The sequence below is a fragment of the Oncorhynchus tshawytscha genome, linkage group LG22 (assembly GCF_018296145.1).
Source record: "Oncorhynchus tshawytscha isolate Ot180627B linkage group LG22, Otsh_v2.0, whole genome shotgun sequence".
Taxonomy (NCBI): Eukaryota; Metazoa; Chordata; class Actinopteri; order Salmoniformes; family Salmonidae; genus Oncorhynchus; species Oncorhynchus tshawytscha.
In genome coordinates, this window is record NC_056450.1 from 28,049,826 (window position 1) to 28,182,226 (window position 132,401).

The 132,401-nt window shown below is 43.3% G+C and overlaps 8 protein-coding genes across 12 annotated transcripts; 5 read left to right on the plus strand and 3 right to left on the minus strand.

The window, feature by feature from the left end:
- The first annotated feature begins 16,022 nt into the window (after positions 1-16,022).
- Positions 16,023-18,745, plus strand: LOC112221461 (pro-thyrotropin-releasing hormone-A). Its single transcript, XM_024383603.2, has 4 exons — positions 16,023-16,141; positions 16,392-16,594; positions 17,404-17,999; positions 18,339-18,745. Exons 2-3 carry the CDS (start codon positions 16,402-16,404, stop codon positions 17,985-17,987), a joined length of 777 nt encoding a protein of 258 aa, XP_024239371.1. The 5' UTR covers positions 16,023-16,141; positions 16,392-16,401; the 3' UTR covers positions 17,988-17,999; positions 18,339-18,745.
- A 3,640-nt stretch (positions 18,746-22,385) lies between these two features.
- si:dkey-93l1.9 (uncharacterized protein LOC562339 homolog) lies at positions 22,386-25,047 on the plus strand. Its single transcript, XM_024383604.2, has 3 exons — positions 22,386-22,734; positions 24,116-24,359; positions 24,553-25,047. Exons 1-3 carry the CDS (start codon positions 22,672-22,674, stop codon positions 24,747-24,749), a joined length of 504 nt encoding a protein of 167 aa, XP_024239372.1. The 5' UTR covers positions 22,386-22,671; the 3' UTR covers positions 24,750-25,047.
- A 66-nt stretch (positions 25,048-25,113) lies between these two features.
- Positions 25,114-41,220, plus strand: LOC112222244 (rabenosyn-5). 2 transcript variants are annotated; one of them, XM_024384969.2, is made up of 13 exons: positions 25,114-26,468; positions 27,138-27,419; positions 27,545-27,679; positions 27,921-28,021; positions 28,151-28,196; positions 28,351-28,473; positions 28,647-28,918; positions 28,990-29,060; positions 29,172-29,258; positions 38,240-38,342; positions 38,554-38,658; positions 38,821-39,084; positions 39,228-41,220. In XM_024384969.2, the coding sequence occupies exons 2-13, from the start codon at positions 27,200-27,202 to the stop codon at positions 40,020-40,022; spliced, it is 2,322 nt and encodes a 773-aa protein (XP_024240737.1). In that variant the 5' UTR covers positions 25,114-26,468; positions 27,138-27,199; the 3' UTR covers positions 40,023-41,220. The 2 variants fall into 2 exon arrangements, with proteins under 2 accessions (XP_024240737.1, XP_024240736.1); XM_024384968.2 differs by having other exon boundaries at positions 25,115-26,468; positions 28,351-28,512.
- A 1,367-nt stretch (positions 41,221-42,587) lies between these two features.
- Positions 42,588-48,611, minus strand: mrps25 (mitochondrial ribosomal protein S25). The gene is made up of 4 exons (XM_024384970.2): positions 48,400-48,611; positions 43,977-44,083; positions 43,648-43,735; positions 42,588-42,862 (listed from the first exon to the last, which is right to left on the minus strand). The coding sequence occupies exons 1-4, from the start codon at positions 48,531-48,533 to the stop codon at positions 42,673-42,675; spliced, it is 519 nt and encodes a 172-aa protein (XP_024240738.1). The 5' UTR covers positions 48,534-48,611; the 3' UTR covers positions 42,588-42,672.
- A 1,174-nt stretch (positions 48,612-49,785) lies between these two features.
- Positions 49,786-69,978, minus strand: nr2c2 (nuclear receptor subfamily 2, group C, member 2). 3 transcript variants are annotated; one of them, XM_042304018.1, is made up of 15 exons: positions 69,816-69,978; positions 68,270-68,364; positions 67,457-67,555; positions 67,006-67,206; positions 66,790-66,895; positions 66,529-66,708; positions 64,275-64,422; positions 61,512-61,602; positions 61,233-61,378; positions 60,953-61,130; positions 60,168-60,289; positions 59,901-60,040; positions 59,610-59,747; positions 52,421-52,526; positions 49,786-52,277 (listed from the first exon to the last, which is right to left on the minus strand). In XM_042304018.1, exons 2-15 carry the CDS (start codon positions 68,327-68,329, stop codon positions 52,103-52,105), a joined length of 1,890 nt encoding a protein of 629 aa, XP_042159952.1. In that variant the 5' UTR covers positions 68,330-68,364; positions 69,816-69,978; the 3' UTR covers positions 49,786-52,102. The 3 variants fall into 3 exon arrangements, with proteins under 3 accessions (XP_042159952.1, XP_042159953.1, XP_042159951.1); XM_042304019.1 differs by having other exon boundaries at positions 52,421-52,517; positions 68,270-68,433; XM_042304017.1 differs by having other exon boundaries at positions 68,270-68,433.
- Positions 69,979-73,445: 3,467 nt separating this feature from the next.
- Positions 73,446-76,517, plus strand: b3galt4 (UDP-Gal:betaGlcNAc beta 1,3-galactosyltransferase, polypeptide 4). Its single transcript, XM_024384972.2, has 2 exons — positions 73,446-73,578; positions 74,380-76,517. The coding sequence occupies exon 2, from the start codon at positions 74,648-74,650 to the stop codon at positions 75,764-75,766; it is 1,119 nt and encodes a 372-aa protein (XP_024240740.1). The 5' UTR covers positions 73,446-73,578; positions 74,380-74,647; the 3' UTR covers positions 75,767-76,517.
- Positions 76,518-84,155: 7,638 nt separating this feature from the next.
- Positions 84,156-91,277, minus strand: wdr46 (WD repeat domain 46). Its single transcript, XM_024384973.2, has 14 exons — positions 91,167-91,277; positions 90,464-90,634; positions 90,286-90,366; positions 90,034-90,146; positions 89,853-89,940; positions 88,771-88,832; positions 88,500-88,604; positions 88,262-88,412; positions 87,806-88,041; positions 87,437-87,590; positions 85,437-85,584; positions 85,112-85,302; positions 84,877-84,990; positions 84,156-84,737 (listed from the first exon to the last, which is right to left on the minus strand). The coding sequence occupies exons 1-14, from the start codon at positions 91,221-91,223 to the stop codon at positions 84,618-84,620; spliced, it is 1,791 nt and encodes a 596-aa protein (XP_024240741.1). The 5' UTR covers positions 91,224-91,277; the 3' UTR covers positions 84,156-84,617.
- Positions 91,278-109,108: 17,831 nt separating this feature from the next.
- On the plus strand, positions 109,109-118,545 carry LOC112222248 (cytosolic sulfotransferase 3). Of its 2 annotated transcripts, none has more exons than XM_024384975.2 (8): positions 109,109-109,373; positions 110,212-110,371; positions 110,491-110,619; positions 110,948-111,048; positions 112,508-112,634; positions 112,835-112,932; positions 117,758-117,932; positions 118,060-118,545. In XM_024384975.2, the coding sequence occupies exons 2-8, from the start codon at positions 110,233-110,235 to the stop codon at positions 118,170-118,172; spliced, it is 882 nt and encodes a 293-aa protein (XP_024240743.1). In that variant the 5' UTR covers positions 109,109-109,373; positions 110,212-110,232; the 3' UTR covers positions 118,173-118,545. The 2 variants fall into 2 exon arrangements, with proteins under 2 accessions (XP_024240743.1, XP_024240742.1); XM_024384974.2 differs by having other exon boundaries at positions 109,110-109,373; positions 110,233-110,371.
- Positions 118,546-132,401: the final 13,856 nt, after the last annotated feature.

Sequence of the window (132,401 nt, forward strand, 5' to 3'; positions counted from 1 at the left end):
TCAGACAATCAGTGGGTTTTTGGTGGACATTTGGACTCTGGCTCCGCCCACTCTAACTCAGCGTGTTTTTAGTCATCAACAGAAGACAAGTTTGGCTGACGACCAAGTTTTCGGTATTTAGTTTAGAAGTCTTATGCATGCATCTGCAATGTTGGGGCTTTATTTTGTTAGGGACTGTTTATGATGATTACTGCATGCTACTGAAACCTGGTTAGTGTTGGTTATCTTGTTACATATGTAACTTATTTTTTCTCTCCCCAGTTGGTAGCATTGTTTACCTAATGCATATCGTCTAAGTACAGAATTGCCAGTTAATGTGACTATTGCATGGTTTATTTATTATTATTATGAGTATGATGTGCATGTTACTATTATGTAAAGAAAGTGTATTATTTTTCAAGTAAGTTAGTAGAATATTCTAGAAGGCATGGTGCGCGCTTGCATGCGCACTTGATTTATGGCCTATTAGATAAGCTCTTTAGCTGGCTGGAGAGAGGTCATTAATCGTGACTGGCAGCAGTAATTAGCCTCTCACACTCAGCCAAGATGTTGACATCTTATCTGTTGTTTTGTGAATGTGTCTGCAATGGTATTCTTTCTAGGCTATGTAGCCTTCAGTTCCAATTGTATCGCTGCATTATTGCTGTTAATATGAACATATATTCTCCTTTCCTTCTAGAACCACAAGATCTCTTCTGATGGGGCTGTAGTGGAGCAGGTCGAGAGCTTCAAGTTCCTCAATGTCCACATCACACCATTGTGAAGAGGACACAACAACGCCTCTTCCCCCTCAGGAAAGAGGCGAAGATTTGTCATGGGCCCTCAGATCCTCAAAAAGTTCTACAGCTGCACCATTGAGAGCATATTGACTAGCTGCGTCACTGCTTGGTATGGCAACTGCTTGGCATCCGACCGCAAGGCGCTACAGAGGGTAGTGTGTACGGTCCAGTACATCATTGGGGCCCGAGCTCCCTGCCATTTAGGACCTCTATACCAGGGGGTGTCAGAGGAAGGCCCTAAAAATTGTCAGACTCCAGCCACCCAAGTCAAAGACTGTTCTCTCTGCTACTGTATGGCAAGCGATACCGATGCACCAAGTCTGGAAGCACTGTGTATATACCCAAGTTATTGTTGCTCATTGTGTATTTATTCCTTGTGTTATTATTTTTCTCTCATCATTGTTGGGAAGGGCCCGTAAAGTAAGCATTTCACTGTTAGTCTATACCTGTTTACGAAGCATGAGACAAATAACATTTTATTTTTGATGTGTGTGTGTGTGCAATTGTGTGGTGGTGACTAAGAGAATAAAACTCTACCATGGTCCTTCGAGACAAATTCTTACTTGGCTTCAGTGAAAATGTTCCAGTACCCAGAAGAAGAGCCGTTTCCGTGCCCCAGGATGCAGATATGTTTTCCTGCCCTCCTAAGCCATATAGGGCTACACAAAACTGCCACTTCCCAAAAGATGAGCTGTGAGGCCACACGTACCTCTCTCATCCTACCGTCAACCAGCCCTGAACTAGGTCTCCTCAGTGGTCAGGGAGTGACCACAGCCTCTCCAGTTGGGAGCTGCAAGGAGACTGCGAGGAGCTGCTTTATGAACAGGAATAGCTCAGGAGGGATGTACTCTGGGTCCTCCCTACCTAAGTCACTGCCACAGGAGCACTGTTACCGCCACTACTCTCTTAACCGTCACCACTCTAGGCCCCCCTAGCTAGAGCCATCGTAGTGGGAGCGCCACTGCAGTCGATACTGCCCTTGTCGGCCACTTCCACTACATCCAGAGGTGACCCAACTATTCACCAGATCTGCATCGCTCCAAGCTACCCTGACTGTCGCATCTACCAGAGCGTCGGGAACATCACCTCCCCTGAAGTGGTCTCCCGACCGATGTCCCTCTACGCCCCCACCCGGCTTCAGCCACCAGTGTGCTGGGTCCGCTTCTATTGTCCAGAGGGGCCTAGCTCCCCATCATATCAAGATATAGTTAAGGAGACTTCCACTCCAGTTCTGGAGACATAGCCAGCCGCTGCCATTGGTTCTGTACTGGCTGCCGTTGCGGAGTCTTCCTCTTCTTCCAGTGGGGACCCCCTGCTGGTTGAGTTCCCTTCCCTCCCAGTAGGGTCAGAGTTCCCTTCCCTCCCAGTAGGGTCAGAGTTCCCTTCCCTCCCAGTAGGGTCAGAGTTCCCTTCCCTCCCAGTAGGGTCAGAGTTCCCTTCCCTCCCAGTAGGGTCAGAGTTCCCTTCCCTCCCAGTAGGGTCAGAGTTCCCTTCCCTCCCAGTAGGGTCAGAGTTCCCTTCCATCCCAGTAGGGTCAGAGTTCCCTTCCCTCCCAGTAGGGTCAGAGTTCCCTTCCCTCCCAGTAGGGTCAGAGTTTCAGTTTCCTGCCTACCTTGCAGGTGTAAAGTGTCCAGGCTTTGAGTGTCCTGTCCCTCAAGTATGTACAGTGTATCCTGCCCCAGCGGTAGGTCTAAAGTGTCCTACTTTCCTGGTAAGTCCAGTCTTCCTGGTAAGTTGTCCACCCCCCGCCCGGTAGAATCTCCGTTTTCTGTTATAGGTCCACAGTTCCCTGTACTAGTGATCCCTAATTATCTGCTTTGCCAGGCCCTAGGTATCCTACCCAGCTAGGACCCATGGTTGCTTTGCCGTCAGGTCTGCCGTCTCCTGCCCTGCATAGATCGCAGTACCCTGTCTTAGCTGGTAGGCAGTAGCCTAGCCTGCCATGTTTAGGGCCCCCTGCCCTACTAGGCCCAGAGTTTGCTGCACTAGGCATGCAGTCTTCAGGCATAGTCAGCCTGCAGCCCACCAGGTTTTCCGCCTCCTGTCCTGTTAGCCCACAAGTTACATAGCACAAAGTCATCATTCTCCAGCCGTGATAGGTCTGCTGTCTCCAGCACTTGTCGGCCCTAAGTACCTAGCCCAGGTGGGTCATCAGGCTCATGCCCGGCTAGGCTCAGAGTTACCAGTTCCTCTAGTAGGCCCGCTCTCCTAGCTATCAGTCAGTTTCCCTCTCAGGTTCAGAGATGCTTTCCCTGTCAGGCCCAAAGTTATCAGCACTAGGCTCCCAGACTAGTTCTAGTTTCGCTGTCTCCAGCCCTAGTCGGCCCACAGTCCACCGTTCTACCAGGCTTCAGATTCTCTGCCCCACTAGGGCAGCATTCTCAGCTTTCTGTTGGTCTGCAGCCCCCAACATCAGTCTGCAAGCAGTTAATTCCCTTAGTTTTATACACCAAACCTCCTGCCCTTCTAGGCTCTGAGTTATCTGCTCCTCTAAGTGTGCAGTCTCTGCCCATAACAAGTTCGCAGCCCACAGACTCAGCCAGCGCCCAGCCGCCTGACCTAGCACTAAGCTATAAGTTCCCTGCTCAGCTACGTTTACAGCCTCCCACCATACCTGGCTTGCAGTCCTCAATCTTAGTAGTAGGTTCCAAGACCCCGCCCTGTCAGGCCCTGTGTTTCCTTTTTCATTTGGACTCTGGCTCTGCCCACTCTAACTCTTTATTCTTCCACAGAAGAAGATGCAAGTTTGGCTGGCGAACAAGTTCTTTTCCTGTGTTTATTTTAGAAGTTTTGATTGTGCATCCGCAATGTAAGTTGGGGTTTATATTGTTGGCAATTGTTTATAATGATTATTGCATGCTATTGAAACCTGCCTAATGTTGGTTATCCTGTTACATCTGTAAATTATTTATTTTCTCGTCAGGTGGAAGCATTGTTTACCTGTTTAACTAATGCACAGGGTAGGTTACTTTCTAAATGCAATCCGTTAGTTACTAGTTACCTGTCCAAAATTGTAATCAGTAACATAACTTTTGGATTACCCAAACTCAGTGACGTAATCTGATTACATTCCGTTACTTTCACATTACTTTCCCCTTAAGCGGCATTAGAAGAAGACACAAATGTATGTTACCAATTGAACGACATCTATTGCAGAATAAATCAATGTTCAAGTTTACATAGCTGGCCATATATGGATGTTCAATTTTATTTTCTGGGTTGGTTATGTAGGCTTCTTCTAACCCATCACTTTCTACTACATATAATAAAACAATTAAATCATATCTTTACATTAATAACTCCAGTCATCAGAATTCCAGTCATTCCAATAAATGTTATGCCCCTTGATCTTCAAGAATAAAACTTGGAAATATGGAAGTATAGATTAGCCAAATTGTTTTACCTGAGCATGACCCCAAAACTAAGGACTTATTGGCCAGCCCTACTCTGTTGTTTATGACTGTGTTGTCATGGAGGACTGATTGGGCTCATTGATTCGAGTTGAAAAATAAATGCTGCGCTCATGGAATGGTATGCTTGGAGCACTACTGAAAAGTGCTATTTACATGTGAAAAATGTATGCAAGATGTTGCATTTGCTATAGGCCATTTGCTATACTTATTTTCAACCATAATTCGCAAATAAATTCATTAAAAATCCTACAATGTGATTTTCTGGATATTTTTTTCTCATTTTGTCTGTCATAGTTGAAGTGTACCTATGATGAAAATTACAGGCCTCTCTCATCTTTTTAAGTGGGAGAACTTGCACAATTGGTGGCTGACTAAATACTCTTTTGCCCCACTGTATATATATAAGTCCATACATATATAAGTCCAAAAATGGATGTAGCAACTACAGATTGCCCCTTTAAGTCTATCAAAATTGTGCAAGTTTGACCATGTGTCCATTAGGCCTATGGATGCTTTTTTTATCAGCATGAATTAGATTGATCAATAAAAGCCCCACTTTTATTCCATAGGCTTGGATCTGCACTATGCAGCTGTTGCAAGAGTGCATTTTTTCACTGGCTGTCCACTGGTTTCAAAAACAATGATTGATAGCCAGCTTAAACTTGTTGAATTCAACCATTATTGGGTTCAAATACACATTTAGATTTGTGAAGCCATCCACAACAACCACAATCCTTAAGGTGCAAATAGCTAAATGAGAGAGCAGCAGTGTGATTCACATCAATGTGCTATGTAGATATCAATAATAAGTGATATCTGTATCGCCGTAGACTACACCACTGCTGTCATCCTTACCTCCATGCGTTTATTCAAATTGGATAATCTTTGGATGCCAACAGCAGCCGCACCATTGGAAGGCATAGCTTAGACTGTAGCCTACAAAAGCCTATTCCTGCTCTTTTCCCGCGATCCATCAAACACATTTGGTGTGTCATCATAGTGTCTCTGACTTGTGGTCAGACTCGCTCAGCTGGAACAAACTTACATTTGAGCTTTTTTTCAATGGTGATTTGAATGTCCATGAGAAAACAGAAGTGTCAAATACTTTTTTTTCGCAAACATCCTTTCTGAATTTAAAATTAATCCTCGAGGTAATCATCCAGTGTTTCAAAAGTATCTGTAATCCGATTACAATATTTTAGCTGGTAACAGATTACAGTTACCGTTTTTTGTAATCCCTTACGGATTACATGTAATCTGTTACTCCCCTACCCTGCTAATGCATATTGTCTAAGTACAGAATTGAAAGGTAACGTGACTATTGTATGATTGTATTTATTATTATGAGTATGAGGTGCAAGCTACTATTACGTGAAGAAAGTGTGTTATGTTTCACCTAAATTAGAAGAAGATTCTAGATGGCCTGGTGCGCTCTCACATGCGCACTTGATTCATGGCCTATTAGATAAGATCTTTAGCTGGCTGGAGAGAGGTCATAAACCGTGACTGGCAGCAGTAATTAGCCTCTCTCTCTGCCAAGATGTTGACATCTTATTTGTAGCTGTGTGAAAATGTGTCTGCAATGACATGCTATCTAGGCTATGTAGTCTACAGTTCCAATTGTATAGCTGCATTATTGCTGTTAATAAGTACATATATTTTCCTTTCCTTATAGAACCACATGATCACTTCTTATGTAAGTGTGTGTATGCAACTGTGTGGTCGTGACTAAGAGAATAAAACTCTGGACACATCTGCCTTGTAATTGCCTGTAGCGACTCAGAGCCTTAACAATCAGCATTAAAGAGATGAATGAGTTAAGCATGAGTCAAGCATGGCGCAAAGCGCACAACAACGCAGACTATTTTCTCTCTTGTTGCATGTGGGCACAATATATATCCTGAGAGTTTTGGTAGAAGGAAGAGGAGTAAGAGGATGACATTTCCATGCTGTGGTAAATGGCCTGAGGGCATGGTATCTCCAGTATCTCCTTCCTCCCCAGTGAACTCTCTCGACGCAAAGAGACAGAGGCTGAGGGAGAGTATCTCAGTTAATGGGAACCGACGTAAAGAGACAGAGGCTGAGGGAGAGTATCTCAGTTAATGGGAACCCCTCCGGATCCAACCAAGGAGGAGATGGATGTGTCTCAGCCTCCGGGCATGACGAGGTAAAGAGGCTGAGGGAGAGTATCTCAGTTAATGGGAACCCCTCCGGATCCAACCAAGGAGGAGATGGATGTGTCTCAGCCTCCGGGCAGAACCCCTCTCTCTCCTTGCATTCACACATGCACATGTACACACACAGACACACACAAACTCTCTTTGTATGCAGATGTGTAATGAATCCCTCAGTGCTAGTCTCTCACGTCACTTATTTACAATGAGGCATGAAAAACTGACCTTTGAAATAATTGGTGAGATATTCAGAGGATTATAATCACCTGGACGCAGTGAGATAAAGGTGAAATCCTGGTAAAAATGCCCTTAGGTGCTTTATCACAAAAATAAAATCCATACGTCCACAGACACAAGAAGAATCGATGACAATAGGTGCCAGACATTACTGTAGTATTCACTCTTGTGTTTTGCAGACATTACTTTAGTATACTAAGCAGTCACTGTCGTGTTTTTGCGGACATGACAGTAGTATACTATAGTATTCACTGTAGTGTTTTTGCAGACATGACAGTAGTATAAAGTGTGTGTGTGTGTGTGTGTGGTATTGTTGCTATTGGTTTATTTCTGAACAACCCTTTTGTGACCATGCTGTATTGAGGAAATGTTTGGTTTGTGGTCGGTTGTTCTGAATGGTATGTGTCGACTTTGACCATCAGTGAGTTTACTTGTGTGACAATAGTCAAGATGTTCAATATGTAAAGCCACTGCAATTATGTCCTTTTGTTTGGAGAGGCTTTGCTGGTTTGAGGTCCAGGCAGTTTATTGGCAGCGCCCTCCAATAAATAAGGTGACGTCTTTAAGTAAAATATCTATTGTTTACGTAAATGCCGTGGTTAACTGTTTTTCTACCATCAGAAGTACAGAATTGCTTTTCACTGTTTTTGGTCATCTTGTGATCTTGGTGAGCTGAATCTCTGTGAAAGCACTGTTGTATTTCAGATAGCTACAGTATCTAGTGGAAGTTCTAAGAATACTTTTTGGTGTACACTTGTTAAAATGTATGTTATTTATCTGTCTCAAACAAGCAAACCGGATCCTCTAAGCTTTAATAAACTTTGCTTGTTCTTTATCTGCCTCTGTACTGTTTCCCTTTAATGGGCCTAGAACCTGTGTCTAACGTTTAGATGTTACAATTGTAATAAACATTTATTTTTGCCAAGGTGTCTGGTCTGTTGCATTTCTCAGAGCTGTTTAGCCACCTCAACACGTGGCCTGTCACGAACCTGTGTCTTATGTTCTGGTTGAGGTGTTCCCCTCATTAAACAAGGACTGCCGTAGTTTGGTAGTTGTGCTATTTTAGCTAACCCTTATCGGCAGGTGTTACTACAATGTCATGTCCACGAAAACACTGCAGTAAATAATGCAGTATACTACAGTCATGTCTGCAAAAACACTACAGTGAGTACTACGGTAAAGTCTGCAATAAGACTACAGTGAATAACATAGTATAAAAATATAGTAATACTACAGTATTTAGACCTGGGTTCCCCAACTGGCAGCCCGCGGGTCATTTTATTGAAAATAGTTTATTTCATTTTTATTGTTGGACATAAGACTATAAAAACACCACACAAAAAAATGGGGAAATATATTTCAATGTATTCCCACGCATAAAATAGTGATATATGATCAAATACAAATGTAAGAAAGGTTTGAAATTATTGTTTTTAGTCAAATGTTATATCTGTTTGGGCTTCTTGCTGTCAATTTGCAGTCTACAAATGATTTGTTATGTTCCGGCCCCCTGACCATCTGTTCAAGACAAAACATCTGCCTGCGGCTGAATCTACTTGATGATCCCTCATTTAGACCATAGTATACTATAGTATTTTTTTAAATATTGGTTAGCTGTAAATGTGTAAAAAAAAATCATTAAAAAAGGACACAACTAGGACCACAACGGAAATAATCTTATTCTCATCAAATTTCAAAATAAATTGTATCTACATTTGTGGTTGTATTATGTTTTAAAATAGTCAAATCAAATCAATCAATCAAGAGATACTACAGTGTGGACAATAGTATTCTACAATAAACTACACAATTCTATAGTAAGCACTATATGATCGAGGGGGATCGTTAGACTAAATCCCTGGCATGACCTCCCCAAGGAGAGCACATAAAAATCAAAACTGCATCGACGCAGCTAGCAGTCCAATTGATCAAAAGATTCTAAAGTAAGCAGTACGTGATCGCAGAATACTAGTGTGTAGTATAGTATTCTACAGTATACTACAACATTCTAAAGTAAGCACTACATCACAGGTGTCAAATTAATTCCATGGAGGGCCGAGTGTCTGCGGGGTTTTGCTCCTTCCTTAAGGTCACTAATTAGTAAAGAACTCCCCTCACCTGGTTGTCTAGGTCTTAACTGAAAGGAAAAACCCAAAACCTGCAGACACTAGTCCCTCCATGGAATGAGTTTGACACCCCTGCACTACACAACTGAGGAATACTACAGTGCGTAGTATAGTATTCTATAGTGTAGAATGCTATACTCCATCATTCTAAAGTAAGCACTACATGATCAAGGGATACTTCAATGTGGAATATAGCATTCTACAGTATACTACAGAATTCTATAGTAAGTACTATAGTATTCTATAGTAAACTGTAGTATTTTTATATGTGGGAGATCTCTTTGTTTGAGAACAAGCAAGGTAATCTCCTTGACAACTGACAGGTCAAAGGGTCATGGCTATGACTGATGCCATGGCATTGGGTGTACCCGTGTGTTTCTGCAAGACAAGCTTTTATTCCTAGAATCCCAGCACTCAGAAGAACCCTGTTACCGAGTGCCTACCTACAGTACAGTATTAGACATTCCATATGACTCTGTCTGACCTCAGTACAAAACCCCCAAAACATTATAATTTCTTCTCCAAGCAAGTTAAGCAGCCACACTAAATTCACCAAAATCGAATATCTGAATCTTACATCTGCAATGGACTCAGGCGTTGAGAGGGAAAGATCAGCTCAATCTTCCTCTATTAGACGTGGTGTCAGACAGTACCTGACTGTGACAGAGGGAGGGAAGGAAAGAGAGAAAGATGAAAGAGATGATGAGTGCGCTGTAGCATGTGGTAGCGGAGTGCCAATCACGTTCTCCGTCTCGAGGAACACACAGCCGCCTCTCAGGTTATTGAGGGATAATGGAATTCTCAGAGTCACGCCGCACAGCTTAAGACAGAGATTCAATCTGAAGAGAAATAATGCAAACTTTGTTTTGTTTCTCTCTGTCTGTGTGTTGGGATTCCAGTGCACCCTTGGGTGTGGTGAAAGATGGAGAATTTTTTTGTATATTTGGATCCCCATTAGCTTTAGCAGAAGAAGCAGCTACTCTTCCTGGGGTCAACAAAAAAAAACATGACAAGTAACGAAACACTGATACACTGAAAGACAAGGACAGTCACACAAACAATACAACAACAAAAAATGTGTGTGTGTGTGTGTGTGTGTGTGTGTACCCTCACAGTCCCTGCTGTTCCATGAGATGTGGTTTAATCCATTTTTTAAAGGTAATTTAGCTTTTTGCTTGAGTAATTGGTGATGAAAGGTAGTTCCATGCGATCATGGCTCTGTGAATTTGTTTTGGACTTGGGGACTGTGAAGAGACCCCAGGTGGCATGTCTTGTGGGGTATGTGTGGGTGTCTGAGCTGTATGTAATTTGATTATGTAGACAATCTGACATTTTCATCACAGTAATATTTCTCATAAAAACTATGTGAGGCAATTCATTTCTCATCAACCCTCAACCAGGAAAGACTGGTATGCATGTTGTTGATGTTAGTTCTGTATGTCCAGTTAAGGGCAAGATGTGCAGCTCTGTTTTGAGCCAGCTGCAGCTTTGCTGTCATCTGAGTCATTGCAGTACAGTTGAGTGTCCTTCTTTATATGTATCCTGAAGGTCAGTAGTTAACTTGTTCTCTGAAAAATAGCATTGTATTTGGTCAAACACAATTATTTCCATCAGTTTACTAAGATAGATTCATTCTGCTGGAGGAGAGAGATCAACAGTGAAAGAAATCAGAGTAGTGACTTTGGCCTCCCAGCAACAACCTGGCGAAGAGCCGAACATGTGGGCACAAGTCACAATGCCCCAAAGTAGCACCTAAATATAGGGCTAGGATTAAACATGTTTGTGAAATGAAACACCTCGATCCAGTGAGGAAGTTTAGGGGCACAGCCGAAGCAAACCCTGCTGATTCTCTCACATTTCTCCCATGTTTTCTGTCTCAGAGCCCATACTTTGTGATGCACGCCTGTCCTCTCGCCCCCTGCAGTTCATATAAGGAAATCAGTCAATTTAAATAAATAAATTTGGCCCTAATCTATGGATTTCACATGACTGGGCAGGGGTGCAGCCATGGGTGGGCCTGGGAGGGCATAGGCCCACCCACTGGGGAGCCAGGCCAAGCCAATCAGAATGAACTTTACCCCACAAAGGGGCTTTATTAGAGACAAAAATACTCCTCAGTTTCATCAGCTGCCCAGGTGGCTGGCCTCAGAAGAAGCAGGATGTGAAGGTCCTGGACTGGCGTGGTCTAAGGTTGTGAGGCCCGTTGGACGTTCTGCCAAATTCTCTAAAACAACATTGGAGGTGGCTTATGATAAAGAAATGAACATTAAATTCTCTGGTAACACCTCTGGTGGACATCCCTGCAGTCAGCATGCCAATTGCACATTCTCTCAAAACATAGGACTGTGGCATTGTGTTGTGTGATAAAACGGCACATTTTAAAATGGCCTTTTATTGTCCCCCCCAGCACAAGGTACACCTGTGTAATGATCATGCTGGTTAATCAGCTTCTTGATATGCCACACCTGTCAGGTGGATGGACTATCTTGGCAGGAGAAAGGAGAAATGCTCACTAACAGAGATGTAAACAAATTTGTATACAAGATTTGAGAGAAAAAATATGTTCGTATGGGATCTTTTATTTCAGCTCATGAAACACTTTACATGTTGCATTTATATTTTGGCCAGTATATATTTTGGTACATGTAACACTTCTTGGAGTGAGGTAGAACTGGTCTCTCATGTGCGTCCAGCCCCCATGGTATTAGACAGGCGTGAGCTGCCTGCAGCCAATGGATGGATCTGTGGGCCGCATTGACTAGTGAGAGGGAGTCAGTGAGGCTGAAGATGTGCTCACTGTAACTCACTTAGGCTTCACCAGGCACTACATACAGCTGAGAGAGTTATACTTTAATACCCTACCCTCCAATTAGGGCTCCAAGGGTACCACCTTGAACCAACTAGGGTTCTCCTATTGGGACAGCTGAATAACCCTTGGTACCCCTTTTTCTAAAAGTGTACATCTGTTGAACCCCACCGCAATGTAAAATACAAAACCTGTAATTAAAACACAACATTTTACCACTTCTAAAAGCAATAGAGGGATATAATGTCTTTCTCACAACCTATGGCTTTAACAGTAAATGGCCATTACCCTCTATTATCCCATCAGTCCATAGTTAGTATGCAGTTGGTGTGTTGGGTTTGACTCAGAGCCTGAAGAGCAACATAGAACAACCAGCCTTCCAGACCCCCTCTGACCTCAGTATCCAGATATTGCCTCATCACCAGTCCCCCACCCAGCAACCTCCATGACCAGGGCCTGTCAATGCCAGGTTAGAGGTGGATGTCACATTGTCACTCCATCCACACTCCAGCTCTTCTGTTTATATGTTTATTTGACTTTTTCTCTTTCTGAATCTGTCTGTTTCCATCCTGTCTGTCTCTCAGCAGCTAGTAGCCACCACACAGAGAGACTTATGTCCCTGGCAGCTGTCTGGTCAGTATTTCTTACCTCTGACTGCTTCAGTTAGGCTTCTGTGTTATTTTCCCTCTTTCTCCCTCTTTCTCTCTTGCTCTCACACTCTCCCTCTTAGTTGGATTCCACCTCTGTTTCACTGTTCTCTCACTTACACCCACATATTAGGCTTCGGGAACTTTGGGGACACTTGCCGCCTCTCTTTCTGACTCACCTATCTTTTGATGTGTGTTTCCCTTGCTCTGTTGCGTTCACTTTTGCAAAACTTCTCCTTCTCGCCCTGAGTGTTGAGAGAACATTCCAAACAGCCACTGGTGGCATTCTGTTTCTCCATGGGAGAAAACTCTGAAAAACAAGCCCAAACTCTAGCCATTACTGAACCTGTGAGCAGTCAGGGGCTGTATGATTCAGCTTCAAGAGTTAATTAAGTAAAATAATTTCTCTTGATTATGTCCAACTTCCTACTTTATCACGGGAACGCTTATCAGATCTGCAAGTAGAAACCAAAACTTTATAAACTTCCTCACGACTGAAAACAATTCATAACAAGGACAGTGGAAAGTAAACAGTGGATGTTGAGGAAGACAAGCATCATTGCAGAGTGTATGTTTAAGATGTCCTCTTCGCCAGCATATACTGTAGAGCTGCTCTCTAATTGTTATGATTCCCCACTCTTAATAACCCTCCTCCAACCTCCTTTGTATTTGGTCTTATTGATGAGAGGTGAAGGAAGGAAGCGCTTGCCTTAATTATAGTCTAGTGCCTATAAGCATCGCACAAGGGAACTCCATTAGGGACAGAGCGCCTCCAGAACAGTGTCATGAATAAACAACTGCCAAAAAGCATGGCTGTTTAAAATGTGAACTACCCACAACTTTAACACCCAGCAAGTGCACGTAACATGAGGGAAGAGCAGACTAGACCTACAGTAACATGAGGGGAACGTGTCACCTATCAGTGAGTCCTTTTTTTCAATGCATACATTTAAATATCTGAATCATAGAGTTGTTAGATATAAAGAGTGCTATAACTACAGTCTTATCCAGAGTGACTTACATTAGTGCTGTCACACCCTGATCTGTTTCACCTGTCCTTGTGATTGTTTCCACCCCCTCCAGGTGTTGCTTATTATCCCCGGTGTATATATCCCTGTGTTTCCTGTCTCTCTGTGCCAGTGTTTTTCCATGCTCCGATTTTTTCCCCAGTCTCTTTTGGTTCTAGTTCTCCTGGTTTCGACGCTTGCCTGTCCTGACTCCGAACCCACCTGCCTGACCACTCTGCCTGCTCTGTCTTCAAGCCTGCCTATCCCCTTGTACTGTTTGGACTCGGATTTGGTTACTGAACCCCTGCCTGGCCTGACCTCGAGACGGCCCTTCGTCTGGTACCTTTTTGGACTCTCACCCGGTTTATGACTCTCGCTTGTCCCTGACCTACCTCTTGCCTACCCCTTGGATTAATACATTTCGGGACTCAACCATCTGCATTTGGGTCTCGCCTTGTGTCCTTATAAGTGCATTCATCATAAGATGGCTAGGTGAGATGACATATCACAATCGTAACAACAACAGTTATCAGCAAAGTATATGAAAAGACAAGTGCATACTCTTATCCTACTCCACAGGTAGGTCAGAGGCCACAGAGTTTTCTAGATTCTAATTCTATCCTATTAGAACACATCCACTCCATGTACAGTATTTTACTCATTAGAAGCTCTCCCTCATCTGCTTTTACATAGGCTTCAAATGAGCACAGAATTAATCAAATCACAACTCCACTTTCACCATCTTACAGGGTTAGCGAACACGGGTCTTCCGTAGGCTAGAAAAACCAACAAACACACGGTTTCTCATCTGCTGTGCTGGGTGCATAACTAATTGGTCCCCATGCAGCATGTAGACCTATGTCTTTACACACTGTGATTACAGTTTGAGGCGCGGAGACGACTGCAGAAGAGGAGGCCTCACAGGTTAGACATGCTCTGGTGTTAATTGTGCTTCTGTCGCTAGCCGTGTCCCTCACAGAAGAGTACTTTAGCAAGTAATCACCCCCAGTCTGGACACCCGCTTTAAAAATCTGTTCTCTGAATCAAGTGGGGGGGTGGATAGACCCCAGTCCAGGCCCTGAGTGATGTTTCACAGAAGAACCTAACTTCAGTTCTGCAGAATGTCCCTGGTGTGGTTTAACTAGATAAGCTACAGTATATCTCCTACGTAAGGTGTGGAGGTTTGGCTAGAAATCAGCAAGATCTTGTTCTATGAATTAAAGGTGCACTTCATAGCTTGTATTTCCGCTAGGCTTGGGCAGCACGTATTGATAGGGGTCGACTTTTACATTGAAAGTCAGTGTTTTTTGCTTCAATAGATGGACAGGGACATGCAACTATAGTTTTCCTTCACAGAAAATACTTCAGTGCAACATTCGGCAAAAAAATAGCTTCATTTTCATCAGAATACAAAAGTGCAACACTATCAAGTACATGAGCTTACAATGAAACATCTGTTGGAAGGTGAACCTTTGCCCCAGTCTGAGGTCCTGAGTTCTGGAGCAGGTTGTTATCAAGGATCGCTCTATATTTTGCTCCGTTCATCTTTCCCTCGATTCTGACTAGTCTCCTGGATGCTGAAAAACATCCCCATATCATGATGATGCCACCACCACGCTTCACCGTAGGGATGGTGCCAGGTTTCCTCCAGACGTGACGCTTAGCATTCAGGCCAAAAAGTTACATCTTGGTTTCATCGGACTCGAGAATCTTATTTCTCATGGTCTGAGTCCTTTAGGTGCCTTTTGGCAAACTCCAAGTGGCCTGCCTTTTACTGAGGAGTGGCTTCAGTCTGGCCACTCTACCATAAAGGCCTGATTGGTGGAGTGCTGCAGAGAAGGTTGTCCGTTCTGTTTTTTTTTTTGCAAACATTCCTAAAAACCTGGTTTTCTTTGTCATTATGGGGTATTGTGTGTAGATTGATGATAAAAAAAAAAATACTAAATCAATTTTAGAATAAGGCTTTAACATATCAAACTGTGGAAAAAGTCAAGAGGTCTGAGCTGTGTGGTAGCTGTTTGAACAGACAGTGCATAATGATCCCAGTCCAGCCGCTTCGCAAGTTAGGATAATATTGTTTGCGCTCCTCAAAGATTTCCAACAGGTGTGGGCGGGACCACGAGTGCATTAATAAATGTGCGCTTGAGGGATGTGGTGAGCTCACATCGCGCATGAGGCACCATGTCTCGCACCTGTGACCGCAAGGGGCTGATCTAGAGCCTTCTGGCCATCTATTCTTATTGACTCACAGCACAGGAGCATAGCTATATTACCATATGTTTAAATTCTATAAGAATTTAGGAAAATAATGACATGGAGATGGTGCACAACAACGTCCTTTCCAACATGACGCACCAATGAATGTCTATAATTGGAAATAAAATACAGATATAGGGGCTGTAACTAGTAGGTTTATGAATGAATCCAAACATTTTCATAATTGACATTTAGTGTAGGCCTAATCAAAACAAACTACTAGTAAGTAAAGCCACACTCGCAAAATAAGTGAATTAATTTAAATCGGTGTTCTGCCAAATTATCGCACTCACATATGATAAGAAGATTTATGAATGAATCCTCTCTTTCAGTTATCATCAAGTGCCAATTTCACTCCCACAGATTAGGCTGGTCCGCCCAGCTGGCGCCCAAGAGAATAACCGGACATCGTCCTCTAGAGGTTATAACTGACTTTAATCCAATTGCGCACGAATTTGTGACATCATTTGAATCCTATGAAAGGAATCCTATGAAATTACTACAACGTGGTTGGCGTGACGATGGTAACCACTGACTATAAATGGCTGGACTTGTTGTATCTGCACATACCTCTAAACTTGGCCTCAATCGGTCTCCAAGCGCTGCAAGAGGCAAAGAACAACCTTTCTAGTTGGTTTGCTGCAATTAGGTTATTGAAGGTGCTGTGAGTGACACTAGCCAGAAAACAAATCTAAGGTACGTTTGGGTCACTTTAATTCGTATTTTTGTACATGGACGTGCTCCCAAAATATTATTTGCAAATATCTATTCCAAAAAGGAATTTCCAGTTTTACGCACCGATATTGAAACGTATTATGTGCGTAAAACAGAGAGAACTCAAAATTCGTTATGCAACGCCAAGTCAATGAATTATTATGCAACCTGCATGCTTTTAAAGTAGTATATCTCCACTAATAATGATATTCTCTTGTTTTCGAACGACTAGCCAAGTTACCATGAAGTCCGCCTGCCTGATCATTCTGGCATCTCTAGTGGTCTGCAACCTGACGTTGGCTCGAGGACAGGGCATCCCCGCTGAGGAGGAGACGGGGGACCGGCAGACTATTGACGATATCATCCTACAGAGAGCCGAGAGCCTCCTGCTCCGCTCCATTCTCAAAAATATAGAGGATGAGGATGGCGCGAACGGTGCTTAATAGTTGCTTTTTGATCTTTTTGATGTTTTTGGCAAAGTGGCCGCCTTTGACGAGAGCTGTGGTGTTTAACATGAATTACAAAGCAAAGAAATGAACACAAATTATGATGTTTTATTGTCACATTCACCAAATGGTGCAGTGAAATGTGCTGTTTTACAGGGTCGGTCATAGTAGTATGGAGCAAATTAGGGTTAAATGCCTTGCCCATGGGCACATCGACAGATTTAACGACCTTTCGGTTGATCAGCCAAACGACGCTCAAACCGCTAGGCTACCTGCCACCCACTGAACACACAAAGTCAAGTCATGCATTTTTATGCCTATTTATAGTAACTTTGCACGAAGACAAATCATTCGATTGTATAGTTTCACAAAGACAGAAACTAAATTATTTCGATTACATGGTATTTATACAGAAATAACCCAGGATTTCAAATATGTTTTATTCGTGTTTTGTGCAAGATTAACGTGAATAAATGAATAGATGTTGTTATTTGTTCGGATGAAAATAAATTTGGAGAGGGCAATCTGCAAAGCGCGCGTAAAACGTATCCATTATTTTCCCGCAGTCCTGGCACCAAAGCACACAGTTTAATGGTGGAAGAATGAAAACAGAAAAAAATATACACAAAGTTTTACATAGATTATCTAAAATATATATTTTTTCTAACTTTCACAGGTAAATGCCATTAACACGGTGTGTGTTCAAGTGGAAATGCATGTACGCATGTCATTACAAGTGGTGGTAGATTGATATTTTCCGCTGTCCCTAAACTAATAATGTATTAATTGTTTTTACAGAAGGGTTGACCTCTCAGCCAGAGTGGCTGGTGAAGCGGCAGCATCCCGGTAAGAGGTACCAGGAGGAGCTGGAAAAAAGGCAACACCCTGGGAAGCGAGAGGAGGACGAGGACGAAGACTATGGCGAGGTTCAGAAAAGACAGCACCCGGGAAAACGCGAAGACGAATTTGACTCTTTTGTGGACCTCCAGAGAAGACAGCATCCAGGCAAGCGCTTAATACTGGAGCAGATTACAGAGAACCCCGCATTTCTAAGTGAACTCTCCAAACGTCAGCACCCGGGCAAGCGCTACGTGATGTACTACAGTAAGCGCCAGCATCCCGGCAGGCGAGAGGTGGACGACGAGTCAGACGCAGGGGACCTCAAGGAGTTGGAGAAGCGCCAACACCCCGGCAAACGCTACTTGGATAACACGAGCCCGGATTTGGACGCCAACAGTCCCTGTGACGTGCTGGACCCTGGCTGCAGTAAGGCCAACCTGTTGCTCCAGCTATTAGACAACGTGAACAAGAGTCGCGCGGAGAAGAGACAGCACCCAGGCAAAAGGTCCGCACCTGTCGAGGATTTGACCGAACAGGAGTAACTAGCGGGGCTGGTGGGTGCTGTGTGTGAATGACCGATGTAAAGAATAAAATGTGTAAATTGATATAATGAATGATTTATTATGAATATAGTACGGACCCCTCTATCACAGGTAGACTACCGTGTCTCTGGAAAGCTGCTTTTATGACGAATATCCAGAAAACACGCTCAGAAAGCATCTAGATCGAAAAGTTTAAATCGTATCATTTTTTTTGCGGAAACTTGTTGGTAATTACGCACGCTGATTGTCAGAATTATTAACGCTCATCTGGATTTTAAGTTAATGAATAGCTGTGTTGGTTGCTGGCACTATCTTCTTGTAATGAGATGTTCAAACATATTCTTTTTCCAGATGAAGCCCACGTGGGGAAGAAATAAAGACTAAAGCGACGGGATTAGCTATTGGCTCTGCAGTCTGTCTGTATCCAGCTGAGGACGCAGTCTCGGAATCTGCTCTTTTTCTGTCTGACCTTGAATTGAATAGGCTAAGTGTAATTTTCAGAGTTATATCAAGTAAATGTGTTATATACGACAAATTGACCTGTAGTTTGTTTTATGATTTAGGCCTAATGCGTTTGTGGTCAAATATGTGGATATACCCCTACAAAATAATTTTGTGCGTCTCTTGATTACTTTTCTACTTGAATATTCTTGCATGGTATAACTGATTCATTGATGTGCATTTTGTTACTTTTGCCTTAAAGCATATTATGATTCTACAACTCTATACAATAAAACGCATTGGTACAGATGACTGAGGTTTGGTCTACTACAGTATGTTTTTCGTTTGACATTCAGAGAAAGCCTCTCCCTAGCCTATCAATTTACATGCGATGGTCCATTAAATATTTTAATCCTCCCCGAGGGTTTTCAGGTGCAGTGAGCTAGCCTTCCTGCAAAAATATAGCGACCAACGTGGTCGAACTAACAAAGCAATTACAGCGCAATCGTTAATGAAAGTAAATTGATAGCAGACCGTCTGCTTGTCAGTTACGCTCGCCTCACATTTAATTAGCCTCATTCCATCAATACCTTACCATAACTTTTACCCGCATGCCTTAGTGAGCAGCCCTATGGGACTCCCGAGTCTGTCTAAGGCACTCCATCTCAGTGCAAGATGCGTCACTGCAGACCCTGGTTCGATTCCAGGCTGTATCACAACCGGCCGTGATTGGGAAACTCAAAATATACACTATATATACAAAAGTATGTGGCACGCCTTCAAATTAGTGGATTTGGCTATTTCAGCCACACCCATTGCTGACAGGCGTATAAAATCGAGCACACAGCCATGCAATTACCAGAGACAAACATTGGCAATAGAATGACCTTACTGAAGAGCTCAGTGACTTTCAAGGTAGCACCATCATAGGAAGACACCTTTCACACAAGTCAGTTCTTAAAATGTCTGCCCTGCTAGAGCTGCCCCAGTCAACTGTAAGTGATGTTATTGTGAAGTGGAAACATCAGGATTGCAGAGTGCTGAAACACATAGTGTGTAAAAAATTGCCTGTCCTTGTAACACTCACTACCGAGTTCAAACGGCCTCTGGAAGGAACATCAGAGGAAGCTTCATGAAATGGGTTTCCCATGGCCGAGTAGCCAACACAAGCCTACGATCACCATGCCCAATGTCAAGTGTCGGCTGGAGTGGTGTAAAGCTCACCGCCATTGGACTCTGACGCAGTGGTAACACATTTTCTGGAATGATTAATCACACTTCACCATCTGACAGTCTGACAGAAGAATCTGGGTTTGGCGGAAGCCAGGAGAACGCTCCTGCCCAAATGCATAGTGCCAACTGTAATTTTTGGTGGAGGAGGAATAATGGTATGGGGCTGTTTTTCATGGTTCGAGCCCCTTAGTTCCAGTGAAGATAAATCTTAACGCTACAGCATAAAATAACATTCTAGATGATTCTTTGCTTCCAACTTTGTGGCAACAGTTTGTGGAAGGCCATTTCCTGTTTTAGCATGACAATTTCCCCGTGCACAAATAATTGGAACGCCGACTGCGAGCCAGGCCTAATAGCCCAACATCAGAGCCCGACCTAATCAATGCTCTTGTGGCTGAATGGAAGTCCCCACAGCAATGTTCCATCATCTAGTGGAAAGCCTTCCCAGAAGAGTGGAGGCTGTTATGGCAACAAAGGTGAGACCAACTCCATATGAATGCCCATGATTTTGGAATGACATGTTCGACGAGCAGATGTCCACATTACTTTGGTCATGTAGTGTACAACTCATCACGACCCACACATAGTTCCTACATTTCAGTCAGATTGCCCCAGAGCTTGTTGCTATATCAAGTCACTTTGACTTTGAAGAGTCAGGCTGTTGAGCAGCAGATGCCATCTGTTATTAACTGACAGAAATAGGCCTGAATGAGAGCATTATAGACCCAAAGACTATGCATCCCAGATGAGTGTAATTTACACCAAATATCAGAGGATGGAGTCTAATTTAGTCAAAGAGAATTCAGCAAGCAACACGCTTTATTAAAGACACAAAGAGAGAGAGACAGAGGGGGGGGGACTGAGGGGCAGAGAGTGGGAGAAGGAGAGCGGGTGAGAGAGAGAGAGAGCAAGAGAGAGTGGGAGACAGAGAGGGAGAGATAGAGAAAGAGGGATAGAGAGAGAGAAAGGGAGAGAGAGTGCATTTTTTATTGTTTATTTCACTTTTGTTTATTACCTATTTCACTTGCTTTGGCAATGTAAACATGTTTCCCATGCCAATAAAGCCCTTGTATTGAGAGGGAGAGAGAAAGAGGGAGAGAAAGGTTTATAAAGTGGGAAAGAGATAATAACTATGAAAGTAACCTAGGTTGTTGGTGTCTGGGTGGTAAGAGAAAGTGAAAGGAGTTGCTTCTTCCCTATACACTGAACACTTTATGTGTCACTGTTTCCCTCCCTCTTATCCTCTATACTCCCTGAAATGCCTTGATGACAAGTTCATGTTGTGTGGGAGATGGGTTTTGCTTACAAAGACATTTCCAGGGCAATAATATCTTTCATGATGGACCTGCCACTTGCTTATTGTTTTTAAAACCCTCTCTTTTAATAGTGTAGCTAAATAATGATTCATGTTATCTCTCTCTCTCTCTCCCCCTCTGTCTCCCCCCTCTCCATCTCTCTCTCTTTGTGTCTTTAATAAAGCTTGTTGCTTGCTGAACTCTCTTTGACTAAATTAGACTCCATCCTCTGACATTTGAGCTAACACTTTTTTTCTCATGTTGTTACTCTAAAAGCACTCCAACTGTCACTCCTGGACCTTAGAGCTTTTTATGTCTCTATTTTGGTTTGGTCAGGGTGGGATTTGGGTGGGCATTCTATGTTCTTTTTTCTATGTTTTTGTATTTCTTTGTTTTGGCCGGGTATGGTTCTCAATTAGGGACAGCTGTCTATTGTTGTCTCTGATTGGGAACCATACATAGGTAGCTTTTTCCCACATGGTTTTTGTGGGTAGTTATTTTCTGTTTAGTGTTTTGCACCTTACAGGACTGTTTCGGTTATTCAATAAAAAGCATGAACACTTACCACGCTGCACTTTGGTCCGATTCCTCTTCTTCAGACGACGAAAACCGTTACACCAACTAGCTGAATCAGACAGCCGATCCCCATAAAGCAACACTGATGACGCATAATACACAACTGTTCCAACAGATGTGCCCATTGCCAATCACATTTATCACAGACATGGCTGAAGTAACACATAAAAAGTACTTATGTACTTCATTACTAACTCTCCTCTCCACCTCACTACTGTAGTGATAGGAGTGAATGCCAACACAGCAGCTGTGCCCAACTCTCCTCACCACTCATCATATCTGTCTTGCTGGATACCTGGAAGTGTGTGTGTGCGCACATCTATCCGTGTGTGTGTACGTGCGCGTGTGTGTACGTGCGTATGTGTGTACGTGCGTGTGTGTGTACGTGCGTGCGTGTGTGTGCGCACATCTATCCGTATGTGTGTACGTGCGTGTGTGTGTACGTGCGTGTGTGTGTACGTGCGTGTGTGTGTACGTGCGTGTGTGTGTACGTGCGTGTGTGTGTGTACGTGCGTGTGTGTGTACGTGCGTGTGTGTGTACGTATGTGTGTATGTGCGTGTGTGTGTACGTGCGTATGTGTGTACGTGCGTGTGTGTGCTTGTCAAACATGATCAACATTTTGTTTTGATATCCTACTTTTGTTTGTCTAACGCCACACTAAACGCTTGAAGGTAATGTTTAATGATAACTAAAATAACATCTTGTTCATTCCTGTTTGTCATCCATCAAAAAAATAGAACTTATTGAGACAATAAAACCAGAGGAGCAAGTATTATGTTCTTCATTGAGGGAAAACCCCTCCCACTCCAGAGCTGTGTGTACAGTATGTGTGTTTGTATCTGTTTAAGAAAGAAAGACCGAAAGAGAGAGCGATTGAGTGTACTGCGTTCGTATGATTGGACAGTGGGAGGGGTAGTTTTGAATAAGCAAAGCTCACACCTCTGGGAAATACACTCAACATTTTCCGTTTGGCTGCGTGAAGCCGGTGACAAGAAAGGCTACGGCAAACTGCAGATGACAGCTGATCTTTAGTCTACTTGCGAGATGTACGGTAGCCTACCGTGTGTAACGTATGTTACTATTCTAAACTAGTTTTCCTGTGTCGGTTATATCGGTAACCGCAGTTGTCTTGGCCAGCATGGACAGTGAAGCAAGGGCGAATGGGGAGGACATCACTCTCAACAAACTAGACGACATAGAAGTAAGTTAAACATTATAACCTCAAACCTCAGGCTACTGTAGCGGGGTCCTAGCACATTTTTAACTGTGTCATAAGCAACTAAATAGGATGTTGTACATTTTGACTGAACATTCGGATTTGGGCTACAAGGAGATAAGTTGCAGTTATGACCCACTGGGCAAAACAATGGTTGTCCCCGATTTATATTTACTATGTTACCTCTACCCCCGAGTCCAGGTTGTGTTTTCACATCATTTCAATCAATGTGATGACGTTGAATCAACATGGAAAACTGATTCGATTTGATGAAAAATCATCAACGTATTTAGTCTCTTTTCCACCCAACCTTTAACCTAAATCACATGACATGGTGAATTTTTTGTTGTTGATTTCACATTGAATTCACATTAGTTGACAACAAAATGTAAATCAAAATGAGATGTTGAACTGATGTCTGTGCCCAGTGGGGAATGTATAACTCCTACTGGTATGGAAACTTCACAAGTATTCCCCCAAGTTATTGATAAAATAACAGACCTACAATCCAATATAATTTACTGCTCGTCGTCTATTAGCTTCATTAAAGAGCATTCATAGCCTATAGTGGAGACATGAAGCGTTCAAACCTTTTGACTACGGAAATCATTTCACTGTCTGGCTCCTCGCCATATTTCTCGCCTCCGCGAAGAGCTGACTATGCCCTTTGTGTTTCGGAGTGTCGCACCCACTTGTGACATCTCGTATTTACCTTTATCCGTACTTGACAATTCACAACCCCACCTCCGTGAGAAGATGTGGACACCCGTGTGTGTTGTAGTTATAGAACACACCCTTCTGCCATAGAGGAAAGGCAGTGCCTGTAGTTAATCCACTGCATTCGTGTGTTTGAGTGTAGCAGTGTGATATTGTTCCCCTAGATTATTCACCAAATTGCACACAAGGACCAACTCAAATAGGCCAGGTCAAGAGGGGATGTTAATAATTTGATAATAATAATAATAATAATAATAATAATTCAGTTTATAAAAAAAAATGTAATTACAGCTAGCTAATGTTATTCTTTGGTGTACAAACACTTTTTCATAACAATATTGTACATACATGTGATTGTAAAGGTTTTGTATATTTTGGTTTGGCACATCGCGGGTTATCTGTATTTCCGTACCCCCTTATTGTTCTCTTTTGCCTGACCTTCGGCTAGCAAGGTGCCTGAGAGCTAGGACTGCGCCAAGGGTTAACATAATGTGTGTTGTCTCTTCGTGTGCAGGGCAAATAAAAATAATTTCACTAGCAGACCTTCAGTTGTGGCAGCGTCCTAATTAAAAGTACACAATGCAGAACGAACCACGCTACATGAGCATGTGTGACCCATAAGCCTGATGGTCTACCCTCTAACCCACAGGCAAACCACGACCGTCTTGACCCCTCTGGAAAGGTGTACCGAATGATTAACATGAATCACTATGCCACTAGGAAGAGTGTAGCTCAGAGTATGCTTGATGTGGCTCTACTCATGGCTAACTCATCCCAGCTAAAGACTGTCCTATACATGGAGTCACAGTACAGATTCTACAAACCTCTCATAGTACTGCTGTCCATGTCTATTACGCTACAGGTTGTCGTGGGACTACTGCTTGTCTTTATAGGTTAGTAATACACTATCTGTCACTCATTCACACATACTAACACACACACACACACACACACACACACACACACACACACACACACACACACACACACACACACACACACACACACACACACACACACACTATGGCTATCTGTAAACAGAAAGGTAAACATGTTTAATAACCTTCCTACTCTCTCTCTCTCTAGTGAAGTATGATCTGAATGATGTGAGGAAACACTCAAAGCTGAACATGATGAACAACACAGCAACAGTATTTGTTTTCTTCACAGTCATCATCAACATCTTCATCACTGCGCTAGGCTTTGAGGGTGCTGTGATAGGACTTCCAGAACCCCAATCTTTCCTTCTGACCACTGAACAGAACCAGACCGGAGGCCTCTAGGCCACAACCTCAAATCATCCTCAGACAACTGGTAGGTTGTAGAGCACAAGCTTAGCACAAGCTGGCCTCAATTTAACCGGAGGCTTGTACAACCTGAACACAACATCAGCAGAAACCTGGAACCTAACCCCAACCTACAGTACTGTCAGTTATCTCTACACTGACAGGGCAGTGCAGGTGCCAGAGGTCTGCACACTCAAAAAGTTCTACAGCTACACCATCGAGAGCATCCTGACCGGTTGCAGCCCCGCCTGGTATGGCAACTGATCAGCATCCGACCGTAAGGTGCTACAGAGGGTAGTGCGTACGGCCCAGTACATCACTGGGGCCAAGCTTCCTGCCATCCAGGACCTATATACTAGGCGGTGTCAGAGGAAGGCCCAAAAAATTGTCAAAGACTCCAGTCACCCAATTCATCGACTGTTTTATCTGCTACCACACGGCAAGCGGTACCGGGTCGCCAAGTCTAAGTCCAAAAGGCTCCTAAATAGCTGAACAGTCAATCAAATGGTCACTCAGACTATTTACATTGACCCCCCCCCTTTGTTTTTACACGGCTGCTACTCGCTGTTTATTAACTATGCATAGTCACTTTACCCCTACCTACATGTACAAATTACCTTGACTAATCTGAACCCCCGCACATTGACTCGGTACTGGTATGCCCTGTATATAGCCTCCTTATTGTTATTTTATTGTGTTACATTTTAGTTTTTGTATCCTGTAAATGGGCCTTTATAAATGTGTTGTTGTTCAGTTGTTTGGGACTCAACAGAACACAACTGCTGTTACCAAATAAACAACTCTGTGAATAAACAGCAGGAATTTCTGGACTGAATACACTATTCTCCCTTGGTCAGAGCAGGAGTGAAAATGAAAAGGCAGTGTGTGTGTGTGTGTGTGTGTGTGTGTGTGTGTACCATGTTACGATCACTCACCAGTTCTTTGTCTGTCCGGCATTGAAGAAGTCCTGGTCTCAGATGGGGTCTGACGGGTATGACTGCAGAAGGTTGAAGGTTGAGACCTGTGGGCGACTCGTTGGTCATCTTCACCCGATTCTGCAGGAGTGACATTGGGATCTGACACAGGGAAGAGGGTTACAAATGCACGGTAATGCATGGTGCCTACTCTACACTGGTTCACCAGTCTGGACACAGTGTAGGCCTACTGCACCATGCCTTGTGCGAGAAGTATCTGCTGAGCGACAGTCTGAAGTATGGATGGCAGGTCTCTAGGCTGACGACCTCACAGATCTTCTCCAGGCTGGACATTCTCACTTCTCTCTCTTCCCTCCTCTCTTCCAGTCCACCATGAATATCTATCCTCACAACTCAGTGTTTGTGTGTGTGTGTGTGTGTCCTTGGGACGTCCATACCTAAACACTAACCCCTACCTAAACCATTTAAATGTAAACTTCAGTGGGTTAGGGACGTCCCGAGGTTCCCGGATAGCACGGTCGCAGACCTAGGGTCAGGGTTCCTTTTGGCTTCAACGTGCTTTTTGTCCATTCTCACTTCCCGTCTCGGCTGTATGCTAATCACATGACGAGACCATTGACGGTACCACAGTACAGTGTGTGACTAGACCGTTTCATTATAGCTCGGTGGACTAGACTGCTAACTTTTCACCCGCGGAGAGAGCGTTGCAGCTGGAGATTAGCAACGAGCTGTCAAATATTCATACATAAACTACACCGTTAGCAGACTTGCATTGCGATCTGTAAGTAAATAAATCTGTTTTGGATTGTTTGTGTCATTGGAAACGGTGTGCGCTTGGTGCTGGCTAAACGTCAGAACCAGAACTATAGCTATCTCTCGTTAGCCTTTTGCTAACTTAGTCAGCTAGCTGTTTTTTTTTCCATGGTTGCTTTATGTGTGTGAATTGTTCAGTAGCCAGCCAGCTGGCTGGTTAAATATCTGTCTGTCTGGACTGGATAGTTCTACTCAAGTGATTTCCCTTCCTACTGACAATGTAAACACAGCCTACTGCTCTCGTTATTAGCTAGCTAACTTTATTATTTCTAACACGGTATACATGTATCCATGCATAGGATTTACGTGAATAGTAAGCGTTCAATGATCAAAGCCCGTTATGTCCATGTCACCTGACTAGTCGTTGCTGGATGATTTTAGGGTTGTCATTCAGTAAACCATGACTTCCATAAACAACGGTCTGGACTTCTTACCTAGGGTGTAATCATTAGTCCAAACAGTGCAACTAAAACGAGAGTTAATATTGGACAAATTCAGGAAGGTCCCTCCCCATTTCGTTCCATTTGCTTCCGTTTAAGAAATGTTTTACAACAGAATCGGCGTAATATGCCCCTGTATGTTATTGTCAGAACCCTTGACCCCCTCTACTGCTTCAAGCTGTCCGTTTCTGCCTCAGGCTTTCTCCTGGTGTATAATGAAGCGGATGAGGGGTGGGCGTCACACCAAGTTGGGCGTGGCATGAGACAGGGACAGACTGTGGGTGTCACTGCTACCACCCTGCACCCCCCCATCAACATGGCCTCCAGCTACCTGCCCCCCTTTGAGGGCACAGGGGAGGTGAAGGAGGGCTTCCTGTGCCCGCTTTGCCTGAAGGACCTGCAGTCATTCTACCAGCTGCAGGAGCACTATGAGGAGGAACACTCTGGGGATGACAGACATGTCAGGGGACAGCTCAAGAGTGAGTCTCTTAATGCTTGTCTTTCCATTTAGGTTAGCTAATAATGACCCAAGAGTGAGTCTCATGGCCGGGTAGCCTTGCCCAGTTCATTGAATTAATCACTACTGTCATCCTGTTGGCTGCAGGTCTAGTCCAGAAGGCTAAGAAAGCCAAAGACAAGCTGCTGAAGAGGGATGGAGAGGACAAGCCAGAGATGGACAGCTATGAGTCCTTCTACTACGGTGGAGTAGACCCCTACATGTGGGAGCCTCAGGAGCTGGGTGAGACTGGGAGCAGTATGCAGAGGGGAAACTGGGAGAAGAGCAAAGTGGTGGGGTGGTAAAGGGCTTTACATCTGCTGCTCAAACAATCCACAGTTAATAAGAGATTTATTGGTCTGGTCATTGCATGCTACTGAGTCATCTCACCTGAATTGTAACTAAGAGTGTTGTTTTGTTATGGTCTCTAGTTTTAGAGACTGCTTCCATCCAGTCTGATGGTGTCCCCTCTTCTCCTCCGTAGGAGCCACCAGAAGTCATCTGGACTTCTTCAAGAAGCACAGAGCTGCCAGGATCGACCACTACGTCATCGAGGTCAACAAGCTAATTATCAGGCTGGAGAAAGTGAGCACACAAACAATCACAAGTCGTTTCCCCCTTGGGTTTGTCGATGTGGGTTTGACACATACAGTAGCAGTTACACACCCTTTCTGTCTGGACATGATTCACCATGTATCCTGTCTTGTGTTTCAGCTAACCTCATTTGACAGGATGAACATAGATGCAGGCAAGATTAGAGGTGGGTTGAGAGGGGACCATATTGCAGTATATTTAGTTTTTTCATTATCACATTATACAGGACCCACATTTGTTCTTATTGAGTACAGCTCCTCCCTGTGTGAATTTGAACGTCATTTTCTGTGTGAAACCTGAAAATCCACTCCTCTCTCCAGCGATTGAGAAGTCTGTTGTGTCGTGGGTGAGTGACTCTGATGTCCCGTTCTGTCCCGACTGCGGGAACAAGTTCAACCTCCGGAACAGACGACACCACTGCCGTCTCTGTGGCTCCATCATGTGTAAGAAGTGCATGGAGTTTGTGCCCCTGCCTTTGGCTTGTGAGTACACTGTATACACACTTACACACATACAGCGATATTACACCCATATTTAACCAGAAAATCAACAGTGACATCAGTGTTTCTCAGAATTAGTTAGTTAGTGACTCACCAACCAGTTCTCTTCTCTCCAGACAAGCTGACCAGTGGGACACGGGAGGCCCTGAGTGTTCCAGGCAGCCCGGGCCAATCTCAGTCCCCTCCAACAGGGGGTGGTGGGGGCAGCATCAGCGGGATGGGCTCCAGGAGAGGCAGCGTCAGCAGCCTGAGCAGTGTCACCTCCATTCTGGAAGAGAAGGATGACGAGAGGATCCGTTGCTGCTGCCACTGCATGGACACCCTGATGAGGAAACAGCAGAAACTGGAGGAGAAGGACCACGTGCCTGACATCGTCAAGCTCTACGAGGTAACACACTGTTGTTCACTGTGTAGTGAGCTTGCTGTCATTCACCATTCATCCTCCTGTCTTCCTTCCAGAGGCTGAGGCTGTGCATGGACAAGGTGGACGAGAGAGCTCCAGAGTACATCAGAATGGCTGAGTCTCTTAAGTAAGACGTAGTCTGTCTGAAATGACACCTCGTTCTCTATATAGTGTGCTACATTTTACGAGAGATGTATGTGGCTGTGGTTCTGTTTGGTCAAACTTTAACTTCTCACAGTGCTGGAGAGACCACCTATAACCTGGACACGGCTGGTGGACTGAGAATGGAAGTCCAGAAATACTACGAACTTATCGATGCACTGAGGTACATACTATATACAGAATGTGTTACGTGTATGTAGGGTTGGCGATATTTGAAGGACACCTCTTCTACGATATGCTACTCTAAATATCACAATATCCTACACTACCGTTCAAAAGTTTGGGGTCAAAGAAAAGCAAATTTTCTGTCCATTAAAATAACATCAAATTGATCAGAAATACAGTGTAGACATTGATAATGTTGTAAATGACTAAATTGTGTTAGCTGGCTAGCTAACTAGCTAATAAAAGTACTGAGTCAGAGCAAATGTAGCTAGCTAATACAGCCTGATACCAGTGCTGGTGGAGGCTTAAATCAGCATGTTGTTTGTGCAACAGTATCTTCTAAGTCAAAGAGGAATAGGTGAGGCATGAATATGTTGGCTACATGATTAAAGATTTAATGTAGCCAAAGATTATAGGGTCCCCTAGGAAACACTGAACATCACTTTGGTTTCTACCCTGTCACTTTAACTCGTCCATGGCATTTTCATTCGTTGTCATGTCAAACAACACTGTATTCAAAGTGTCCACTATTATTTATATTCTAACTATAGAATTGGAATAAACATTCTATTTCCATGATTCCAAAAGTTAATCAAAGTGTTTTGATCTAAATCGCAATTGCAACATTTGGTTAAAAATAAGGTCTTGTTTTTTTGTCCATATCGTGGCAGTGTGGAAATGATCTCAAATAAGTGCAGGAAATGTAGAAATTGATGGAAATGCAGGAAATTATTTTAGGTTGAAGTTGAATTGAACAGTATAAAACAATCAGAATGGAGAAAGACCCATTGAAATAATTTAGAATGTATGTGTTGCCACCCTAGGGTCACGCACTGCTCATGAAGCAAATGTAGGGCTTTTATTAATCAAAAACATAAAATACCGTCAAGATTTTGAAAAATACCATGATATGATATTTTGGCCCAGCCCTATTATAGTCACATTAAATAACCTTAGTATGGGGATAAAATAAGGCTTAGTTCATTAATTTAGACTTCATTTTCAACATATTGATACAGCCTAACTGATAGCAGTTTTGACTTGTAAAGTTCAAATATAGTATAGTCTTGCAGTTCACGATATATCGTCAGTGAAATATCATGATATTCGATTTCATCATACACAATATGACCAAAAGTATGTGGACACCTGCTCGTCGAACATCGCATTCCAAAATCATGGGAATTAATCTGAAGTTGGTTCCCCCTTTGCTGCTATAATAGCTTCCACTCTTCTAGGATGGCTTTCCACTAGATGTTGGGACATTGCTGCAGGGACTTCCATTCAGCCACGAGCATTAATGATGTCGGGCACTGATGTTGGGCGATTAAGCCTGGCTCGCAGTCAGCGTTCCAATTCATCCCAAAGATGTCCGATGGGGATGAGTTCAGGGCTCTGCACAGGCCAGTCACGTTCTTCCACACCGGTCTTGACAAATCATTTCTTCTTTGTGCATGTTGGCATTGTTTTGCTGAAACAGGAAATGGTCTTCCTCAACTGTTGCCACAAAGTTGGAAGCACAGAGTCGTCTAGGGGTGCCCAACCTACTGGTCGATCACGATCTACTGGTCGATCGCGGCATGCTTGCCAGTCGATTGTGAGATGATTATACATCTACTAAAATCCAGCCACACAAATCAATTCCTATAATCTCTTTCTGTATTTACATTCGACAGTCCTTCATTCATAGCAATGTCTGAAAAGTCACATGATTTACATAAAATATGACCAGTCCCTGCCCACTTATTGACGTATGCCTAGTTAGCGTGGTCAGATGCCGCCCTCCAACGCCAAGTCGAGGTAACACTTATGCCAGGCAGGTAGCTAGCTAACTTTGTAGTCAGATTCGTTCTTAAATTGTTCTGAAGTTGTGTGGTAGACAGCAGCAATAATGAGTGAAGGGAACGATACGTTTTCTGTTTTTTTGTATCATTTCCACAAGAATGGGAGGAGGATTCTTTTTTTTATCATGTCAAACTCAAAATGTGTCTCATCTGCCATAATGGCATCGCTATCCCAAAGAAAGGTAACAGAACGACATTTAAAACCACACACAAAACCCAGGAAAGAGATTTCCCAGCAAAGACTGAATTACGAAGAAGAAAGGTACAAGAACTAAAAAAATCAACGGGCGGCGCAGCAGTCAATTTTCACAAGGCCTGTGACCAAAGGGCGGCGCAGCAGTCAATTTTCACAAGGCCTGTGACCAAAGGGCGGCGCAGCAGTCAATTTTCACAAGGCCTGCGACCAAAGGGCGGCGCAGCAGTCAATTTTCACAAGGCCTGTGACCAAAGGGCGGCGCAGCAGTCAATTTTCACAAGGCCTGTGACCAAAGGGCGGCGCAGCAGTCAATTTTCACAAGGCCTGCGACCAAAGGGCGGCGCAGCAGTCAATTTTCACAAGGCCTGTGACCAAAGGGCGGCGCAGCAGTCAATTTTCACAAGGCCTGTGACCAAAGGGCGGCGCAGCAGTCAATTTTCACAAGGCCTGCGACCAAAGGGCGGCGCAGCAGTCAATTTTCACAAGGCCTGTGACCAAAGGGCGGCGCAGCAGTCAATTTTCACAAGGCCTGCGACCAAAGGGCGGCGCAGCAGTCAATTTTCACAAGGCCTGTGACCAAAGGGCGGCGCAGCAGTCAATTTTCACAAGGCCTGTGACCAAAGGGCGGCGCAGCAGTCAATTTTCACAAGGCCTGTGACCAAAGGGCGGCGCAGCAGTCAATTTTCACAAGGCCTGTGACCAAAGGGAAGGCGGCAACCGTAGCATCTTATCGTGTGAGTCACGTTCTTGCTAAGCATAAAAAGTTGTTCAAAGTTTAGGAGATCAAGGAAGCATTTATTGAGGCTACAAGACTCTCTGTTTGGGGACTTTAAGAATAAGACTGAATTGATGGCTTCCATCAATGACATTCAGTTGTCTAGAAATACGGTGACAAGATGTGAGGGAATAGCAGAGAATCAACTGAAGAAGGATATTGCCAACTGCGAGTATTATTCCCTCCAGTTTGACGAGTCCACAGATCTGGTAGATGTGGCACAGTTATGCATTTTCATCAGAATGTTTTTTGACAACATGAGTACAAAGGAAAAACTACAAACTACTCGCCATTTTGCCACTGAAAGGACATACAAGGGGCAAAGATATTTTTCAAGCTTTTATGGAGTTTGCTAACAAATTCCAACTCCTTTTGTAAGCTTGTTTCCATTACTACCGATGGGGCACCCGCTATGGTAGGCCGCATTATTGGGTTTGTTGCATTGTGCAAACGGGACGATTGTTTCCCGGACTTTCTTAGTTTTCACTGCGTAGTTCATCAGCAAGCTTTGTGCGGGAAGCTGTTAAACATGAAAGAGGTGATGGATGTTGCGATTGTGTGTTCTATTCGAGCAAGAACCTTACGGCAGAGCTTATTTCACGCTCACTTAGAAGAGACCGAAGCGGAGCACACAGAACTGCTGCTGCTCACGGATGTGCGGTGGCTGAGCCAAGGTACATTTTTAGGGAGATTCAGTGAGTTGTTGCCTGAAATCAAGGAGTTTCTCAAGGTCTCCAAACATGCAGAATATGCACAGCTAGAGGACACACAGTGCCTCCTGGATTGAGCTTTTCTCACTGACCTAACTTGCATGCTTAATGAACTGAATGTAGAGCTGTAGAGGAGAAGGCAAACATGCAATCAACATGAACAGCTCTGTGAACACTTTTAAATGCAAACTACAACTGCTCACAAGAAAGCTGCAACGTAAGGACCTGCACTTCTGTCAACATATGCATTCAGAACTTGAATGTCAGGGCAAGGATACAGCACAGTTTGACAGTGCACGTTACGTGGAGCAAGTTCAGAGCATCTTATCTGAGTTTGATAGGCGTTTCACTGATTTGCATCACTTGAGCCTATTGCTACTTATAAACTCAGCAAAAAAAGAAATGTCTCTTTTTCAGGACCCTGCCTTTCTAATATAATTCGTAGATCTTCATTGTAAAGGGTTTAAACACTGTTTCCCATGCTTGTTCAATGAACCATAAACAATGAATTAACATGCACCTGTGGAACGGCCATTAGACACTAACAGCTTACAGACGGTAGGCAATTAAGGTCACAGATATGATAACTTAGGACACTAAAAGAGACCTTTCTACTGACTCTGAAAAAACACCAAATGAAAGATGCCCAGGCTCACAGCTCATCTGAACGTGCCTTAGGCATGCTGCAAGGAGACTCATAAGACAGCTCTACAGGGAGACAGGACGGACAGCTGATCGTCCTCTCAGTGGCAGACCAAATGTAACAACACCTGCACAGGACCGGTACATCCGAACATCACACCTGCGGGACAAGTACAGGATGGCAACAACAACTGCCCAACTACACAACTATAGCAGAAACTGAAATTCTCACCCTTCAAAATGACATTCAGCTGAAATCCAGGGCAACCACTGAGATGAAGGAAGAGTTCTGGGAGCTACTGCTAGAGGAGAAGTATCCCAAATACGACGTGCTTTAAATTGATCAGACCTTTTTGGATCAACCTACCTCTGTGAGTCTGCATTTTCTCACATGAAGATAATTAAGTCCAAGTACAGATCTACTGACGGATGACCACCTTGTGGCCTGCATGAGACTTGCAACACGCTGCTGCAGCCCTGACTATAAAAAAACTACTTGCCTCCACCAATGCCAAAAGTCACACTAAGGTAGGAAATTAAATGAGTTGCACTTATTTGTGTAAAACATGTTATTGGTCCACATTATATTTGGGTATCATAGCAACAGGTTCATACTCAGTGGTGTGTTGCGTTTCATAAATTTTGTTGGTTGGTTTAGATTTAGAGACTGGTAGATCTCATCAGGCTGGCAAATGAAAAAGTAGACCTGGTCTAGAATGCCATTATATGCTGTAGCGTTAAGATTTCCCTTCACTGGAACTAAGGGGCCTAGCCCGAAATAAGAACAACAGCCTCAGACTATTTCCTTCTCCACTAAACTTTACAGTTGGCACTGCATTGGGGCAGACTGTCAGATGGTGAAGCGTGATTAATTTCTCCAAAGAACATGTTTTCACTGCTCCAGTGTCTAATGGCGGCAATCTTTACACCACTCCAGCCTACGCTTGGCATTGTGCATGGTGATCTTAGGCACTTGGTGGTCCCGTTCTGTGAGCTGTTGTTGCTCCTAGACATTCCCACTTCACAATAACAGCACTTACAGTTGACCAGGGCAGAAATTTGACAAACTGACTTGAAAGTCACTGAACTCTTCAGTAAGGCCATTCTACTGCCAATGTCATTCTACTGTTTGTCTATGGAGATTGCATGACTGTGCTCGATTTTATACACCTGTTAGTAGGGTTGCACATTTTGGGGAATATTCAGAGGTGAAAATTCATGGGAATTAATTCCATGGGAATTAATGGAAATATATGCAAATGGTTATTAATACCATTTTAAATGTAGATGCTTTTTGCATTGGGTAGATTTACCATATATGGAGACAAACATAAACCCTATACCATATCATAAGTAGACATAATTATTAAATCCTTCCAATAGAAAAAAAAAGCCTCATCTGCCCGGATGGCCACCAATTTTTCAACCTTTGTATTGGTCAGCCTGTGTTGTGTGTTCCCAAACAAGGACCAGTTGCACTCTGAGGTAGTTGATGTTAGTGGCTGATGAGATATGTTGGCACGACTGCCATATTGCATCTCCATCCCAAAGCCCTTTCTTGGAAGTGTACTTCGCCAGACTGCCAAGAACCTTGCCCTCATCCAGGCCAAGGTGGCGAGACACAGTAGTGATGACACCATAGGCCTTGTAGATCTCTGCACTATACTTAGGGTCCAACATGTACGCTGCGGCGTGTATGGACTTCAGGCAGAAGTCTTCATGCTTTTTGATGTATTTCAGAACTGCAGTTTCCTCTGTTAGAACAACAGTGAAGTGGGCAGGGCAGTACAGATTTATTCTCTTACATCTGCAAGCAGAGTCTGAACATCAGACAGGATGGCATTGTCTCCCTCAATCCGTGCAATGGCTACTGCTATAGGTTTCAGGAGTTTCAGGCTGCTTACCACTCTCTCCCAAAATACATCATCCAGGAGGATCCTCTTGATGGGGCTGTCCATATCGGCATACTGTGATATGGCCATTTCTTGGAGAGACTCCTTCCCCTCCAGGAGACTGTCAAACATGATGACAACAGCACCCCAATGGGTTTTGCTGGGCAGCTTCAATGTGGTGCTCCTATTCTTCTCACTTTGCTTGGTGAGGTAGATTGCTACTATAACTTGATGACCCTTCACATACCTAACCATTTCCTTGGCTCTCTTGTAGAGTGTACTGTATCCATTGTTTTCAGTGCCATGATGTCCTTGAGGAGCAGATTCAGTGCATGAGCAGCACAGTCAATGGGTGTGATGTGAGGGTAGGACTCCTCCACTTTAGACCAAGCAGCTTTCATGTTCGCAGCATTGTCTGTCACAAGTGCAAATACCTTCTGTGGTCCAAGGTCATTGATGTCTGCCTTCAGCTCATCTGCAATGTAGAGGCCGGTGTGTGTGTTGTCCATTGTGTCTGTGCTCTTGTAGAATACTGTTTGAGGGGTGGAGATAATGTAGTTAATTATTCCTTGCCCACGAACATTCAACCACCCATCAGAGATGATTGCAATACAGTCTGCTTTCTCTATGATTTGCTTGATCTTCACTTGAACTCTGTTAAACTCTGCATCCAGCAAATTAGTAGATAAAGCATGTCTGGTTGGAGGGGTGTATGCTGGGTGAAGAACATTCAGAAATCTCTTCCAATACACATTGCATGTGAGCATCTGAGCTGAACCAGTTGCATACACAGCTCGAGCAAGGCGTTCATCAGCATTTCTCTCACTAGTGCATGTATTGAGTCAAAAACTTCTGATTCCAGGAAGACCATGAGCTGTTGCTATCGATAAGGTGTCTGATTCATCATTTTCACCTCGAATAGAAGTAGAGGGACTTTTGTCAGAGGTTGCTTGTTGTGAGCGCTGAGGGAACTTTATGCACTTGGCTAGATGATTCTGGATTTTTGTTGCATTCTTCACATATGATTTGCCACAGTATTTACAAAAGTACACTTTTCCTTCTACATTAGCTGCAGTGAAATGTCTCCACACATCAGATAATGCACGTGGCATTTTCCTGTAAAGATGAGAAAAAAGGATTTAAAAAAAATATAATTCCATGTACAGATAAATAGTTAAGCAGTTAGATTAAACAACTCCTTTTGTAAGATAAATGTTTTAAAATTAAACGTGTATGGAAACAGGTGAATTAACACTCCTTAGTGAGCAGGCTAAAGAAAGCTAAAACCCACATGGTAGCAAAAACTAACTACTGTAATTTCCGGACTATAAGCCGCTACTTTATTCCCACACTTTGAACCTCGTGGTTTATACAATGACGCGGCTAATTTATGGATTTTTCCCGCTTTCACAAGATTCATGCCGCCAAAAAACTGAGCACCGTCACATAATGTGACGTAAAATCGAGCGCGCTCAAACTTCCCATCATTCGGATTACGGTAGTAATTTTGTCACCTTCATCATGGCAAAGACACGGAGAAATGCATATGATGCAGCTTTCAAGTTGAAGGCGATAAATCTGGCTGTTGGAAAAGGAAATAGAGCTGCTGCACGGGAGCTTGGCCTTAATGAGTCGATGATAAGACGTTGGAAACAGCAGCGTGAGGAACTGACTCAGTGCAGAAAGACAACAAAAGCTTTTAGAGGGAAGAAAAGCAGATGGCCCAAAGTATTTGCAGCCACTCGACATCAGTGTAAATCGTGCATTTAAGGTGGCGCTCCGTGTTCAGTGGGAGGCTTGGATGACAAGTGGGGAGAAATCCTTCACTAAAACGGGCCGCAGGCGAAGAGCATCTTATGGTCAAGTCTGCCAGTGGGTCCTGACAGCGTGGAGCATTGTCAAAAAATCCACTATCATCAACAGGTTTCGAAAGGCTGGACTGCTGCGTGTTGAAGGGGCAGCATGAGCTCAGCAGGGTATTTGCCTCCGGATGAAAGTGACGAGAGCGACAATGAAAACGATCCAACATCGGATGAAGCAATTCTGAGGCTATTCAACTCCGACACCGAAGGAGATGACCAGTGGTTTCAGTGCACAGGAGGAGGAAGATAGTGACCAATGACTTTCTTGGTAGGCTACTGTTTTAATTTTTGTTTCAAGCCGTGTTTCGTTTAAAGGCTGTGTAAAGTTCATTTGTTTCAATGTACCAGTAGGCACCTGCGGCTTATAGACACGTGCGGCTTATTTATGTACAAAATACAGATTTTTTAATAATTCGGTGGGTGCGGTTTATATTCAGGTGCACTTAATAGTCCAGCAATTACGGGTAGCATAAATTGTTAACAAGTTAGAAAGGAGTTAAAAACACTTTGCTGTAGGCTACTATTTACTAGTTAACAAAAAATAATATGTCATATAAAATATATTCACCCCTGCCAGTATTGTAATCAAAACATACCAGAAAGCATGTAGTCCTTGACTCAGACAGACAGTGTAGTAGTGTGGGCCCAATAGCATCTCATTAGTGTGCAAGATCTTGAGAATCAGCTGCACATGTGATGGAAGAGTGCACTGCACATGTGATGGAAGAATGCACTGTGCATGTAGAGGATTGCAATTCCATTGAATGGGGGATAGTTCAACCAAAATATGCCACAAGACCTAGAATTGCCTTGTGTATCCCACAAAAAAAGGTTCACTATTATAAGCTAACTTTAAAAAAAAAGAATTTAAGCAAGATTCCCAAAGTTCCCGGGCTTTACTTCCCATGGAATATTGTCTGCAAAGCTTCCACTAATTTGAAGGGATGTCCACCTACTTTTGTGTGTATATATAGTGTATTTTGGCCCAACTGTAGTTTGAATAAAAGTGTCTGCTAAATAACCATATTCTTGTAACGTCCTCTATGTATTTCTGTCAGTAAGAGGATCTTAACACTGGGAATGAAGGAGGAGCCACAGCCCCATCCAAAGAATCTCCAGCTGCAGAGGATGGTCAGATACACAGCCACACTGTTCGTCCAGGTAAGACAGAGGGTACACTACTGTACATAAAGAGCAGTTATGGATAAGCTGAATGGTGTGGTGAAGAGTGAATGATTAGTCACTTTCCCCAGAATAATAGCTCATTACACAACACATTCAAACACCTCCCTCTTTCTCAAACCTTTTCTCTCTCTTTCTCTGTTTCTCTCCATCTCTCTCTCTCTCTCCCTATCCCGCCCCCCTCCTGCAGGAGAAGTTACTGGGTCTGATGTCTCTGCCCACTAAGGACAAGTATGAGGAGCTGAAGATGAAGCGGAAGCAGGAGCAGGAGAAGAGGCTTGCCCAGGAAAGACTGGTGAGGAGGCTGCTTATTGTTTAAACTAAAGACCCAATAATGATACTCCAAAAAGGGTCTGATATGTCTGATACCAGGAAAGCTAAAAGCAACTGCTTTTATAAGAAGTGTATTATATAGTAAAGCTGTCTCTAAAAGCGTACCTTCCTATCTTCCTGCCAGGCTGCCCAGAAGAGAAGGCAGGACTCTGAGAAGAACCGCCCAGCCTCTAGCACCAACGGGGAGCCTCCCCAGGCCCCCAGAGTCCTCCGCATGACCAAAGCTGGAGGCTGGCTGCCCTCCTCAGACACCCTCCACACCCACGGGGAGCTGGAAGACCCCATGCTGCAGCAGATAGAGAATATCCGGTCGTTCCTGCGGCAGGCCAAGGCCGCCCATAGACATGACGAGGTGGCCATTTTGGAGGAGAACCTCAGGCAGCTTCAGGTGGGGAAACCTACATAATGTTACAAAATTTAGCTGCGATATGTACTGTGATTACAATGCAATGGACCGTAACAGGGCTCTGGTCAGAAATAGTGCTCTGTGTAGGGACTAGGGTGTGATTTGTTGAACTGTGTGTTCTTCAGGATGAGTACGACCAGCAGCAGACCCACCTGGCCATCACTCTGTCCCAGAGACTGGCCCAGGAGGAGCTGCAGCACCTGGAGGACAGGGAGAGGGGGAAGATGAAGCACAGGGCTCAGAGCCAAGCCCCAGGATCCACTCAGGCCACATACACCTGGCAGGGCTCACTGAACCTAACTGATACAGGGAGCCTCCATAGGGAGGGGGAGGAAGAGTTGACCCCTAAAGCAGAGAGGAGCCCCCCGTCCATGAGGGCCTTCCCTGCCCTGACGGACCAGGATGAGGAGTCGCCCCCGTGGCTGGGGGGAGATGTAGAGGGACAGAACAGCGCCTCCTTCAACCCCTTTAAGGAGGAAGACTCCACCACGGTGGAGGAGGATCCGTCCAACCCGTTCTCCGAGGAGATCCAGAAGGAGCACAAGGAGGTAGCTAACGGGAAGAAGGAGTACAACCCATTTGAGGAGGAAGAGGAGGGCGGGGTGCAAGGGCAGGCTGATGGCGTCACAGGCAACCCTTTCGAAGAGGAGGAGGAGAACGATGAAGGTAACCCTTTTAAAGAGGCTTCTGGGAATACCCCGCCGGGAGCCTCGACCAATCCCTTTGAAGAGGAGGGTGAGGCAGCAATGCCAGACGTTGACCTGATCGAGGAGGAGTTGCTGCTGCAGCAGATCGATAACATTCGGGCGTACATCTTCGACGCCAAGCTCAACGGGAGGCTGGATGAGGTGGAGCTGCTGTCAGAGAACCTGAGAGAGCTGCAGCGCACCCTGCAGGAACAGAAGCTTAAGACACACTGACAGAGACACTACCTCTGTTTCTACTTTTCTCATCCTCCATGCCATCACCTGATTCTTACAACAGGGCTGCCCACCCAGGGTGCCCACCTAGAAGCTAATCCGGAGACTCTACAGTAGTTCCCTTTTTAAAGCTGGGATCCGCAAAAGGCGAAACATCGCCACTGGTCGCCCAAGGTGCATTTGTTATTGTTTTTCAAACGGAGGAGATGAGCATCCAGTATCATGATAAAAACAGTTTGTAGTACATACTCTGCTGTTATATCCAGAGGAGGCTGGTGGGCGAAGCTATTGTAATGGCCGGAATGGAATGATTGGAACGGAGTTTCCATATGTTCTGTGTGTTTGATAACATTCCATTTCAGCAATTACAATGAGCCCACCCTTCTATAGCTCCTCCCACCAGCCTCCACTGGTTCTATCTCATGTGCAATGATGTCCGATGAAAAAAGTGTTTGTTTGAAGTAATGTCTTTGTTGTTGTAATATCGCAAACAGACATGGCAGTTTCACCGCTAATGATTCCAGCTTTAAATGGCCAATGATCTCATTGATTCTGGGTTGGTTAAGGTCCGTGTTAGGTGGGTTAAAACATTTGTGAAGGAACCACCCACCCCCCATTCCCCTTGGGTATTAGCCCTCTAGACCAAGGGCCGCATCTCAATAGTCTATACTCCCTCTCCTTGTCAGATTCCTTCATCTGTATTGATGTGAATGAACTGCAAAGGTGACAGCACCTAGCATTATTTCTTTGCCGATCCTGATCATCCTGCCATGTAAGTGCAGGGTCAATGAGAGAAAGCAAAACTAGTCTATTGAGACCCTGCTCAGGGTTATGCAGCCTAGCACTAAAAGGAGATGCCTTTACATTCATTTCTTCACTCTTGTACATACTAATAACACTCACACTCTATGAAGGCCTCATTTAGGAGCCCTGTTGTTTTTGTAATTCTATCTGTATGGTAAGAAGAAGCACAAGGGCAGAGTAAGTCATCACTTCCAGACAGTTGTGCACAGTCAGCCACAGGAGGTAGGATTCAAGGGGTCATATTTGGGCAACAGAGGCCTGACATCATCTGTAGTCCTGCTATTCAATACCGATACCTTATGTAGAACCAGGGTTGCCTTGAAGGTCACAAAGTTTTTGGAAATGTTATGGTCTTGAACGAAAATGTTCACTCTGAACTGACAGCTGTCGTCGGCACCTGAATACTAAGCATGAATAACTTGTTACTGCTACATTTTGTCTGTCAGATCTTCACATGCATGTTTGAGTTTGTATGGGAGTGGAACTCCATTGCCGTTAAGACATCTTTTCTGTCATCCCTGGGGGTCCAGTGACCGCTAGAAAGAGAATGTTGAACAAAACATTAAGCCATGGTGAGCGATACCAACAAAAAAACTGTTTTAAAATCCTGCTTTGCTTTCAGGGACTCCTGTTAGCTGGTTATGTCTATTGAATGACTTAAGTTGAAGCGCAGGATAGATTCATTTTTTTTTGAGTGTGCATGATATCACTGAGACGCTTCTGCAGTGGTCCAAAGTAGGCTAGTCCTTCAATTATGATTTTGTCCTAGTCTCTCTCCCTGTGCTGTGTTCTCCTCCCAACAGTGGAGACAAATCCTAACCCTGTTTTCTCTTTTAGTGCACCAATGATGGCAGGGTCAGAATCTGTCCTGCTCTGAACTTACTTTCTCACCATGCAAACATCCAGTGTACATTCTCATATGCCAACTTAACTACAGTGTGTATTTATGCAACTGGTTCAACCAAGTCTCTCTTAACAGCACTTACCAATTAACACATCACCGTTGTTGCACTGGAGATGTTTAGGTCCGAGGCACAGGATAATAGGTTACTTTACCCAGAATGCTCCATCTGTCACAGCATCAGCCTTCTACTCTGTATTCATATGGTCTTGGCAAAACTTACATCTAGTTTCCCTCTTTGGATTCTTGATTTCTCATTGGTAATGAAAAAACACTAAACCGATTCAATGCTACCTAGTATTATCTCATACTGTGGCAAACTGTTTCCAGTTGAAGTACTAATTTCCCTGCCTTAAAGTATACAACAGTACTTGATATTAAGTTGAACTAAAGCAGTATTGTTCGCTGTAGTCTCATGCACACTCAACTGTGTTGTAGCTAAACAGAACCTTTTGAAACCGGCATAATTTATTTGTGGCAAATATTAATGAACTGTTGAGCTTTTTCATAATGTTGCCTGTTTACCTTTAGTTGTCACTGGCTCTGTTTACACAGACAGCTCAATTCAGATCCCCCCACTAATTGGTCTTTTGACTAATCACAGATCTTTTAATCACAGATTGACAAAAGACCAATTATTGAAACATCAGAATTGGGCTGCCTGTCTAAACACAGCTATTGAGGCTCCATCACTAATTAAAGACATGACCTATGAAAAATTGGAAGGGTGGCATTTTCATTTATCGACATTACAGGATGCGAGTGTGTGTGTTGCAAATATTATGCATCAACTCCACACATACACACTTGATTTAATTCATCAGTCTCAATTATCCTTATTTATAACCGCTGACATAAAATCTAAATATTTACTTTAATGTACAAAAAGAAATCCACAGTATTTCCAGTGAAACATATTTGATATAGTAGTATTGCTGTCCAGTCTCAGTCCTGTGCGGCTGCCATCTGTGCACGGTATTTCCCAGTCATCTCCTTGGGCAGCGGCGTGGTGCCCGGGCAGGGAACCTGGCCCTCCACCTCACAGATACACTCTTTCAGACAGTACTTCTTGGGCCCAAAGTTGGCTGGGTTAGCAGCCTCCATCTTGGCTAAAGCCTCAGCCTGCAGGACCTCACTGTAAGGGGAGAGAATAGATGATGAGAAGACAAATTAACCAGTAATATTGTATTATACACTTAGACAAGAGTAACACCTAACCTTAAAGGGCTAGTGCATTCAAAAAACGTGAGTTTCCTGTGTTGTGTATATTTCCACACCGAGGTTGGAATAATTTGTGAAATTGTGAAAACGATAATGCCCTTTGTGTAAGAGCTGTTTGACAAGACTGCCTGAAATTTCAGCCTGTTTTGGTGGGAGAGTTTCAAACCTCTAAGGTACTTTTAATTGTTACCCAGCAATGATTTGATAACGAGATAAAAATGTCTGTATTGGACCTTTAAACATTCCTCTTGACATTAGGCTACTGTCAGCGACATTAACTCGTGGCTTATTTACTGGCATCTAGCCTGAGGACTAGTCTGTTTATGCTTTAGCTTAGCCAAATCATTTGTGGTTGTCATGCCAAACAGACTGCTGCAACCCAGGGAGGCCTACACATCTACACTTCTGGGATGTATTCATTAGTCAGATTCTGTTGCAAAACTTTTGGGCTGTTGCAAAATGTTTTGCATATGAAAAACAAGAGTTTCTATTGGACAGATGCAGGTAGGTCCCACCCCTTTTCATTCTGTTCGCTTCCATTTGGTTCCTAGAGTAAACAGTTTGTTGCAAAACGTTTTGTGACAGACAACGTTTTGCAAAGGAATTCGACTAATGAATACATCCCTGTTATAGAACCAAATCAAGCAGTGGGCTGTGATGAGAATGGGTATCGGAGATTATGATACTATCAGTACTTACTCGGTCTTGCCAAGAATAGTCTTGACATGTTGGGTGATTTGTTTATGGTCCTTCCCCTCCACATCCACCAACACCTGTTCTCCATCATCTATATGGAAGAGATATACAGAGATTCTATTAATTTACAAATTATTTTATTCTAAGAATATGCCATGTCAGACTTCTAAACAAAACAGGCCTAATAGACTTGATAAAATCACAACCACAGACTTTATGCAGTAATGACAGATGCACAAACATGTAAAATAGAGGCATAGTTAAAGGTTCTATCAGTCATAGTAAGTACAGAATTGGACTCACCTAGGTAGAACTTTAGGAATTGGACTCACCTAGGTAGAACTTTAGGAATGGCGATGGTGTCATGTTCTTAAACATCATAATTTGAACCCAAGGATTTTTGTACTGAATTTGTGGAACATTGAAGAACACAAATTTTCTGCAAAAAAAGAGAAAAGATGCATGGCCAACCAGGCTGTACCAACACACTCATAGATCCTGACCACTGGGTTATAGCTCTGATCCAGGGCGTTACGTGCGTCTTGCTGAACAACTCGTTGTCACATGATGGACAGTTTGTACTTTCAGGACAACTGGGAATTCGAAAAGAAACAAGGTCAAGTCATTGACAGCAGTGATCTTCAGGTCGGAATATGGAGTGAGATACATGCCAAAATGTTGAACGTACGTATCATTAGGATCGTAAGAAAATCCATACGTAAATTGTTAGGATCATAAGAAAAGTCATCCATAAAATCTGTGAACATACAAACGCCATGTTACGATTACGGCCTAACATTTTAGACTTGAACAAATCTTGTGCAGCAATTCTGACGTACAATAATAACTTAAGGTTTTGTCAGTTTCATGTCACCAACAACAAAAAACATACACCAAATGGCCTGTGAGGAGTGCTACGTGAACAAGCATAACACAGTATGTGTTAACCCGTAGTAACCAGTAGTATCTACTAGGAATAATCAATCATAACCAGTAGTATCTACCAGGAATAATGAAACAGAATAATAATGGCTGTTTTGTGAATCTATTAATTATGTATGAACTCTGAACTCTCAAAATATTTTTTTTTAATCACTCAAAATCTTGCCAAAGCATATTCTGTAGGAGGGGTTAATATGATTTATATGAATCGGGTCATGAACCTATGGACTTTGAAATTAACAAAGGGAGAGGTTAAGCATAGGCAAAGCCTGCCATAAGCTTATTCCCACACTTTACAATAACTCTGTTGCAGTGGTCTTAGGTAGTCTCTGTATAGGCTATTCCCCCCATCCCGACACTGCTGCCCAGTTGAAGCGCTTGTGATCTCCATGTGCCTTCAGAAAAGCACCCCTCACCCTCAGAAAATGTCGTTCTGGAGGCCTATTTGACTACTAGCCAAAACAAAGCGTAGAGCATGCATGACACGTTCAACGCATCATTTCAACATTTAATTAATCCTTCATTCAGTTCAGTCAGCATGTCATCCATTTAGTCATTTGTGAATTGCGATAGGAACTAAATCAAAGAGAATAGAACAGTTTTATCCATTTGTTTATTGAAATCCATGTGATTATTCAAAATTAGCTAAATTCCCAAGTTCTTTAGCCTGCCACTAATAATTCAATGTTTATTTAGGCATATCCAAAAAAAAAAAATTGTCCTTCAACTTGTAGGCATTGCAACTTAGGCTATAATTTTTGATACTGGTGTCTTGCAGAATAATTGTAGAACTCTATTTGTGTTTTATAACTTTTTATTATAAGGCTCCCCTTAAAAAGCGACCCTAGCTAACAGGCCTCTAAATATAGTCTCTAAATACATTTTAAACAAAATAGTTTGAAGCTGGCTTAATGCTGGGCTGAGGGTGTAAACATTGGCATGGGTTGTTGCTGATAGGGAAAACAGATTTGGCAATAAGAATAGGCTATAGTCAAAACCATTTGGGAACCCTTGGCTATTTCGCTCAGGACAGCCTAAATCATATTAACTTTCTATTTTGCAGCTCCGGTGGTTATTCAAGACAAGGCTCTTCTGTGCCTTTGTCATTCTCACACAAGTCATTTGCTGAAGGCCAAGCCTATACTACTTTATCTACTGGTATAACGCTGTTATTGGGGGCATCAGGGTAGCCTAGTGGTTAGTTAGAGCGTTGGACTAGTAACCGGAAGGTTGCAAGTTCAAACCCCCGAGCTGACAAGGTCGTTCTGCCCCTGAACAGGCCATTAACCCACTGTTCCTAAGCCGTCATTGAAAATAAAAATGTGTTCTTAAATTGACTTGCCTGGTTAAATAAAGGTAAAATAAAAATTGAATGTAGTTCTAAAATAAGCTCTAGACTTTTATTTTGGAAATTAAACTGGGAGCTGCAAAGCAACTGGGCTAGAGGTTTTTACCTTTATTTAACTAGGCAAGTTGCTTGATTGACTAGCTAACTTCGACTAGCTACATTCGGTTCAGTGTTATGTAGCTGTGACTAGTAGCCTTAACTATTGCGTAGCTGTGACTAGTAGCTAGGGTTGTGGTCATCCTGTCTGGGTTGGCGCCCCCCCTTGGGTTGTGCCATGGCGGAGATCTTTGTGGGCAGCCTTGTCTCAGGATGGTAAGTTGGTGGTTGAAGATATCCCTCTAGTGGTGTGGGGGCTGTGCTTTGGCAAAGTGGGGTTATATCCTTCCTGTTTGGCCCTGTCTGGGGGTGTCCTCGGATGGGGCCACAGTGTCTCCTGACCCCTACTGTCTCAGCCTCCAGTATTTATGCTGCAGTAGTTAATGTGTCAGGGGGCTAGGGTCAGTTTGTTATTTCTGGAGTACCTCTCCTGTCCTATTCGGTGTCCTGTGTGAATCTAAGTGTGCGTTCTCTAATTCTCTCCTTCTCTCTTTCTTTCTCTCTCTCGGAGGACCTGAGCCCTAGGACCATGCCCCAGGACTACCTGACATGATGACTCCTTGCTGTCCCCAGTCCACCTGGCCGTGCTGCTGCTCCAGTTTCAACTGTTCTGCCTTATTATTATTCGACCATGCTGGTCATTTATGAACATTTGAACATCTTGGCCATGTTCTGTTATAATCTCCACCCGTCACAGCCAGAAGAGGACTGGCCACCCCACATAGCCTGGTTCCTCTCTAGGTTTCTTCCTAGTTTTTGGCCTTTCTAGGGAGTTTTTCCTAGCCACCGTGCTTCTACACCTGCATTGCTTGCTGTTTGGGGTTTTAGTCTGGGTTTCTGTACAGCACTTTGAGATATCAGCTGATGTACAAAGGGCTATATAAATACATTTGATTTGGTTGCAGAATTACAGGAACCTTCAATAAATTGCCTGGGTTTTCCAGAAATCCTGGTTGGAGGTTTCCCTGGTTGGAGGGACTCTGATTCTCTATTGGTTTCAGACTTTTGGCCACCCATCCTATTCTAACCACCTCTCGCCGGCTTTGTATTCATGTTACCTGATGAAGTTGCTGTACAATATGATCTTGTTGCCATCTGATGCACATTCAGATGTCATAAATCAGCACTGCAGAGCTCTCCCTGTACTATGCCGTGCCTTGATTGTATTACTGTTGAAAGACATTCAAAGACTCAATCCCGGACACTCTTACTGACAGTTGTGGCTGCTTTGCGTGATGTATTGTCTCTACCGTCTTGCCCTCTGTGCTGTTGTCTGTGCCCAACAATGTTTGTACCATGTTTTGTGCTGCTACCATGTTGTTGTCATGTTGTGCTGCTACCATGCTGTGTTGCCATGTGTTGCTGCCTTGCTATGTTGTTGTCTTAGGTCTCTCTTTATGTAGTGCCGTCTCTTGTCGTGATGTGTGTTTTGTCCTATATTTATAGGTTATTTATTTATAATTTTTTAAATCCCAGCCCCTGTCCCCGCAGGTCTTTTTGCCTTTTGATATGCCGCCATTGTAAATAAGAATTTGTTCTTAACTGACTTGCCTAGTTAAATAAAGGTTAAATAAAATGTAAATAAATTCCCAGAATCAAGCAGGAATAAACAGTAAATCCGGTAGCATCCAACCAGGTTTTCTGCAACCTTACTAGTAGCTGTGACTAGTAGCCCTAACTATTATGTTGCTGTGACTAGTAAGAAAGAGAGCAACAACCATGCCAATGTTTACACCCTCAGCCCAGCGTTAAGCCAGCTTCAACTTGTGTAAAAACTTCAGACTCCTTAACTCCAATAACTTTAGAGCTACGGTATAATTACTGTCCCCTACAGTGAAGGGAGAGAGAAACAGAGGGAGAGTATTTAAATTCAGTAACTTTAAAGTTTATTCTACGGTTTGAATCACCATCCCCTCACTTCTTTATACAAATATTGAGACTGATAATACGGGGACTAGTATGAGTATCCGGGGAGGAGAGCTTTGAACTTTAAATTATCCCATCTAATGGTCGTAACACAGATCTAATTGAACGTTTACGTTTCACGCTTTTTTTTAACGATGCGTAAATGTAACCTTTTGGCAACTATCTCGTTCCATATCAGAAAGTCGGAGTTCTAGAAAGATGCCCGAGTTTTCGACTTGGAATTCAGAGTCGGGTGACCATTCTAAACGATTTTCCCAGTCTGAGCTCGTCCCCCCCCTCGAGTTCCCACTTGTCTTGAACCCACTGTTAACTCGGCAACTACTGGTTCAAATTCTATTGCATATCTGTACAATTATAACAATGAAACAGAAATATCATTGCTCTCTGCATTGAAAGACGTATCCAAAAACAGCTAGGTTAACTAGCTAGTATAACAAACTGACCTTGCTCCTTCGCTGAGCTGTCCATGTGTGTTGTAATTTACTGTCAAAATCTTTACTCTGTTTTTCAATACAACTTCTCCCTTCTGGAGATACTCCAGCGTTCGTCTAATGGGGAATCTTCCTTTCATAGGCATTTTTAGTCTTTATTTCCACGTTATAATTTGGAATTGAAAAGGACGCACAACACTCCAGTTGGGCGCTCTTTGATGACGTAATCTATAGGCGTCAAGTTTAAGGTCATTTACTAGTTACCACAGCCACAAAGACATAAACCCTGCCTATTTCTAAACTTTGATTTTAAACCTAACCTTAACCACGCTGCTAACCCTGACCTTAAGACCAAAAGCTAACGTTTGTTTTCATGATTTTTTGTGACATAGCCAATTTTACTTTGTGGCTGTGATAACTAGTGGAAACCAAAATGTATTGTCTGCTTCTTCAGTGGTGTTTAACGTTGGCTGGCAGCCAATGTTTAGGGTGCATTACCGCCACCAACTGTACGGGGGTTAAAAGGGAAACTCAATATGGTGATCTATATTCCAATCCCTAATTTTTTCAATTTTCCATAGCTCCCTCCTCAGGCTCTGGGGCCTGAGAGGGTATCACTGCTTGTGACAGTGCATCATCTAACGCCTACCCTGAAAAATATTTTACTCCCAGGATCTGCTCTGCCGTATCCACAATAATGTCCATCTTCCTAGACTTTCCCTCCAGTTTAGCTGTACCCTTGATTACCATTGCCCAAAAAAATCAACAAAGTCCACCTTTTTTACACTTAACATCACTGGATCCTGCTGGTGGGGAGCCAACTATGCAGCATGCATTGAAGGCCTATTCAACACTAGGTGTCTTCTTTCCCATCCCAACTTAGCTTCTTTTCCCATTCTTCCTTCCACCGCCATCCGATCCATGTTCCACATCTGCAGCCGCCATCCTTCCTGCATCCATCCGAGTCTGTACTCTTATCTTCTCCCGGTGTGCTATCAGTTTAAACCAGAACGTCTGCCTTCTTCCTCTCAACTACTCTCATCGTCCTCAACCCTGGAAAGATATATCCATGAGGGTCCTCTCCTGCTGCGATGGCATCCGTGTTCCGGAGTAGTGTAAAAAAAATCATAAAAGCACATATCTTTTAAATATATGAAGATATGTTTATTACACTGATAACTGCAGTTCCAGTGGCCTGAGAGGGAATGATGTGATACAGGAATCAAATGGTTGTATTCACTGTCAAGTTAAGAGGTAGAATATATGTCGGCCTACAATAACCTTCAGAAAACATAAAGTTACTAGGCTCATTGGTTAGTGTGTAAAAGGTAAAGTTCCTCGGGCCATGGAATATGTTTCTTTTTTTCTCCAAATACAATATCACATTCGACAGGAAGACACTTTTTATATGTACTGTATTTAAAAAGCTACAGACATGAAACAAAGGCTTTTACAAACCAAAAACAACACCGTCCATATCCCCCTATGTAAACAATAGAAAACAGTTTTTGTTGCATTTAGTAGTTAATGCATTGAAATTGCTCAGGCTGATAACATTTGTAAGCCACAACATTAAAACTCCACATTTTTCGTACAGCATTTACTAAAATGCATAAGCAATTGCATGCACAGCAATGCACTATACAAAAACAATAACAATGCTCATTTTCTTCAGGGCAAATACTGGCAAGTTGCAATATTATAAAACTCTGATTAAAAAAAAAGGACATGCACTCATTTGAATGATAATACATGTAGTATAGAGCTCAGTTCACAGAATAGTCCAAATAACAGTCTTTTCAGGTTTTAAAACCAGCTATTACAACAGTACACCTATCATTTTAGAGTACATACCTACTTCTTTACATGTTATAAGTTAGTGTTACTGGTTTTGTTGCTGTTGGACAATGTACACATATTTTCATGTGGTACTAGAGGTGTGGTACTTTAAGTACACTTATTAACATGGAACAAATACATTTGTTCACAACAAACCACGTTTTTACACGTTTTACATTATATCACAGAACAATATACTGTGCAAGAATACAAAAGGAAAATACCTGCTTGATGTTCATTCAACAGTGAAACTATAGATAAATCATGCTAATATTAAAGGGAAAACACATTTTGTCTTGAGAACTCAAAATATATATTTTTCCTATGGTGTGAATACCTGCATATGAATAAAACAGACACTGTAAAGTAAGTCTGGAAGTGGACTGAGATCACTACAGTATGCAGTGTTTTACTGCACTCAGTGCACTGTATAATACCAGCTGGATGGGAATAAATAAACAGAAAAGAGAAATACTGGACACAGAACAGGATATCATGTCACACAAGGCTTGATTGTCATGACAGCGAAACAAAATGGTGGCCATAAAGTTGCCCCTAACCACTGATGTTAGACTTTATTTTACCTCTCTAACAGTAAAGGTTAGAACTACCAGGATAATCTAATCTTATATCTATGGGGGTAAGGGCAACTTTTACCTGGAGCCAGGGTCATGTGGTGATTGAACAAACAAAATCTTCAACACATTATCTAAATGGTTCAAGTTAAACCATATAATGAATGTGCATTTGCTTTAGGCAGACATACTAACAAGACTGTTATTAAACTCCTTCTCTGTAGGAACGATGACCCTCCCCAGCAACAGGCTGTCATCATATGGACTGGTTTAGGGAAAGTTCCATAACAATTTCAGTGAATTGAACCCCCCAAAATTGAAATGTAACCATTCTAACCGTTCTCCTGTTCGGTTTGAAACAAATAATAGATTTGATGTTCTATCTGAAGTGGAGAACAGATGTCATATTATCCTGAATGGAGTGGCTCAGTACACAAATTTGCTTGTCCATCGTCGTATACTCTGTAGATTAAGGATCTAGGTTAGCTGCTATTAAACTGTGAACTAAGTCATATTCCTGATTTAGAGGAATTGGTCATCTTTTCAACCAAAACGTTTCAGGGACAGACAGAGCTCGAGGCATGAACCAGCATCATAACATAGGCTATTTATACATTTAAATGTTCCTTTTTTTACATTGTAATACCTGGTGAAAAGTTCAAAGTACAAAAACACAACAAACCTTTACACCAATTCATGTCTCAGTTTACTCATGTAACGGCATTCAGCCAAGCGTCGCTCATTCTTAGTCTATGTCGGCTAAGTGTTAAATACAGATTATCGAGATTAGAGGCAGAAGCAAGCGGTAACTCAATCAATATACTTTTTGTTGAGCATGAATGTACAGTAAGGCCTGCATAAGATAAAACCATATTGAAAGGCTTGAGCGAAAAGGTCAACTTTACAGTACATTGAAGCCATTTTGCTGAAGCAGTAGAGGTGACAGTGACGTGTTAGCCACAGTAGCGCTCCCTCTCCAGGGGGTTAAGTGCTCTGAATTACGGAATCTGGACAAGAGACTCACAGTCCCATCATGCATCTCTTTCAGAGAATCATCAAACCCTCATCCAGGGGTCCCCATGGTTACGACCCATAATCACAAACGATGAGGAGCGGACTTTCTGGGAAGAAAGGGATTTCTCCATGACTTTGCATCTTGCGAAGAGTATTTTAATTACATCAAATGTTTGCAGGACAAAAGATGGGGGTTTCAGAACTAGGGTGTTGTTTGGATGGTATGTGGTACAAGTCTAGAGATGGGATGGAGAGGTTTGGGGGTGGATAGGGGTGGTGTCGGGGGGTCACGCTGTGGGACCGGTGATCTGGGTGTTGTAGTCGGCGGTCTCCATCTTGAGGATGTAAGGGATGATGCTGTCGATGGGCACGTTGCCGATCAGGCCGGTGAAGAATAGCTCCTCTGTGATGCTGGAGCTCATCAGACGCAGCGCAGGGAGTCGCATCAGGATACGCGTCAACCTAGGACAACCAATCAGAGAGAGACAAGTTAATACATGTGATTTATGGATCCAATCAGAAAAAAACAGATTCACATATGAATTTATGGGACCTGTGGGGAGGGTTTAAGGATATATCAAGATCCTGATTGGCATACAGCATACCTGTATGTGTCATCTGGATAAGTCTTCTGCACATAGTCCTGTAGTTCCATCTGGGCTTTCTCCTGGAACTTCACTATCTGGCTGCAACTGTTCAGGCCTGGATGGTCTGATTAGTGAGACACACAATAGCTGTTTCCTAACAATACACTACGAGGTAAATATGGAAATGTTATCATGATGTTAAGCTTATCTACTCATCTAGTTGATATACTGTACATATATATATATATGTATATATATGTATATATATATATACCTATGTGGGTTGTTCCACCAATTAGGTGCCTTTTAAATGTTTATTTATTTAACCTTTATTTGACCTGGCCAAGATAAAGCAAAGCAGTGTGACAAACAAAAACACAGTTACACATGGAATAAACAAACGTACAGTCAATAACACAATAGAACAAATCTACAGTGTGTGCAAATGAGGTAAGATTAGGGAAGTAAGGCAATAAATAGGCCATAGTGGAAAAGTAATCACAATTTAGCAATTAAACACTGGAGTGATAGATGTGCAGAAGATGAATGTGCAAGTAGAGATACTGGGGTGCAAAGGAGCAAAAAAATAAAATAACTATGAGGATGAGGGAGTTGGATGGGCTATGTACAGGTGCAATGATCTGTGAGCTGCTCTGACAGCTGATGCTTAAAGTTAGTGAGGGAGATACGAGTCTCCAGCTTCAGTGATTTTTGCAATTCGTTCCAGTCATTGGCAGCAGAGAACTGGAAGGAAAGGCGGCCAGAGGAGGAATAGGCTTTGGGGGTGACCAGTGAAATATAACTGCTAGAGCGCGTGCTATGGGTGGGTGCTGCTATGGTGACCAGTGAGCTGAGATAAGGTGGAGCTTTACTTAGCAAAGACTTATAGATGACCTGGAGCCAGTGGGTTTGGCAACGAATATGAAGCGAGGGCCAGCCAACGAGAGCATACAGGTTGCAGTGGTGGGTAGTATATGGGGCTTTGGTGACTAAACAGATGGCACTGTGATAGACTGCATCCAATTTGCTGAGTAGAGTGTTGGAGGCTATTTTGTAAATGACATTGTCAAAGTCAAGGATCGGTAAGATAGTCAGTTTTATGAGGGTTTGTTTGGCAGCATGAGTGAAGGATACTTTGTTGTGAAATAGGAAGCCGATTCTAGATTTAATTTTGGGTTGGAGATGCTTAATGTGAGTCTGGAAGAAGAGTTTACAGTCTAACCAGACACCTAGGTATTTGTAATTGTCCACATATTCTAAGTCAGAACCGTCCACAGTAGTGATCCTGGACGGGCAGGCAGGTGCAGGCAGCAATCGGTTGAAGAGCATGCATTTAGTTTAACTTGCATTTAAGAGCAGTTGGAGGCCACGGAAGGAGAGTTGTATGGCATTGAAGCTCGTCTGGAGGTTAGCTAACACAGTGTCCAAAGAGGGGCCAGAAGTATACAGAATGGTGTCGTCTGCATAGAGGTGGATCAGAGAATCACCAGCAGCAAGATGGACATCATTGATGTATACAGAGAAAAGAGACGGCCCAAGAATTGAACCCTGTGGCACCCCCATATAGACTGCCAGAGATACAGACAACATGCCCTCAGATTTGACACACTGAACTATGTCTGAGAAGTAGTTTGTGAACCAGGCGAGGCAGTCATTTGAGAAACCAAGGCTGTTGAGTCTGCTGATAAGAATGTGGTGATTGACAGAGTCGAAAGCCTTGGCCAGGTTGATGAATACGGCGGCACAGTATTGTCTTTTATAGATGGCGGTTATGATATCGTTTAGGACCATGAGCGTGGCTGAGGTGCACCCATGAGCAGCTCGGAAACCAGATTGCATAGCGGAGAATGTACGGTGGTATTCGAAATGGTCGGTGATCTGTTTGTTAACTTGGCTTTCGAAGACCTTCGAAAGGCAGGGTAGGATAGATATAGGTCTGTAACAGTTTGGGCCTAGAGTGTCTCCCCAATTTTTGGGGATCTCAGACGATACGAAAGAGAGGTTGAACAGGCTAGTAATAGGAGTTGCAACAATTGCGGCAGATAATTTTAGAGAGGGTCCAGATTGTCTAGCCCTGCTGATTTGTAGGGGTCCAGATTGTCTAGCCCTGCTGATTTGTAGGGGTCCAGATATTGCAACTCTTTCAGAACATCAGCTATCTGGATTTGGGATGAAGGAGAAGCCGGGGGGGGGGGTAGGGGTAGCCAGGTGGAAGTCATGGCCAGCCGTAGAAAAATGCTTATTGAAATTCTCAATTATTGTGGATTTATAGGTGATGACAGTGTTTCCTAGCCTCAGTGTAGTGGGTAGCTGGGAGGAGGTGTTCTTATTCTCCATGGACTTTACAGTGTCCCAGAACTTTTTGGAGTTTGTGCTACAGGATACAAATTTCTGTTTGAAAAAGCTAGCCTTTGCTTTCCTAACTGCCTGTGTATATTGGTTCCTAACTTCCCTGAAAAGTTGCATATAGCGGGGCTATTCGATGCTAATGCAGTACACCACAGGATGTTTTTGTGCTGGTTACGGGCAGTCAGGTCTGGAGTGAACCAAGGGCTATATCTGTTCCTGGTTCAAATTGTTTTGAATGGGGCATGCTTATTTAAGATGGCGAGGAAAGCACTTTTATGAGGTCAATATCCTTCCAGGATACCCGGGCCTGGTCGATTAGAAAGGCCTGCAGGCTGAAGTGTTTTAGGGAGCGTTTGACAGTGATGAGGGGTGGTCGTTTGACCGCAGACCCATTACGGATGCAGGCAATGAGGCAGTGATCACTGAGATCCTGGTTGAAGACAGCAGAGGTGTATTCAGAAAGGAGATTGGTCAGGATGATATCTATGACGGTGCCAGTGTTTACGGATTTGGGGTTGTATCTTAGGTTTCTTTACATACAGCCGACAAGAACTACTGAATATAAGATCAGCGTCAACTCACCATCAGTACGACCAAGAATATGTTTTTCGCGACGCGGATCCTGTATTCTGCCTTACAACTAGTGTAACCGAGTGGATCACATGCAGCGACCAAAAAAAAAAAACGACTCAGAAAAAGAGGGAAACGAAGCGGTCTTCTGGTCAGACTCCGGAGACGGGCACATCGTGCACCACTCCCTAGCATTCTTCTTGCCAATGTCCAGTCTCTTGACAACAAGGTTGATGAAATCCGAGCAAGGGTAGCATTCCAGAGGGACATCAGAGACTGTAACGTTCTCTGCTTCACGGAAACATGGCTCACTGGAGAGACGCAATCCGAAGCGGTGCAGCCAGCGGGTTTCTCCACGCATCGCGCGGACAGAAACAAACATCTTTCTGGTAAGAAGAGGGGCGGGGGCGTATGCCTTATGACTAACGTGACATGGTGTGATGAAAGAAACATACAGGAACTCAAATCCTTCTGTTCACCTGATTTAGAATTCCTCACAATCAAATGTAGACCGCATTATCTACCAAGAGAATTCTCTTCGATTATAATCACAGCCGTATATATCCCCCAAGCAGACACATCGATGGCTCTGAACGAACTTTATTTAACTCTCTGCAAACTGGAAACGATTTATCCGGAGGCTGCATTCATTGTAGCTGGGGATTTTAACAAGGCTAATCTGAAAACAAGACTCCCTAAATTTTATCAGCATATCGATTGCGCAACCAGGGGTGGAAAGACCCTGGATCATTGTTACTCTAACTTCCGCGACGCATATAAGGCCCTGCCCCGCCCCCTTTCGGGAAAGCTGACCACGACTCCATTTTGTTGATCCCTGCCTACAGACAGAAACTAAAACAAGAAGCTCCCACGCTGAGGTCTGTCCAACGCTGGTCCGACCAAGCTGACTCCACACTCCAAGACTGCTTCCATCACGTGGACTGGGAGATGTTTCGTATTGCGTCAGACAACAACATTGACGAATACGCTGATACGGTGTGCGAGTTCATTAGAACGTGCGTTGAAGATGTCGTTCCCATAGCAACGATTAAAACATTTCCTAACCAGAAACCGTGGATTGATGGCAGCATTCGTGTGAAACTGAAGGCACGAACCACTGCTTTTAATCAGGGCAAGGTGTCTGGTAACATGGCTGAATACAAACAGTGCAGCTATTCCCTCCGCAAGGCTATCAAACAAGCTAAGCGCCAGTACAGAGACAAAGTAGAATCTCAATTCAACGGCTCAGACACAAGAGGTATGTGGCAGGGTCTACAGTCAATCACGGACTACAGGAAGAAACCCAGCCCAGTCACGGACCAGGATGTCTTGCTCCCAGGCAGACTAAATAACTTTTTTGCCCGCTTTGAGGACAATACAGTGCCACTGACACGGCCTGCAACGGAAACATGCAGTCTCTCCTTCACTGCAGCCGAAGTGAGTAAGACATTTAAACGTGTTAACCCTCGCAAGGCTGCAGGCCCAGACGGCATCCCCAGCCGCGCCCTCAGAGCATGCGCAGACCAGCTGGCCGGTGTGTTTACGGACATATTCAATCAATCCCTATACCAGTCTGCTGTTCCCACATGCTTCAAGAGGGCCACCATTGTTCCTGTTCCCAAGAAAGCTAAGGTAACTGAGCTAAACGACTACCGCCCGTAGCACTCACATCCGTCATCATGAAGTGCTTTGAGAGACTAGTCAAGGACCATATCACCTCCACCCTACCTGACACCCTTGACCCACTCCAATTTGCTTACCGCCCAAATAGGTCCACAGACGATGCAATCTCAACCACACTGCACACTGCCCTAACCCATCTGGACAAGAGGAATACCTATGTGAGAATGCTGTTCATCGACTACAGCTCGGCATTCAACACCATAGTACCCTCCAAGCTCGTCATCAAGCTCGAGACCCTGGGTCTCGACCCCGCCCTGTGCAACTGGGTACTGGACTTCCTGACGGGCCGCCCCCAGGTGGTGAGGGTAGGCAACAACATCTCCTCCCCGCTGATCCTCAACACTGGGGCCCCACAAGGGTGCGTTCTGAGCCCTCTCCTGTACTCCCTGTTCACCCACGACTGCGTGGCCATGCACGCCTCAACTCAATCATCAAGTTTGCGGACGACACAACAGTGGTAGGCTTGATTACCAACAACGACGAGACGGCCTACAGGGAGGAGGTGAGGGCCCTCGGAGTGTGGTGTCAGGAAAATAACCTCACACTCAACGTCAACAAAACTAAGGAGATGATTGTGGACTTCAGGAAACAGCAGAGGGAACACCCCCATCCACATCGATGGAACAGTAGTGGAGAGGGTAGCAAGTTTTAAGTTCCTCGGCATACACATCACAGACAAACTGAATTGGTCCACTCACACAGACAGCATCGTGAGGAAGGCGCAGCAGCGCCTCTTCAACCTCAGGAGGCTGAAGAAATTCGGCTTGTCACCAAAAGCACTCACAAACTTCTACAGATGCACAATCGAGAGCATCCTGGCGGGCTGTATCACCGCCTGGTATGGCAACTGCACCGCCCTCAACCGTAAGGCTCTCCAGAGGGTAGTGAGGTCTGCACAACGCATCACCGGGGCAAACTACCTGCCCTCCAGGACACCTACACCACCCGATGCTACAGGAAGGCCATAAAGATCATCAAGGACATCAACCACCCGAGCCACTGCCTGTTCACCCCGCTGCCATCCAGAAGGCGAGGTCAGTACAGGTGCATCAAAGCTGGGACCGAGAGACTGAAAAACAGCTTCTATCTCAAGGCCATCAGACTGTTAAACAGCCACCACTAACATTGAGTGGCTACTGCCAACACACTGTCAATGACACTGACTCTACTCCAGCCACTTTAATCATGGGAAATGATGTAAATATATCACTAGCCACTTTAAACAATGCTACCTTATATAATGTTACTTACCCTACATTGTTCATCTCATATGCATACGTTGATACTGTACTCTATATCATCGACTGCATCCTTATGTAATACATGTATCACTAGCCACTTTAACTATGCCACTTGGTTTACATACTTATCTCATATGTATATACTGTACTCGATATCATCTACTGTATCTTGCCTATGCTGCTCTGTACCATCACTCATTCATATATCCTTATGTACATATTCTTTATCCCCTTACACTGTGTATGACAGTAGTTTTTTTGGAATTGTTAGTTAGATTACTTGCTCGTTATTACTGCATTGTCGGGACTAGAAGCACAAGCATTTCGCTACACTCGCATTAACATCTGCTAACCATGTGTATGTGACAAATAAAATTTGATTTGATTTTGATTTGATTTGATTTGATTTGATCTGGTAGGTTCATTGATAATTTATGTGAGATTGAGTAGTGTAACTTGGTGAAAAGAAAATGTTTTATTTCAACACATTTTTTATTCTGTCATAAAGAACAAATGTTCAACATAATTTTAAAAACAGGTTTTCCCCATCTCAAGAGGTTAAAGAGAAAAAAAATACTATATTAAGTGCCAAATCCCCTTGTGACAAGGGAATGGAAGCTTGTTGTGTGCAACAGATAGGGGTAATTGATTGCAATCTTGACCAGCTTGACCCGCTCAGTTTTCCACCACAAAACACCAGAAAATGTCCAAAAAGAGAAGAACCCGCTCACCTGATTTTACACTAGACTTTTGAAAAAACAACAACATTTTTTTAAGGAATTGTTTCACCACCAATGAGATTTCAGTTCAAGTAACAGGGTTGACCTTAAAATGAGGTACAAGTTTTTTTTAACGAATAAATAATCACATGAAATAAATAAAAATCTTCAGAAACGACTTTGTCAGAGTAACAAAATAACCAGGGCTTTACAGTGATGGTGAAAACTGAGAAATGTCAGGGTTAAGTGAGTTAAAATCTTCCTAGAAGTCACTGAGGATGCAAAGAGGGACATATAAAAATTCTGGCACTTGAGAAATTCTTTATTCATATATGATTTATTTTCCATGTGGTCTATATTAAAACGGGCACTTCATTTAATATAACAGGCTTTTAAAATTGTATTTTTGTGCACAATTTCTAAGTGACGCAAAATGCACTCATTTCGTGGAATGACCCATGTACTGTATATGTCAAATATAATTTATCCGAGTAAATTTACTCTAATCTGACATGTCCGATGTTTCTCATAACTAGGGAATTTATATTGCCTCGACCATGTGACCTGACCAGGAGAAACTTGGGTCCCCTGTGATTTATGATGTATTTCTAACATAATGTATGATGTTAATCGGACCATGCTCACCAGGGCTGAAGAGCACTATGGCCTTCAGGTAAGCATACTCATAGCTGTCTGTCTCCATCTTAGCCATGCTGTTACAGAACTCCTGCAGCTTCCAGATGTGTTCCATCACCAGCTTCACTCTCTCCGCAGACACCTTATCTACAGGGGAACAGCAGACAACACCTTACAACAGAAATAATTAGAAATTAACTTATTTTCTGGGGACTGTGTGTCTGATTGTATCAGGGTGTGCGTTTGTGAATTTAGTGCGTTCATTGTTTTGTATGGAGATCTGGAGGTTTGATGGTGTACCGTCCTGGATGCTGTTCTGGAGGTGGTTGATGATGGCTTCCAGGATGGTGGAGAGGCTCATGATCTGAGCACACTGAGCCAGCCCCAGAGTGAATAGCTCATTCCAACAGGCGCGTACCAGGCTGGTGTTACTCTCCTGACTGAGACACACACACTGTTACAGCACTGAATCATGATTGGTTAAGATGATGCACACAAACACAGACAATTCAAGTCACACACATAAATACCAAAAGCGTAATAACACTTTGATATGAGTGTTCTTACCCAAGTGCGGAGAATGCAGGGATGGAGCTTGCCCAGTGCATGGAGAGGAAGAGGAGGCGGGACGCTGACTCACAGATGTAGTGCACATTCAGATAGTCTGGCATGGGGCTGGGCATGGTCAGCTACAGGAGGGACAGAGAGGGACCGAGATAGATAGTCCCCCATTTGAACATCTTGGCCATGTTCTGTTATAATCTCCACCCGGCACAGCCAGAAGAGGACTGGCCACCCCACATATGCTCTCTCTAATTCTCTCTTTTTTTCTCTCTCTCGGAGGACCTGAGCCCTAGGACCATGCCCCAGGACTACCTGACATGATGACTCCTTGCTGTCCCCAGTCCATCTGACCGTGCTGCTGCTCCAGTTTCAACTGTTCTGCCTTATTATTATACGACCATGCTGGTCATTTATGAACATTTGAACATCTTGGCCATGTTCTGTTATAATCTCCACCCGGCACAGCCAGAAGAGGACTGGCCACCCCACATAGCCTGGTTCCTCTCTAGGTTTCTTCCTAGGTTTTGGCCTTTCTAGGGAGTTTTTCCAAGCCACCGGGCTTCTACACCTGCATTGCTTGCTGTTTGGGGTTTTAGGCTGGGTTTCTGTACAGCACTTTGAGATATCAGCTGATGTATGAAGGGCTATATAAATAAATTTGATTTGATTTGATTTGATAGAGATGTCAGATTATTGAAATCTCAAAGGTTACGTGCATACAAAAATAAATGGTTTGAACACCAGCAAAATGTGAATACATTTAAAAGTTTAAAGTTTAGATCCACCACCTTGAAGCTGACGTGTGTGTCTGTGAGCAGTGGGCCCTCCACCTCAATGAGGGGGGTCACCTGGTCCCGGCTGATCACTTGGATGGTGGCTCCGCCCACACACTCCCCACCCTCCGCCAGGTTCTGCCCCACCCCTGACTCAGATGGGTTCAGGGCTTTGGCCAGGGTGTCGAAGGCACTGAAGACACATACACAATACAGGAGCAATTACACACACACACACACACACACACACACACACACACACAGACAGACATATTCAAACAGAGCCACTGCGTACCGTGTTATCTCGCTGGCAGACTGCTCCTCCTGCTGGTCGTCTGAGGTATCACTGTTGTTCAGGGACTCACTGAGGGAGTCGGTCAGGTTGGCCAGAGAAGTCACCACACTGGCTAGGGTCCCCAAGTCCCCCTGCCCCGACTCAGACTGTCGAGGGGGGTACATCCAGTGAGCCAGTAGTGAGAACAACAACACACTTTGATTCCAATGACCGGTCCCATTCACAGCATGTTAGGACAGGTATTACACTGAGAATGTTGAGGAATAACAGAGTTTCTACCTTGGTGTCTGTGGCCAGCAGTAGAGTCCCGTCAGCCTGGATCAGAGGCTGCTGAATGTTCACCAGCATCCCTGGGTCTAGCAGACTGGATCTGGACACAACACCAGTCAGACACCAAACCCTAACCCACAGGACCAATCAGAGCTCCTAGGGGCCGGGGTCTTTAATGCAGGCAAACTTAAATCCATTTTACCTCATTTCTACCAGCATGTCACATGTGCAACCAGAGGAAAAACAACTTAGACCACCTTTACTCTCCCTTGCCCTCCATGTGGCAAATCTGACCATAATTATATGGTCCTGATTCTTGCTTACAAGTAAAAATTAAAGCAGGGAGTACCAGTGACTCGCTCAATACGAAGTGGTCAGATGACGAGGATGCTACGCTATAGGACTGTTATGCTAGCACAAACTCAAACATTTTCCAGGATTCAATGGCATTGAGGAGTATACCACCTCAGTCACCGGCTTCATCAATTAGTGCATTGACGACATTGTCTCCACAGTGTCCGTACGTACATTTCCCAACCAGAAACCATGGATTACAGGCAACATCCACAACGAGCTAAAGGCTAGAGCTACCATTTTCAAGGAGCGGGACACTAATCCGGACGCTTATAAGAAATCCAGCTATGCCTTTAGATGAACCATCGAACAGGCAAAGCGTCAACACAGGACTAAGATTGAATCTTACTACACCGGATCTGACGCTTGTCGGACGTGGCAGGGCTTGAAAAACATTACGGGCTACAAAGGGAAACCCAGCCGCGAGCTGACCAGTGACGCGAGCCTGCCAGACGAGCTAAATGCCTTTTATGCTCGCTTCGAGGCAAGCAACACTGAAGCATGCATGAGAGCACCAGCTGTTCCAGACGACTGTGTGATCAAGCTTTCTGTAGCCGATGTGAGCAAGACCTTTAAACAGGGCAACATTCACAAAGCCGCGAGGCCGACAGATTACCAGGACGAGTACTCAGAGCATGCGCGGACCAACTGGCAATTGTTTTCACTGACATTTTCAACCTCTCCCTGACCGAGTCTGTAATACCTACATGTTTCAAACAGACCACCATAGTCCCTGTGCCCAAGAAAGTGAAGGTAACCTGCCTAAATGATTACCACCCCGTAACACTCACCTCGGTATGTGATGCGAGCCATGACCAAAGGCTGGCCATGGCTCACATCCACACCATCATGCCGGAAACCCTAGACCAACTCCAATTCGCATACCGCCCCAACAGATCCACAGATGATGTAATCTCAATTGCACTCCACACTGCCCTTTCCCACCTGGACAAAAGGAACACCTATGTGAGAATGCTGTTCAATGACTACAGCTCAGCATTCAACACCATAGTGCCCACATCACTAAGCTAAGGATCCTGGGATTAAACGCCTCCCTCTGGAACTGGATCCTGGACTTCCTGACGGGCCGCCCCCAGGTGGTAAGGGTAGGTAACAACACATCTGCCACACTGATCCTCAACACTGGGGCCCCTCAGGGGTGTGTGCTTAGTCCCCTCCTGTACTCCCTGTTCACCCACGACTGCATGGCCAAGCACGACTCCAGCACCATCATTAAGTTTGTTGACGACACAACAGTGGTAGGCCTGATCACCGACAATGATGAGACAGCCTATAGGGAGGAGATCAGAGACCTGGCAGTGTGGTGCCAGGACAACAACCTCTCCCTCAATATGAGCAAGACAAACGAGCTGATCGTGGACTATAGGAAAAAGAGGGCTGAACAGGCCCCCATTAACATCGACTGGGCTGAAGTGGAGCGGGTCGAGAGTTAATGTCCTTGGTGTCCACATCACCAACAAACTAACATGGTCCAAACACACCAAGACAGTTGTGAAGAGGGCACAACAACACCTTTTCCCCCTCAGCAGACTGAAAAGATTTGGCACGGGTCCCCAGATCCTCAAAAAGTTCTACAGCTGCACCATCAACAGCATCCTGACCGGTTGCATCACCGCCTGGTATGACAACTGCTCGGCATCTGACCACAAGGCGCTACAGAGGGTAGTGTGTACGGCCCAGTACATCACTGGGGCCAATCTTCCTGCCATCCAGGATATACTGTATATACTAGGCGGTGTCAGAGGAAGGCCCAAAAAATTGTCAAAGACAATTCCCCCAAGTCATAGACTGTTCTCTCTGCTACCGCACAGCAAGCAGTACCGGAGCGCCAATTCTAGAACCAAAAGGCTCCTTAACAGCGTCTACCCCCAAGCCATAAGACTGCTGAAAAATTAATCAAATGGCCACCCGGACTATTTACATTGACCCCCCCCCACTTTACTTTTACAATGCTTCTACTCGCTGTATATTATCTATGCATAGTCACTTTACAAATGACCTCGACTAACCTGTACCCCCGCACACTGACTCGGTACCGGTACCCCCTGTATATAGCCTCGTTATTGTTATGTAATTTTCTTGTGTTCATTTTTTACTTTAGTTTATTTAGTAAATATTTTCTTAACTCTATTTCTTGAACTGCATTGTTGGTTAAGGGCTTGTAAGTAAGCATTTTACAGTAAGGTCTACTACACCTGTTGTATGCTTCTACACCTGCATTGCTTGCTGTTTGGGGTTTTAGGCTGGGTTTCTGTACAGCACTTTGAGATATCAGCTGATGTACGAAGGGCTATATAAATAAATTTGATTTGTTTTGATTTGTATTCGGAACATGGGACAAATAACATTTGATTTGATCCCAAAGGACCAATCAAAGTAGTAATCTCAGTCTCTGACCTGGAGCCATCACTGTCGGTGATGAAGGTTGGCGTGGCGATGAGTGGGCTCATCAGGTTCTTCCTAATGTAGATCTTCTCTGTGGAAGCAGCACAGTTAACAGGCCTCTCTCTGGGCAGGTCAATGGGCTTCCTTTCACTCTGCACGGCTGAGGACACACAGGACAGAAACACCATCAACAACACTAAAACCCTACAGCAGGGGTCGGCAACAGGCAGGTTGATTTTTTTTCGGGACCCCAAAAGTTCTTAGCAAAAAAAATTAATGAAATTCAGCTAAAATTTAGTGTAGCTTGGGAAATCTGTTCCCAACCAAGTAACCCACAAATATAAAATAGACATTTGGCCCTGTCCGGGGGTGTCCTCGGATGGGGCCACAGTGTCTCCTGACCCCTCCTGTCTCAGCCTCCAGTATTTATGCTGCAGTAGTTTATGTGTCGGGGGGCTAGGGTCAGTTTGTTATATCTGGAGTACTTCTCCTGTCCTATTCGGTGTCCTGTGTGAATCTAAGTGTGCGTTCTCTAATTCTCTCCTTCTCTCTTTCTTTCTCTCTCTCGGAGGACCTGAGCCCTAGGACCATGCCCCAGGGCTACCTGACATGGTGACTCCTTGCTGTCCCCAGTCCACCTGGCCGTGCTGCTGCTCCAGTTTCAACTGTTCTGCCTTATTGTTGTTCGGCCATGCTGGTCATTTGTGAACATTTGAGCATCTTGGCCATGTTCTGTTGGGATCTCCGCCCGGCACAGCCAGAAGAGGACTGGCCACCCCACATATGCTCTCTCTAATTCTCTCTTTCTTTCTTTCTCTCTCTCGGAGGACCTGAGCCCTAGGACCATGCCCCAGGACTACCTGACATGATGACTCCTTGCTGTCCCCAGTCCATCTGACCGTGCTGCTGCTCCAGTTTCAACTGTTCTGCCTTATTATTATACGACCATGCTGGTCATTTATGAACATTTGAACATCTTGGCCATGTTCTGTTATAATCTCCACCCGGCACAGCCAGAAGAGGACTGGCCACCCCACATAGCCTGGTTCCTCTCTAGGTTTCTTCCTAGGTTTTGGCCTTTCTAGGGAGTTTTTCCTAGCCACCGTGCTTCTAGACCTGCATTGCTTGCTGTTTGGGGTTTTAGGCTGGGTTTCTGTACAGCACTTTGAGATATCAGCTGATGTACGAAGGGCTATATAAATAAATTTGATTTGACATATCCCACTGGGCATTCTATTCCACATTGGTACAATGAAATTACGTGGAAACAACGTTGATTCAACCAGTGTGTGCCCAGTGGGATGTGACAGTGTCTCAATGTAATCAAGTATTGAAATGATTATATTTGAAAATATAATCTCTTTTTGGGCTTAGTTCTGGTCAATTTGCAGGAGCATTGAGCAATTAGTGCTTTTTGAAGTCGGTTCGGTTTTGGTAAATTTAAAAAAAAAAAAAAACTTTTTACATTAAATGCACCATTGTTGAATGCTGTAACAACACTGAATAAAACTATTAATAAAAGTCCATGATGGTAGTGACTGTCCATTACTGCTTATCACTGTTATTAACCATAATTTATTCACATTACTTCACTTTAATAAAAAGTTTATTTTATTTGATGACTTTACTATTTAATTCCAAGTCATAATCTCAGATCTATAGAGCTGCTGCCTATACTGTCTGACAAAATCCCTATTTTGTAGTTCTTCAAAGTCAATAAGGCATACTTTTATGACTGCTGAATACCAACTATCAATCACTTTAGATAATTTATTTTTAGACTCACGAATCAAATGCTTTCTATCCCTTTCTCTCTTCTCTCAGTATCTATCTGTGTCTGCTCCGCACAGACCTGACAAGGTTAAGTGGGTGCGCAATGGATTATGGTCATTGTAGTTGTGTAGAATATTGACCTGTTGGAAACTACAACTAATACATTGCACAGTTCAGGCCTTATTTGATTTATCTCTACAGAAACTGCACATCGAGCTCACAGGAAAAAAATGAACAAAATGGAATTCAAATAATTGAACAGACATTGGTCAATTGTTGGTTAATCGCTCAGCACTAATTTGCAGTGTACAAATTATTATAATTATGTTCCGACCTTCCACTCTTGACAAAAATCTGCCTGTGGCTAAATGTAGTTGCCTCCCCCTGCTCTACTGGTACCTTGTGAGCAAACATGACTGATGTTGGGATGATGTTGAGATGGGAAGAAAAAAAATTATTCCCATCTTCATGTACGTGCGTTTGTGTGACTCACACTCCATTTTCATGCCCATGTCCAGGCATTTCCTCAGCCGGCAGAATTGACAGCGGTTACGGTGGTGCTTGTTGACAACACAGTCCTGGTTACTCCGGCAACTGTAAGTCAGGTTCTTTCTCACACTCCTCTTGAAGAAGCCTTTACAGCCTTCACAGCTGACAGCCCCATAGTGACGCCCTGACAACCGAACAGAGAGGAGGGGTTAGTGGTATGAATGGACCAATGTCCTGTGAGTGTGTGTGCGGTGTGCATGCGTACCTGAAGCCTTGTCTCCACACACCACGCAATACTCTACAGGTTGAGGCCGGCCCACGTCCCCTGCCTTCCCCAATAACTGCTCCACCGACGCTGCATCTGTCACAATCTAGAACACCAGGAGTAGAAGTCGCTGAGGGGTCACTGAGGGGGTCAAAGGTTACACAGTGTGTCATCTAATGCTGTGGTATAGATGTGGTGTTATGGCTACTTCAGTACCTGTATTCTGCCAGGTACCAGGCTGTCTGCAGTTGTGAAAATTATCTGCTTGGTGCCCTGGTTTTCTGGGGAGGTCAGGATGACTTTGCCCGTTCCTGAGCCATCAGCCGCTGCCAGGATAAACTGCTGCTTGGGACCGCTGAAGGGATCCATGGTCGTGACTATCTGGATCTTCTGACCCGTCTGCTGGTCCGTTACAATCTGAGAGGGAGGGAGGGGTCATAATCCCACATCCATCCACCCATCCAAACAATTGCTATCCCTTTAATTGAAGCACTTACAATTATTTAAGCTGTATCCAAATAGTTTTAAAAACAATATTTTGTTTTTAGTGGGATTTGTCTGAATCTGTGTATATTAGAAATGGTCACTATGGTGCAGTGTGTGTAGGCTATCAATAGGTGGCAGTGACTTCAAGCAGTAGCATGTCAATAATGTAGGGTATTGTTACCTGAATGTGCTGCGGTGTGGCTGAGGGCTCAGTGGAGATGATCTGGAAGCGTTGTGGAGAGCCACTCATCACTGACAAGTCAGCGGGAGAGGTCTGCACCTGAAACACACAATACAAACACATTAACAGTCAAATCCTAAGAATTATGTGCAACAAAGCACACACACACACACACCCACCCACACACAAAATACATGTGGGAGCAGCAGGGAAGCCAACAGCAGCTAGTCAGAGGGAGGGGCTTGACTGTGCCCTCAGAGTGACCCCTCTCTTCTGAAGGTTAAGAGTGGCCTCTGTCTCCACGGCAACCAAGGAGTCAGAAGCGACCTGCCGGGCCACACAGAGAAGCAGCGTCAAAGATGGTGGATGAATTAAGACAGTTCACTCAGGCCGTTTACTATTGAAAATGGTCAGTTCCGGTCTACATAACTGGGTGTCTCCCATAGACACCAATTCAATAGCAGCTGGGTCTGGTCTACTTAGTTCATTGAACCAGACAAAAACAGGGGTGTCTGGAAGTGTATCGCCTTTGTCTCGCAAAGTAAATAATCTTTGAACAGGAAGCGTGGGATGGGTTAGGGTGCCCTTTCACATACACAGTACAGACACAGTCACACACAGAAAACCAGCATGCAAACACAATTTACCTCCTTATAGCACACAAACACATCCTCTCCCATAATAACAAAATAACCACACACACAAACACAGAAAACCAACATGCAAGCACAATTTACCTTACAATTTATCGTACAGTACAAAAACATAAACACATCCTCTCCCATAATAACACAACCACACACAGTCACTCACCTCTGTCACCTTCTCAGACGCCACTATCTGCTGAGAAAGCACCTCCACATTGGTCATCATGGTGATATAAGGTCATTAGAGGGGCCTGTCTGGAACTAGGCCAAAGACATCTGTCAACTGCAGTGTGCAACCAGCAGGCAGGGTTACGTTCAATAAGGATAAACCTAAGCAAATGTTTTCAAACAGAAAACAAACGTGAGCATTGTCATTAACCAAGTTCAGGTAATACCTCATTTGCTTCGTACATTATATTTGGATCGTAACAAGAGTGTGCGGCAACAGCTACAAAATATAGCAACTTTAAGATGAATAAGTGCTTTTATCATATAATTCTCCTCTTGACTTCATGCAATTCAGCACCAAGGCCAGCTCCCTCATTCTCCTTTTTCGACTTTGATTTCATGGCGTGGATTGGAGGCCCCTTGCTGCTCAGTATCCCAGTGATATGCCAGGCGAGGGTTATGCCCCGCCAGAGATACCGTTGGTATCATCTTGCCTATTTGCCAGGTATTCTATTTTCATTGTTCCATTTTCTCGTAGAGAAATGTGATAGTCTCTTCGCATGCAAAGCCATCTCATCAGAGATGCACAATCATGACCGATTTGTCCTCTGAAGGAGAATGTAATGTCTGTCTGAGGACAATTCATCCAGGGGAGGGCATCTTATTCAGTGATTTGATTAAGGAGTGGAGGGCATATGGCTGTAAGTGTACACAATTACACATCACACTTTCCATTTCTGGATTTTACCAATCATATTGTGTGTGTTTGAAAGAGTGAGTCTCTCTCTCTCATTAAAGGAAGAAAAGGCTATGATTTGAACCGCGGTGAGGACTGTCATTGGCTAAAGGATGGGGGAAGGCCATGGGTTCGTTCGCTCACTAGCCAAATGACAAGTCTATCAAAAACAAATTTCTTCCGACATTCAAAACGAACAAAATGGAGAACCTGGCATTTCGCCAACAATACGGCAGGCAGCCATTCATTAAATGTATATATATATATGTTTATATCGATGAAATACCCGTTATTTAACATATTATTGCAATGATAAAACCCTGACATTAAAAAAAGCGCCTGCATATGATTACGCAATCAAAGCAAAATTCCTTGTCCCCGAGATGGCAAAGGTAAAAGGGTCGGGTTCATCTGCGCGGTAGTACTAGCCGGCTAGCTAGCTAACATTCTAGCTACTTGGCTGCACTGACAGCTACGGCTCATCTTTTGTCCTCGGCATTAGAGCTTTATTTTGGCACGTTTATATCTCCGTTGATATCAAAAGTTTGACACGGGGGACATGGTTTTCAAAGGCGTTGTCACTGAATTGATATTTTAATTGCCTGACGTAATAAGTTTAACGTTGAAATAAGATGAGAGATGACAGCACTGCCCACGACTGACAACCATCCAGACCCAAGCCCACCACCGGCTAGAGCTCTCCCTCGAACCGCACAGCATCAAGCTAAAACAAAAAAATCCCGTTTTTTTGTCTCGACTATGCCTTCACTAGCATTAAACCACTTAAATATTTTGGGCGAAGACTTACCACCGGATGAAAGATTGCAGATTTAGGTCTGGGTCTTCTATTTTTAAAAATTATTTGTTTTTGTTTTTCTTCTGTAAAAGGTCATAGTTCGTGACCCCATTCTGCCAGCATGCTTGGAGTTTTTTCTTCTTCCTCCTCGCGCGTTCTGCGCTTTTCTCCCTCCTAGCGCGCGGCGCGAGCCAGACAGACTGACGTCAGCCTGTCTGCCTTCTTCGAAGGGGAGCTGATTGGTAGATTTTGTTGTCAATATTATAGGCCTAATCCTTGCGTACATTCTTTGTAATATAATATTCCTTAGAATAAAGAGAGAGGTGAGTATGGTGTGTAAATCTGACCATTTATTAAATCTAAGCCTAATAATTCCACCTAGGGGGAATTCGGATAGAATGGGACATCATGTAAAATACATTTTTAAGTAGCCAGCCCGCATATCAACAACATTCTCAGTAATGGTTACAGAAACGTTTTACTTGCTATGACTGTGAAATGTAGTTGTTTATCTACCTTAGTTGAACGCACTGACTGTAAGTCACTCTGGATACGAGTGTGAATTAAATGACCAAAATGTAAATGTATGTGAAAATTAAAATGTATTGTGGTCATGTCTAACCTAGTTCTCCTAACCTGCTACATTAATTATCCTAAACCTGCTATGAAAAGTCCAATTTGACTGAAGCTGTATCCCTTCTAGACAAAACCTTATTTCGGGTTTTACAGAAATACTGCCCATCTCTGAATCCTGAGGCTTTTATTTATTGGTCTGACAAGAGGAAATCTATTGTTGAAATCTATCTAAACTATTGTTTACATTTTGTAATTCTGTATTTTTTTCTTCCGCTTTACCAACCATAGCTAGCTAAAGTATGACATCATGGAGTAGCTAACGTGGGACAGTCTTAAAGGCTTCTCCAATGGAGGAAAGAGATCCAGTTTAGCCCAACACGATACATTTCTGAAATCCTCAGATGTTTCTCAATCACACAAAATTGAATATAATTGTCATTGGGGTACAATTAGGACTATAATAATGGTGTCCCAGTTGATCTAACCTGCTGTCCCAGTCTACCAAATGCGAACTGAAAATATGGTTTTGACTCAGTGTCAACAAATGCCTCCTGTGAATATGATATCAAATTTTTTTTGGTGTGTGTGTGGGTGATTAGGAAACATCTTGAGGATTTCAGAAATGTATCATGTGTTGGGCTAATATGTTGGATAGATGTCGAAAAAGGTTACAGAAGATGGAAATACTAAAAGTGTCCAACTTATTCCAAATTCTCCCTATATGGTTCTTGCTATAAGCCCTAGTTCATGTGTGGTGCATATATATATTTAAACTGGCTTTACATCGCTTTTCCAGGCTTCATTGCTTATTGTTGTTGAAATAAAAATTTGTGTCCGAAGTATTTGGCAGAACATCATTCATGGCACTTTGTTTTTCTTGTGTTTTCTGAATATGTATTCTCAAAAACAGGTTGGTGGTTGTGGCGGGAGAATCAGAATTAGCTCGGCAACATAGATAATTAAGATGTCTTATCTGCTTAAAATGCTTATATGATTAAAACTGTTGAACTCTTGTTATTAGATTATATCCCTTTGGACTCTGGTGTTGGCAGTTGCACTTCCTTCCCCATATGGGCCTCAGTCACCTGGGGCCCAGAGAAGGGAGAAGTCAGGCTTGCCTATCACATATCCCCGTTGCAATGCAGAATATCAGAAAGAGAAGAGGACATTAGGGAACATTGTCTTCATGTGTGTATATGTATCTTTAACTATTACAAACCATGGGAAGGGATGGTGTGATTAATGGGGAACCAATTACTTGTCTCCACAATGTCTGTGCCCAGTCACTCCCTCCTTCGGCTTTGGGGGAGATAAGGTCTGAGACAGGATGTGTGGGGTAGTGTCTGGGAACCATTGTATGTCATCTCTGATGTTGCACCTATCCTGGGATAGTGCATGACTTGGGCTCACTCCCCTCAGTGAGCTCGTCTAGGCGTGTGGTCAAGGACATTGGTTTTACTTGAGTTAGGGGTATCTGGAGTTGACAACTAATGTATGCCATAGAAGGGTGTTTCTGTAATATGAAGTACCAGGAATGAAATCGGAGCCTTGTTTTAGGTGCCAAACTCTGTACAGTAAGAACAGTCTTCATAGTAAATGCTATCTGGCTGGGTGATACTACTTTCTCACCTTGTGACCCATTCCACACATAAGTTGTTTGTCATGAAGACGGGTGTATCTTTGCTATAAAATATATTTGTATCCTTTGTGTCAGGGCTCTCAACAAATCATCTGAGGGTGTTTCGTCGACCAGCCATCGCTATTGCAGAGCTCTCACTATTCAGTTTAAGTATAACTCTGAATTGTCTCATAAGTTTGTCTCTCCTCATTGATAATACAGAAATTGACCACCACATGGTCTCATACATGCCTGTTATTCTACTGTTACACTGTGTGGACTGTGTAATCTGACTGTAATTTAAGGAGTTTTATTTACATACTATAATCTAAAAGCACATGCTAGGTAAAGGCAATATGGTGGGGTGGCTGGCTTGTAGGAGGGTTGGGCGAGTAGCCAAAAGGTGGCTGGATCAAATCCTCGAGCTGACAAGGTAAAAATCTGCCATTCTGCCCCAAAGCAAGGCAGTTAAACCACTGTTCCCCGGGCACCGATGACGTGGATGCTGATTAAGGTAGCCCCCCGCATCTCTGATTCAGAGGGGTTGGGTTAAATGTGGAAGACACATTTAAGTTGAATGCATTCAGTTGTACCGCTGTAGAGGTATCCCCCTTTCCCCATATTGTACACAAACATTTTGAACTGGGAAGAGGTGGATAGACACTAAGTGGCCAGTTTATTAGTTACACCCATCTCGTACGGTTCGGAGCCTCCTTTGCCTCCAGAACAGCCTGAATTATTTTGGGCATGAAAAGGTTGCTCAATTGCAGACCATCTCTTCTTGTAAAAGCTTATGTCACATACACAGTTTTAGCACTGATTAACACTAAAATGTAGTAGGACAGGGTTTCCCAAACTCGGTCATTGGGACCCCAATGGGTGCACATTTAGTTTTTTTGCCCAAGCACTACACAGCTGTTTCACATAATCAAGTAATTATCAAGCTTTGATCATTTTAATCAGTTTTGTAGTGTTAGGGCAAAAACCAAAACGTGCACCCCTTGGTGTCCCGAGGACTATGTTTGGGAAACGCTTTAGTAGGGCTCATAAATAAATATTGGCCACATTATGATCAAACATAAGTCTCAAGTAATAAGTTGAGATTCTGATGGTCATCAAAAAGCAATAATTATAGGCATACAAGTAGTGTAGCATAACCCTTACTGTGTGATAATGCTCAGAAGGGTCAAAGATACTTGACAAGATAGGCTACATTTACAAACATGTCCACAAGATGTCATGCAAATATCAAGAACAGAAGAATTGTCAAATGCAATAATATATTCTAAATCTATCTTCTTCTAATATCTTCTCAACTAAGCCTATAGCCTACGAAAAGTCCTACATTAAAAAGAGAAACGCACGGCCACAAGCAGTCTTATGTCGAATACGTATATTTGCATGAATTGACTTTATCAATCTGTCTTCAACATTAAGTGCACGATACAGCCTGCATCCGGATGTGACGAGATTGTTACTGCATTATGCTCAGTGGGGAATATTTGAAGCCACACAATATTGCGGAGGATTACGGAACCATGGACAGGATGTGTTGACATGGTCGTCTTCATTGGATTCAAGGTTTGATGTTATTGCGTTTTTATTTTATAGAGTGGGCACCATTTATAATAATAATAACAATGCAATAATGCATATATTCAAAGTTCCAAATTCGCTGGAGCCTACAGTTGATTACTACAGAACGATGATAAGCAATAGGCATCCGATATGTATCAATTTCTTTGGAGCCTAATATAAGATCAGGATTGGGGTGTCTTCAATCATACTAACTTCATATATACATTTTAAAACAAATACATGTAGTATATCTCAATGTTGCGTGCGTAACGCTCTTGTTGCCAAAACGCTCATGACAACTGTAGGCTAGTATCTAGTAGCCTATCAGTACCAAATCATGGTATACTGTGAAACTGCAATTTTTATACGTATGGGGAAGTTCTGTAGTGTAAGCCTTATTGTTTTCCCTGTAAGTGTTTGGGTGGAGTTTTAAAGATTAGGTTAATCATTAACAGACTGCACGATGTCTCAGTTGGTGGTGGATGTGTAGTTGGATGTGTAGCCTATACGTGTAGCCTATGGGTTAGTGTGATGTTTATGATCAGGATATTTATATAGCAGGAATCAACTGCTACACATCTTATATATTTTTAAAGGATCGGTCTAAGCGACAAAGGATACCGCTCATTCAGAAGCTTTGCCAGGGTCCTCCTTTAGGAAATACGTTTATCTCTTTTGTTTTCATTTGCCCTGAGAATAACGACAACGCTTTGACGCACAGTGTTGTGGGATATGAAGCCATTGACAGCTCCAGGCAATGTGTGTGTGTGTTAACCCGATTCTATTTGCCTCTATAACGCGCAGCTTCCCTGTCCTGCTCTGGATACAATGATGCAGCACTGAATGGACGTCTCGTGCCACCAGCAGAGTGACAGCATCCAAGAAACACCCACCAACAATCTGGAGAGTTATCTGAGGGTTGAGAAAGACATACAAGAGACAGCAAGAAAGTAAAATGAGGAAAGAAAATAATTCTGAGTTATAGAGCTGGAGTGAAAGAAGACAGGAGGATAAAGAGAGAAGGGTTGAGTTGTGGAGCTGCCTGGGTGCTGCAGTGTGGAGGTTGGAGGTCATGGTGGGGCGGGGCCTGTGGGTGTGTAAGCCCCGCTTTGGTAAGCGGGGGCGGTTCGGGGTGGTGCCTGCTCTCTGTGTGCTGATAGTCAGTGCTGCCCTGCTAGCTCTGCTCTTCGTGGACTCCATTGAGTCATGGGCCACCTCCATGAACATGAACACAATGGTAGAGGCGCAGGGGGGGATCATACCCCCACAAAGTGTCCCCCCAACCAGACCCGAGGAGTACCTCCTTATGCCCAGCCCTCTCGTCTGCCAGCGTGCCAAACCCTACCTCATCGCCATGGTGACCTCCGCCCCAGCCAATCAGATGGCCCGCCAGGCCATCCGGGACACGTGGGGTGGGGAGGTGGAGGTCAGGGGTCATAGGGTCATGACCTTGTTCATGGTCGGGGTGGCTTCTGACCCCGGGCTAGCCAAGCTGCTGATAGAGGAGGCCCGGGAACGAGGGGACCTGATCCAAGGGCGCTTCTGGGACTCCTACTCTAACCTGACCCTGAAGACCCTCTCCATGCTGAACTGGGCCCGACGCTTCTGCCCCCAGGCCCACTTCCTGGCCAAGGTGGACGATGACGTCCTGTTCAACCCCGGGGCCCTGCTGCGCTACCTGAACAGGAGCACCGTGACCAACACCTACGAGCATGGGGACCTGTACCTTGGCCGGGTCCACCTTCACGTGGCTCCAGACCGAGACCCAGACAGTAAGCACTACCTCCCTAGAGGGGCGTACCCTGCATCTGTCTTCCCTGACTACTGCAGTGGCACTGCCTACATCCTCTCTCGCTCCTCCCTGCTCAAGATCTCCTTGATGGCCGCTTCCTCACCTCTGCCCACCCCTCTGCCACCCGAGGACGTTTTTGTGGGTCTGTGTGCCCGTGCGGCTGGAGTGCTGCCCTCCCACTGCCCGCTGTTCTCTGGTGGGCCCGCAGTGCCCTATGGGCGCTGCTGCTACCAGGCCATGGTGTCCATCCACCACATCTCCCCCAGAGAGATGCTCCGGTTTTGGGCTGACATCCACTCCCCTCCCCCCTGCTCCTGGCTGGGCCTACGCGCCTCTCTGGGGGTCTGTAAAGTCCGGGCCATGCTGGGGACCTTTCTGGGGGTGGATCAGGGGCTGTGAGGGGGGTGTTGCCCTCGTGGATAGGAAACTATTGTGTTTTGGGGGCTGTGCCTCTGCCAGGATTTCAATACTGTGATTAGCACAAGCGCTCTATTTCATTGGGAATGGTAAGGAATCACTGTGCACTATGAAAATGTGCTTTTATTTTTATAGCTTTTTAGGAATATTTGAATGTATTTTATGTTATGTAATAATGCTGGCATTTTGTCAAAGCTGAAGGAATATGAATCAGTAGTTGAAGGGAATTAGTGTGAAGATATATTTAAGACTGTTAGAACACACACAGACACATACTGTAGGCCAGTGTTGCCCAACTCCAGTCTTCCAGTATCTCCAACAGTACGCATTTTAGTTGTAGCCCCAGACAAGCACACCAGATTTAACTTGTCAACTAATCATCAAGCCCTCATTGAGTTGAATCAGGGAGTCTGTCCGGGGCTACAACAAAAATGTGTGCTGTTGGGGATACTGGAGGACTGGAGTTGGGAAACACTGCTGTAGATATGTAAATATTACTAACCAGGAAACACACAACCTACAGGATATTTGCCATTAATGTAAGAATTTAGAGTAATGTTATTCATGCATAATGGAATGTTTTACTAATTAAAATCTAATTTTATTTTTCACATCCGCTTAATACAACCGGTATAGACCTTACAGTAAAATGCTTACTTACAAGCCCTTAACCAACAATGCCGTTTTAAGAAAAATGTGTGTTAAGTATAAAATAGATAAGTAAAACATAAGAAATGAAAGTAACAATTAAAGAGCAGCAGTAAATAACAATAGCGAGGCTATATACAGGGGGTACCGGTACAGAGTCAATGGTTAGTCGAGGTAATTGAGGTAATATGTACATGTAGGTAGAGTTAAAGTGACTATGCATAAATAATAAACAGATAATAACAGCAGTGTAAAAGGGGGGGGGGCAATGCAAATATTCTGGGTAGCCATTTGATAAGCTGTTCAGGAGTCTTACGGCTTAGGGGTAGAAGCTGTTGAGAAACCTTTTGGACCTAGACTTGGCGCTCCAGTACCGCTTGCCTTGCGGTAGCAGAGAGAACAGTCTATCACTATGGTGGCTGGAGTCTATACCACTACCTGGTATAGAGGTCGTGGATGTCAGGAAGCTTGGTCCCAGTGATGTACTGGGCCGTGCGCACTACCCTCTGTAGTGCCTTGCGGTTGAAGGTGAAGCAGTTGCCATACCAGGCAGTGATGTAATCAGTCAGGATGCTCTCGATGGTGAGAAGTCCAGGATCCAGTTGCAGAGGGAGGTGTTTAGTCCCAGGGTCCTTAGCTTAGTGATGAGCTTTGAGGGCACTATGGTGTTGAACGCTGAGCTGTTGAACGCTGAACACCTTTGTGTTCTTAGGCACAGGCACTATGGTGTTCTGCTTGAGACCTGTTGGTATTACAGACTCGGTCAGGGACAGGTTGAAGATGTCAGTGAAGACACTTGCCAGTTGGTCAGCGCATGCTCGGATTACACGTCCTGGTAATCTGTCCGGGCCTGCGGTCTTGTGAATGTTGACCTGTTTAAAGGTATTACTCACATCGGCTACGGAGAGCGTGATCACACAGTCGTCTGGAATACCAGTGTTGCTTGCTTCGAAACGAGCTTAGCAGTAATTTAGCTCGTCTGATAGGCTTGTGTAACTGGGCAGCTTGCGGCTGTGCTTCCCTTTGTAGTTTGTAATAGTTTACAAGCCCTGCCACAAGACAAGCATAAGGTAATCAGCTTACTGTAAGACTGAAACAACCGGCAAAAAGGACTTAGTACATAGTCTCTTCTGTATAGCTACTATGTAAGATTACTTACTGCCTAAGTTGACTCAGGCTGCTTTCACCTGTTATAAAACAATAGCACTAAAGATGCATGAAGTTGCCAAAATGCAACTAACTCTTGGTGGTTCAAATGCTATGGTCAGTCAACAGCACTCAAGACATGAAGAAGACCAGATGAGATGGACTGCCATAGGCGAACACATACACACACACACAGATGCAGTATTTATAACCCCGCTTCAATAACTTATGTAACTGTCATGTTTTGCAAGTAGAGTGTGAATAAAAGACATGCATTGGTTTTTCTGGGCTGGGAGGGTAATGATTTGTCTGACCCAGAGAGGGATTCAGTCCACTGTTGCAGAGGGCTCTTCTGTAGTCAAGAGGGTTGCGTTTACACAGGCAGCCTAATTCTGATATTTTTCCCACTAATCGGTCTTTTGACCAAATGTATATCTTTTTACGTCAGATCTTTTTCAGCGTGTATCTGATTAGTCAAAAAACAATTGGTGAGAGAAAAAAATCAGAATTTGTCTGCCTGTGTAAATGCAGCTGAGGAGATCCAATACAAGTTCAAATGCAGTTTACAACATTATGTGTGATGTATGTTGTAGACGAAGGGACATCTCTTGGATTTTATGGGGTGGGGGGGTTATTGGGGAGTGTTTCCAATAACCTTTTCAATACTAACGTGGTGAGAAGTGAACTGAAACATTGTAATTCGCATTATTTGAACAGAGACAGTTCCAGGTAGCCATGTATGTTCTTCCTCCTCCCTCTCCTAGAATGAATATTGAGTACTCTATTCTGTGAAGATTAGAATGAATATTGAGTACTCTATTCTGTGAAGATTAGTATGAAGTATTAGTGTGAAGGATGTGTGAATGTACTCAGAAAATGTGTGTGTGCAAGAATGGATTGATCACTAATAAAGTCCTCAATCATACCCTTTCTCAGACTGAATATCATTGGAACTGCAATAACAGTCACTCTCACCTATTAAACTACTATTTATCTTTCCCATTTACTCACTCAACTCTCTCTCTCACACTCACACCTTCTCACAATCTTTAACAGTTGACTTTGCCCCCTTTGATTTTCTGTCCAACTATGAAACCTTTGTATCAGGATAAGGATAGGACAATTACAGCTGGGTGTGAGTAGAGGCTTGCGGTTAGATGCATATAGGTGATGACAAAAGGAATGCAAAAAGTGAGCCGAAAAGATAATTAAGCAAAACAAAGTTCGTCCTCAGGTATAACCTTACCTCATGGTTGCCTAGCTACCATGGGACAGGTATCTTATTCTACCCATTATATGCTTAACCAGTTCTAGTAATATTCTCTGTCATTTGTGACAACAAACACTGGATTATAAGTGGTCAGCTGGAAAGCAGGCTTGAAGCAAGACCTGCATGCAATTAATCAACCAATGTCAATGAGCATTGATAAAAACATTACTGAGGGAGGTAAACCACACTTGTTACCGGTCTGCTGAGGAATGTTAACAAAAACCCAAAGAGACAAACATTTCATGCTTAATTCTGTTGCAATTGTATTATTCAAAGGTGGTGTTACCCTCACATAGGGAGGAGTAGGAAGCCAGTAAAGGTGTTGTGGTTGCCTTGAATATCAGTGAGCCCTTGGCCTTCAGTGAGATGCAGGTAGATCACATCCCCCTTCTCCAGCTCCAAAGCCTCTAGTCACAAACTCATTACTACCATTGTGGTTGATCCATTCCAAATCATTGACTGAACATTCTTATATAAGCTCACACCCATTACAGCAGAAGCATGCCGATCGCAGGCGGTGTATGTTGGCAAAGACTCTGCTGTAGACCAGTGATGTCTTAATGTTGAAGGGGCTTGCAATGCTGTCACCCAAGCCAGAAGAGAATGCCACTTGTGATTTGTGTTCCCTCTTCAACTCTTCCACCTGGCTCTCACTGGCTGTCACTCTGGCCTCCAAGGTGGTCTTTTCTTTCTTCAGCTCTTCCACCTGGCTGTCACTCTGGCCTCCCAGGTGGTCTTTTCTTTCTTCAGCTCTTCCACCTGGCTGTCACTCTGGCCTCCCAGGTGGTCTTTTCTTTCTTTTCTTCAGCTCTTCCACCTGGCTGTCACTCTGGCCTCCCAGGTGGTCTTTTCTTTCTTCAGCTCTTCCACCTGGCTGTCACTCTGGCCTCCCAGGTGGTCTTTTCTTTCTTCAGCTCTTCCACCTGGCTGTCACTCTGGCCTCCCAGGTGGTCTTTTCTTTCTTCAGCTCTTCCACCTGGCTGTCACTCTGGCCTCCCAGGTGGTCTCTTCTTTCTTCAGCTCTTCCACCTGGCTGTCACTCTGGCCTCCCAGGTGGTCTTTTCTTTCTTCAGCTCTTCCACCTGGCTGTCACTCTGGCCTCCCAGGTGGTCTCTTCTTTCTTCAGCTCTTCCACCTGGCTGTCACTCTGGCCTCCCAGGTGGTCTTTTCTTTCTTCAGCTCTTCCACCTGGCTGTTTTTTTTGTTTGGTTTTTTTTCACCTTTATTTAACCAGGTAGGCTAGTTGAGAACAAGTTCTCATTTGCAACTGCGACCTGGCCAAGATAAAGCATAGCAGTGTGAGCAGACAACACAGAGTTACACATGGAATAAACAATTAACAAGTCAATAACACAGTAGAAAACAAAGGGGGGAGTCTATATACAATGTGTGCAAAAGGCATGAGGAGGTAGGCGAATAATTACAATTTTGCAGATTAACACTGGAGTGATAAATGATCAGATGGTCATGTACAGGTAGAGATATTGGTGTGCAAAAGAGCAGAAAAGTAAATAAATAAAAACAGTATGGGGATGAGGTAGGTGAAAATGGGTGGGCTATTTACCAATAGACTATGTACAGCTGCAGCGATCGGTTAGCTGCTCAGATAGCTGATGTTTGAAGTTGGTGAGGGAGATAAAAGTCTCCAACTTCAGCGATTTTTGCAATTCGTTCCAGTCACAGGCAGCAGAGTACTGGAACGAAAGGCAGCCAAATGAGGTGTTGGCTTTAGGGATGATCAGTGAGATACACCTGCTGGAGCGCGTGCTACGGATGGGTGTTGCCATCGTGACCAGTGAACTGAGATAAGGCGGAGCTTTACCTAGCATGGATTTGTAGATGACCTGGAGCCAGTGGGTCTGGCGACGAATATGTAACGAGGGCCAGCCGACTAGAGCATACAAGTCGCAGTGGTGGGTGGTATAAGGTGCTTTAGTGACAAAACGGATGGCACTGTGATAGACTGCATCCAGTTTGCTGAGTAGAGTGTTGGAAGCCATTTTGTAGATGACATCGCCGAAGTCGAGGATCGGTAGGATAGTCAGTTTTACTAGGGTAAGCTTGGCGGCGTGAGTGAAGGAGGCTTTGTTGCGGAATAGAAAGCCGACTCTTGATTTGATTTTCGATTGGAGATATTTGATATGAGTCTGGAAGGAGAGTTTCCAGTCTAGCCAGACACCTAGGTACTTATAGGTGTCCACATATTCAAGGTCGGAACCATCCAGGGTGGTGATGCTAGGTCGGGCATGCGGGTGCAGGCAGCGATCGGTTGAAAAGCATGCATTTGGTTTTACTAGCGTTTAAGAGCAGTTGGAGGCCACGGAAGGAGTGTTGTATGGCATTGAAGCTTGTTTGGAGGTTAGATAGCACAGTGTCCAATGACGGGCCGAAAGTATATAGAATGGTGTCGTCTGCGTAGAGGTGGATCAGGGAATCGCCCGCAGCAAGAGCAACATCATTGATATATACAGAGAAAAGAGTCGGCCCGAGAATTGAACCCTGTGGCACCCCCATAGAGACTGCCAGAGGACCGGACAGCATGCCCTCCGATTTGACACACTGAACTCTGTCTGCAAAGTAATTGGTGAACCAGGCAAGGCAGTCATCCGAAAAACCGAGGCTACTGAGTCTGCCGATAAGAATATGGTGATTGACAGAGTCGAAAGCCTTGGCAAGGTCAATGAAGACGGCTGCACAGTACTGTCTTTTATCGATGGCGGTTATGATATCGTTTGGTACCTTGAGTGTGGCTGAGGTGCACCCGTGACCGGCTCGGAAACCAGATTGCACAGCGGGAAGGTACGGTGGGATTCGAGATGGTCAGTGACCTGTTTGTTGACTTGGCTTTCGAAGACCTTAGATAGGCAGGGCAGGATGGATATAGGTCTGTAACAGTTTGGGTCCAGGGTGTCTCCCCCTTTGAAGAGGGGGATGACTGCGGCAGCTTTCCAATCCTTGGGGATCTCAGACGATATGAAAGAGAGGTTGAACAGGCTGGTAATAGGGGTTGCGACAATGGCGGCGGATAGTTTCAGAAATAGGGGGTCCAGATTGTCAAGCCCAGCTGATTTGTACGGGTCCAGGTTTTGCAGCTCTTTCAGAACATCTGCTATCTGGATTTGGGTAAAGGAGAACCTGGAGAGGCTTGGGCGAGGAGCTGCCGGGGGCAGAGCTGTTGGCCGAGGTTGGAGTAGCCAGGCGGAAGGCATGGCCAGCCGTTGAGAAATGCTTATTGAAGTTTTCAATAATCATGGATTTATCAGTGGTGACCGTGTTACCTAGCCTCAGTGCAGTGGGCAGCTGGGAGGAGGTGCTCTTGTTCTCCATGGACTTCACAGTGTCCCAGAACTTTTGGAGTTGGAGCTACAGGATGCAAACTTCTGCCTGAAAAAGCTGGCCTTAGCTTTCTTGACTGACTGCGTGTATTGGTTCCGGACTTCCCTGAACAGTTGCATATCACGGGGACTATTCGATGCTATAGCAGTCCGCCACAGGATGTTTTTGTGCTGGTCGAGGGCAGTCAGGTCTGGGGTGAACCAAGGACTGTATCTGTTCTTAGTTCTGCATTTTTGAACGGAGCATGCTTATCTAAAATGATGAGTAAGTTACTTTTAAAGAATGACCAGGCATCCTCAACTGACGGGATGAGGTCAATGTCCTTCCAGGATACCCGGGCCAGGTCGATTAGAAAGGCCTGCTCACAGAAGTGTTTTAGGGAGCGTTTGACAGTGATGAGGGGTGGTCGTTTGACTGCGGCTCCGTAGCGGATGCAGGCAATGAGGCAGTGATCGCTGAGATCCTGGTTGAAGACAGCGGAGGTGTATTTGGAGGGCCAGTTGGTCAGGATGACGTCTATGAGGGTCTTTTCTTTCTTCAGCTCTTCCACCTGGCTGTCACTCTGGCCTCCCAGGTGGTCTCTTCTTTCTTCAGCTCTTCCACCTGGCTGTCACTCTGGCCTCCAAGGTGGTCTTTTCTTTCTTCAGCTCTTCCACCTGGCTGTCACTCTGGCCTCCAAGGTGGTCTTTTCTTTCTTCAGCTCTTCCACCTGGCTGTCACTCTGGCCTCCCAGGTGGTCTTTTCTTTCTTCAGCTCTTCCACCTGGCTGTCACTCTGGCCTCCCAGGTGGTCTCTTCTTTCTTCAGCTCTTCCACCTGGCTGTCACTCTGGCCTCCCAGGTGGTCTTTTCTTTCTTCAGCTCTTCCACCTGGCTGTCACTCTGGCCTCCCAGGTGGTCTTTTCTTTCTTCAGCTCTTCCACCTGGCTGTCACTCTGGCCTCCCAGGTGGTCTTTTCTTTCTTCAGCTCTTCCACCTGGCTGTCACTCTGGCCTCCCAGGTGGTCTTTTCTTTCTTCAGCTCTTCCACCTGGCTGTCACTCTGGCCTCCAAGGTGGTCTTTTCTTTCTTCAGCTCTTCCACCTGGCTGTCACTCTGGCCTCTGAGGGTGTTTTGGATTTCTTCAGCTCCTCTACATCATTCTCACAGTCCAAGGCTGCATTCTCTCTAGTTCCTCCACCTTGTTCTTATGGCACTGCAGTACGATCTTTGCAGCACTCAGCTCCACCACCTGCATTCTGTCAGAACTCTATGGCTGACAGGTGTGCAGATGGGCTGCATTGTTTCTCTTCAGCTCCTCCACCTTCCCTCCACTGTCCCAGTCTGACCTCCATGTTCCTCAGCTCCACTCTATTCCACCACTGTGATTCCCTGGTTGTGCACCAAGTCTATCAGCTCATTACAGATTCAGCCAACTTGAATTGTTGTAGTTTCACTCACCCTGAGCCTGTGCTCCAGACAGACAGAATAGCAACACCAGCACAACTACAGCACCCATCATTCTGAGACGATGCCTCTTCCCAAATGATGTACTCGACAGGGATCAGTCCCCCTCTTTATACAAGTTTTAGTAAACCCGTATGAGAAAGGTGGCGTGGAAAGTAAAAAATAACTAAAAAACCATCAAGGCGTAATAAGAATGTTCATGTTCACATCAGAACATTTTATCTGTGGAAGAATCTAAATATCAATAAGTTTGCATTTTGTTTAGTGGTTTCTAAAAAAACATTGGTAAAGCTGTGCTAGTATGCCACACTGACATGACATGCTGGTAGTAGTGTTTGTGTAGATAAAACTGATGGTTGGTTTTTGCTTTCCAGCAGACCGAAAGAGAGCAACGGAGATAGACGACATTTCATCCTACTTTTGACTTCCCGGTCTGCAGCATTACATTAAAGTTAATTGAAACATTATAGAGGTAGAATATGGAATATTTTGCCACTGATGGAAAAGGACTGGTCAATACGCCACACATTGTTTTGTGAACAAATGTTTTTTTATTTCACAAATGACATGTTTTTTTAATATAAAAACAGTATTAAACTGTACTGAAAACACCCATCATAATTTTCACAATAGAGAAGGTGATAATACTTAATGACAGCCTTTCCAACTGGCATAAATACACTGACAGCATTTTACTGCATCCGTAATAACATCTGCTAAATGTGTGTATGTGACCAATAAAATTAGATTTTGATATGAAATACACTGACAGTTTATAAATGTCACACATAATGAGCTCAGGGCACCGATTATGATGCAGTTACAAGTCATCTCATACAGTTTGGTATGCATGTTCTGTGTGTCTGCTGGAGCCTGCTGGCTGGGCTTCGGAGGAACATGTCCCATACTCAGAATGTGCCCTTTATCTGAAAGGTCAACGCTCATTCCCACAGAGGCGTCTACACACACACACACACAGGTCCCTCGGTCTTACTTCCTGAATCTGTCCAGAGCAGACTTCTGACCAGCTGCTGCTGCCTTTTTCTTCTCTTTCTCCTTCCTCTCTTTATCTATCTTCATCCTGTCTTCCACCGTTTGCCTGATCACATCCTGAGGAGGAAAGACACCAAGAGAGAGTAGGAAGCAGAAAGACCAAGGGAGATGCACATAATTAGTAAAATATTAAAAGATGAAATAAAGACATAATTCCATATAAATTGCATGGTGTTTTTGTAGTAATAGAACTCACCCTCTGGTCCTCATGTGCCACTTGCTTCTTGCGCTTTTCCACTTTTCCACTTGAACTCCGACCTTTGGTCTTTAACCTTGGTGTAAACTTCTCCTTGGCCAGCGGGTCAAAGCCCTGAAATCAAACCACACACAGACAACATCAATGCATGAAAAAGTTCAGATTTGTCACAATCTTAATTCTCAATATGCAATATCCCTCTGATAAACTGCTTCCATCCCTTGGTAGTACTCACCAGTACTTGGACCCTGTCCTCATGTCTCTGTTCCCAGGTGGAGTGGTCCACCTGGCTGAGCTGGCTAGGGTCCAGGCCAATCAGTTCTGGCTGGATCTTCTCTAGTAGGGCTTTGACCTCCCACTCCTGCCTCTGCTTGGCACTGCGGTACGGGTTGGCATCCAGACCGTCAAAGTTGGGCTCGCCAGCACCTAATGGCAGAGAGAGAGAGCATGGAGTTAGAGACTGTTCACCAGGGTTGGGGTCACTCAGAATTTAGATCAATTGGACACGTCACACAGGAAGGAGAATATGGATTGAATTTGAATCCGAATTTCATTCTGACCTGGTACGACCATGCTAGTGAAGCCCTCTCCATGGCCCACCCCTAGGACGTCCTCAAAGGGGCAGAAGTGCACACCCCAAACTGAGCCCTTTGCCCTGTGGGCCATGTAGGGCTTGGTCACTGGGATGCCCCACACATCTCTGTACACCTACACAGACAAGCAGACAACGTGACCACAGAGATATCAACATGAGCACAGAGGTTCCAACAGAGAAACACTCAAGACACAGACATTAAAAGGAAAGGTTCACCCATTTTGAATGTTATATTGTTTTTGTGCATCTCTGAGGGATGTTCTATCGATTCTCTGGGTCATTTCACATTTTCATGTGTATCTGAGTTATTGGCGTTCAAGCCGGTATGACGTAACACCGTGATAAAGTCGCTCTCACTACACTGGAAGTTAATAGGAATACGACTTTTAGATCACAAAAACATATATCATACATGTCAGATTTAAACACAGGTCGCTGTCATAACACGGGAGGTTGTCTTCTCTTGAATGTGGCATTGATCGTATTTTTGCGATATTCCTACCTCGAGAAATGTTTTATTTAACGGAGGGTCTAGCACATTTTTTCCTATTTGTCTGCCTCTAGTCCAGTGTGCATTGCATGGTGCCGTTGCCAGAGAAATTATAGAAAGGAGATAGGAATCCAATGAATGAAGGAACGTATAACACCCAACCCAGCATACTGTCGACCAACCGCATTCATGTTGTCACGCGGTTGCTAAACTAATCGTCACGCAATCCCTTCTCAAAGTCAGTGTATATGTCGAGAAATGTCCCTATTTTCCTCAAGTATGTGATGCCACGATTCCAAAGCTATATGATACTACAGGTATCAAGTTCATCATCTCAATTCTCAGAAAAGATTTGTAATGTTGTACTTAGTGTTGACGAAATTCGTGCTATCGCCCAATAGACTCCCATTCACTCCTTGATAACAAGCTACGTTACATGCTGATATTGTCTTTGGTATTATTGTGTGTAGCAACGTTTTCTAGCTAGCTAGCTAGCTAGGCAGTGTTGTAGAAAATTACATAATTAGTCATGCTATCCCGTGTTTTACTGCATAGTCGCTTGTTATCTGCTAGTGTTTTTTCTAACCTGATACAAACGTGTCTTTGTGTGACTGGGCGTAAAGCTACGATCCATTTAGGTGCGACTGCAGTATGCGAGACATCCCGTGGGTTTACTATCTGCATGAAGTCAGCTGTGTGGAACCTTGCAGGAAGGAGCACATTATAGTGTGAACTGCGACAAATGCAGTTATCTTAATCTGAAAAGACAAACCAATCGCCTTTTACACAATGTTCCACACATCTGCTAAACTGCCACGGAGACAAAAGTGGTTGTACTTTTCTAGAAAAGTAGAGACCCGATTATGTTTGTTAAGCTTTCAACCCTGTACCATTCTTGGTGATAAAATCTTTGCAGTCTCTCTTCCTATAGAATTTCTCAAGACAGCAGCCCAAAGAGAGAGCATTGCATTGTGGATTTTGTCTTCGACTTCAGCTGTAGATTCGCACAATGTTCCATGTTGCTAGCAACCTTATAACACCAAAATTAAACATTTGTTCACAAAAAATATTCTTCTCAGTGTTATTTAACACTGTAAATTAAAAGGAATGAGTGGTTTTGGGTAGATTTTTTCCTTTAAAGAATACTCAGTGTAAAAAAAAAAAACTGGGTCAGGAAAAGTACAGAGAGTTTAGACAGCGTTAGAGCTGGGCACCATGTTGCTGCCTCAGAGCAATCCATTCTCTCCATGAGTAATGAGTATTTGGGTTCCGGTTCCAGTTCTGTCAATTCCATTAGTATGCTTGGTTCAAGATTCAGTGGACAATATCAATAATCAATATAGTCAATATAGTTCTGAGGTGTTACCATGGCTTGCTGGAATGGAACTATGGAATAGCAGTGTCAAGAAGACCACAGCAAAATACAAAAGGCATGGGACAAAAACATAGGCAAAATTATAAGCAGCATGTATGACCTGGACTATGTCTCCTGTGGCGGCGGACAGCAGACCCCTCTGACTCAGAGACAGGCAGGAAGCTCCCGCAGGTAGGAAGTAGGATTGCAGGGGCCGGTAGGCTCTGATGTCATACACCTTCAGCTTCTTGTCCATGCCAGAGGTCACCATGTACCTGCACAGACAGAAGAGTGTTACAGGACAGCACCCTGCTGGACATTTTAGGGAAGTACACAAGCAAAGACCAATCACTAAACACTGACCCAAATGTGGATATCATATTGAATACAACTGCTACACTGCACAACATAACCACCTTTTCAATGGCCGAGAGACCAAATCCACTCATAACAAAACCAGAACTATATTATGTCTTTGACTAGGACTCACGTGCCAGTCTTGTCAACGGCGACAGAGCGCACACCCCCCTGGTGGCAGAGCATCTTGACAAGTGGCTCTCTCTGGTTTGGCGTCCAGAGGGTGACAGTGCCGTTGGAGTGGCCCAGGTGGATGATGGCGTTGTGAGGGTTATGGGCCATCACATCCAGCCGGCCAGCCTTGGTGCAGATGGCCACCACCTCCTTACCCACTGACACGTCCAAGTACTGCAGGAAGCCTGTCGCACTCTGGAGGAGGAGAGGTAGCAAGACGGGGGGTAGAGAGAGACAGGATGAGTTCACAGGTGAGACTACACTCACCTGTTGTGTCGAGTAACCCGAGACAAGTAACCTGAGACCTGAAGACTTGTGTAACCCCCAGAGCTTACCTACATCTTGATTCACAAATCACTCATTACACAATTGATTCCACTGACACATATTGCAACGTTAGTATAAGTTTACACACTGCTGTAGCCAGCAGGAAGTGGTAGGGGAGAAACTGCATGCGGAGAACATCGTTGAACTTGCGGATGCAGTGGAGCTCGATGCCCTTGTTGTCATAGATATACAGCCACTTCTTCTGAGCCACTGCAAACAAAGCCTCACTGTGGAGCCACCTAGTGGACACAGAAAAGTACAGATTAGGATGAGTCAATGGGAGGAGGAAATTATGCCTAAAACTGAATGTAAGTGTGTGTACTCACTTTACATCATTGACTGTCTCCATCACATTCATCTCACACATCAACTGTTTGGACTGCCAGTCCAGGCAGGTCACATGACCTCTCCTGCCACCAAGCAGCAGGTGACTGGAATAGAGGGAACACACACACACAAAACATCAGACTTCCCAGGACTAAAACAACTCATCACAATGAATTTACCCAGAAAATCCAGCTCTAACAATAAAAGCACAAACAGAATATCTGGCCTGCTTGCACAGAACACACTCAACAAACAGAACATGAAACTGACCGCCCAGTCTTGCTGTAATCCAGTCGGTAAGGCCCAAACTGAGACAGGGTCAGGTTAAAGTACTGTGGAGGGAGAGTGTGACAGAGTTAGAAAATAATAATAATACTACTTGATTTATTGGTCCATTTGCATGGATATTCTTTATTTTTTGCCATCACAGTACCCTACCTGACACACACACACAGGGAGCAGCACAGGGGTTGTGGCAGAGCAGCGCCTCTGGAGCACTTAGGGGTAAAGTGCCTTGCTCAATGGTGGTAGTATACAGGGCTATTAAAGCCAACTGACATTTACTAATGAGGTGCTGACTTGCTGCACCCTCGACAACTACTGTGATTATTATTATTTGACCATGCTGGTCATCTATGAACATTTGAATATCTTGGCCAGGTTCTCTGTTATAATCTCCACCCGGCACAGCCAGAAGAGGACTGGCCACCCCTCATAGCCTGGTTCCTCTCTAGGTTTCTTCCTAGGTTGTGGCCTTTCTAGGGAGTTTTCCCTAGCCACTGTGCTTCTATACCTGTATTGTTTGCTGTTTGGGGGGGGTTTAGGCTGGGTTTCTGTACAGCACTTTGTGACATCAGCTGATGCACGAAGGGCTTTATAAATACATTTGATTGATTGGTGATGAGCTCGATGCTCCTTTCCAATAAATATCAAGGGTCTTATTCTGGTGACATAATGGTCGATGTTTGACTGCCGTTTCACAAATAAGAATATTCTCGGTCTTGAATCAATAATAATCTCATGTAGACTAGCCTTCCCGCACCGTATTTGATAGCTGTTGGCTAGAGCGTATGTGCCAAGACCAGATAAGCACATTTGCTATTTAATGCAAGTTTTTGTGACAAAACTATTAGTAGAGTTGAAAATACGATGGAAACATTGAAATTTAGACTTTTATTCAGTACATGAAAAGTGAAAAAGTAAATTGTGCGCACATATCATCACGCACTGATTTTTATCTGCAACAAGTCCGTTTAGTGGAAACACAGCACTTCTGCGAAAATATGCATATTTGCATGAAAATCTGTCGCCAATTGGATGGAAACCTAGCTATTGCCCCCTCAGAGTCTCACCTTTGCCCCTGCGGTAATATCCACAGCATCAACGATGTCATCCTGTGAGATGGTGCATGTGTCCTCATCTTCGTCTCCCTCCAAAAACCTAAGACCAGAGAAAAACAGAAAGTTGCAGAGAATATAGCGGGATAGCCATTTTTGTCTACTAAACTTGGCCCTGCAAATATATTGACATTACCCAGCATCCTCTGGGAGCATAAGGTCATATCGTGCATTCTGCTTCTGGGCAAGGTCTGAGGCAGCCTCTGATCGAATGACCACATCTCTGAGCTTGTACTGTGGCCGAGGGGGCTGGGGAGAGAGGGATGGGGAAAAACCTTACAACTTACTGAAGTTACAGTACATGTACAAAACAATGTTATATTTTCAAAATTAGTAAGTGACATTCTGGCAGAATGTCTTGGTGAATGTGTATTCAAAAATGCCTCACCAGTTCTCCCTTCACTCCCCTCCTGAATTTTTTCAACTTCTCTTCAGGGACAGGTGCTGAGCCTGGGAATGGATCTGATTTCTGTGGGATTGAATTAAACATTCATGAAAAACACATTCTTAAAGGATAGAGTGAAACATTTCAAGAATCTTCAGTGCTAGATTGACCTACCACTTACCCCTGATATGACTTTTTTTCCTGCTCCTCCTCGCTTTCCTCCTCGCTTTCCTCCTTTCTTTGTCCTAGTGTTATTTTGTTGCGGAGTCTGTTCATTGTTGTCCCCTTCTTTCTGTTTCTTTCCATCATTCTTCCCATCTTCCTCTGTGCGCTCCCAGTATCTCGTTGGAGGCTGATTGCAGAACAAACAGATATCGATCATTATGTCAAATAACACATTAATTGGAGCAGGCTGGATTTTTTTACATGCTGTCCATTATACATATTACGAAAAACCTTAAAATCTTACAGATAAGTAACTTTTCAGATGCCTTTTCACCAGTTTCAGTGGTAGCTAGACAGACAGTAGCGGCATCAACGCTTACATTACTAACGTTAGCCCTCAAGAAGACAGAGTAGCTAGCTAAAAGTAAAGGGATTTCAGTAGTATACTCTTTATCCCAAACAATTGAAAACGTATCAACAAAATGGCAAGCAAGCAACGAGTTTTGAGAAACTGCTGCAGTCACTAAATCGTTAGCAGTGTAATGTTACTGAAAGCGTTGAGAAAATTGGATAGGGGATCAGGGCTACAATCAATGTGTAGCCTTTAATCAGTGTTGCGGGATCAAAAAAGTAAGACCGAGAGTAGAATATAGCTACATTAGCTGATCAGGCGTAAGTAATCTATTTGTAAACGTGGTGTGGTAAATGTAGAACTTTACCTTTCTCTTTTTCCCCACGTGTGGTTTTTTCAACATTGTGTCGCTGGACGCCGCCATCTATGTTGTGTATTTTTTAACTTCCGGTAAGAACTGTTACGTCATACGAACCGGCTGACTTCTTCTTCGATGAGGTTTATAAGGGCGGTTGGCATCCAATATGTTGCATTACCTACACCTACTAGACCGGAGTACAACTCCCGTATACTTTGCTTGAAAAAAAAAAAATAAACAAATACCCTACCATCTAACTAAAATATTTAAATTAAATACCACCCTACATATCAAGGGCTCCCGAGTGGCGCAACGGTCTAAGGCACTGCATCTCAGTGCTAGATGCATCACTATAGACCGTGTTTCAATTTCAGGCTGTATCACAACCAGCCATGATTGGGAGTCCCATAGGGTGGCGCACAATTGGCCCACCATCGCCCGCGTAAGGGTTTGGCTGGGTAGGCCGTCATTGTAAATAAGAATTTGTTCTTAACTGACTGCATAGTTAAATACAAAACACTCTACTTTTTAAATATATTTAGTCCTACCTCATGCCAACAACCTGAAAGGATGGGACATTACCACTTAACACACCCTGTAACTCTTCTGATGTCAAGTCTCGCACAACCAAATACCTCTCTGCAGCTGCCACCACAACCTCAATTTTCTGTGACTTACGTTCCATCCCTGCAGTACAGTTGATAACCATTGCTATAAATGCTAAAAATCCAATCTTACTGAAACATATATCACTAGATGGCCTACCCCTCTGTACTGGTACAGATTTACTACTCACACCACTTCTCTCAGGATCCCTTCCCCTTGACCCATCTTCCTCTACTTTCTTCACTGCCTCAGCATATGACAACTTCTGCACTACTCTAACCCTGGAAACCTCAACCTGCACGGGACATTTCTGATCCCCAGCCCCATGGGCACCCCTACAATAAACACATACCACTACCTTCCCCAATGCTACACATTCCTTTGTCTCATGTCCTTCTGCACACTTCTCACACCTAGGAACCTCCCTCTGACACACTGCTGCCACATAAGCTTGACACTTGTAACAACATAATGTATTTGGCACCAATGCTCATATAGGATAACTTATAGATCCTAATATCACTTTTTCGGGCAAAGACTCAACATCAAAACTCAAAAGAACAGACAATGACTCTTCTGTTTCACCACTCACACCACCCTGTCTGCGTAGCACCAAATAACGAGCATCACAAACGACTGACTTCTTCTTCTGTGAGGTTTAACGGCGGTTCGCATCCAATACGTTGCATTAAAAGCACCCAACTGGACTATAGTATAAATCCATTATACTTTCTGAAGCAAAAGGGGAAAGGTGAAAAAAAAAAAAACAACGGCTTGAGTGTTGGGCCAGTAACCGAAAAGTTGCTGAATTGAATCCCCGAGCTGACAAGGTAAAAATATGTCCTTCTGCCCCTGAGCAAGGCAGTTAACCCACTGTTCCCCGGGCACTGAAGATGTGGATGTCAATTAAGGCAGCCCCCCACACCTCTCTGATACCGAGGGGTTGGGTTAAATGCGGAAGACACATTACATCTGAAGACATTCAGTTGTACAACTGGCTAGGTATCCCCCTTTCCCTTTTAAGCCGATCTGCTCCTGCACAATGCCAACAGCCTGGGAGGATGAGACAACACCACTCAACACATCCTGGAACTCTTCTGAAGTCCAATCTCATACACCCAAGTACTTCTCTGCAGCTGCCATCACAACATCAATTTTCAATGATTTCCATTCCATTTATGCGGAACAGTTGAGGACCGTTGTTATGAACACTAAGAAGCCAACCTTAATGAAGCATATATCACTCGTAGGCATATCCCTCAGTGCTGGTAGAGATCTACTACTAAAAGCGATCCTCTCAGGATCCCTCAACCATTACCCATGCTCCTCTACTTTCTTCACTGCCTCAGCATACAACACCTTCTGCACGACTGACTCTGGTCACCTCAAACTGCTTCTCTCGCACCGGACACTTCAGATCCCCAGCAACATGGGTACCGTTACAGTTGACAAACAGTACTATTTCCACCAAGGCTTTACAATCCTCTGTACCATGCCCTCCTTAACACTTCCCACATCTTGGAATCTCCCTCCTATACAGTGCATTTGAAAAGTATTCAGATCCCTTGACTTGTTCCACATTTTGTTACATTACAGCCTTATTCTAAAATGTATTAAATATATATTTTTTCCTCATCAATCTACACAATGTACCCCATAATGACAAATCAAAAACAGGTTTTTAGCAATGTTTGCAAATGTATTAAAAATAAAAATATAACTTTTACATAAGTATTCAGCCTATCCTCAGTACTTTGTTGAAGCACCTTTGGCAGCAATTACAGCCTTCTTGCGTATGACGCTACAAGCTTGGCATACCTGTATTTGGTGAGTTTCTCCCATTCTTCTCTGTAAATCCTGATAGAAAAAAAAAAAAACTTAACTTAATTCATTTTAGAATAAGGCTGTAACTTAACAATATGTGGAAAAATCACAGGGTCTTGAAAACTTCCCAGCAGATTCGGCACAAAAGCTCTAACAGGATAACTGAAATGTCCTAACATGACGTTGTCGGATAAAGACTGATTCAAAACTCAAAAGGACAGACTTTGACACCTCTGTTTATCACCACACTCCCCACCAGGCCCAAATGATGGTCGTCACAAACATCAGGAATCTTCAACTTCAATTGCTCCACCTACCAGCTGACTTCATTAACCCTTTCCCTTAAAAAATATATTTTAATAATTCCTCCTCAGGGAAAGTCTATGCTTATTGACCGTGTACACAGTTTAGCTGATTTTATAGTGGGTGCAGCAAAATGCTTGTGTTACTAGATCCTCACAGTGCAGTAAAATGTCAAACACAAATAATCAAAAATGAGAAAAAAAAATTCAAGAATGTCAGAACTAATCCAATAACAACCTAAATAATACTATCAGTAATCCAAATGCAATCTATGTGTATATACACCAAAAATATATACTAAGAATTACTTGTACAGCAGTAGATCCATTACAGTGAGCTATGTCAAGAATCCAGTATATAAATATGCGTTGAGTATGAACAGTGTAAAAAAAATAAAACAATATAAAAAGATACATTAGTAGATATATTAGTAGATATATTAGAATGAGCTACATTAATAATACAGTATATGAATACACAGTGTGAAAAACAGTATAAAAGAAACGGGACGTGTTCTGGGTTTAATGTCTATATACTGTATACATGGGACAGCTGTGTTGACTGTGTGTGTTTGTGAGTATGGATGTGTGTGTGTGTGTGTGTGTGTGTGTGTATATGTGACTATCTTTGTCTCTTACTACATTTTTGACAATTTCCAATTATTATTACTCAATTCTATAGTTTGGGTAACACCAGTGATTTAAGTAAGAAGGTAATGTCACCTAAAAAAGTTATCTGGTTTCCATTACGTGGAACTGTAGTACTGAATATTGAGCTGATAAGCCAGCACCAACTTTCTGAAGGACCTAGCAGATTTGTTAAACAACAGGTTTCATATTTTGCCTAGTTGATGTTACAGGGACAGTCAGTACAGGACATGTGTAACGGATGTCGTCTGGAGATAGATAGGAGGACCAAGGTGCAGCGTGTTAAGTGTTCATGTCTTTTTTAATAAACAAACTGAACACTGGAACAAAACAATAAACGATGTGAACAAAACGAAACAGTACCGTGTGGCCCAATCACTCACACAGAAACAAACACCCACAAACCAAAAGTGAAACCCAGGCTATGATTCTCAATCAGGGACAACAATTGACAGCTGCCTCTGATTGAGAACCATACTAGGCCGAACTCAAAAAACAACATAGAAAAACAAACATAGACTGCCCACCCCAACTCACGCCCTGACCATACTAAAACAAAGACAAAAACAAAGGAACTAAGGGCAGAACGTGACAACGTGTCAATGCAACAGGTCAAAATGATAAAATTAGAAGAAAGGGGCTTTTGGATTCTTTACTTTAGAAAGTGCCTATTCTGCTTAACGTGACACTGTATCATCTGATGTGTCTGAAGTATGATTCTGTATACACATGTTTTTATCAAGACTTCCTGCCCAAGATGAAGTAAGTGAGATTAAGCTTAAGGAAATCTTAGGACTGACTAAGATGTAGCATAGTGAAAACTAAGTCAAGTTAACTTTTTTTCTTACAGGACTGATGAAAGCCCACTTCCAAATGTACCAATGATTCTGTATCTCTCCCTTTGAAATGCTTCCTGAGGCAGGTGCCTTAGAAGAGCAGTTATTGAGACTGTGTACTTTACAGTTTAAAGGTACCCTAATCCGGCTGTTTAGGGAGCTCCCAAATAAAATAAGGCCTGGCCACTTTGTTTGTTTTTACCCTACATTTTTCCACACACGCCAGCACCCACACATAAACCCACCTGTTATGAATATTTGTTAGTGGTGTTAATACTGTGTTTCATTTATTGTGTGGGGTTTAATTTGGTTTTATTGGGGTTTTCACAGGCTAGAAAAGATGCACCTTAAAGGGCACACAGAGGAAATGTTCTGAAGTATCTATTGTCCGGATTTTGGTTGCACATATGTAAAGTCTCTTGATAAGAAATATAGTGGTGGCCTCCTGGGTGGCGCACAATCGGCCAGCGTCATCCCAGGTTAGGGTAGGTTTTGGCTGGGGGGGCTTTACTTGGCTCTTTGTGCTCTAGCAACTCCTTGTGGTGGGCCGGGCGCCTGCAGGCTGACCTCGGTTGTCAGGTGTACAGTGTTTCCTCCAACACATTGGTAGCGGGGGTTAAGAAGCGCAGTTTTGCGGGTCATGTTTCGGAGGACGCATGACTCGACCATGACTTCGCCTCCTGAGCCAGTTGGGGAGTTGCAGCGATGAGACAAGATCATATTGTGGAGAAAAGGGGGTAAAATACAAAAAAACACTCTAGGTGTGTCCAAACTTTTGACTGGTACTGTATATATATATACTGAAAAACCCAATGTAAACCTGGTACAACATTTTTTGGAAATGTTAGAAATGTCTTTAAATAATGAGTCTGAAATACAGGGAAAGAAAAGGGAAAGAAACACTCACTTAATGGGGTTGAATGACCTCTGTCCTCTGTATAAATGTAATATGTACACACGGATAATTAGGAAGAAGTTTATAATTTATCAGTAGTCATATGTGTGATTCGGACAAGGAGAAGGAGAGAGAGAGAGTGCTGCCCCGGCAGTGTTGTTTGTTTTTTGGACGCACGATATGAGTCATGTGTCAAAAGGGAAGAAGTGTATGTTAGCCCTTTAACCCCCTGACCATGTAACTCTGTGGTAAGATCGCCAAGATGATAAGGGAGCATAAGCCAATTTGCAAAAATGGTTTCAACTGTGTGTTGTTATTCTCTTTGACATTTGTGACACGATTTAGGAAACTAGGCGTATGTCGCAAGTCACGATTTCACAGGAAAGCTGTTTGAACGTAAAATATATTTAGCAAAATGTGTTTTTTGGCATGGATGCCTCCTCAAACATGTTAACTTTAATGTGCCTTAATATCAAATGTGTATGCCATCTGTAAATACGATTAAAATGGTTCAATTACGAGCCTAGTTGGTTTAACCACAGAAAAAGGGAGCAACCTTCCCGCTAAGCCATGACTGGCGGAGATAATGAGTGGGCTGGACATGCCGAGAGATGTAAGAGGAGGAAGGGAAGTGCTACTAAGGTACACAATAGTGCATTTTGGTAGATAGAAGGTGCTCTTTGGTAAAAGGAGTAAATTGGTCATCAAAAATAAAGGAGGACCAAGGCACTCTTCATATAATTAATTAAAATGCCTTTATTAGTATGGCATGTTCAATAGAAACAACGTTTTTTGTCGGCTGCATGGCCTTCATCAGGGAGTGAAAAAAAAAAGGAATACAATGTCCTCTTTTGAACAGCTTTTCCAATTAGCCCTAATTGGAAGAGGGAGTGGTTACAAAATTGATTGGACACACCTAGTAAGCAATACTATACACATTAAAAGGTGAAATACTGTGGCTATGTTATCATAAAAATACAACTCCAAGCTAGAAGTATCAGAACACTAAAAGGTAGTTCTAACCTTAAATATGACTGGGAGAAGTGTCAAGAATAAGAAAGCAATATATTCCATAGTACACTAGAACACAGCAAAACATGAACAACAACAGTCTAAACATAGCTGAGGGCAATTGAGCAAAATGTCCACTAGATGACAGCACATAGACCCATCACATCCCTACAGGAAGGGTGAGAAATCCATATCGTCATTTAAACCAGGGTATTTAGTGGCCTGTAGTTTGTAAATTAAAAACTTTCCCTTTGGTTTAACTGTTTAAGACGGTCCCCTTTTCTAATAGAGGCCGGAATATGATCAATACCCATAGCTTGTATGGAGGCAGGGTTGCCATGGTGTAGGGACTTGTAGTGCCTTGCCATGGGGTAGTCTTCATTGCCTACCCGTATGGCGTACTTATGTTCCGCTAAGCGGTCTTGAAGGCGTCTCTTTGTCCATCCAATGTAGAACACCTTGCACGGTGGACATTCCAATCTATAGATGACATGAGTGGTTTTACAGTTAATGAAATGCTTGACGTAATACTCCATTTAGGAAGCTGTGTCAACAAAATACTTCTTCTGTACAATATTATTGCAATGGTTGCAATGGTTACATTTAAAAGAGCCCTTGGGTTTGTGGTCAAGACAAGTTTTTTGAGAGTCACCCGGAAGATAACTGTGGACTAATTTGTCATTTAGGGTAGGACATCTCTTAAAGCTTATAACTGGTGGCTCAGGAAAGACTTGGCGTAGTAGCGTATCACTTTGGATGATTCCCCAATTAAGTTTTATGATTCTATAAATGTTCTCTGCTTCAGTGCTGTGTTTTGAAACAAAATACACTCTCTCTGATGTATCACGAGGCACTCCCCTTCGCAACAAGTTCTCTCTGTCAAGTAACCCAGCCCTTATACCGGCATCTTTCAGGACCTGAACGCTGTAGCCCCGATTCAAGAAGCGATTCTCAAATTCAGCAGATTTGACACTGTAATCTGTTTCCTGATCACAAATTCTGCGGACTCTTTGGAATTTGCCATATGGAATATTCTCCTTTAGCCTTTTGGGGTGAAAGCTGTCTGCCCTCAGAAAGGTATTCCCATCTGTAGGCTTCCTAAAGATTGATGTGTGCAAACAACCTTTGTCATTTTTACTAATGTCGAAGTCCAAAAAAATGAATGTTATCCTTGCTGTACTCCATAGTTAGTTTGATGTTAGGGTTAATGTTGTTTAAGGTATTGGTGGAAGGAAATAAGTTCATCTTCTAAGCCGGACCAAAACAGGCAAACATCATCAATATAGCGTCCCCACCATATAATCCGGTCAAAGAAATGGTTATTAGAAGGATCCAAAATGAAGTCATTTTCCCATTTACCCAAGTACAAACCAGCTTAGGAAGGGCTGTAAAGCTCCCATGGCACACCCTTTGACCTGTTTAAAAATACGGTCCTGAAAGATAAAGATGATATGATTAAGAGTCCATTCAGTCAGTGAGACAATGAATTCTGTAGGAGGCATCTCAGTTTCAGGTCGGGTACTCAAGAAATGGTGCATAGCTGCCAAACCTTGTTCATGATCAATGGTGGTGTATAGAGACTCCACATCCATGGGGACTAAAAAGGAAGCTCTACCTATATTGTTCAATTCCCTCATTTTGTTCAACACATCTGTGGTATCTTGAAGATGGGCTGGGAGTGACGTCAGAAAAGGCTTAATAAAGTAATCAATGTACTTAGAGATGGGTTCTGTCAGACTTTTATTACCACTAATGACTGATCTGCTGGGGGATTTTCAAGATTTTTGTTGACTTTTGGAAGAAGGTAAAAGAAGCCATACTGCCATTTAAAAGAAATTTGAATTCATTGTCTGAAATGTAGCCATTCTCCTTAGCTTCTGGGAGGATCCCTTTCAATTCAGAAAGGATCCCTTTCAGAAGCCTAGCTTTTAGGGTTGAAGGTAAGAGATTGGTAGAATTCATCATTGTCTAATTGACGGTAGGCTTCTGTCACATATTTGTCTTTACTCCACACTACTGTAGCACCAACTTTGTGGTGTTATGCTCTCCACTTTCTGGAGGATCGATTTTAGAAATAGGTGAATTCGAGTATGATAGCTAAGGATATGGAGAAAACACCAGTCTGGATTACATCATCAAACTAAGGGCATTTATTAATGGCATCAGACAGGAGACGCGTCCAACCATGATGTATACAGGTAAGATAGTCTAGCTAGCTACATTTTCAGATAATACACATTTCTAATTTTGACAGAAAGTGGTTTCATTTCAAGTGTACTGTTAAACGTTAGCTAACGTTAGCTGGCTGGGTAGCTAGTTAACGTTAGCTGGCTGGGCCGCTAGCTAAATTTGTGCATAGTTTTATTCTTTGTATCTCAGACACATTTGCTTGACTGGTTAAAGCCATAGAACCTGGTTAGTTAGCTACCTGCAGATTCATGCAGGGTAGTAACATCATGAGTTGTGATTATGGTCCATTGTTTAGCTAGCTATCTAACGTAAACTCACATAAACTCGTACTTTGCCATGGTCCGTACAATTGCCATTATTTTAGCGCCCCAAAAACGTAATACTTCCAGATCAACTGTAATGTCAATACCATTGTAAAGCACAATTTCTCCCCTTTCCAACAGAATCAATTACATGACCTAAACGCTGCCCATTTCTGTATAATTCAAGCAGGCAATGAGCCCCGTCGTGTCTTTTTAAAAATGGCAGGTGGGGAAGCGAAACTAATGCGTGATAGTGAGAAGGAGAGATGTTGTGTGGGAAGATTGCTTTTTTTCACTCGATCTGTCCAACTTATCACCTATTCGCCTCTAGAATGTAAATAAAACACTATAAAGAGTTTATATAATGTTTCATTACATACCTATTTGAAGGTTTATGTCGAATTTTAATCTGGTTTTTAGGACGGTGCTAAAGTGATCTTAGAAGTAAACAGCAGCTTTGAGAATGATGATCGCATGCAATGACGCAAAAAAATTACTAGGTATCCCCCTTACCCCCGTCACTGTCCATTTCTTGTTTTTAAAGGATGATAGAAGTGCTACACCTGGTGGAGAGAGATTGTAAAACAGAAACAGTTGCTTTATGCGTGCTGTACGTTACGATATGACACGTCAAGATGTAACGGAGGGTCAGTTTTTTAAACTTTTCTCCAATACTATAGAGCCATTACCATATCGATCAACGCTTGAATAGAAACCTAGTTTACACCCCCGATTTTGACGTCAACACACTCGCTACAGTCCCATTAGTTTCTTTGTAGCCTCATATGAATGTTGCGGTTGCGCACATTTGTACGGAATATGGTGAGTTTACGTTAGCTAGCTACGTGTCTTAACAAAAGACTTCAATTTTGACAAAGTATTTTCTTTTCACGTTAGTGTACTGTTAGCTAGCTAGCTAACTTTAGCTGGCTGGCTCGCTATCTAACGTTACGTCATGCGTTGGCGATTCAGTGTTTACCTAGCTACCTATCTATCTACATTTCTTAACAAAAGACTCTCGTCCTAGTGTGCCAGAATCCAAAATAACTAATTAACTTTTGAATGCTCAACACCCATTGAATATGTCCTGTGTCAGTAAACGTTGGCAACAAAGCATAATTAAATTGTTGCCAGCAGCACAGTTACAGTCACCAACGCTCTGAACAACATGAAAACTGCCTAACCAGCTCTGCTAGAAGGAGTAAAATGATCAGAGTGGGGTGTTCTCTCATTATGTGTCTGGAAGTAGCTAGCCAATGTTAGCCAGTTAGCTTGGGTGCTTGACTGTTGGTCGGAGCTTTCAGAACAACCCTTACTTACGCTAACCCCATTCCGTACAAATGTGCGCAACCACGACATTCAAACGAGGCTGTAAAGAAAACAAATGGGACTGTAGCGACTGTGTTGACATCAAAATCTGGGGTGTGAACTGTGTTTCTTTTCAAGCGTTGATTGACATGGTAATGGCTCTATAGTATTGGAGAAAAGTTGAAAAAACTGACCAGATCGAGTGAAAAAAGCCGTTTCCCCACACAACATCTCTCCTTCTCACAATCACACAATAGGTTTAGCTTCCCCACTCGCCATTTAAACAAAGACCCAATGGAGCTCATTCCCTTCTTGAATCATGCAGAGATGGGCATCATGATGGTCTCGTCATTGATTCTGTTGGAAAGGGGAGAAATTGTGCTTTACAATGTCTGGAAGTAGCTGGCAAGTTAGTACAGAATGCACGGACAACCCTTAAAGAGATGGCTGGGGCTAAGGCTTAAGAGGGTGTGAACAATGCTGAATGGGTGTAGACAAAGAAGGGCTCTCCAATTGTTGTATCAAAACATTGAAAGACGGTTTAATCAAAAGTGAGCTTGATCATCTTTCAAAGCAAAATTATTTTCCCATTGTTTCCTCAAATGCAATTTATGATATACCATTTTGTAGCTCTGAGTCTCTACTTGTATATAATGTAAAAGCAGGAATTCAAATGTTGCTACATAAGACCGAATCCAAGTGGTGAGTCACATTTGTCTTAGATATTTGTATTAAGAATATTGGTAGTAGTAATATTTTGTCATACAGTTAATAGTTTTTCTGGATTTCCTGAATCAGAAATGCCCTAAACACACTCTCTCCCTCTCTCTCTCCCTCCCTCTCTGTTTATTTGGGGTATCATTAAAAATGCATTGAGATACCGATCTGTCATTAACATGCCACTCGCATCATAAGCTCCAGCTGAAATGTTATTGCCAGAATCCATAAATTAAATGATGTAATGAAGCATATGTGTAACTGTATGAAGGGAAGGTCTTAAGTTAAAACATTCTACTGCAATGGTTTAATAGGTAAGAGCTATGGAAACAATCTGATTCTACAGATCCCTTGTGTGTATTTTAGATTGTACAACCCAGAGTGAAAGGTTTGAAAGAATTAAGTGTCTGGTTTTATATGTTGATTTCGCTTACTTCATAGAATAAGCTCCTTTTGATAGAAGCTATAATCTAATGATTACCTGAAAATTGAACGATAATTATCACAGAGTGATAAGAGGGGGGAATGTGAAGGAACATTATGTGCTTTTCTAATAACCAATTAGACTAGGTTCATGAAAGTGACTGATTGATCATGAGTGGGAGGAATCCTCAGTATTAGTAGAAGCAATTAGGCAGTACACCCAGAACATTGTTTTGAGAATGGAAAGGGATATCTCAGTTTCAAGGTCTCAGCTTGGAGAGAAGAAGCCTCGTGAGCTATTGGTCGGTTACATGCATGAACCAAAAGTTAATGATGAAATAATTATGAATAATGAATAATGTAAATCATGCAACTTGTCTGTCTTTTGAGTTAATAATATGACCTGAATTGTTTCAATGTGTACATATTGGATTACATGATGTGGCTTACTTTCTGTGATGCCTTGGATAGAACAACTGTCTGAGATATACAGTAATTAAACAATAGTAGTCCTAATACTAAATAAATTGTGAGAAATGGCTTGACATCCACTGTGCGGAGGTGGCAGAGATGATGGATTGCTGAAAAAGAATGAGAGAGACGTAACATAAAACTTATATTTCAACTGATGATTTCTGCAGCTATTGAAATAGATATGTAGAAATATGATTTCACAACAGATTGTGTGTGTTATTTACCAAAACAATGTGTTTATGTTTCTCTGTTAATTTTTCTGAATGGCTGTCCCATTTACTTTTTGAATGAGTGTCAGTCAACGCTGACTCAGTGTGTTTGGTGACTGGTGACGCAATGCATTTCCGCGATGTCTCCATACTGCTGTACTCTTTGTTGCTACTTGCCAGACCATTTCACTTTTAACTCTTTATAACAATTTAATCAGAAGTCAGGGCATTCATACTTCTTGCACTTCGCCGTGCAGCACAGTGCTGTTGTGAAGGAGGTTGTCAAGGAAGTATGTTTGTGTTTATACAGGTCCTCCCTCACTCACCTGCAGTCAACCAATCATGTCAATGACCTTCACTTCAGCAGTGATCAATCGACGAAAAGATCATGATCATTATAAAAAAAATTACAGACTCCTCTTACAGGAGTTTCTCCAAAACTCAGTCGTCCTGAGTCTGCATAAAACAGCCAGGAACTAGGATCAATGGAGACACTCAAGTTTTTTAAATCCTGTATCTCTCAACACATTCACAAAAATAGTAATGGCTTCTAAACCCTCCAGCTGCCTACTGGACCGTAATCCAACGGAACTACTGACAGAGATACTTCTTGTGCTTTGCCCTCCTATGTTGAACATAATAAATGGCTCCCTATTCTCCAGATGTTTACCAAACTCACTTAAAGTGGCAGTAATAAAGCCTCTCCTGAAAAAGCCAAACCTTGACCCGGAAAATTAAAAAAATGATTGGCCTATATTGAATCTCCCATTTCTCTCAAACTTTATAGAAAAAGCTGTTGCGTGATATTTCACTGTCTTCTTGAAGACACATAATGTATACAAAATGCTGCAGTCTGGTTTTAGACCCCATCATAGTACTGAGACTGCACTCGTGAAGGTGGTGAATAATCTTTTAATGGCGTCAGACAAAGGTTCTGCATCTGTTCTTGTGCTCCTAGACCTTAGTGACGCTTTTGACACCATCAAACACCACATTCTTTTGGAGAGATTGGAAACTTTAATTGGTCTACACGGACAAGTTCTTGTCTGGTTTCGATCTTATCTGTCAGAAGATATCAGTTTGGCTCTGTGGATGGTTTGTCCTCTGACAAATCAATGATAAGTTTTTGTATTCCTCAAAGTTCTATTTTAGGACCACTATTGTTTTCACTATATATTCTACCTCTTGGTGATGTCATTCGGAAACACAATGTCAACATTTACTGCTATGCGGACGACACACAGCTATACATTTTGATGAAACATGGTGACGCCCCATAATTGCCAACCCTGAAAGTGTGTTTCAGACACAAGGAAGTGGATGGTGGCAAATGTTTTACTTTTATACTCGGACCAAACAGAGATGCTAGTTCTAGGTCCCAAGAATCAATGAGATCTGCTGTTTAATCTGACAATTCATCATGATGGTTGTACAGTTGTCTCAAATAAAACTGTGAAGAACCTTGGCATTACTCTAGACCACAATCTCTTTTTTGATGAATATATCAAGAATATTTAATGGGCAGCCTTTTCCATCTTCATAACATTGCAAAAATCTGAACGTTTTTGTCCAAAAATGATGCAGAAAAGCTCATTCATGCTTTTGTCCATTCTAGATTTGATTACTGCAACACTACTCTCCAGCTACCTGGATAAAGTACTAAATACATTTCAGTTAGTGCTAAATACCTCTGCTAGAATCTTGACCAGAACCACATTTTTGATCATATTACTCCAGCGCTGGCTTCCTTTTATGGCTAGGGCTGATTTCAAGGTTTTACTGCTAACCTACAAAGCATTACAGGGACTTGCTCCTACATATCTCTCCGATTTGGTCCTGCCATACATACCTACACATACACTACAGTCACAAGATGCAGGCCTCCTTATTGTCCCTAGAATTTTTAAGCAAACAGCTCGAGGCTGGGCTTTCTCCTATAGAGCTCAATTTTGATGGAATGGTCTGCCTATCCATGTGAGATAGGCAGACTCTGTCTCGATCTTTAAGTCTTTACTGAAGACTCATCTCTTCAGAAGGTCCTATAATTGAGTCTGGCCAAGGGGTGTGAAGGTGAATGGCAAGGCACAGGAGTGATGAACCGCCCTTGCTGTCTCTGCCTGGACTGCTCCCCTCCCTAAACTGGGATTCTCTGACCCTATGACGGGGGCTGAGTCAGTCGCTCACTAGTTCTCTTCAATGCCGTCCTTAGGAGGGGTGCGTCACGTCGTGCCAGGCTTTTTTTGCAATACTCGACTTGAGTGGGTTGAGTCACTGACATGATCTTCCTGTCCGGTTTGAAGCCCCTTCAGACTTGTGCAGTGGAGGAAATCTTCATATACTCAGCCTTGTCTCAGGGTAGTAAGTTAGTGGTCTGTTGATATCCCTCTAGTGGTGTGGGGGCTGTGCATTGGCAAAGTGGGTGGAGTTATATCCTGCCTGGTTGGCCCTATCTGGGGTTATTGTCTGACAGGGCCAAAGTGTCCCCAGACAGAGTGTCCTCAGCCTCCAGTATCTACGCTGCAATAGTCTATGTGCTGGGGGGCTAGGGTCAGTCTGTCCTATCTGGTGAAATTCTCCTGTCTTATCTGGTGTCCTGTGTGAACTTAAGTACACTCTTTCTCTCTTGGGACCTGAGCCCTAGGACCATATCTCATAAATCCTGGCTGTCCCCATCCCCAGTCCACCTGGTCATGCTGCTGATCCAGTTTCTACTGTTTTTCCTGCGGCTATTGGAGCCCTGACCTGTTCACCAGATGTGCTAACTTGTCGTGCTGCTGCTCCAGTTTCAACTGTTCTGCCTGTGGCTATTGAACCCAGACCGGTTCACCGGACGTGCTACCTTGTCCCGGACCTGTTGTTTTCTACCCTATTTCTCTCTCTCCCTCTCCCTCTTTACCGCACCTGCTGTCTTGACCTCTGAATGCTCGGCTATGAAGAACCAACTGCCATTTACTCTTGAGGTGCTGACCTGTTGCACCCTCTACAACCACTGTGATTATTATTTGACCCTGCTGGTCATCTATAAACGTTTCAACATCTTGAAGAACAATCTGGCCTTAACGGCCATATACTCTTATAATCTTCACCCGGCACAGCCAGAAGAGGGCTGGCCAACTCTCACAGCCTGGTTCCTCTCTAGGTTTCTTCCTAGGTTCCCTCCCTTTCTAGGTAGTTTTTCCTAGCCACAATGCTTCTACATCCACATTGCTTGCTGTTAAGGGTTTTAGGCTTGGTTTCTTTATAAATGAATGTGATTGATTAATTACAGGCACACATTCTCTTTCTCTCTGACATGCAAGAGTTCAAACAGTTTATCTTTCTGTTGCATGAGAGCGGTGGAAGAGTGCCCCTCCCTCTCTCCCTCTGTTCCACCTTTTACTCGCTGTCGCACTTTAGCAGTTGTTATTCTTCAATAACACAGACAACAAAGAAAATCAGGAGTAGAAAAATATATTTATTCAAAGAGAACAAATCATAGTTGTTATGCTGGAAAGTAGATGTTTATTCTTCCCTGTCCTCAGTGTTTTCTCCACTGAACAAAGAGACAGGATGTAGTTTCTACCCAGGCCTAGCCTGTGGTTGACCAATTAGCATTCCTTGCAGTAAAATTGAGGCAAATCAAATCAAATCAAATTTATTTATATAGCCCTTCGTACATCAGCTGATATCTCAAAGTGCTGTACAGAAACCCAGCCTAAAACCCCAAACAGCAAGCAATGCAGGTGTAGAAGCACGGTGGTTAGGAAAAACTCCCTAGAAAGGCCAAAACCTAGGAAGAAACCTAGAGAGGAACCAGGCTATGTGGGGTGGCCAGTCCTCTTCTGGCTGTGCCGGGTGGAGATTATAACAGAACATGGCCAAGATGTTCAAATGTTCATAAATGACCAGCATGGTCGAATAATAATAAGGCAGAACAGTTGAAACTGGAGCAGCAGCACGGCCAGGTGGACTGGGGACAGCAAGGAGTCATCATGTCAGGTAGTCCTGGGGCATGGTCCTAGGGCTCAGGTCCTCCGAGAGAGAGAAAGAAAGAGAGAAGGAGAGTGGCAGTGGCCAAATACCAAGTATCCCGTTTCAGGCTCAATGTATAGACAATTTGGACCAATGAAAACCTTCCACATGTAGCTATGAGTCCCGGACTGAAATTCCTACACAGATCCTAATCAGATGTTGAACTGAAAAGCACTAGTTCTATTGCTCTCTAGCCCTCTTGACCTCTAGTCTGCTGCATTGTGTATTTATCTTAGAACATTCTTACACGCACATACCTCAGAGAATCATACTCCCACTTTCAGTTTGTGTCATGCACACACACATGCAATCACCTTAACATATACTATTGCCTTTAGACAACATATTATGAGAACTGGTTGCACAAATCCCTCCTCCTTCTCTGAGTCGACAAATTGTTTGGTCAGAGGGTCGCTTGGTCCAGTGTTCCGGAAAGCAAGTGCTTACTTGAAAAGGGGCCAACAATGTGTCCCAGTGACTAGAGGCAGAGGGGTCAAGATAACTAAGTTCCTCTCTAGGTTTCTTCCTAGGTTCCTGCGTTTCTAGGGAGTTTTTCCTAGCCACTGTGCTTCTACATCCACGTTGCTTGTTGTTTGGGGTTATAGGCTGGGTTTCTGTATAAGCACTTTGTGACATTTGCTGATGTAAAAAGGGCTTTATAAATAAATGTGATTGATTGATTACAGGCACACATTCTCTTTCTCTCTGACATGCAAGAGTGAAAATAGTTTATCTTTCTGTTGCATGAGAGCGGTGGAAGAGTGCCCCTCCCTCTCTCACTCTGTTCCACCTTTTACTCTCTGTCACGCACAAACCTCAGAGAATCATACTCCCACTTTCAGTTTGTGTCACGCACACACATGCAATCACCTTAACATATACTGTTGCCTGTAGACAACATTTTATGGGAACTGGTGTCACAAATCCCTCCTCCTTCTCTGAGTAGACAAATTGTTTGGTCAGAGGGTCGCTTGGTCCAGTGTTCCAGAAAGCAAGGGCTTACTTGAAAAGGGGCCAACAATGTGTCCCAGTGGACTAGAGGCAGAGGGGTACAAGAGAGCCTGGTTCCTCTCTAGGTTTGTTCCTAGGTTCCTGCGTTTCTAGAGAGTGTTTCCTAGCTACCATGCTTCTACATCCACATTGCTTGTTGTTTGAGGTTTTAGGCTGGGTTTCTGTATAAACACTTTGTGACATCTGCCTATGTAAAAAGAGCTTTATGAATAGATGTGATTGATTGATTACAGGCACACATTCTCTTTCTCTCTGACATGCAAGAGTGAAAATAGTTTATCTTTCTGTTGCATGAGAGCGGTGGAAGAGTGCCCCTCCCTCTCTCACTCTGTTCCACCTTTTACTCGCTGTCACGCACATACCTCAGAGAATCATACTCCCACTTTCAGTTTGTGTCACGCACACACACATGCAATCACCTTAACATATACTGTTGCCTGTAGACAACATCTTATGAGAACTGGTTTCACAAATCCCCCCTTCTCTGAGTAGACAAATTGTTTGGTTCGAGGGTCGCTTGGTCCAGTGTTCTGGAAAGCAAGTGCTTACTTGAAAAGGGGCCAACAATGTGTCCGAGGGGTAAAAGAGAGGGCCTACGAGGGCGGCAAATTAAATTAGGCTTAACAAGGACATTAAGAGGGAAAGTACCTGAGGATTAAAGAACATTATGATGAAGTGGTAATTCACAGACCCAGAGCACAAAGGATCCAACCAGTGCATTACTTCAAGAGAGAGGAGAGGTCATCTAGAACCAGACCCATGCAGACTTTCTACGCATCTCTCTGGGAATCCACTGTGCTGTTGAAATCTGCTCATATCCGCTAGCCTGACAAATTAGAGCAAGCGTGGAATGAATCAAGGACTGAGAGAATGGGTATTCTCCAGTTTCTTTGACAACATGTTGCTCTGTTCTAGGGAGCTTCAAAAGAGCTGAAAACCTTATGTGTGTTTATTTAAGTGAGTTGCTTTAGGCTCTTGTCACCTTACCCATTTTGTGACATAATTTGTGAGAGGAGTGCTAATACACACATACATGTGTGCATGAAATAAAAACCAACCTACACACTGGAAAGAAGAATTAGAACCCATTAGAAGAAAGAAGTATCAGAGTGAGTGTATGTGTGCATGTGAAGCAGAAGGAGGGTGGTCACTAACAGGGGAATAAAAGGATATGGAGGGGGTGGCTTGACACAATACATCTGTGGTTGCAGTAATGAGAGAGAGTTCAGAACTTATGTAAGAAGGAGTGGAGGTAAGATAAGAATGCGAAGCTGGGTTGGAAAATATAAACCAAAACAAGAGAGAAAATACATTGCCTGTAGTGAGGGAAGAGAAAGGAACAGGGGAAGGAGAAGCAGAAGGACTGCTTGTACAGAGACAAGTAGAGACTGAAAAGCTGAGAAGTGTTGCCAAACAGGATACTACTGAATTCCATTCAACATGGAAAATGTGAGCTTCTCTTTTTTATTTTTCAAATGTTCTGTGACAGTAGCTGATATATCTTATGATTATATTTGCATATTTCAACATTTTGAGTGTAATGTAACTGACTTTTATTTATTTTCTCTGCTCACAAATTGTGTTGTCTTACCGCAGATGTCTTTCTATTGTGTATTTGTGCATGATGGCTTTGTATTTTAGCATGAATAAATGTGACTGTGGTGAACATGAAGTTCATTAAGGTTCAAAAGCAGATAAAGTTGTTTAAGTTATTCAAAGTTTTTACTGACACCAATGCAAATATTATGAAATGTATTCAAATGTACATTTGACTATTCGATAGAATCGAAGAGATTGTTGCCTTTTCTTAGATCTTTTCCATGAGACTGACAAAGGCTTTACATGCCTAAGTCTGAAAGTGCTTGTGGTCTGGTTTTGAAGTGTGTACAGATAAGATCTTGGCCCGAAATTACTGGCCATCTACCTATAGAGACCATGCCAGGAAACCTGCAGACCTTTTCCCTTTAACGTAACATAACCAGCTTCTTACTTTTGTAGATACAGGATCAAATGGCCTATTCAAACAATTTTTTATAGATCACATATCAGGCTCATTATGTTGGAAACATACAATGTTAATAGTCAGCTAGTTGTGCTTTGGAAAGTCATCGTGACCATCTACAGTCTATCATTTTCTGTACTGTATGTATTTTGACAAGAGAACTGGCAAGGAATTATATGTGGAAACTGGGACCTCTTGTCACCTGGAGAATATCCTTGAATTAAGCAAGAATATTAGTGAATAGTTGATTATTGTAATTCTCCCTGATAATATCTCTCTGATCAGAGGTGGACTGTGTTGTAACAGATGGAGCTGCCACCTCGACCAAAACTCTTTGACTTCCATGGAGTCTCCATGACCCACTATTTCACTGACAACTGGGAGAACATACAAAACTTCCAGGCCAGGCCAGATGATATCCTCATCGCCACTTACCCCAAAGCAGGTCTGTGTGTGTGTTTGTGTGTGTGTTTGTGTGTTGTCAACATTTTGTAGAAATAAATCTTTGACATGCCTCTCTCTCCCCATTTCTCCATACTCCCTCCCCCTCTTTCTCTCTCCCAGGTACCACATGGGTCTCCTACATTCTAGACCTGCTGTATTTTGGTCAGACAGCCCCTGAGCGTCAGACTTCACTGCCTATCTATGAGAGGGTGCCTTTCCTGGAGAGTGACTTCCATATTCTCCCTCCAGGTTAGAATACAACCCTGATATAACTCTACACACTGTGAAGCCTTTATCTTGATTACACATCAATAAAGTCTGCGTAGATCAAATCTTTGTCATGCTTGAAAACAGAATCTGGAAAACACCACACACAATACAATAACCTAAGTCCTCATCAACGGCCTTTTTACTGTCACAAAGTTGAAGGACTTTTTGAATGACTTGAAATCTTATACTGTGAGAAGTTGTGCCAATCACATATTCCAGCTACATGACAATAAGCAGGTTTACTGTAAAAATCATCCTTATCTCCAAAAAGTAACCGATTCAGATCCCCACCCCTCTGTACACACAGGAACAGAGCTGGCAGACAAGTTATCCACCTCTCCTCGCCTCATCAAAACTCACCTTCCAGTCCAGTTGGTGCCCAAGTCCTTCTGGGAGCAGAACTGCAGGGTACATTATATGTAACTCTCTGCTTGTTGTCTGTGTAGTCTGTGAATCTGACTCTGCTCATGTCTGCTGGTATAGCATATGGTTAACATTTATGCATCCTCAAACCTCCTGTGCTGCATTTTGTCCAGTAAGTGAGCTTAATTAATGACACAATTTGTGTGAATCCCCAATGGAGGGCAGCATAACACAATACACTAACTTTTGCAAACCCCTCTAGAACCAGCGTGCGTCTCCGTGTGGATTGCGAAGACTCCAGTCTTTGTAAACAGTTTTTGTTGTCCTCATTTTTTCCTCTTCCATTTCCTTCTGTGTGGTTTGTTTAAGTGATATTGCCCGAGAAGCCGGTGTTAGGAGGATATATTGACATGGGTGTTGTTGGACCCGAGATGAAGTCGAGGTCCGGCAAACTGTACCAACATATCCTCCAAACACCGGCTTCGAGGGCATTATCACTTTTATACAACAGGTTGACAAATGTTCATTAAAAAAACATTATTTTGATGAATTTATTCATACTTTTTCATCCTTCCATGGGATGTAGTCCCATCAAAAATCTAAGGTTGCTACCCAAGCCGGCTGGTCATCCTTTCTATCGGATGACTCAGTTGTTATGTCTTTTTGTTCTGTATCTATAGACGCCCCTCAGTCGTTCGTTCAAAATGTTTGATTGCCATACTGGTTGGCGATTTTCTTATACCTTGCTTGCTAGCTATCCAACTATGGCTAACTTACAGTCATGTCAAACAGAGCATCCAGAATTACTAGTGACATTTATTTGGATACATGCATAACAATTAACTAATGATGCGCGATTTCACCTGATGTAGAAAATATGCTCTCTCGTCAGGACACTGTTGTTCAGAGGAGCTAGCCAACAACACAGCTAACACACTCACTTCAAACTGAAGCTGAAAAGACTGCAAACTATCTACATTTCACTTCATTTGACCTGTTTCCTATTGACATTTCTTTGTATATATCCATAAAAATGATACCAGCTGATTCATGATTTCGACTGGCTGAGAAACGCTGCCTGCCTGTCTTTCTCGTCCTGACTCCCAACACGTTCATTACTATGGGACCGCTGGAGACTGAATTTGAATATTGAAACAATGTTGCAAATGTCAGAGAGACAGACACCAAGGTTTATACAAATGCTAGTCTAAAAGAAATGTGAGAATGTCTAGATGATTGTTATAGTGGAGATCAAGTTTATAAATTGCCTGGATGGGCTGACGAGACAGTGGATTGCGCAATGAAATGGAACAGAGTAAATAGGCATTTCAACATCATAGCTTTAGCCGGTGGTAACTTGTGGAACAGACACCAGCTGTAATGTGGTTTTAACTAATCAGCATGCAAGATTAGACCCACCCGTTGTATAATTAGATAATATACTCTTACATCAAGTTATGTTGTAATTGCAACGATTTCTCTCTCTCTCTCCCTCTCCCTGCAGATAGTGTATGTGGCCCGTAATGCCAAGGACAATGCAGTGTCTTATTTCCACTTTGACCGCATGAACAAGGCCGACCCAGAGCCAGGAGACTGGAACAACTTCTTACAGAGATTCATGGATGGAAAGAGTGAGTGAATGAGAGAATAAACGAGTGAATGAACGAGTCTGTGAACAAATCAATTACAATGAGTAAGAGAGATAGCACAGTACAGATGTTGATGAGGCTCTGTGATTCAGGGCTTATTGATCAGTATTTTTCCTGACTATATATGCAACTCTATCTATCTCTCTAACATCCTCTCATGTCCACATGGCTGCTTTCCTCAGTGGTGTTTGGTCCCTGGTACGACCATGTAACTGGCTGGTGGGAGAGGAAACAGACTCACTCAAAACTCCACTACGTTTTCTATGAGGATATGGTTGAGGTGAGTAGAACAACTACCTCCTGTGCCATAAAGGTTCTGACCTCTTTGCAGATTATATAGCTCATTAACGTACATAAAGGCAGTGTGTATGTCCGTGTTATATTGTTATATTGATAATCTCAAGAATTAGCTTTCAGTGAGGAAGAGTACTGTAGTAGGATGTCCCTTGTGGGTATCCGTAACCTATGTAGGACATGCACAGCATAGGCCAGTAGACATGCTGAAGCTTGTCGTAACTCCTTATTTTAAATAATACTACATGGTGTCAGAATGGTTTTAATAATCACAAAAACGTGAAGGACTTACCACGTGAATCATACAGCCGACAGACTGTTTCAAAGCAAGGAGGGCACAGAAACAGAGATTAGCAGCGTAGATCATAATTGGGCTAGTTAACGAGAGAGGACTATGTTACTGCGGGCAACGTTACAAGAGGTAGAAGCCGAGATGGGTCCAGCTGCGACGTCATCTCTCAGAGCACACATCCCTCAGGGTCTCTATACTGCCACCCAATGATATGGAATCTCAGTGCAGTGCACCTCTCAGGAAAAGAGGGGCTTTTGAAAGGAGTGGATGTTTTGAAAGGAACCATATACGGAGAAGTGGAGTGCGAAAGGTGCCACTCGAGACATCGCTTGGGTTATTGGATGTTACTCATGGTCTCCACAGATGACAGTATGGAATTTCAGTTCTGCAAAAAATGCAAATCAAATGTATTTATATAGCCCTTCTTACATCAGCTGATATATCAAAGTGCTGTACAGAAACCCAGCCTACCCCAAACAGCAAACAATGCAGGTGTAGAAGCACTGTGGCTAGGAAAAACTCCCTAGAAAGGCCAGAACCTAGGAAAAAACCTAGAGAGGAACCAGGCTATGAGGGGTGGCCAGTCCTCTTCTGGCTGTGCCGGGTGAAGATTATAACAGAACATGGCCAAGATGTTCAAATGTTCATAAATGACCAGCATGGTCAAATAATAATAATCACAGTAGTTGTCGAGAGTGCAACAGGTCAGCACCTCAGGAGTAAATGTCAGTTGGCTTTTCATAGCCGATCATTGAGAGTATCTCTACCGCTCCTACTGTCTCTAGAGAGTTGAATCAGCAGGTCTGGGACAGGTAGCACGTCCGGTGAACAGGTCAGGGTTCCATAGCCGCGGGCAGAACAGTTGAAACTGGAGCAGCAGCACGGCCAGGTGGACTGGGGACAGCAAGGAGTCATCATGCCAGGTAGTCCTGAGGCATGGTCCCTAGGGCTCAGTTCCTCCGAGAGAGAGAAAGAAAGAAAGAGAGAAAGAGAGAATTAGAGAGAGCATACTTAAATTCACACAGGACACCGGATAAGACAGGAGAAATACACCTGATATTACAGACTGACCCTAGCCCCCCGACACATAAACTACTGCAGCATAAATACTGGAGGCTGAGACAGGAAGGGTCAGGAGAAACTGTGGCCCATCCGATGATACCCCCGGACAGGGCCAAACAGGCAGGATATAACCCCACCTACTTTGCCAAAGCACAGGCCCCAGACCACAAGAGCTATATATTCAACCACCAACTTACCATCCTGAGACAAGGCCGAGTATAGCCCACAAAGTTGTGTGAGTTGTCTTTGAACGTTAGCTACCTTTACTTATAAGAGCATACATTAATTTTACAATATTGAATATTATTATATGGGTGATATTCAATATTGAATATTATTGAATATTTAAAATAATAATAATTGAAATATCAAGCCATGGTGGTTCTAGTTGTTATAGAATTAGAGCGTTTCTAGTATTTAAAGACTCTTTTTGAAATCCCCACTTCTCCTAATGTGGTTCCTTTATACACCCCCACTTTTCCTGAGAGATGCACTGAGAGATGCACTGAGAGATAACATATCAGTAGGTAGCAGCATAGAGACCCTGAAGGATGACTGCTCTGACAGATGACATTGCAGCTAGACCCTATTGAAGAAGCTGGTGGGATTTCAGGTCTGGTGACTCCCAAGTTCAATGCACTCTTGCGCAAACCTGGACAGGCCAGTGGCTAGTGCTGACAGATTTCGCATTAGCTCCGCTGAGAATGTTGATTGTATGGTTTACACTATGGGTGATGAAACCGAGGACATATTAAAGGCTTCACTGTTGACTGAGGAAGAGAAACTTAATAATATCCTCTTGCTCCTACCCCCTACTTTTTCGAACATTCTGTTAAAAATCGCGCAACAATTCAGCGCCCTGCTACTCAGGTCAGGAATATAGTATATGCATATGATTAGTATGTGTGGATAGAAAACACTCTGACGTTTCTAAAACTGGTTAAATCACGGCTGTGACTATAACAGAGCGTCTGTTTCATCGAAAAGCGCAGGAAAATCTGATCACTGAAAATGGAAAAAAATATCCATGCGCCACTTCCAGGAATTGTTAAAGGTGAACCGTATTAAATGAGGCCGAGGTTGCAGTACCTACAGCTTCCACAGGATGTCTAGAGTCTTCTCATTTGCTTCGGATTTGATTCTTGGTCGAACCGACCCAAGGGAACCGATTCCCTCCGGCCTCCAACAGGATGTATTGGTTGAGTTTTTTCCGGACATTTTTTCCAGACGACCACCTATCGAATTTACATCGCCTCCTGATGAATTTTATCGCTTATTAACGTGTACTAATACCTAAAGTTGCATTACAAAAGTATTTCGAAGTGTTTTGTGAAAGTTTATCGTCGACTTTTTTACTTTTAAAAAATGACGTTACGTTATGAAACGCTATTTTTTTGTGTTTATCACACAGTCTTCATAGATCGATATCTAGGCTATATATGGACCGATTTAATCCAAAAAAAGACCCAATATTGATTATGGGACATCAAGGAGTGCCAACAAAGAAGATGGTCAAAGGTAATGAATGTTTTATATTTTATTTGTGCGTTTTGTGTAGCGCCGACTATGCTAATTATTTTGTTTACGTCCCCTGTGGGTCTTTTGGGGTGTTACATGATATCAGATAATAGCTTCTCATGCTTTCGCCGAAAAGCATTTAAAAAATCTGACTTGTGGCCTGGATTCACAACGAGTGTAGCTTTAATTTGATACCCTGCATGTGTATTTTAATGAACGTTTGAGTTTTAACGAGTGCTATTAGCATGTAGCGTAGCACATTTGCATTTCCTGATGTCTAGATGGGACGTCTGCGTCTCAAGTAGGAGCAAGAGGTTTTAACTGCAGTGCCCTTAAAGATTTCGTAGGACAACACAACATTATATTTGAGAGAGGTTGGTTTAATGTGCGCAAACAGAAGCTGGGTGAAACCGCCGACAGCTTTATCACAGCTCTTCACAAGCTAGCGGAACATTGTCAATTTGACAGCTTGGCTCACTCAGGAAAGAACTGATCCAAAATCAGATTTTAGTGGGAATAAGACATATCTAACTTTCTGAAGTTATAGTTGGATTCACAGCTTACCTTGTCCAAAGCTGTAAATCACGCAGTGAGACAGTAAAAAACAGCAGGAAATGCTGTGCAGAGGAAGCTCCATGCAGACAGAGTGAAGAGAGTGAGGAAATATATGCGTTCTCATACCGTGCTAAAAAACCTGAGGGGAACACAGAGACAGACGTGGAAAAAACAATCACGGACAGGGCCAGTAACCAGTTCAAGCGTTTGTGGCAAATGTGGGAAATCCCCTTTCCACAACTGGAAAGATTGCCCAGGAAAGGATGAGGAATGCAGGAAATGTCACAGGAGAGGACACTTTTAGCTGTCTGACAATCAAAGTTTTGAAAAAGAAATTCCTAGACTACAAGGTGACTACAAAATCTGCCTCAAGAAGGATGACATCCCCAATGCCATTACCACCCCCCGCCATGTGCCTGTCCCTTTATTGGTCAAAGTAAAGGATGAATTGGGGAGGATAGAAGAAATTGAGGCTGTGTCTAAAATAGAGAGTCCCACTGACTGGTGTGCAGGGACGGTGGTGGTTCCCAAATGCCAATGGGGACATAAGGATCTGCATGGACATGACTAACTTGAATGAGGCACTCTGCAGAGAGAGACACATCGAACAGTCGCCAGCCCAGTTGGATGGCTCACAGGTCATCACAAAACTGGATACCACTCAGGATTTTAGGAGATACCGATGTCACCAGAGAGTAGGGCACTCACAATGTTTATAACACGGTTTGGCCGCTACTGTTTCAACGTTTTGCCATTTGGAATCGCTTCCGGTCCAATTACAAAGACGCATGTCCCAGCTTTTGGATGGGCAAAGTGGAGTCATAGTCCACGCGGACGCGTGCTTGATTGCGGATGGGACAGAGCAGAACATGAGGACTCACAGCAGTTCTGACTAGACTCCAGGACACTGGCTTGACAATCAATGAAAAAGGCACCTTCTCACAGTCAGAGGTCTTGTTCTTGGGACACAGAATCAGTGCAGCTGGAATAGAACCGGACAAGGACAAGATCAGTGCCGTCACATACATGCTCCTCCCCCATAACGTGGCTGAAGTTAGGACCTTTTTAGGCGTGGTCACATACGTGGGTAAGTTCCTCCCACAGGTTTCAGACAAAACCGAACCCATAAGAGAATTATTAGCCAAAGGGAATGACTGGTCATTGGGTCACATGCAACATGCAGCGTTTGAGAAAGTCAATGGAGACCTGGCCCCACAGAGAGTGCTGGCCCAGTACCGTCCCCACGCTAAGACAAAGGTATCAGCACATGCATCGTCTTTTGGGCTAGGGATTGTCCTCACTCAGATGCAGGACAACATGGACTGGCAGATAATACTTTTAGATAATACTACAAGTACAGTATCCAGTGTGTGTTTTCCTGCAGGATACGGGGAGAGAGCTGGACAGGCTGTGCTCCTTCCTAGGTTTGTCTCCTTCAGCAGAGGAGAAGGAGAGGGTGAGAGGAGGAGTGCAGTTTGATACTATGAAGAAGAACAGCATGGCCAACTATTCCACCGTTCCAATCATGGATTTCAAGATCTCTCCATTCATGCGAAAAGGTAGACTTCTCCATTTCTCCCCTATACCTCTCTCTCTGTCAGTCGTTCCCTCCTCCCCTCTCTATGTCCACCACCTTTTCTTTGCTCATTACTCTCTCTCTCTCTCTCCCAATCTCCCACTCTTCAGGAAAGGTTGGTGACTGGAAGAACCATTTCACTGTAGCCCAGAATGAACAGTTTGATGAAGACTATAAGAAGAAGATGAAGAACACCACCGTACAGTTCCGCACTGTAGTCTAGGAGTTGTGGTCAAGTTGATTGTCTGATTGTTTGTGGTCAGGTTGATTGATTGTTTATTTGGCGCACATAGACCTAAGATAGGCTTGGCTGTGGTGTCAGTCTTCCATTGGTCCACAGTTAACTGGGTTATAGTGTTGAATATACAGGGTGAGGATCATATCGTATCATATCCTGGAGTGTGAATGAAAAAGATCATGAAGTGTCTTATAATATCATTTTTTGAGAATGATTGATGCTGTTTCAAAAATATACATACTTTGAAACTGTAACAATTCCTACGCGTATACTGTATACAGTATGACTAAACGTAATACATTGATGTTCATGTACTTGTACTTAAAATATTATTAAATGTCTTTATGACCCAAAGCAATTAAAGAGCCAGTAATTTGCACATACACACACCCTCCACGTTTCACAGCTGTCTCAGCTGTATGTTCACTATGCCTGTGAAAAGTCTGACACTTGCACTGTAAAAAGGGGGATGGGGCTGTTGTTCATCTGAAGTGATTCTACTGTTTGGAATGATAGAAAATTACACTTTGGTTCTTCCAACCTACTTTATTTAATTTGCCTGAAATCAAATAATGTATTTTTTATTTAATGAAAGTTTCTAAATTGCTTCCAACTGTCATGATCGTTAGAATAACTGGACCAAAGCGCAGCGTGATCTGGGTTCCACATCTTTTTATTGCTAAATAAAACTCACAGAAAAACCAAAACAATAAATCTCAAAACGAAACATGAAGCTAACAATAAAACTAACAGGCAACTATCCATAGACAAGATACTAGGAAGAACAAAAGGGAAAATGGCTGCTGAAATATTATCCTCAATCAAAGACAACGACAAACAGCTGCCTCTGATTGGGAAACATACCTGGCCAACATGGAAACATAATCCCCTAGATGATCCACCCTAGTCATATCCCGACCTCACCAACATAGAGAGCTTTTTATTGTCTATGATCAGGGCTTGACAGTACCCCCCCAAGGTGCGGACTCCGGCCTCAAAAACTGACTTAATAGGGGAGGGTCCGGGTGGGCATCTACCGTCGGGGGCGGTTCCGGTGCGGGGCGAAGCACCCACTCCGCTCGAGGATACGCTATCCTCAATGGCGGCTCTGGTGCGGAGATTGTTACCGGATGCTCCGGACCGTGGATCGTCGCCGGGGACTCCAGACCGTGGATCGTCGCCGGAGGCACCGGACCGTGGATCGTCGCCGGAGGAACCGGACTGTAGATTGTCACTGGGTACTCCGAACCGTAGATCGTCGCTGGGGACTCCGGACCATAGATCGTCGCCGGGGACTCCGGACCATGGTTCATCGCCGGGGACTCTGGACTGAGAACCACCGCTGGAGGCTCAGGGCCGCAGACTGTCGCGGGAGGCTCTATACCGCAGACTGTCGCTGGAGGCTCTGGACCGAAGACTGTCGCTGGAGGCTCTGGACTGCAGACTGTCGCTGGAGGCTTTGGACTGCAGACTGTCGCTGGAGGTTCCAGACCGTGGGCCATCTCAGGAGGTTCTGGACCGTGGACCATCGTAGGAGGTTCCGGATTGTGGACCGTCGTTGGAGGTTCCGGACTGTGGACCGTCGTTGGAGGTTCCGGACTGTGAAACGTCGCCGGAAGCTCTGGACTGGGAACTGTCACCAGAAGCTCTGGACTTGGAACTGTCGCCCGGAAGCTCTGGACTGGGAACTGTCGCCGGAAGCTCTGGACTGGGAACTGTCGTTGGAAGCTTGGTGCGTGGGGCCGGCACTGGTGGTACCGGGCTGGTGACACACACCTCAGGGCGAGTGCGGGGAGAAGGCACAGGATGTACTGGACTGTGGAGACGTACTGGAGGCCTGATGCGTGGGACCGGTACAGGTGGCACCGGGCTGGTGACACGCACCTCAGGGCGAGTGCTGGGAGGAGGTACAGGATGTACTGGGCTGTAAAGGTGCACTGGGGATACAGCGCGTAGAGCCGGCGCAGGATATCCTGGACCGAGGAGGCGCACTGGAGACCAGGCGCGCTGAGCCGGCACAACCCGTCCTGGACAGATACCCACTTTAGCACGACAAGTGCGAGGAGCTGGCACAGAACGCACCGGGCTGTGAATGCGCACTGGAGACACAGTGCGTATCACCGCAAAACATGGTGCCTGACAGGTCACACTCTCCCCACGGTGAGTACGGGGAGTTGGCTCTGGTTCACTCCCCTCAACTTTCGCTGCCCACTCCTCGCTCAATCTCTCCCACTATACCTCCTCTGTCACGATCGTTAGAATAACTGGACCAAAGCGCAGCGTGATCTGGGTTCCACATCTTTTTATTTCTTATTGAAACTCACAGCAAAATCAAACAATAAATCTCAAAACGAAACATGAAGCTAACAATAGTACTAACAAGCAACTATCCATAGACAAGATCCCACAAAGCACAAAGGGGAAATGGCTGCCTAATATGATCCCCAATCAGAGACAACGACAAACAGCTGCCTCTGATTGGTAACCATACATGGCCAACATAGAAACATAATCCCCATGATGACCCACCCTAGTCACACCCCGACCTAACCAATCATAGAGAATAAAATGCTCTCTATGGTCAGGGCATAACACCAACAACTCATTCGCATGCACATTGAATAGCGGCAGGGGCAATGTAGTGGTGACAGCTTATCAGAAGAGTTGGAGGTGTGGCTAATGGGTCTTTTTTTTCACACGTGAGAGTGAATGTCATTCCAGTTAATGTGGTCTATTGTATTTGATATTAAATGTTAAACTTCTACTCTTATGGGAGATTCCAGAGTGGTGCCTGAGACCGTGTTTTCCACCACCATCAACAAAACACCAAATTATGTCATTTATCCTGGAAGAATGTTGTTTCATCCCTCCAATAGAGTTCCAGACACTTCTAGAATCTATGTTGAGGTGCACTGAAGCTGTTCTGGCTGGTGGTGACCCAACGAGCCTATTAAGACTCTTTATGTTGGTGTTTCCTTTACAAGGAGCATTCAGTCAGTCAGGACTAATACTGTAAGTTACCTTTACAAGGAGCAGTCAGTCAGTCAGTCAGGAGGACTAACAAGGAGCAGTCAGTCAGGAGGTCTAACAAGGAACAAGGAGCAGTCAGTCAGCATCTGTCTGTGTGTGTGTGTGTGTGTGTGTGTGTGTGTGTGTGTGTGTGTGTGTGTGTGTGTGTGTGTGTGTGTGTGTGTGTGTGTGTGTGTGCTTTGATGGAAGGGGGGGGATTGAATATGTTTGGGGTCAGGTCAGGTTTGTAAAGGCATCCACAAACATAGGTTTGGTCTGTTCCTAGCAGAACTCAGTGAGGCGAAGCAAGCCTCGCATTCTCCCTTAAAAAGCCATTCGCTTGAAAAACAAGAAACAAGCAGCAATTCTACTGTTTGTCCTCTTGAGATGGTGTTGTGGGAAATACTGAATCAAATACTTATCAAATACCGGAGCTTGTGAATTTAAATAGACTTCATTACAGAGAGTAACAAAGCCGAGCAATTCCATGAAAGAGCTGACTCTTCATTCTTAGTGCTTGGTTTTATACAGTTTTACCCTTACATAACATCATCACTCCACTTTGTGAATCTTGTTGTCTTACTTAGTTTCCTTTCTCTTATTGGCTCAGACATTGAGGCATAGATTCTATTGGTGGAGTGACATGCATACTCCTACTGGTGCCTAATCATTGATTAGCTAATGTTCCTGTCAAAGGTCTTCACATGTTCAGGCCGATGTTGTCTATGTATGATTAACTCATGTGCATGTCCAGTAGCCTTCATAAGATCAGACAAGGCCCAGACCAGGCACGTCTTGTTAGTCTACCCTGCCTCATCCACACAGATTCTGCTTGCGTTCAGTTTTTTACATGTTTACTGTTTAACTCGATGTTGTTGCAGCTTTGTACACTCACATGGGCTTCAGCCTTCATTCTGCTTACACATGTCTAATATGTCAACTTATATCAATTTTCTTTCTACTTCAAAGAGAACAGTATAGTCACTAAGAATCACCAGATGGCATATAAAAAACACAGCCAGCACACTTCCTCAAATAGTCTGAATTAATCTAAGATAATTCAATAGTTTTTACGTTTTTGCAGAGGAGGTCTTGGTTGAGGAATTTTACATCTAATTAAGATGTTTGGTGCAGTATATTTCAAGTGAAAAATTATAGCTTGAAAACTAGCCGTCTGTCATTGAATGACAACAAACACTTAATTGAAGAATCCCTACTGTTGACCAATCACAGAACTTCGACTTACCTCAAGAATGTGTGCTTCAACAGCCCACAAAAATGTTGAATACCAAAACGAACAAAAATGACACAAAATGTTGTCATAATATTTGCACAAACTGTTTTGACTGCGAAGCATATGGTAAGCTTAAGGTAATAATAACTTCGCTCAATTCTGTGTCCAGCTGCCACCTAGTGGTGAATTTCTGGTAATGTAAGTGCCCCTGGCGATGTAGTAGTGGCACATGAGATACTGAGAGGGAGAAAATAAAAGCCCCTCACCTCTGGAGTAGATCCAGAACAAACAGACCCTTTCCCTCAAGGGAAAATAAAATGATGGAAGAGAGAATGGGGAGGAGACAGGAAAGGAGGAACACAGAGAATAAATTAGGAGTCATTTTGTAAGCCGTGCATTCACCCTGAGGTATCTTACTCAGAAAGAGCAGGGTAAGTCAGTTATTTTTGGTATGTTGGAATTGCTATCATGTGTAGTATGGTTTTACTGTCACCATTTGAGAAACATTAAGACTTAGGCTTTGTTAAAAGGATCCAACCCTTTCTTTTATGTTTCGCCTAAAATGACGTACCCAAATTAAACTGCCTGTAGCTCAGGACCTGAAGCAAGGATATGCATATTCTTGATACCATTTGAAAGGAAACACTTTGAAGGTTGTGAGAATGTGAAATTAATGTAGGAGAATGTAACACATTAGATCTGGTAAAAGATTATACAAAGACATTTTTTTTAAACATTTTTTTTCTGTAACATCATCTTTGAAATGCACGATAAAGGCCATAATGTATTATTCCAGATCAGGCACACTTTATATTTTGTCCACTACATGGCAGCAGTATATGTGCAAAATTTTAGACTGATCCAATGAACTGTTGCACATCTGTTCTAAATGTTGTATCAACACTGACCAAGTGTGCCTAATTTGTTTATTAATACATTGTCAAGTTCATAATTGTGCACTCTACTCAAACAAAAGCATGGTATTCTTTCACTGTAATAGCTACTGTAAATTGGACAGTGCAGTTAGATTAACAAGAATGTAAGCTTTCTGCCCATATCAGATATGCCTATGTCCTGGGATTTTATTTGTTACTGATAAGGTCATTTATTTTTAAGGTAATGACTAAAGAATTCCACCCTGAAACATAATGATTAGATTATGTAACATATATAATGAATAATTAGACAAACGTAACTATTAGTAATTATTTGATTATGTAACATGTATAATGAATTAGAATGATAAACTTCAGTCTAATAAGGTTTGGTCGAGACAAGTAGAAATGTGTGTGTGTGTGACTAAGAAAATACAGAGAACAATTAAACTGTGCATGACCTGACCTGGTTAGATCTCTGAGAAACTTATGACAGGAAAGGGAGTCCCATCAAGGTCCCTCTAATCTTGGGAGGATGGAACTGCCAGCTTGGTAGTGATAAACGAGTGGTGAGAACTATGGGGAAAGATACATCCCACCTACTGTTTGTGTGTCTGTATGTGTGTGTATGTGCGTGTAGTAGGTAGGGAGGGGGTGAGTTATAAAATATAAAATGGCATGTCTTTGTATTATGGACTTTAGAACGTTTTTGTGAATAAAGAGCCAACCTTTTGCATAAGCTGAGTATTTTCCTAATTATTATTAAACCCTGGGTCCTGCAAACCTCGGGGATTGGTCAAAGCTTAAGTAATTGTTAGTTATCATCATTGGGATTGAAAATTCTCGTGACAGCTTGGTCCTTTGAGCCGGATCTCAATATCTGCTTCTGTCGTTCCATAGAGACACCGAAACCATGCACGGGCGGATTAAATATCCGTAGAATAAAGACCTGGCCCCATTCGGAGGGTTCTGTACAGGCCGGTGGCAAACTGGTATGCGACAGAAACGGTGACGAGATCCAACCAACATTGAAACCTCAGCTGCAATTAATAAGGTCAGTGCTTTTTATTCACGAATATAGGGGATAATATCTGTATGATTGCATGAATAAATGAGGTAAACGATTTTAATGTACTCTGGGTGTTAGATGCTAAAATATCCAAAGTAGTTTATATCTGGTGACCTGTCTTTAGAATTTTGTGTGGAGAAAAATGTTTTACCTTCCTATGGCAGGGGGCAGTATTGAGTAGCTTGGATGAATATGGTGCCCAGAGTAAACTGCCTGGTGCTCAGGCCCAGAAGCTAAGATATGCATTAGTAGATTTGGATAGAAGATAGTCTGAAGTTTCTAAAACTGTTTGAATGATGTCTTTGAGTATAACAGAACTCATATGGCAGGTGAAAACCTGAGAAAAAATCCAACCAGGAAGTTGGAAATCTGAGGTTTGTAGGTGTTCAAGTCTTTGCTCATCCAATATACAGTGTCTATGGGGTCATATTGCACTTTCTAAGGCTTTGACTAGATGTCAACAATCTTTAGAACCTTGTTTCATGCTTCTACTGTGAAGGAGGAGAGAATAAGAGCTGATTGAGTAAGAGGTCTGGCAGAATGTCATGAGCTCAGTCAGGCGTGCGCCCGTGAGAGGTAGCTGCGTTCCTTTTCCTTTCTAAAGACGGAATTCTCTGGTTGAAACATTATTGAAGATTTATGTTAAAAACATCCTAAAGATTGATTCTATACATCGTTTGACATGTTTCTATGAACTGGAATTTTTTTACTTTTCATCTGGCCTGCGCATCGTGAATTTGGATTTGTGAACAAAACGTGCGAACAAAAAGGAGGTATTTGGACATAAACTATGGACTTATCGGACAAAAAAAATATTTATTGTGGAACTGAGATTCCTGGGAGTGCATTCTGATGAAGATCATCAAATATAAGTTAATATTTATAATGCTATTTCTGACTATGTTTTTGTGTGACTAGGTGCTGACCTAACATAATCGCATTGAATGCTTTTGTCGTAAAGCCTTTTGAAATCGGACACTGTGGTGGGATTAACAACAAGTTTTAAAACTGTTTGAATGATGTCTGTGAGTATAAGTGCCACTGACACTGCCCGCAACTAAATCATGCGGACTCTCCTTCACTGCAGCCGACGTGAGGAAAACATTTAAACGTGTCAACCCTCGCAAGGCTGCAGGCCCAGACGGCATCCCCAGCCGCACCCTCAGAGCATGCGCAGACCAGCTGGCTGGTGTGTTTACGGACATATTCAATCAATCCCTATCCCAGTATGTTGTTTCCACATGCTTCAAGAGGGCCACCATTGTTCCTGTTCCCAAGAAAGCTAAGGTAACTAAGCTAAACGACTACCGCCCCGTAGCACTCACTTCCGTCATCATGAAGTGCTTTGAGAGACTAGTCAAGGACCATATCACCTCCACCCTACCTGACACCCTAGACCCACTCCAATTTGCTTACCGCCCAAATAGGTCCACAGACGATGCAATCTCAACCACACTGCACACTGCCCTAACCCATCTGGACAAGAGGAATACCTATGTGAGAATGCTGTTCATTGACTACAGCTCAGCATTTAACACCATAGTGCCCTCCAAGCTCGTCATCAAGCTCGAGACCCTGGGTCTCGACCCCGCCCTGTGCAACTGGGTACTGGACTTCCTGACGGGCCGCCCCCAGGTGGTGAGGGTAGGCAACAACATCTCCACACCGCTGATCCTCAACACTGGGGCCACACAAGGGTGCGTTCTGAGCCCTCTCCTGTACTCCCTGTTCACCCACGACTGCGTGGCCACACACGCCTCCAACTCAATCATCAAGTTTGCGGACGACACAACAGTGGTAGGCTTGATTACCAACAACGACGAGACGGCCTACAGGGAGGAGGTGAGGGCCCTCGGAGTGTGGTGTCAGGAAAATAACATCACACTCAACGTCAACAAAACTAAGGAGATGATTGTGGACAAACTGAATAGGTCCACCCACACAGACAGCATCGTGAAGAAGGCCATCAGACTGTTAAACAGCCACCACTAACATTGAGTGGCTGCGGCCAACACACTGACTCAACTCCAGCCACTTTAATAATTGGAATTGATGGGAAATGATGTAAAATATATCACTAGCCACTTTAAACAATGCTACGTAATATAATGTTTACATACCCTACATTATTCATCTCATATGTATACGTATATACTGTACTCTATATCATCTACTGCATCCTTATTTAATACATGTATCACTATCCACTTTAACTATGCCACTTTGTTTACATACTCATCTCATATGTATATACTGCACTCAATACCATCTACAGTATCTTGCCTATGCCGCTCTATACCATCACTCATTCATATATCTTTATGTACATATTCTTTATCCCCTTACACTTGTGTGTATAAGGTAGTAGTTTTGGAATTGTTAGCTAGATTACTTGTTGGTTATTACTGCATTGTCGGAACTAGAAGCACAAGCATTTCGCTACACTCGCACTAACATCTGCTAACCATGTGTATGTGACAAATAACATTTGATTTGATTTGATTTGATTTAGATTTATAATATAACTCATATGGCAAGTGAAAACCTGAGAAAAATCCAACCAGGAAGTGGGAAATCTGAGGTTTATAGTTTTTCTAAGCTTGGCCTATCGAAAACACAGTGTCTATGGGGTCAAATTTCACTTCCTAAGGCTTCCACTAGTTGTCAACCATCTTTAGAAACTTGTTTGAGGCTTCTACTGTAAAGGAGGGGCTCATAAGGGCTCTTTGAGTCTGTGGTCTGGCAGAGTGCAACAAACTCATGACGCTCGTTCACGTGAGAGGTAGCTCTCGTTCCATTGCTTTTCTACAGAAAAAGGAATTCTCCGGTTGGAACATTATTGAAGATTTATGTTAAAAACATCCTAAATATTCTATACATTGTTTGACATGTTTCTACGGACTGTAACGGAACTGTTGGACTTTGTCTGGACCTGGTGCTCGCTCCTCATGAAGATGGATTACTGGGCTGAACGCGCTAACAACAAGGAGGAATTTGGACATAAATTATGAACTTTACCGAACAAATCAAACATTTATTATGGAACTGTGATTCCTGGGAGTGCATTCTGATGAAGATCATCAAAGGTAAGTTAATATTTATAATGCTATTTTTGACTAATGTTGACTCCAACATGGCGGATATTTCTTTGGCTGTTTTGGTCTCTGAGCGCCGTACTCAGATTATTGCAAGGTGTGCTTTTTCCGTAAGTTTAAAGTTGAAAAAAAAAATTGGATACAGCGGTTGCATTAACTTCTCTGGGATATGTGGGACGTCCCACCTGGCCAAAAGCCAGTGAAAATGCAGAGCGACAAATTCAAATAAATTACTATAAAAATCTAACTTTCATGAAATCACACATGCAAGATAGCAATTTAAAAGGTACACTTGTTGTGAATCCAGCCAACATGTCAGATTTCAAAAAAGCATTTTGGCGAAAGCAAACGATGCTATTATCTGAGGATGGCACCATAGTAAACAAAGAGAGAGAAGCATATTTCAACCCTGCAGGCGCGACACAAATGCAGAAATAAAAATATAATTCATGCCTTACCCTTGACAAGCTTCTTTTGTTGGCACTCCAATATGTCCCATAAACATCACAAATGGTCCTTTTGTTTGATTAATTCTGTCGATATATATCCAAAATGTCCATTTATTTGGCGCGTTTGATCCAGAAAAACACAGGGTCCAACTTGTGCAATGTGACTACAAAATATCTCAAAAGTTACCTGTAAACTTTGCCAAAACATTTCAAACTACTTTTGTAATACAACTTAGGTATTTTTTTACGTAAATAATCGATAAAATTGAAGACGGGATGATCTGTGTTCAATACAGGAAGAAAACAAACTGTAGCTAGCTTTCTGGTCACGCGTCTCTATCTAACAGTACACTTCAAGTTACCCTCGTTCAAGATGGCCGTACTTCTTCATTACAGAAAGGAAAAACCTCACACAATTTCTAAAGACTGTTGACATTCAGTGAAAGTGATAGGAACTGCAAGAAGGTCCCTTAGAAATCTGGATTCCCAATGAAAACCCATTGAAAAGAGAGTGATCTCAAAAAAACAAATCTGAATGGTTTGTCCTCGGGCTTTTGCCTGCTAAATAAGTTCTGTTATACTCACAGACATGATTCAAACAGTTTAAAAAACTTCAGAGTGTTTTCTATCCAAATCTACTAATATGCATATCTTGTCTTCTGGGGATGAGTAGAAGGCAGTTGAATTTAGGCATGCATTTCATCCGGACGTGAAAATACTACCCCCTGTTACCAAGAAGTTAAGGAGAAGTCTATCTTTAATTCTGTGAATAACACTTGTATCTTTTATCAATGTTTATTATGAGTATTTCTGGAAATTGATGTGGCTCTCTGCAAAATCACCGGATGTTTTGGAAGCAAAACATTACTGAACGTAATGCGCCAATGTAAACTGAGATTTTTGGATATAAATATGCACTTTATCAAACAAAACATATGTATTGTGTAACATGAAGTCCTATGAGTGTCATCTGATGAAGATCATCAAAGGTTAGTGATTCATTTGATCTATATTTCTGCTTTTTGTGACTCCTATCTTTGGCTGGAAAAATGGCTGTGTGTTTTTGTGACTTGGCTCTGACCTAACATAATCATATGTTGTGCTTTCGCTGTAAAGTCTTTTTGAATTCGGACATGATGGGTAGATTAACAAGAAGTTTATCTTTCATTTGGTGTATTGCACTTGTTAATGTGTGAAAGTCACATGTTTCTAAAAAATATTTTTGAATTTCGCACACTGCCTTTTCAGCGGAATGTTGTCGAGGGGTTCCACTAGCGGAACCCCTAGCCATAATGATGTTGCACTGCCTAGGGCTTCCACTAGATGTCAACAGTCTATAGAAATTTGAATGAGACTTCTACTGTGTTGTGGGACTGAATGAGAGCAAAATCTATCAGGTGACTGGCAGTCAGCCATTTTCTGATCATGTGCATTCCTCATGGTATCCACTTGCGTTCCGTTGCTCATCAAGACACAAAGGAATACTCCGGTTGGAACATGATTGAAGCTACATGTTAAAAACATCCTAATGATTAATTCTGTACTTAGTTTGAAATGTTTCTTCGACCTGTAATATAACTTTTTGAAGTTTTTGTCCAACGTAACGCTGACCAGAATGAGCGTTTGGATATGTATACAAAACGCGCTAACAAAAGGAGGTATTTGGACATAAATAACAGACATTATCGAACAAAACAAACATTTATTGGGGACCTAGGATTCCTGGAGTGCTTTCTGATGAAGATCATCAAAGGTAAGGGAATGTTTATCATGTAATTTCTTGTTTATGTTGATGCCAAAATGGCGGCTATTGTGACTATTTCTTCTGAGCGCCGTCTCAGATTATTGCATGGTTTGCTTATTCCGTAAGGTTTTTTTGAAATCAGACACAGCGTTTGCATTAAGGAGAGGTATATCTATAATTCCATGTGTATAACTTGTATTATCATCTACATTTATGATGAGTATTTCTGTTGAATGATGTGGCTATGCAAAAACACTGGATGTTTTTGGAACTAGTGAATGTAACGCGCCAATGTAAACTCATATTTTGATAAATATGAACTTTATCAAACAAAACATACATGTATTGTGTAACATGAAGTCCTATGAGTGTCATCTGATGAAGATCATCAAAGGTTAGTGATGAATTTTATCTCTATTTGTGCTTTTTGTGACTGCTATCTTTGGCTGGAAAAAATGGCCATGTTTATTGTCGTTTTTTACTGTAAAGCATATTTTACACTGTGGTGGGATTAACAACAAGATAACCTTTAAAATGGTATAAAATACATGTATGTTTGAGGAAATGTAATTATGAGATTTTTGATGTTTTGAATTTGGAGCCCTGCACTTTCACTGGCTGTTGTCATATCGATCCCGTTAATGGGATTTCAGCCCTAAGAAGTTAACAGCTTCTTGATGCTCATAAACTGTTCATCTGCTTCCATAGTCTACTCTTTTCTCTGGCTGCCATAGCTTTACCATATATCAACTCACTGAGCTTTCCGGTATGTCATGCAAAGTGGGGTATCCATGAACAGCAGTAGTTAATCATTCCAAGAAAACTCATCATCTGTTTCTTATTGAGTGGTTTAGGTGCTTCTAAAATGGCTGTTTTTCTAGTCAAGTTAAGTGTTCTCACATCCTGTGTTACGGTGTGTCCTAGATAGATAACCTCCCCCCGCCACAGCTGCAACTTTTTCTTACTGACTTTATGGCCCTGTTCAGCCAAAAACATTAACAGAGCTAGATTGTCAGCTTTACAGCCCTCTTGAGAGGGGTTCACCACCAAAACGTCATCTACATATATCAAAATTTGGCTTCCTTGTGGAGGGTCAAACTGACCTAGATTTTGGGTAATAGCCTGGCTGTAAATTGTGGGACTTTCCGAAAATCCCTGGGGAGTCCTCGAGTACGTCCATTTGCTCCCCATAAAAGTGAACCCGAACCACCCTTGACTATCGGGGTGTACTGGAATGCTAAAGAAAGCATTTGCCAAATCTATCACTGTAAAGTAGGCATTTTCAAGTTTCAATTGGTTCAACAATGTATGTGGATCTGGCACACATGGAGCCAGTGGAATGATGCTATTATTAATCCCTTGTAGATCCATTACCATTCTCCAATCTGTACTGCTTTTTTAACTGGGGACAGGGGAAAATGACAAAATGCTTCATCGCCTGGAATGATTACCCCTCCTTTCCTTAATTGCTCAAAAATTGGAGTAATACCTTTTATTGCCTCTGATTTCATGGGATATTGGTTGTGATATGGCCTATGATTAGATTTAGGTACTGCCTGTACTGGAGTTACCCCTTTAATTAATCCAACGTCTGCTGGACCTTGTGACCATAAATGTTCAGGGTCTATCTGTAATTCTAACTCCTGTTCTTCTGTTAACAGGTACTCCTCTCCTCAGTATTTTACACACTCATTCAGATGTACACCAGGAACACTATTAGCTCTCCAATGTAGCTTCCTGCGATACCTCGGTTGATGGACTGTGTTGATCTCCACTAATCATGTCTACCCAGTCTGATTTTCCTCCCCTTTGACACCCACTGGCCCATGTCCTCCCACTCTTCCGAGGGCTCCATGGCGAGAGATACATAGGGACTCCACCTTTCTCTAAACAGCTTCTGACTCTGAGGAGGTAGCTCCACTTCCACAGCAGCATGAGTGCTGTCATAGTGAAAACACTTTAACTCTATAGTTCTCTCTGGGTTTCAAGTAATGCTTCCTCATAGACTGAATCTGGACCTGGGTGTTTGTTATACCAGAGAGTACAGTGTAAGTCATCGGGGGACATCTTAATGAGTCCTGGTACTACTTTGTCTGAGAGTTCCATCAAGGTTTTAGGAATATCCGTTATCCCCCCCCCTCAGCAAATCCTGACTGTACCAATAACATGGTTCCCCGTCCCCACAGACAACCATATTATCTCTGACAATCTATGCCTTAATTCCCCTCTCAGTGGGAGTGACGGCTACATTCGGTTTAGTCATTACATCCCGGACTAACAGGTTGACGGGGCATAGTTTCGATATCAGAATGGGAACAGTGGCTTCTCCCCGAGATGACTCATGTTTCAGTGTTACAGGAGCAGATAGCCGTTCCATGAATTGGTGACCTGATGCTGACCGTACTATGATCTTTCCCCATTACTTTTTACCCCGTCGGGAGCATCGTCTGCACAGATTGCTGTGCGACAAGCCCCAGTATCACACAGAAATTAAATTTTATTTCCCATTATTGTTAGTGTCAAATAGGGTTTATGTTCCTGTTGTAATGCCAAATCAATAGTAGCCAATTCAAAAACTTCACAATCAGTGTTTACAACCGAATCCTGAAATTCCTCCTTCTCCTCACTAGAGCCCATTCCCCCGCTCCCCATAATTAGCCATGCCTCATCTTCCTCTTCCTCCTCTGAGTCTGGCTGTGGGCGCCTGACCTTTTTCTCTCTGTAATTGCCTCAACCCTC

Coding starts and splice junctions, on each gene's coding strand:
- LOC112222248 (XM_024384974.2), top strand. Junction 111,049..112,507: donor TCTGGGAGCAGAACTGCAGG/GTACATTATATG, acceptor CTCTCCCTGCAG/ATAGTGTATGTGGCCCGTAA. Junction 117,933..118,059: donor CTCTCCATTCATGCGAAAAG/GTAGACTTCTCC, acceptor CCCACTCTTCAG/GAAAGGTTGGTGACTGGAAG.
- LOC112221461 (XM_024383603.2), top strand. CDS start 16,402: ATGAAGTCCGCCTGCCTGATCATTCTGGCATCTCTAGTGGTCTGCAAC. Junction 16,595..17,403: donor GGATGAGGATGGCGCGAACG/GTGCTTAATAGT, acceptor TTGTTTTTACAG/AAGGGTTGACCTCTCAGCCA.
- LOC112222244 (XM_024384968.2), top strand. CDS start 27,200: ATGAGACAGGGACAGACTGTGGGTGTCACTGCTACCACCCTGCACCCC. Junction 27,420..27,544: donor TGTCAGGGGACAGCTCAAGA/GTGAGTCTCTTA, acceptor TGTTGGCTGCAG/GTCTAGTCCAGAAGGCTAAG. Junction 27,680..27,920: donor GTGGGAGCCTCAGGAGCTGG/GTGAGACTGGGA, acceptor TCTCCTCCGTAG/GAGCCACCAGAAGTCATCTG.
- wdr46 (XM_024384973.2), bottom strand. CDS start 91,223: ATGGCGGCGTCCAGCGACACAATGTTGAAAAAACCACACGTGGGGAAA. Junction 90,635..91,166: donor ACGTGGGGAAAAAGAGAAAG/GTAAAGTTCTAC, acceptor TTCTGCAATCAG/CCTCCAACGAGATACTGGGA. Junction 88,413..88,499: donor GAGACAGTCAATGATGTAAA/GTGAGTACACAC, acceptor TGTGTCCACTAG/GTGGCTCCACAGTGAGGCTT.
- nr2c2 (XM_042304018.1), bottom strand. CDS start 68,329: ATGATGACCAATGTGGAGGTGCTTTCTCAGCAGATAGTGGCGTCTGAG. Junction 59,748..59,900: donor CCAGAACAGCATCCAGGACG/GTACACCATCAA, acceptor GTTCCCCTGTAG/ATAAGGTGTCTGCGGAGAGA. Junction 52,527..59,609: donor CATAGTGCTCTTCAGCCCTG/GTGAGCATGGTC, acceptor CTCACTAATCAG/ACCATCCAGGCCTGAACAGT.
- b3galt4 (XM_024384972.2), top strand. CDS start 74,648: ATGGTGGGGCGGGGCCTGTGGGTGTGTAAGCCCCGCTTTGGTAAGCGG.
- mrps25 (XM_024384970.2), bottom strand. CDS start 48,533: ATGCCTATGAAAGGAAGATTCCCCATTAGACGAACGCTGGAGTATCTC. Junction 44,084..48,399: donor CAGCTCAGCGAAGGAGCAAG/GTCAGTTTGTTA, acceptor CTTTTTTTGCAG/AAAATTTGTGTTCTTCAATG. Junction 43,736..43,976: donor ATTCCTAAAGTTCTACCTAG/GTGAGTCCAATT, acceptor TCTTCCATATAG/ATGATGGAGAACAGGTGTTG.
- si:dkey-93l1.9 (XM_024383604.2), top strand. CDS start 22,672: ATGGACAGTGAAGCAAGGGCGAATGGGGAGGACATCACTCTCAACAAA. Junction 22,735..24,115: donor ACAAACTAGACGACATAGAA/GTAAGTTAAACA, acceptor TCTAACCCACAG/GCAAACCACGACCGTCTTGA. Junction 24,360..24,552: donor ACTACTGCTTGTCTTTATAG/GTTAGTAATACA, acceptor CTCTCTCTCTAG/TGAAGTATGATCTGAATGAT.